At 42.3% G+C, this 144,179-nt stretch overlaps 2 protein-coding genes, 2 long non-coding RNA genes and 2 pseudogenes across 7 annotated transcripts; 3 read left to right on the top strand and 3 right to left on the bottom strand.

Moving 5' to 3' along the window:
* Positions 1-35,089: 35,089 nt before the first annotated feature.
* LOC114497041 lies at positions 35,090-35,849 on the bottom strand (annotated as a pseudogene).
* A 4,708-nt stretch (positions 35,850-40,557) lies between these two features.
* On the bottom strand, positions 40,558-49,578 carry LOC118500904. The gene is made up of 2 exons (XR_004903490.1): positions 49,136-49,578; positions 40,558-41,257 (listed from the first exon to the last, which is right to left on the bottom strand). It is a non-coding gene; the product is annotated as an uncharacterized LOC118500904 (long non-coding RNA).
* A 69-nt stretch (positions 49,579-49,647) lies between these two features.
* Positions 49,648-61,605, top strand: SMNDC1 (survival motor neuron domain containing 1). 2 transcript variants are annotated; one of them, XM_028512503.2, is made up of 6 exons: positions 49,648-49,830; positions 51,025-51,144; positions 55,748-55,890; positions 56,506-56,667; positions 58,949-59,102; positions 59,569-61,106. In XM_028512503.2, exons 2-6 carry the CDS (start codon positions 51,025-51,027, stop codon positions 59,704-59,706), a joined length of 717 nt encoding a protein of 238 aa, XP_028368304.1. In that variant the 5' UTR covers positions 49,648-49,830; the 3' UTR covers positions 59,707-61,106. The 2 variants fall into 2 exon arrangements, with proteins under 2 accessions (XP_028368304.1, XP_028368306.1); XM_028512505.2 differs by lacking the exons at positions 49,648-49,830; positions 51,025-51,144 and adding an exon at positions 53,882-54,071 and having other exon boundaries at positions 59,569-61,605.
* A 4,944-nt stretch (positions 61,606-66,549) lies between these two features.
* MXI1 (MAX interactor 1, dimerization protein) lies at positions 66,550-141,223 on the bottom strand. Of its 3 annotated transcripts, none has more exons than XM_028511429.2 (6): positions 140,730-141,223; positions 121,175-121,307; positions 105,666-105,695; positions 74,710-74,824; positions 73,391-73,562; positions 66,550-69,095 (listed from the first exon to the last, which is right to left on the bottom strand). In XM_028511429.2, exons 1-6 carry the CDS (start codon positions 140,998-141,000, stop codon positions 68,932-68,934), a joined length of 885 nt encoding a protein of 294 aa, XP_028367230.1. In that variant the 5' UTR covers positions 141,001-141,223; the 3' UTR covers positions 66,550-68,931. The 3 variants fall into 3 exon arrangements, with proteins under 3 accessions (XP_028367230.1, XP_035883169.1, XP_028367231.1); XM_036027276.1 differs by lacking the exon at positions 140,730-141,223 and adding an exon at positions 139,270-139,289; XM_028511430.2 differs by lacking the exon at positions 140,730-141,223 and adding an exon at positions 122,878-123,175.
* LOC114496182 lies at positions 91,212-94,802 on the top strand (annotated as a pseudogene).
* LOC118500903 lies at positions 138,514-139,226 on the top strand. Its single transcript, XR_004903489.1, has 2 exons — positions 138,514-138,721; positions 139,086-139,226. It is a non-coding gene; the product is annotated as an uncharacterized LOC118500903 (long non-coding RNA).
* Positions 141,224-144,179: the final 2,956 nt, after the last annotated feature.

Genomic DNA, 144,179 nt, shown 5'->3' with positions numbered 1-144,179 from the left:
CTACAAACGATCTTTAGGGAATCCTGCCTTCTCTCCTTCAGAAGCCCGGTGCTGTCTTCGTTTGCCTCTTTCCTTTTTTTTTTTTATAAGTGTTCTTGGTGAAGAACTGGAAGTTCAGTGACACAAAAGTGTTAAAGATGATTATAATAACTATCACGTACTGTTCCTGCTATTGGCGATCCACGATTACATGCTTACTGGGTGCCAGGCACAGGGTGAGCACACGCTCCGTGTAAGAGTCTACAGGGTTATCATGCGGGGTTAATCGGGCCCCAAAGCCTGTAGGCACCGGAGCGCTCCTGTGGAACAGTTCAGGCATCAGATGGGGTGGGTGCCGTTCAGCCTCGGATCATCACTTCCTGTAACAGCATCCCAGTCTTACAGCTCAGCTGCTCCCGGAGGGACCTGCAGGGGAAACATGCACAAGGCTTTTGAGAAAGCTTGGCAGGGTGTGGGGCCAAACAGTAATTCTGTGCAGACTTTGTAAGCTACTCCACCTTCCTGGGGTGCTTTGGCTCCTGCCTTGTCCATGGACTTGGTCATCACACACAGCATTCCCTGTGTCCACAGGCTTTGGAGCCACTGGCAGAATCGGGGCACTGACACCTACAGAACTTGCTGTGAATCACATTTCTGATGCCCTGGTCCTCGGAGCCCTTGGCCCGCAGAGCCCTGCCCCTGGGCCTGGCGCCTAGCGCCTGGTGAATGAAGGCCCATGTGCCCCAGGGGGTGCACACGCTGCTGCCTCTGGCCCCTGGTTCATGATTATCAAAGTGTGAGCAGCCCAAGAGGACAAGAAGAGCCCAGAGGATAGGTCCCTGAGGCTGGAGACAAGGAGCAGCCGGAGAGGAGGAGGTAAGAACTCTGCTAATGGAGGGAGGCCTGGTCGAAAGGGGCCTGGGCTCTGCCCTGGTGGGTCCACTCACCTTGGGCTCAGCTGCCCGCAGCCTCTCTTCAGAGAGCCTCACCCTCCTCCCAAGGTTCCTGCGTGAGCACCGCTCTGCCCGGCCCACGCCTGCTCCCCTAGGCTCCCTGTGCGGTGGTGGTGCTATTCACAAGCTGACTTCTGTTTTCTTTTCACAGCCAAAAAAGGCATCACGCTGTCAAACAGCTTTTTTTGACACTTGGGCTGGGTGTAGGTGCTAGGAGAGTCTTTCATCTCTTTGTTCCATGGGGAAATGGCCAAACACAGAATTTTAATTCATGCTTGGGGGAGCAAAAGGGGGTCCTCCTTTATAGCTCTGCAAACAGTGAACAGATCACCCCAAAGTCCCTGCATCATTTCCCCGAAAGAATAGGACAGCTTTGAGTCAGAGCCACCAACATGTTGTTCTGGTACATGTCCTGGTACACACTGTGTGTGTCGGGGGGTTCAGGGAAGAGTCAGGACACCACTGGTGACAAGACTAACAATTATTAAGTACTCCCTGCCTTCCGGTCTTTGGGCCTTTACATCAATTGTATTATTTCATGCTCACGGCATGAGGGTCCTCATTTTCATTGGAAAGTGCCATCATTCCCATTGCATGGACGGGGAAACCGAGACTCAGGCCCCCACAGCTGGTAAGAGGCAAAGCGGTGATGTGAATTCTGGTCTGGCCTCAGAGTCTGAGCTCAGCTACGGAACCAGGGTTCTGACAGTGGCACCCAGAGAACACACGCTTGGGCATTTCCCAGGATGCTCGATAAAAGGTCAGCGTCCTGGGTCCTGCCCAGGTTTACTGAATCAGAACCTCAGGAATGGTGGCCAGAAGCTGCGGTTTTGATGATCTTTCCAGGCGGTGCTGATGCATGTAAAGTCTGAAATCCCCTGTGCTGGGCTCTGCTGTCCACTTAGTGGGGAGACGGGTGGGTGCTGTGGTGGGTGAGCATGAGGTGAGAAGGCCCCAGGGGCAGGGGGGCCTGCATGATGCCCTGAGGAGTTTGGGGGCCTTCACTGGGCAGCGGCATCCTTTGGAGGGCGCCCCTGGCCCCTGGCAGCTGTCCTGACACTCTGCCTGCGTTAGCGGGAGCCTAAAACGGTACCTACCCAGTCTCAGGCCGGTGCTGTCCAGGTCCCCAGGGGAGTCCTCAGGAGGCCTGGGGTGGAGACCCTATTATTCTAGCCCAAGTTCTTGTCAGGATTAGGGCTAATTCATCCTGCGGACATCTTGGCCTCCAACCCCACCCCCGCCCTGCCACACCTCCATCAGCAAAAGCTGCCCCGAGAAGACTCCACTCTCCCCCTTTCTGTGAACCTCATCTTGACCTGCCCACAGTCTCAGCACTGCTTTTCTAACCAGGTCACTGCCCCAGGGTGATGCCTCACTCAAGGCAGTGACGGGGACTTCCTGGGGGAGGGGGGTCAGGTGGCACAGCCGCCCCCTGAAGCACAGTTAGAAATAGAGAAGGGAGGCATGAGGCTGATGCCGATGACACGGGAGAAGCCAGGCAGGCCTTCCTAACTCACTGAGGCAGTAACAAGTGACCTGTGGGGCACAGGAAAACAGAACGACCCCTCCTGGCCGGGAAATGCCAGCAGGAGGGGGCGGGGGAGGCTGCCGCTAATACCCAGGGCTAACAGGCCCCCCCACAGACTCTATAACCTGCCCTTGCCCCCTTGCCCCCAGCATCACCCCAGGAAATGTGTGGGGCCCACTTACCCTAAGCCCTCTGACTCAACTTGTATTCATAGAAACCCTGGAGGATGGCTTTATCCTGACTGCAGCTACATGTGGCGGGGCTCACATTCACCTGCACGGTTCCGCTCACAGGGCTGGTCCCATGCAGCAGGAAGGTGACAACCTCCCCTTCCCAGCACCCGGAAGCCTCTCTGCCCTGGACATCTTCCCTCCCTCTGCCCCCTCCCACACCCGCCCATGTGAACCTGGGAGAAAGAAGCTGGGTCCGTGCAGGAAGTGAATACCATGCAACCCATCTGCAAACTGATCTGCTTTTGCTCCCCCGTTTCCTGACTCATGTCCTGGCCGCGGTCTGTCTTCGGATGGCTCCTGGCACCCCTGTGGCTGGCATCTCCAGGCCTGGGAAGAAGGCAGCCCCCAGAAGCTGTGGAGTGATCAGAGACGGAGGCTTCCAGGCAGCTGGGAGAAGTCCCGATCGCTTTCCATCCGCTAGCTGAGTCTTTTCCTCCCACCATGCCACCTCCTCCTCATGTCCTCCAGGAGAAGGGTACCACAGATGGACAAGCGCTCCATCTGTTTGGCGATGGCTCGTCCAGACAGCAAGTTCTGTTCCTTCTCCATCTGGCTCTTGGTGAACTTTCTGCTGAACTCCTTCCAACCCCGTCGGCAGCTCTCCTGCCAGGAGGCGCCGGTGCCAGGAAGAATGGAATAATTGCCTCTCGTGTTGTACATGCAGAGCCTTCATTAACACATCCCCAGAGTGGCATTTGCAGCCCTCTGTCACAGCAACCCGCCATTGAATAGCATGCAATTCATCACCCCCAGATTCTCCGCGGTCTCGAAAGAGCCAATGAGCCCGAGGTTCTGCGCATTGCTGTGGCTCATTCAGAAAGTCACGTCATTGGCACTGCTGCTAGTTACGAAGAGGAGGTTTCTCTGTGGCCTTGCTCACTCAGTGGCACATACAAGAGACCTGACCCAGGTGCTCTCCATTTTTCTTCCTTTCTTGGTCACAAGAAAGGAGTGCTTCTAATCCATGGAGGACGTGAAAGGAAGGGCATGGGGTGGAGGGGGCATAGGCGGAAATCAGGAGGCCTGGGTTCTGGTAATGGCTCTGCCAATGGTTAGGTGTGTGACCTTGGGCAAAACAACGTTGCCGAACGTCACTTTCTTCACTTACAAAACAAAGGGGTTGGCATTGCCACGAGGGTCATGGGACCTGAGAGCTCAGTGACTTACTGTCACTTTACAGGTAAGTAAACTGAGGTACGGAGTGGCCATTCAGTTCACCCAAGGTCAGGTAGGTAGGTGGTGTTAAGACTTGAGACCTCAGTTTAGGCTTTCCGCCTCCTGGGTTGCGGTGGGACTGGGTGAAAGAAGGAGGCATTTCGGGAGACCATGGAGGGAGCTAGGTAAGGATGACTTTTCCTTCACGTCAGAGATTCCAGAGCTTCAATAAAAACAGAAAAAAAAAAAAAAAGGTTCCAGCCCTAGCTGGTGTGATTCAATAGATTGAGTGCCAGCCTGAGAACTGAAGTCACTGGTTTGATTCCCAGTCAGGGCACATGCCTGGATCGCAGGCCAAGTCCGTAGTTGGAGGCATGTGAGAGGCAACCAATGGATGTTTCTCTCCCTCTCCTTTTCTCCCTTTTTTTCTCCCTTCCCCTTTCTCTAAAATAAATCAATAAAATCGTTATAAAAAAGAGATTCCAGGGCTTAAAGTAGTGGTTCTCACCAAGGGGCTGTTTTACCCCGCAGGGGACATTTGGCAAATGTCTGGAGACAGTTTTGACAGTTGAAGCTGGGGCAGGGGATACGGGGCATGTAGCCAGTAGAGGCCACGGCTCTGCAAGCACGGGACAGAGAATGACCCAGCCCAGGAAGTCAACAGTGCTGAGACGGAGACCCCAGGGGAGGCCAGCCCCTCTCCACTGCCCCCTTTCCTGGAGCGGTGAAAATTCTTGCTTCCTTACCTTCAGCCTCAAAGGAACTATCTTTTTGCTCATCTTGCTGTTGGTACTGACTTTGAAAATGATTTTTTTTCCTAAATATAAAAATCACCCATGCTCATTTTAGAGAATTTAGAATATACTGAAATGTACAAAAAAAAAATCAATCCCACCACACAGAGCTAACTAATATGGATATTTTGGTATTTGGCGCTTTTTTTTTTTTTTTCAGATTACCTGAGAGTCACTGAGCACCCTCTGCTTTCTCGTGTTGCCCTCTGCCCCCACCCCCATGGTCCCCATGACCCCTCTCAGAAGCATCACTGATCACTCGGGACCTCACCTATCTGTCCTGTCTCTGTATTGCTATGGCGCGTTGCACCTCACAAATGTCTAGTTTGACAATTTTTTAAATTTGTTTTTATTTCAGTTTGGCATAAATGCTTTGAAGATGGAGGCTAACTTTTAGCCTATGTGTGTCCTCTTTCCAGTTGGTGCTCTCTCTCTCTCTCTCTCTCTCTCTCTCTCTCTCTCTCTCTCCAGTTCGCATGTGCGCGTGCACCCACCCACACGCAGCACCTAAGACGGATCAGTCCTCTTTCCTCTTCTGACATCACCCTACTCTTATTTCCAGACTAAATAACCATCTTTGTGTTCTTAGTCACAGAGAACATTTCAATCTGTGGCTTTTGGCTCCATCAAATGGGATTATTCTGGAGCTCTCCTTTCTGGCTGCGTGAATCTTGAAGATACATAATTACATAATAAAAATTAAAAGCTTTAATTTAACAATCCCCTAGTTTCTGACTCAGCCAAAACTACAATAGAGGTATTATTGACACCTTGTTACAAATGTGAACACGGAGGCTTAGCAGGGCATGGCAACGTGCCCAGGGTCGGGGATATGGCGCTGGGATTTCCCCCGGGGCTGCCTGGCTCCATGGCTACCTGAACCTCCCTGAAGTTTCTCAAGCCCTGTGCCATCAGCCTGCTCCCGCCCACCTGTTTCTACAGTGTGGGGCAGCAGGCAGGTGCATCAGAGCCTATGGTCTGGGTGGCCCCAGGTAAAGCTTCTCCCTACAGGGAAGTGACGGAGCCTGGCCTGGCCGTGGGAACCTCTGGTCTGCAGTGGGGAAAGCTGCTGGGGCCCTGGTAGACAAGGGGTGTGCAGTCTGAGGTCCTAGGGAGCAGAGCATTCCTGGGCTGGATGACTGGCCTGTGGACAGGGACATCTGGAAGTCATGCCTCTGGGCCTGGTGCTTCTCACTGCTTTGTGTTAAGCGTACTACAGAGGAGGCCAGTGGCAGCTGGCTTCCTCTGCAGACACCTGTCTCCTGGAGGCCCACGGCCTCCCTCTCACGGCAGGGGGCTGGCAGGTCAGCTGGCCTGAGCATGAGAGGGTCAGGGGCTGACCTCACCGGAGGAGGGCACATCACTCCTTCCCTGACCGCCCCTTCCTTCCTGGTCAGGCCCAGAGCCACTCTCCAAGCTTCTGACGTCTTTTCAGCTACTTTCCAGAGATTCTCTTCTTTCATGGTGTGGCAGCCAAAGTACAGGTTCTAGGTCAGGGTTAGCTTTGTCTCTAGCCCAGTCCTTCCAATGAAATGATCTTGAGCAAGCTGCTTGCCTTCTCAGAGGCTCAGTTTCTCCATCGATAACATTGGGAGAATGACACCCCACCCCGCAGGGCTAGGATAAGGATCCCATGGGCGGCAAAGGGAAACTAACATGTCGTAGGCGCTCAGAAAAATCTCTCTCCTGCTTTCTGGTAGACACGGGGAGACGGTGGGAGGGTGGTTGGAAAACATGTGGGAGAAGGAAGTGGGCTGCAGTGGGGAGGTTGGAAGGGGCGGGCAAGGAGTGGCCGGTCCCTCCTGTTTGTTTTTCCACCTGGAGCCCTGGGAGAGGGGAATCCCTTCGCTGGTTGCCGGCAGCCTTGCTCACACACGCAGTCATTCACGCTGATTAAACCTGCTGTTCTAAGCGTCTGTGTGGGCTCGGCATCAGCTTCACTCCACTCCCACGAGGCAGCGGAGCACAGTGGCTAGCAGGGCTCTGGACTGCCCGGTGCACAGCCCCACCACTCTGTGGCCCCGGGCCAGTTGCTTGGTTTCAGAGCTTCAGGCTTCTCTTCTGTAAAATGGGGGATGCTTACATCTGATTGGGTTGTCTGGGGTGATTGGGTTAGATCCCACATAGGCTGTGCTTGGCTCGGAGACTGGTATGTTGGAGGGGCTTTAATAGGCTAGCTACCGGTGTCCTTTTTTGTGGTTGTCGTCACCATTCCTAGCCACAGACCGTGTCCATATCCTGAGCTGCCTGTCTTGAGGACACGCTCATTGGGAGAGGGCGGCTGGAGCACCAGAGACTCCATGGCCCACCCTGGGCAGCCGCGTCATTCCACGGGTCAGCCTCATGGCCGGCGCCCAGCCGCCCGGGTGCCAGTGGAAGCTGCGTCCCAGCGATGTTCCTCCCTGGCAGAAACTTCAGAACCGGAGGAAGCCAATCCTCAGGCAGATTCAGACTGAGGATGTCCAGCCTGAGAGGCCTATGATGCAGGCTTAACCTGACAATCGCGTGCGGAACGGAGAGAAGCCTGGACTGAACTCCAGGCCTCTCAAGGTCGAGAGGGTGTGGGGCGCAGGGAGGGGCTGAGGGTGGAGGCTGACCTCTGTCCCACCCCACCCCCAGTCTCATACAAAGCTCCTGAAGACAGAACTCTGGTTCTTTCCACCAGAACTTCCCCGGAAAAGGCTTCCAAAAGCTGTGACTTCCTCCTCCTGCCCCTCCTCCTTCTTCTGAGGAAGTCACCTGGGGTGAGGGAGCAGGTGGAGGCCCAGCTGCCCTTTCGACTCCTGTTTGCTCCTGGACAAACGGGAACTCCTGGAGGCTCCGTGCTGTGATGGGCAGGCGGCTGGAGGCTGGTCCTTCTCTGGGGACTTCTAATGGTCCCTGTTGTGGACCTGACCCACATGCTACCTTTACCGTCCCCAGCTGGGAAGGTCCCTCCGGGAGTTCCCCGTGCAAGGGGAGGAGGGCGGGCATGCAAACAAAGTCCAGGAGTTGGCAGAATAGCGTCCTGTTTAGGGGCACAGAGCCACCCTAAGGCAGGTGGGGAGTGGTCGCTGAAGCCCAGACCAGAGACAAGACACCTGGCCTAGAAGTGGGGTGGGGAAGAAACCGGGGAGCAGCGGGATGCAGATGCAGGAGGGCCCACCGGCCTCTGAACAGGGTGGGGGGCACAGCAAGGCCTCCGGTGCTGGCAGGACCCCCAGAGTGAGCACCTTCGCCTGGAGACTGCGGCCAGAGAAAGGGAAGCGGCTCGGAAAGAAGGGAAAGCGGAGGCGGCGGTAACGACACACGCCGGTACGACTGCGAACCGCACCCCGCACCGAGCTGAAGAGTGCTCCTTTCATCCTCGAACACTTCTCTGATGTGGGCGTTCAGGTCGCGAACAGCGAGGCCCCGAGAGCGTCAGGGACTTGCCCAGTTCCTGCGCCGTGACTTCCACTGCGGGCTCGTCCTCCCTCCTCCTCAGACCCAGCAGACTCGTGGGCGGAGACGTGCACACTGTGCGGCGAGAGTTCGAAACCCCGCTTCGCCGTCGGAGGTTCCCGGCCAGCACCGCCTCACGTGCCTTGTATTTGCATGTACTTGTTTATTTTATTTAACTTGTTAACCTTACAGCAGCATCATTCCTGGAGGATTTGTTCACCCATACGTCACGGTCTCACTGCCGAGTCTGCAAGCAGGAAGGAAACGGGGCAGGTCCAGAGGCCGGAACACCTGTCCCCTGTGTGTCTTGCAAAGGTGGGGAGCTGCGACTCCCGTGACTCACGAGGAGACTGGGCTTCGCTTGGACTTGGAGGGAGTGGCCACTCCGGGAATGGCCGGAAGTTCGGACCGTTGGCCCCACCCTGCATTTCAGGTGGGAGACGGCGGAGCTGCACGGAGGGCGCCGGCGGGCCAGGGGCTGCCCCCAACCCCCCGCTGCTTCTGGCTGCTTTTTGAACAAGTCCCCGGAGCGCACACCTAGTCACTCTCCAGTCCCGAGGGCGGCACCTGTGGCTGATAAAAGTCTTTCCTTGTCGGCAACTCCTTTCAGCTGTTTTTTTTTTTTTTTTCCTATTTCTTTTCCTTTTTAGTTAGGCCTTGGGGTGGGGTTGGGGTGGGGTTGGGCTGGGGTGGGGGGAGACCAAAGGTGGACACGTGCTGTGTTACGCAAGCAGCCTGCTCGCGCGTCACCCAAATACCAAGTTCCGTTCGCAGAGGAAGTGAGAGGTGTCCAATTCGGTCATGCAGAACGCGCAGCTGGGCTGCCCGAAACGAAACGCAGTGGCGACTCTGAAGGAGGTGTCGCCGTCCCTGGGCCGGTGCAGGACTGAGTCACGGCACACGCCACTCCCACGTTAAAAATACCAGGCCATTGTCCCAGGGAGCTTGGGCCCTCATCCGGGTCATTTCCAACACCCCCTGGAATCCTCAAGTGCAGGGAGAAGGGGAGGGGAGGGACAGGCTCCGGAGGGCTAATTGCCAAGGGAGCAGAGAGCTGGCCAATGGGAGCAGCACCTGAGCGTGGGACCCCCCCACCCCCAACCCCCAGGTGTCTGTCTGCCACCAGCCTGGCTAGTGGTTACGGCCTGTGGGTCATCTTGGTTACATTCTAGACCCAAGAACAAATCCAAAGACTTGCAGTGTGGAGTTTTTCCTTCATAATAATTTTAAAAGTACAACATTATGGAAACGAGATTAAATACAAAGTGAATATTTAGACTAGGGGGAATCACAGCCATTGGCTGAGGCTGACAGTTCAGGTGTGTTTCTTCAGAAATCTCTTCACCAGTCTACCCAAAATGCGCACATAGAAACGCTTCCCGTTTGTAACCTGGCTCCCCTCCCCTGCTCCCAACGCTTCCAGCATCCCCCCCCCCCCCCCCCCCCCCCCCCGCCCCCAGGAGCTGGAAGCTTGTGCGGCTTCAGCTTCACAGTGAGCGCACCCCTGGCGAGAGCCGTGAGCCCAGAGACAGCGCCCAGGGTGGGTGTCTGTAACCCTTTTGGGGCCCTGGTCCCATCTGAGAGCCACAGACCCTCCCCAGAAAATGCATAATCCCCACACCCACTCAATTTTATGTACAATTCTGGGGATTCTTGGACCCTTTTAAAACCTACCGATGGATCCCAGGTAGAGACCCCTTGATCTAGTGGGATCCGTTTATTTCCCGGGTGAGGCGACAGATGCCCTGACAGGTGAGTGACTTGCTCAAGGCCACACGGTCGGGGTCGGTTGGCTGGGAGCAGCGTCGGGGCTGGAATGGAGCCCCCGGCTCCCTCCCGTCCTGCGCCTGCGCTGCGCCAGCCTTGCATTCAGCACTGCACAGAGGGCGGGGTCTCCAGGGAGGGAGACCCCGAGTTAGGGCCCCTCAAGAGTCTTTCTCATGTCTTTCGGTTCCTTCCGCAGACACGTGTCTTTGCCGGCGTAGCTCAGAGAAAGCGAACAGTGGCACTGAAGCAGAAAGACAGGCAGGAAAAAACGGAAGGCAGCAGGATCTGGGTTTCCATGCGATGAGAAATACAAAAGAGAAAGAGAGAGGAAGCGAAGGATGGGGGGGGGGGGGCACTGTTTGGTGCTGGAGACCTGAACCCCGGGGAAACCCAGTAGAAGTCACATCAGACTGGGCCAGCACTGAGCTCCCGGCCTCCTCTCCCGTCTCTCTCATACCCCAAATTGGGTGATTGGTGGCCTCTGGGTGGCCTGAGCCACATGCTGGCAGGTGTGGTTTTTTTCTTGACTGCACAGCTTGCCCCTCCCCCAGCCTCAGCAGCCCACCCACCACAAGGCTGCACAGCTGCCTCCACAGTCCCTTTGAGTCCTCAGCTAACTTGGGGCCCTGGTACCTCCCGCCTCAGCACCTGGTTCTTCTCTTTCGGAGCACACAGTGCCATTGACGGTTTTGTATTTAGCTGGTTTGGGTTCGTGTCCCTCAACTAGACATGCAGTGCTGTGGGAGCAGGGACTGGGCCCCGGTGCCTCTGAGTGGCATATGGAGACTCTCCACAGTCACTGGCTGATTTAAATAAACGGTGGCATCTGCTGGTTTGGACCAGGCACCTGGAACCAAAACAGCCTGCTGGCCGGCTCGTTCCTGAAATCCTGGCCAGGCCTGCCTGCAGCTGGGAGCTTGCTCGAGCCTTTAGCTCTGGGCACAAAGGGCACGTGAGCAGGTGGCCAGCGGGGAGAGGCACACGGCCCCTCGGAACAGGAACACCAGCCAAGCAGGCTCAGTGGTGCTGAGGCACAAGCCAGGCTCTGGGTATCCTTGAAGTGGGTTCTGGTGCTCCACCCATTTCTCTAGGGCCTGCCTCTTTGAGCTTCGAGGGTCTCCCAACCCCCCCAGCCGGCCAGCTCACCAACAGTGGTGCCAGGGACTGCCAGCTGAGGTTACCTGCAGGGGCAGAGGGCACAGGTCGATGTCCCCAAAGGCCACAGTGCTGGGAATAATGAAGCAGCTCAAGAATAGTTTCCTCTCCTGTTCTCTGGGCCGCCTGCCTGTAGACAGTGGCGCTACCTAGAGAGGGCAGCCTATTACTCAGACCCGAGTGCTTTTTCCTTTCATTCCATTAATGTGGGGTAGAGTGTGTTGTTGTTGTTCTTCTTCTCCTTCTTCTTCTTTCTGAGCTCGAGACCCACTACCCCAGGACTGATGCTGTGTGCAATCCTCCCAAGAGCCAGGGAGCCGCCATCGATTCTTCTTTCTGCTTCTTGTCAGCGTTGGGCTGGGGAGGTGGGAGGGGGAGGATTTATGTGGCTGAGAAGCACTGAGGTACAACCTGTTTTTCTCCTCCTAGGCTTGCTGCCTGGGGATCAGCGGCTGTGGGTGGAGAGAGCTGATACCGACTGCAGGCAGTTTCTTTTCCCCCTCCCAGCCTCCCAGCCTCCCAGCAGCCGGGGGCGGAGTGGCAAGAGGCCAGGGACTGGTTGGTGAATTCACCTTCGCGAGTGGGCGCCTGCTCCAGCGAGCGCTCGTTTCCTCTTAGACAAACGCCGGCAGAGTGGCCTCCTTGTTTCCCCCCCCCCCCCGACCTCAGATGTAATAACCAGCAGGACATTTTCTGTCTCCCGACAAGATGCCAGATACTTATTTTCTTGCACCAATCGCCTTTGCAGGGGGTGAGAAATAAGCCACCCCAGGTTGCTTGGGCTGCGGAACAAAGCTGACTGGTGCTGGCGGGGTGGGGGTGCCATGCCAGAGCTCTCGGGCTTGCTCATCCTTCTCATCCTCTCCAGTTAATCATGCTGTGGCTTTCAGCAGAGTCCTGCAGCCTCTGTGGCTGTAAAACATCCTCAAGGCCAGAGTGAGAGGGCATCACCGCAGGCCCCCGCGGCCTCCCTCCCTCCCTTACTCAGCTGGTGACTCTGTCTTTGATCACTGCCTCCTGGCTGTAGCACTTTGTCTCTGTTCTGGCAAACCGCCTGCGCTTGCTCTGCCACAGCTCCCCTGACCTCCCAAGGCCAGTGCATCAAAAGACAGTCACCGTTCCGCACATAGTGTTTCTGCTCCCAGCGAGTGGCAGGGTGTGGGGGCTATCAGGAAAATGCCTGAGCAGAAACAGTTGGCTCTCAGTGTAGGATCCAGCACCGGCCTGCATCACAGCAGGGCTCGGAACATTCTTGTCACGGGAATGAATGAGTGCTCAGAATTCCTGCGGGTGTGAGAAGCGGTGTGGAGGCTGTTCCGCACACGGCCTCTGGCGTGTGCCTGGCTCTGTCCACTGGCTCTGCCACTTGCTCGCTGTGCGAGCTGGGGCATGCTACTCCATCTCTCTGTCCCTGCTTCTCATCTAGGAAATGGGGATGCTAATAATCATAAACAGTTGTGATGTGTAAAGTGGTTAAAATACTGCCTGGCACATAATAGGTACCATATAAGTCTTTGCTAGTATTAGTAAGACTAGAAAGATAGCTACTCCAAGGAGTTGAATGCTACTTTTTACCAGAAACTGGATTTCCTTATATTGTAGGCATTTACCCTCTACCCTCACAAGCTCCTTCCACACACATGGACCCATCTACTGCAGAAGTTGGCAAGCTTTTTCTGCAAACGGTCAAATAGTAACATATTTCAGACTTCACAGGTTACGCAGCTGCTATCACAACCACTCAACTCTGCTGTGGTATCATGAGAACAGCCATAGTCAATATGACCATGAATGAGCAAGAATTAAATAAGGTTCTAATAAAACATTATTTAGTAACAGGAGGCTGGCCCTGGCTGGTGTGGCTCAGTGGATTAAGTGCCAGCCTGCGAACCAAAGGATCACTGGTTCGATTCCCAGTCAGGGCACACACCTGGGTTGCGGGCCAGGTCCCCCGTAGGGGCATGTGAGAGGGAACCGCATTGATGTTTCTCTTTCTCTCTTTCTCCTTCCCTTCCCCTCCCTCTAAAAATAAATAAATAAAATCTTAAAAAAAAAGAAAAAGAAACAGGAGGCTGGCGGGATTTAGGCCACCCCTAAGGCAGAACCTTCAGAATGCTTGTCAGCTTGAGTTGTAGGTTGGGCATATATGTTGAGAAATCTACAGTAGTTTCTTGGGGCTGATGCAACAAATCACCACAAACTTGTTGGCTTAAAGCAGCAGAAATTTCTTCACACACAGCTCTGCAGTCCAGAAGTCTAAAAGCAAGGTGTCAGTGGGGCTGTGCTCCCTGCAAAAGCCATAGGCAACAAACTGTTTCTGGCCTCCACTAGCTTCTCATGGCTGCTGGCATTCCTTGGCTTATAGCTACATCACTCCAATCTTTGCCTCTGTCTTCACATTGTCTTTACACTTCTTTGTGCCTTGTCTTCTCCTGTCTCTTATAAAGATGCCTGTCATTTGATTTAGAACCTGCCTGGGCATTCCAGGGTGATATTCTCTCAAGATCCTTAATTACTTCTACAAAGACCCTCTTTCCAAATAAGGTCACATTCACAGGCTCTAAGGATTTAGACATAGACGTACCTTTTAGGGGCCGCTATTAAGCCCACTATAGTATCTTAGTATTTTCACTCTATATCTAAAGTAGTTCCTATGCCATTGAACAGATCTCCAGAAACATTATTTTTATGGCTAATAGTAGTCAGTATTGTGGATATATCATAATTAACCACAGTGTCCTCTTGCCAGACATCTAGATTGTTCCACTGCCATAATAAGGATGCAATGCGTGGGTTTTAGAGTCAAGACATTCCCAGTTCAAATTCCGGCTCTTCCGTTTACCAGGAATGTGACCATAGTCAAGTTTCATGAACTTTTCTGAGCCTCTTCGTGAAAGGAGGATCACAGTACTTATGGGGTCACCTGGAAGATCCTGTGAAACCGTGTATGCAAACTGGCCAGCAGCAGAGAGTTGGGCGCTAAAGTGCTTAGTAATTTTGTAGCCACTCTTGTTTTATTGACACCGATGACATGTCTGTTACTTTCATTAACTTGGATTTATAGAAGCACTATTCCCAAATCAGTGGATGTGGACAGTTTTAAGGTTCTCGATTTGTTTTGTCAAACTGCATTCATGTGATAAAAGCATCAGCAAAGATACTCAGTCTTACCCAGTCCTACACAGTGACTACTCTCACGGGGCTCTGCTGTCCGCCTTAATCAACAGACAAGACTCTTAACAAATACCTGTTATGGACCAGGGTTAAGCTCTGAAGAGCTTGCAGTCCACTTGGGGCAACCCAATTGCATACATGAAACAAGACAAACAATTCAAAAAAATAGAATTCATGACATCAGCTAATGTGTTGTGCTGGCTACCACCCTAGATGGTGGTTAGTGTACGTTGGTAAACAACACGGGAATGGTCCTTGCCCTCAGATGGCGTACAAGCCAGTGGACCAGAACTGGGTTCAGCACTTCATTTCCACAGCAGAGCTCGAGGGGACCAGGTAGTTAGGGGGGGGGCTTCAGGAAGCAAGGACTGGAGGAGAAGGAGCGGGGGACTGGGGGTTTGTACCTCACTGCCCCTCAGATGTCTTACGGCAGGGGGAGGGAATGGAAAAGGGCTGGGGAGATTCCATCATGGAAGACCTGCACAGCCTTGAGCACTGGCCTGGCGGTGGGGGGCGGGGGGGCGGGGGGGCGGGGTGTCGTATTTGTCTTGATTTAGAAAACAAGAGACTTAAGAAGTTTCCTGAGCAGGGAGAGGCCAAAAAAAGGCATATAGGAAGAGTGGAAGGGTCTAGACAGGTCAAGACCGGAGCTAGAAGACCAGCCATGCTTTGTGCTGTGGACCTCATCAGGCACAGCAGCAGGACTCGGCGGCAGTGCTTATGTGACCTAGCGTGTGGAGTCCTGAGCCCATCTCATGCCCTCACCACCTGCCCCTGCCCCACGTCTCCTCCTGGTGACCACACTCGAGGGTTGCCATTGCTTCCTGGGGCCCGGAGATAAATGGATCCCACTTGCTCCAGCCCTGGTACTTGGTTATTAACTGTCAGGCTGTGAGTGTCCCCAGACCAGTGGCTCTTCCAGGAATTTCTTATGTTCCACCGTGATGCACTCCCCAGGAGAAGGCAGGTACCTGACAGTGGATCACCTCTGTGTTTGGCATATTCCACTCAGCGGTGATAAGAGCTAGAGGAGGGAAAAGAATGGGGGGACCCTGAAGGGACTATGGGGAAGCCCCCAGGTGTGTGGAGAACCCCTATCCCATCTCAGGTGTGTTAGTTCAGGCTACTAAACCAAATGACCAGAGGCTGGGTGACTTCACACAACATACATTTTATCTCTCAAGTGCTGGAGGCTAGAATTCTGAAGTCAGGGTGCCAGCCCGGCCGGAACCTGGTAAGGACCCTCTTCCAGGCCGCAGGTGACTGACTTGCCCTTGTGTCCCCCTGTGGTAGAAAGAGAACGAGCCGGTTCTCCAGGGCCTCTTTTATAAGGCCGCTTGATCCCACTCCTGAGGGCTCCACCCTCATGGCCTAATTACCTCCCCAAACCCCACCTCCCAAAACCATCCTACATGGAGGGTTAGAATTTCAACAAGAATTTTCACAAACATGTAATCCACAACACCAACCACGAAGGCCAGCTTCTGAGTCACGGGCCCAGTGGGCGGATTGGAGAGGCTGGCTCATTGAGAGTACTCACAGGTCACAGAAAGAGGCACTTCTCCAATCTCCTTCCATTCCTGTAAACGGGGCCTCAAATGCACCCCCTGCGCAGACTGAAACCATGACTGTCCAGGGGCACAGGCAAGCACCTGAGACGGCCACACGGTGACCCATGCTCTGGGGCTTTCCCGGGTTTCGGTGCTGGGAGAAAGCATGACATCCACTGGCCCTGAGTTTGGGGAGCCAGGTGAGTCATCGGGGTAAGAGAGGGACTTGAGAACCAGACCCTGAGCAACTAACTGGCCCTCAGAGTGCCCAGAGGGCCAGTGCCACGCAGGGCCAGGGTCAGGGCCAGGGTCAGGGCCTGGGGTCGGAGCGGGCTCAGCGCCGAGCTCCTGCACCCGGACTGCCTCCCCTCCATGACTTTAACAGGCCTCCAGCAGGCGGCCTGTCATTTTCAAAGACGATTTTCACCAGCGGAGTGGGTTTCAGCTTGCTCTTTCTTGGCACATCACTTTTTTATTTAACAGTAGCAACGTTGCTGAATGGGTCAGAAAAACTGAGGGATCCATTCAAACCCCAAGTAAAAACAAGTCGGGTAAAACCACGGATGTTTAGAAAAACTTGTCCTGGGACAATTGCTCTCCCTACCCCACTAAGTATAAGTGCTGCTGAGGGCCAGAGTTGAGACGGAAAAAAGAGAAACTGAGGAAGATCTTGGCACATGACCTTTATTTGAAGAAGAAATGGAGTAAGGAGTTTAAACGGAGTGGGTGAGAAAAGCTTACCAAAGGAATGCAAGACAGACTTCCTGGGGACGAGGAAAAGGACCCGCAGGAGCTGGAGACCCTCTCCTGCCCACACACGGTGGCATTCGGGACACAGTGGCGAGGGAGAGAATGACGGAGTGACAGCCTCTGGCTCACTGAGATTCTTCAGGACATGCAGCTCCCTCGGGAGGGCTGGAATTTATGCGTGAACTAGGCTTAGCATGGTGCCGTCATAAGCTCCATGCTGTGATGTTTTGGGCTCTTTGCTCATGCTGTCCTTCCCCTGAAATTCTCCCCCCTGCCCTCACCGTCCTCCCATCTACTTACTCACTCATCAGTAAGTAACGAGCCCCCCGAGCGTGCCAGAGCTGGAGACCCAGCTATGAACAAGGCAAACAGCACCTGCCCTCCTCGAGCTCCCCGTCTGGGAGATGGCGGAGGTCTGGGGCGGGACGGGGGAGGAAGGCAGACATCCGTTCATAGCGAATTTCATAGGTGACTGTTGCTGTGAAGCAGAAGTGCAGGGTGTTCTGAGCAAGTGGAAGAATCCAGCCCAGTCTGGGGCAGTCAGGGAGGGCTTCCTCGAGGAAGTGCCATTGGGTTGGCGTTCTGGAGGCTGAGGATGAATTAATGAGGTGGGGGCGGAGGCCATGGCATGAAGAGGGCCCTGAATGTGTGCAGAATGTGTGCTGAATGTCTAAGGGGGGGTTGCCTGTTGGAAGACATGAAAGGCAGATGTGAAGGGTGGGACCCAGTGGGGCCCAGCGAAGCAGTGGCGGCATGGGAGAGGGCATATGGTCGAGACTGGGAGTCATTCCTTGAGGCTGTTTACTTCGGAGAGAGAGAGAGAAGGGAGGGAATCAGGTGGTCAAAGTGAACCCACTGGCTGAAGGTCAGAGTCAGATAAGGTATAATGGACCAGGTATGCGAAAGCAATAGGGAGTGGTGGGGACTGTGGAAAACAAAATGATATACGTGTGTGTGTGTGTGTGTGTGCGCGCTGTACACAAAGATGCTTAAATTTAAAGTCTGTCAAAACTTGTTTCTGGTTAAACAAGGCAAAATCTGAGGGTCAGCACAGTTTTGGGTACTCAGTTGTCAGGGAACACTTTGGCTGGAAACAAAAAAATGTGGAGGAGAAAGCTGGGAACTGCTTGAACCTAGAACCAGAAAAAGAGCAAAGGAGCCCCTCCTGTCTTGTTTCCTCCCAGCGGCTGTCAGATAGTTTGCTCCCCACCATGCCCCGGGACCCCCTCCAACTTGCATATTAGAGCTCACCTGTCCCTGGAGTCACCCCACTCTCTCCAAAATCAGAGTCAAGGGCAGGGTGGCAACTGCTGGCTTAGCTGAATGGTGAGGTGGGACAAGGGCCTGTCCACTGGCTGCCATCCCTGCTGGGTTCCCTCAGCTCAGTGAGACCGACAAGCTCCCATGACAGGAAGATTTGAGGGTGGAGTGGAGTTGGGCAGATAACCAGAAGAAACATGCAGGATGAAGCTGAAACGGATGCATGAGCTGAGAAAAGAAGATGGGAGCATTGACCCGCTCATCAATTATTTCAGGGTGAACTTCCTAGCATAATTTTGGGTCATTTGCATCCCATAACTGGCTCTTCCAAAACTCGACGTTGAGGGAGCTTATTTACGGGCCTCCTCCTCCTTTCCCTTTGTGACAGTACACGCACGGCTGAGCTTATCTTAAACGCAATCCCACACTGGATCACAAAACAATTGCTTTCTTCCTCTTCGCTCTGATTTAAACGTCCTTCCACACGTGGAGGAGTTTCCTGCACGTGATCTCTGCTCAGCCGTGCAGGGAAAGGGTGCTTGCTCATGGGTTTGCTTTCCCTGCAACTCGGAACAAAAACTAAAACCATTTTGCTGGCGTTTTGAAGGGCAAACCTCTTTACCTAACAGGAGGGAGCATTTTCTTCTGTCTCATAAGGGAAGAGACATTTTTAAAGTCCATTTCAATATGTAAACATTTCTCTTGCCACAGCATGCATGGAGTTACTGGATTCTACCACCCCCTAAAACAGAAAGCGGAGCTATTCCCTGAAGGGAATGCAGCCGTCCAAGCCAGAATTTTGAAATGACAGGCTCGTGGACAGCAAGTCCCCAAACATAGTGAAAATGCCCATTTCACTGAATGCCACATGAGCATTGGTTTTACGTTCATGTATCTACTCTTCTCCTCTCAGTCCACAGGATTCCATGGAGTTGACTTTGCCTTGAGCCCCAGAAAAGGTTGGGACAACCAGAAAATCACTTTTTCTCCAGCTGGTTCAGGAGTGATCACCTGCCTGAAGACTGGCCAGTTAGAGTCAAGGAGCCTCAGCATGGGACTCGGGGTTCAGTTCCGAGGGAGGGAGCGTCTTCCCCTTTCCTGCTGTGCAGAAGCCCGAGGGCCCATGAGGCTTGCACTGTTATGGCCATTTCGTCCCCACAAGCTGGAGACAAATGAGAATGCGGCCAATACAGTAGTCCTCCCTCACCCGTGGTTTCGCTTTCCACAGTTTCAGTTTGCCGTAGCCGACTGTGGTCTGAAAATATTACATGGAAAGTTCCAGAAATAAACAATTCATAAGTTTTAAATTGCATGCCATTCTGAGTCATGTGATGAAATCTCGGGCCTCTCCACCTAGTCCTGCTTGGGACATGAACCACCGCTTTGCCCATTGCATCCCGGCTGCACGCACCACCTGCCTGTTAGCCACATGGTGGCTGTCCCAGTTGTCAGACCATTTATCGGAGAGAGACCACATCCACATAACATTTACTACAATCTAGTGTTGAAGTTGTTATCTTCCATTAGTAGTTATTGTTGTTCATCTCTTAGTATGCCTAATTTATAAGTTAAACTATCACAGGTAGGCACGTACGGGAAAACACAGTATACATAGGGTTTGGTTCAGTCTGCACTTTCAGGCATCATGGAACGTACTGCCCACGGATAAAAGGTGACCATGGTACGTGACAAAATGGAGCCAAGATAAGAAACTGAATCATGATGACATCATCTGAGCCTTTGAATCTAGTGTTGCCTAAAGCCAGCCCTACTCCATGAGCTTCTAGAACTGAAAAGAAATTTCCAGTTCTTCCCCGAGTCCGTCTAAATTGGGTGTTCTCAATATTCTGGACAAACATAAAGCAATGTGACTGATTCCAGCACATCACTCCAGTTGTGTCTACTCTGTTAGTTTATAGTGATACCTCATTGTACCTGTATGATGTTTGCAGCTTCTTAAAGCACCTTGACCAACGTGTTATTGCATTGCACCCAGACCATTCTCAGGAAGGAGACTCTCCCCACGCCGTCTCCACGTGTGGGGCAGCTCTCCCGAGTTGATATGCTGGCTGGTACCCAGCAGGGCCCTGACTTCCCAGCAGGCCCACAGAAGACCCCTCCCTTCCCACATCCTCTTTTTTAGAAATGAAACACTAGACGTTTTAATAACTACTCACGGAAACTCAGTCTAGAGAAGGACATCGAAACACAGAGGTTCTCATTCACAGCAGCCTCGTTTGCAATAGACAAAAATGAGGGGGAAAATCCCAGTAGTGTCCAGCCATTGGAACCTCTGCGTAGTGGAGGGGTATGATGCCTTTAACAAGATAGAGCTAAATGTGCAATTCCCCAAAAATATCAAGTGAAAAGGCAAACACTGTGTGTAGTATGCTAGTGGGTGAGGTTTTAAAAAAACAGCAAGGCTATATACGCATGCGATATTACATGTGCACGGACTGTGTCCGGCAGAAAGGGTGACAGTGTTGCCTCTGGGGGAGGGGCCTGGGAGGCTGGAAACGGGGACAGAGCAAAAGGGACATTTTTTGCACCATGTATCCCCCTTTTTACCTTACATATTTTGTGCAATGTGCATTTTAGCCCATTTTATATTTTTAAATGAGACTGATAAAAAAGAAATACAAGAAACAACTACAAAAATATACCCATTTCAATGTGGAGCCCCCACGCAGGGCTCTGAGCTAATCTTACAACTCCCTTAATCATTCATGTGCTGCAAACATCCCCCCCCTCCCATTCTGTGGCTTGCTTTTCATCCTTTGTGAGCCTTTCCATGAATAGGACTTCTTGATTTTTAATGTCGTCTGAATCTATCATTGTTTCTCAAATGACCTGTGGGTGAGGAACCGTTTCCCCACCCCCTTTTCTATCAGTGGCATACCAACATGTTCTAAAATAAGATGATTACTATAAATCAGAAATCAAAAATCAAAAATGTGCTAAGCCAACGGTCAAGGAAACCTCGGAGACTTTGACTTTGAATTCCCTACTGGGCTTCCTTCAAGGGAGGCACCTGTGTGGAGCCAGACACACTCAGACACTCGGCAGGCGCTGCAGAATCCAAAGTGGGCGGGATGAAGATACCGCGCTGGCCTGGAATGCTGAAAATGGAGCACGACAGAAAAACATTTCAAGCTACCAGGCATGAAAAAGAGGAACAAAAACTAGTGTGATGACAAAATGTCCTCGGGCAGAAAAGCCTGGAAACAACCGGATTATGGATGGAATACACCCCCCTCCGGCAGATCTGCCATCTGAGCCGGCTACCAGGGACCGGCTACAGGGAACAGAGCGATCTTCCTCATTCACAGGCCATCCATCAGGATGCTCTGCGGGTTTATCATTTTGAGGAAGAAGTCTGCCAGCATCAGAGCTGAGAAACGAAAGCAAATTAATTTTAGATGTGACAAGATAATCTATTCCGCTTGTTCACGGCATTCTCCACTCAAGTTTTGGTTTCATGTCATCCAACGTCCGTGAATTTGCCTGTATGGTAACTGGACTAGTCTCTACACGTTCAAGCTTTGGGGGAATAAGTTCAGTGTGGCCTATTTTAAATAGGTCTCCTTGAAAGGCCACAGTGCGCGTTAACGTTTTGTTGAGCTCGGTCCTAAATGGGTCACTCTTCTGGGTCAACTTTTCCATGATTAGAGAGAGAGACAGAGACGGAAACGGACAGACAGGCAGAGACAGGAAAGGCGAGTGCACTGTGCCGGCTGCGTCTGCATGTGCAAGAGTGACGTGCTCGTTTCCCCTGATCTGTCCCCCCAACTCGGATCGGGCTGACGAGTCGCATAAAATTATGGTTGAAAGTGCTGAATCTTCCCTGACTGCTTCAGTTTCCCACCCGGTCCCACTTTCAGCTTGCTGGGCAAGAGAGGCAAGGAAATGGGAAGTACCTCACAGTCCACTCGCATCATGAATATTCAGGTTGTGCGTAAATGTTGGCGTGAGTGCTGAACGTGTGGGCGCTCGGTGTGGGTGTGTTGGGTGAGTGTGCGTGTATTGCCCATGTGTATCTGTTGGGTAGTATGTTGAGTATGTGTGGGGACTGAGGTTGTGTGTGTGCTGAGTATATATTACGTGTGTTGGGGGTGTTTGTAGGTTCCAAATGTTGACTGTGTTGAATGTCTGTGTGTATGAAATGTCTTTGTGTTGAGTGTGTATGTGCATTGAGTGTGCATGTTAAGTATGTATATATGTTGGGAGTGTGTGTGCACACATGCCTGTAGGTGTGCCCGTGACAGGGATGTGAGTGGCAAAAAGAATAAAAACACACCTGTGTTAGGTCATAGTATTGCATCAGGACTCCAAAGGGCTGCTCCCAAACTGCTTTCTTTTGTGTGACATGCAGCTCAGCACAAGTGAGACGGCAGAGGCCAGCTATTGTTTATTTGGAAGAGGCTACTTTGAGTAATCTGGAAGAGCAGAGAGGACACCAGGGCTGGTCTGCGTCCCCAGCCCACACTGTGATCTCATGGTTGGTATCTTCTTAGTCATCTCTTCCCTCGCTGGGACTCATAGCCCACTTTTGCTCCCTTTCAAGAGAGGAGCTCACCCTTCAATATCCAGAGAGAGTCACGGGATGGGGCACATTTCACCAAGAAGGTGTGCAGGGGTGGGAGAAGGGCAATGGCAACAAACTGACCACCAAGGCATCGCTCACAGGCTCTTGGTCGGTTCCCCAGGTAACGGACATAAGACCCTCAACTCGAAGGAAAGCTCTCCAAGGCCTGGCGTTCTCTCAGCCCCCTTCCCACCGCTCTCGCACTTGGCACTACTGAGCTCTTCATCGTCACAATGACAATGGCTGACACGGGGCACCTGTTCTGTGCCAGGCCCACCGCTGAGGCTTCACTGCAGGTGACGGGGTGCCGTGGGATGAGGCCCCCGGAGCCCTCAGCCTCCTCAGCCCATACCCCTCCCTCTTTGTGCTGGAGCCACGCCAGCCTTTTCTTCTGTTTCTGGAACCCGCTAAGCATATACCCACCTCAGGGCCTCTGTGCTTGCCACTCCTTCTGCCTTTGGCATGGTCGGCTCTGTCCCATGCTGCTGAAAGGCCAACTAGGTTCAGAACGGAGCAGGAGTCACTGGACTGGGACGAGGCAGACAGTGATCTTCTGGACAAGGGTGGTGGTCTCAGTGGCTTAGGGACAACAGAAGCCCCACTGCAGAGCAGAGGAAACAGTGTGAATAAGCAGAGACGGTAATTACCAAACCTTTTCCACGGAGGGAAGCAGAAAAATGAGGTGATAGCAAGAGAGAGGCGTGGGGTCAAGGGGGGTTACGTCTGTTTGCTCATTTCCTTTAAAGGCGAGAGATAAGGGCATGCGTCTCCATGTGGATGGAAATGACACGGGCCTCTGGCGCGGGGCCCAGGTGCAGGGGGAGAGGGGATCATTTCTGGGAAGAGCCGTTTCAGAGAGGAGCAGAGTGAAAACAGGATTTAATAGAAAAACTGTACGTTGCCAGGCAGTACTGAATTTTCTCAATAAATCGAATGCTCACAAAATCCTATGAGGTAGATGTTGTTATTCTTTTTATTTTACAGACGAGGACTCAGGGCCAAAGGTAAAGAGTAACTCCACCCATCACTCTACAGGAGAGTGGAGGAGTTGGGGTTTGAGGCCGAAGTTCCGACTCCTGGTTAATTACAAGACCCAAGTGCAAGGTTTTGAAGCGTGAAAAGATAGCTCCGTAAGTCAGAAAAAAGCCAGAGAGCGTGAGAGAAACACCTAAAACCCAAGGCTCACAATGCAGACGCTAGAGAAACGGAATAGCTCCCATGACTTATAAATAGGGACATTTTCAAGATTTTGTTTAGTTGTGAAAAAATGCATTGGTCGTCAATTTTCTATTTCTCCCCCGGGAGGTGGACACTGGCGTTGCTCTGTGTGCGTTTCGGCAGGTGTGGTGCATCCCACAGCAAAGGCACGGAAGAAGCGCACTGAACTGCCTCACGGACGGCAGATGATGCGTGATCGTTTCCCCTCAAAACGTGGCCCAGCTTTCTCGTTCCCAATCCTGACCCGTCATCAGAACCACCCGGGGGGACTTCTACAGTGAAGAGTCCCACTGAAAAGCAGGGACTCAGAACTCCCTGGCGCAGGGCCCAGAACGTGTACCACCAGAAAGCTCCCTATGACTCTAACGCTCAGCCGCAATTGGGAACTGCAGGCCTCAAGCACACCACTCCCGTTAAAGATCAATGTTTTCTGCAATGTTGTTTCCTATGGCCTTTGGAGATGCTCAAGACATGACTCATGCTGGACAAAAGACTGGTTAATTCATCAGTGTCTTACGTTCTGCCCTACATCCTGAACTTGACCATATTCCTTACCTTCCTTCTGATCGTTCCATTGCTGTGAACCATGGACATTAGAAAATATATGCAAGTACAATATGTTACAAGAAAAATCCTTTAGCATAAACACCAAATGATCATAAAAATGATTGCATGTCTTCCTTCTCTTTAGCATTCCTTCCTCTTGGCTCCTCCTGGGGAAAGCTCCCCGCCACCCTGAGGAGAGGGCACGGCTGGGAGGTCAGGGTCACAGGTGCAGGCACTGGCACGTCCGTGGGAGCTGACCAGCCTGCTAGCTGACATGAACACAGCGGCAGTGAGATGCTGCACCTGCTGAGCATCTCACTGGGAAGACCAGAGCAGTGTGCTGGTCAGGGGAAGGGGGACCTCTGCACGCTCATCTTTAATCTAGAGCCGGCCGAGAAACCACTGTGGCCAGCCCCCTCCTGGAAGACGAGGGCAGAAAGGCAAGGGCTGAGGCAGCAAGAGCCGGCCTGTGTTCACGATCATGACTCCCAGAAGCCCCTAAAGAAGCCAGTTCTGAGAGTATCTCTTCCCCTCATTCTCTAGCCTAGAAAGAATACAACCACGACACAGTTCCCGTTGCCGCCCTTCCCACAAAAGGAGGAGGAGAGGAGCGTGAGTTCAGGACTTGCTTTGCCATTTGAATCTCAGGAATGCATAAGAAACAGCAGTACCTCCTGAGCAAAGAGGCTCTATTGAAACTTGACTCATCCTTGGCAGTTTATTGTATTTCCCCCCTCTCCTTCCTTGTGACACAGAGGAGTGAGGTGAGTAATGCTCTGCGCCCGAGAGAAAAATAGATCCCCAAATGCCTTCCATTATGCTAAAAGCCTGTGTCACCAGCTGTGGCGGCAGGGGGTGTGGTCACCATCTATTACAGGGGAAGAGTCAGAACTTCTGACTCCCTCTCCAGGGCTATTTGTAGTTCTAAAAGCGCAACAAGCAGGGACTAAAAACTGATAAGCACAGAGAAGTCGAAAAGCCCTGCTGAGGGTCTTATGAGCCCCCGTGGTCAAAAGCCCTTGCATGCAGGAGCTCCCAAGGCCACACAAAAGGAAAACAGATCCACTTTCTGCTGCCTCGAATTGCTTTCCCCCACTGGCCTAAGAACTACCTTTTCTTCCTGGAGTAAAAACAGCTGATATTTACTGAGTGTCTGTTACCTGTCAGGCACTGAGCAAAGCACTTTCGGTGGATTATGTTAACTAATTCGTGTGCGTATGTATGTGCACACATGCACCCCCTTCCCCCGAGGTGGTCACTAACAGCTTCCTTCTACAGATAAGGACACTACGGCTCAGGACGTTTCAGTCACTGGCCCAGAGTCACCCGGCTAATGCAGGACACACACGCAGGTAGTCTTTAGAAGAGAGGGCTAAACACACACTCACATATTGTATTACCTACTTAGCTAAACAGAGTCATCTGAACAGTGAACAAGAGAAGTTCAGGGAAAAAATTCTGTTGCTTCATTGGTTTGTTTCGTAGACTGTCCAGGTCTTATCCTCCAGAGAGGAACAAAGATCCATGACCCCAGGTGTCCTAGAAGCATTTTTGTGACCAAAGGCTTCTAAAAGGAGGAAATGATTCAGTCATTGCCAGAGTGAGAGGCTTGCTAATAAGGTAGCAGCGGGTACCAAATCGCAGGTAATTATGTGAAGCTTTTTTCTCCCTTCCAAAAACTTTTTTTAAAAATTAAAAGCCTCTCTCTCTCCCTATGCAGGTTTAAAACGCACATTGAGCTCCAGTACGTCAGACACACACTTTCCCCTTCTGGAACTGACCACGTTGTCCTCTCGCCCAGCTGGAGCCAAGCTGGAGAGAAAAATAAATGTTTGTCTCAGTGGCATTGTCTTATTCAGCTAATTGATTTTTTAAAATAACAGTAATGCTTGAACATCCAGCCGCCTAATTACTAGCGCTTTTTATTTGCACTATCATTAACTTCACAGCTGCCTTGCCCGAGACAAGCGGCACCACGAAGACGTCAGCCACAGCGGTTAGTCTTCGAAAGGAGGAAGCCGTGAAAAGGCCTGACTCCCCATCTGCCAGGGTCAGCAAAGGCCTCAGGCCAGTTTCAGTAGCACAGGGGTCCGACTTCAAATGGAGGAAGCCTCCTGTGGACCACGTTGGGTGGAAGGGACCTTGGGGGGCCGCTGGCTCAATCCCCTCCATGGACAGGTGAGGGAACTTGATGTCCAGAGAGGGTGAGTGGTTTGCGTATGGTCACACAGCTTCAGCGCTGGAACTGAAGCCCAGACTTCTTGATCCCTAGATATTTTTTAAAAATTTTTAATTGAAGTATATACACAGATAATTATACATATCAAAAATGTGCAGCTTGAATAATTATCTTTAAGTGAACACACTTATGTAACCATCATGCAGGTCAAGAAATAGAGTGTTGCTAGCACCCCGGAAGGCCCCCTTCCATCAGTACAAAGTCCCCTCTCCCCAAAGGTAACCACGACTCTGACTTCTAACACAACGGACTACTTTAGCCTGGCTCACGTTCTTTCACTGAAGAGCTGTTTTCTGTGGAGTTTAGCTATTTGGACCTAAAAAATAAATCTTCTATTCTCTTGGAGTATATTAGATCGAGTATTATGAAAGCATATAATACATAATATACCTTTTTGCGTGTATGGAGCTTTTTGTGTGAAGGTGTATTATGTATTATATGCTTTCATAATACTCGATCTAATATACTCCAAAAGCTCCATACCCATTAAGGAGTATAGGGTCTCTCTTGGGAGTTATGACAATGTCTGGACAATGATTGCACAGCATTGTGAATGTAATAAATTGTTCACTTTTAAATAGTTAACTGTATGTTATGTAAATTTTTCCTCAATAAAAAACTCATCACTTAAGATAAGTAGTACACTTCATTATATGTAAATTTAAACTAAAAATAAACTGTAAAAATATTCAACTAAAAAATAAAAAGAGCATCTCCATAACAAGGTTTGATACATTCCACATGTCTAGCCCTACAGCACCTGGCCAGCAAGCCTGGCATCGTTTGCCACTTGGGGGTTTTCCTCTGGCTCTCTTCTCATTGCTGCGTCACAGGGCTTGGTCCTTGTCCCTCCACAGACAGGTCCCTTATCAGGGTTGTCTTGCCAAAGTCAATGGTGGTTCTCTGTCCTCATCTCGTTCAACCTCTGGGCAGCACTCACCCTAGATGATGACCCTCTTGTTCTTGACGCACTTGTCTAGGCTTCCATGACGTCATGTGTGTCTGGTTTTCTTCTTACCTCACTGGCCCTTCCTCATTCTCTTTTGCTCCTTCTCGCTGTCCCTGACTGGTGCAGGGCCCAGGACTCTGTTTTTGACCATCCCTCTTCTCTAGCTGGGTGACCTCATCCAGTCCATCCCTGCGTCTGTGACTTGCAGGTGAGTGTCTGCAGCCTAAACATCTCCCCTGAGCTCCAGGTGTGGCTAACCGCCTGCCCACTAGACATCTCGACTGAGATGTCTCACACAGCCGAGACAGAAACACACATTCTTTCCTACCCCAATGGCTCCTCAACTCGGCTTCCTCAAGTCTGTAAACAGCACCATCAACCATCTAGCTGCTCAAGCTAAAACTTAGTCATCAGTGCATCTCCTTGGCTCTGCCTCCAAAATGTATCCTAAATCCAACCACCTTCCTCCATTTCCATCTCTATTGGAAACCATCTCCATCTCAACTGTGGTCGAGTCCCTCCATTATCTCGTCTGGCCTATTTCATTACTTCCCAATAGGTCTTTCTTTCTCCCCCCTTGTCTTCTTTAGTCCAACCTTCACCCAACAATGGGAATACTGTTTTTATTCATAAACGATAAGTCAGGGCCTGTTAACACTCCAGTGAGTGCCCCTTGCATTCAGAATAAAACACACTCTCACAAGGCCAAGGGGTCTGCCCCAGCTTGCCTGTCCAGTGTCATTTCTCTCCACTGCCCCTTAACTCAGCACACTCCGGCCATACTCACCTTATTTCTGTCTCCCAAACAGGCCAGTCTTGTTCCTGGCTCAGGACCTATACATTTGCTCTCCTTTCTGCTGAGAGCCTTCTTCCCCAGTCTTTAAACAGCTGCCTCTCCTTACCATTATGACCTCAGCTTAAATATTTAACACCGCCTCCTTTGAGAGACCCTTCCCTGGCTACCCTTACTAAAAACAGCCTCTCCTCCTCATCATCCTATTTAATCTTCTTGGTATCTCTTATCTATAGCTAAACTTATGTATTTACTGTTGACTTAATGGCTGACTCATCCTTCTAGAATATAAATTCTGTGAAAGCAAGGACCCTATTTTATTCATGGCTATATCCCCAGTGCTTACAGCTATAGTTGGCAATAGATAACACTACATAAATACAAGCTGACTGGCTGGATCTCATCAATGCATCTGAGAAGATGGGGAAACAAAGTTATTTATCATAATATGGTCTCCATTATTTATCATTTTAGGGTGCCAAATTGCAAGTATTAGAAACCTAAGCCAGGTTGTGTTTAGTGATGGTGACTGAAGACCAGGAGTGGGCCTGTCTTCAGTCACAGCTGGTATGAGAGACTCAAATTGTATCACCAGGATTGTCTTCCAGTTTCTACTTTTCTCTCTTTGTTTTGCTTCCCACTGTATTGGCTCCACTTGCTGGCAAGCCCTCTCCACGCAGCGGTTTCTGCCAGCTCTGTGCTCACATTCTACATCCTACAGTTCAGCAACGCCAGCAGAAAATGGGGTGCTTCTTCCCAGCAGTTCCAGCAAAATCTCAGAATTGACTTTCATTGGACCAACCTGGATCACATGCCCATCCCTGAACCAAACACTGTGTCTAGAAGGATGGGATATGCTCATTGGTCAAGTGCAGTCACCCATTCCTAGATGGGAGAGTGTGATTGGGAGGGAGTTGGCATCACCTGAGTCACGTGGTTTGGGAAACAGAGGGGACCAGTCTTCCAAAGAAAACTGCAATGCTCTCGCCAGGGAAAGAGATGAAGGTGGTTGGGGAAAAAAACGATGTTTGTCTGCCATGATTGTCTTTTTGTTTCAGGGAACTGAAGTTTTTGTCAGTTCCAGAAGAACCTGCAATTTTAGAGCTTAAGGATGAAGAACTGAGTGCTGCCACCTCACAGGGCAGCGAGAGGAGCTTACTGAACACTTACACACGCCGGCCACGCACCTTAGCTCGCAAGCCTCTGCGGAAACGGAAACGCTGCCCTGGAAGGCGTGGTGCCCGTCAGTCCTCTGCCTCGCAGCTGGTGCCGAGTGTCATTACTAAGGCCCGACCTCCGCACCTTACAGTCAGTGTCCTTGACTCCTGTTTCTCTGGTGTCAGGCTTCACAGTTCCTGAGCCCTGCTCCGCGAGGCCCCATCTCTCTAGGTCTGGAGGGTTCACCTTTGTTTCGCATCATAGTTAATCTTCCTGATGTTGCTCCTTACTTCATCTTGCTGGACCACTCCGTCATACCTCACCTGCTCAATTTGCTTTCTGGCCACTCCAGCTGAATCATGAGGCTTGTCACTACCCAAATCTGTCATTTCCCTCACCAGGTGATTCCTTCCTTAATCGTCAGTGAGGGGTCTACTCACTCTTACTAGTGTTCACTTCCCCCCGGAAAGTAATGAGACCATCCCATCACATGCACAAAGAATACATTTAAGGCAGTCTTAAATGAGAGTCTGTATCCTACACTAAAACATCTCTAAGGAAGGCCATCTTCCAGTTTAAGTTGGCACTGGGCAATCTTTAAAGCAGTACTTTCACGCAGAGGGAAGACCTGGACACGAGCGGATTGCTATCTCTTGTGATTCCCTTTCACGTAGTCACAGATTGACATTCAGCATGTCGTCAATTTTCACTTCTCCAAATTCCATTCATTTACTAAAACCAACTTTTCCTCTTTCAGATTGATACTCCCCATGTGGTCTTCTGCAATTACCTGTCTTAGGCTCTGGGGCTGAGAAATGATAACGAGAGCCCTGTATTTTCCCTTTGAGTCATAAACTTGGAGACAAGTATTCTTCATGATCTCACTTGTTGTTTCCTTTTCCTTTAACTGCAGAAGGTCACTCTGGTGATCAGGTGCATTTCTAAGCAGTGGTCCTTTGGAACAGGTGTTCCCGTTCTATCTACTTATGTTGATTGAACCCATTTCCTTTCTGCAAATGGAGAAACATAAAGCTTATTTCTCTAGAGAAGCTGCTAAACGGACCCACAAATGCAGTGTCATTCAGTGTTACTCTCACCAGAATATAAAATCCAAGATGATGGGGACTTTGTTTAGTTACTTGGCATATATACTCTTCAATGACTACAAGTTCATTCATTCATTCAACTAATGCTTATACTAAACATTATAGTAAAACATTTTACTAAACATTCTTTAGTACATGTTCTATATTAAGAACATGTACTATATTAAGAACATGTACTAAAGAGAGAAAATGCCAGTTAATACTTGGGACCGAGGAAATAAAAACAAGTGTATCTGGGAGGATATTTCAGCCACAAGTAATAGAACTGCCTTAAACAATTAGGCATTTATTAGTATTCATAAGAGGAAGTCCAGCCTTCAGTTAACTCAGGTTTGCTTGACCCACCATTAAGGACCCAGATTTTTTTTCCCCACAGGTTCTCCCCAAGACTTGCTCCTTCTGGGGAAGGCAGAGAGGGGAGGCAGAAAGATCACGGGTGGTTGACAGTGGCAACTAGGGCAACAGCAAGAGAAAGAGCGAAACTCACTACAAGGGGAAGACCCTCCCCAGAAGTCTTCAGCACTCTTCTGGCTCCTCAAAGGCCAGTTTCAATCCTGAACCATGGATCTGACCTCAGACCACTCAGTCCCTCACCTCATACTGGGGGTGGGTGAGCCGCCCCTGAAGCAAGGGGACTGTGTTGAGGAAGGGTGGTCCTCTGAACACATGGAGGTTCTGTTAGAAAGAAAGGGAGTAGGAGCTAGGGGGTAGGGGTGGGCTTAGGGGACAGCATTAGCATTCATTACAAACCATAATTAACATTTATAATTAAAGTCCATAGTTTAAAAAAGTGGCTGTTTATGTATCAGCTCATGTCATCCTTATCATAATGGTAAAGTTGCAGTTCTCCACCTGGGTTAAGTCAGGTTTGTCCAAGCAGTGATTCTGGTTCAGAAAGTCTGTTCTGGGGCCTGGATAGGGGTGATTCTGATGCCCAGCTTGCACTGCACACCAGTGCTGAAAGCTAAGTACCACCACCCCATAGGCATGCCGATAAGATTTCAACTTGGTCCCTACCCTGGAAAGCTTACACTAAATGTCAATGAAGAAATTTAACGTATGTGCCAGAGGAGTTCAGGGGAGGAAAAGCTCCCTCTAAGCCAGTGAGTTGGGAACGGTTCCTGGGAGAGAGTGGGACCTCCAAAGACAAATGAGACTTGAACAGGGAACCCTAGGGAGCAATGTAGCCAGAAGGGCACAGAATGAGCCAGTTAGAATAAGGTGGCACACTTGTCAAATTCATGTGTCATGGTTGCCAGAGGACAAACTGATCTCTGGTTTGTTGCCATATTAGTGTGTGAGAATGGGAACTTTTCTCATCTTTAGAGTTTTCTCATCTTGAACCACTGATTGGAGAAACTGAGGTTTGTTTCCAGGACTCAGTGAATCAGGCTATCTGATATTCCTGACACTTTGCTGGAACTATTCACCAAGCTTCCTCTTCGAGCACAAAGGGGATTTTAACAGACAATGATTGGGGCTTTCACGTATTTGTTTTAAAAATTAGCATCATTGGATGGAAAAACCCTATGAGATCACCTCTCGGCTCTACTCAACCTGTGTGAAGTGATCTTTGAGAAGGAGGCATTTAATTCCCCCTCAAAGGAAACCAAGATAGACCTGATCGAATCTAGCTAGGCTGCAAAAGTGATTAGGAGAAGGTTAGAGACAACCAGGAGAATGTGGAGGAAGTTTGTAAATTGGCTGGCAGTTGGATTACATTTAAAGATTCAATTAGTGATAGATTCAGAATAGAGTTTCCTTCGGTGAGTTTGCTAACTCCCAGGCGAGAGGCTGGCAGGTTGTTGATAGCACAGAAAGTGAGTCATGCAGCGCTGGCTCAGCCAGGCTGGGACGCATGTCGCCCACTCACTTTGATGGATGCACCCCATGCATAGAAATATGTGGACAGATATTGATTTTTTTTTAAAAAAAACTCTACCATTACTCATTGTTCTTGACAACTTATTTTACTTCTTTGGTATACCTTCTTTGTTACTACTTCTGCTGCATCTAAATTGTGAACTCTCCAGGGGTCTCCCTCATGCTAAAGGAGTGTCTCAAAGATGGAAAGAGAATGGGCAGCAGGCTTGCCATGTGTGGTCTTGTCTGGACGCTCTGGTGGAATATTGCCTCTCCCAGGTTTCAAGAGCTCTCCCTACGCTATGTATTAAGTGGGCTCAGGGTCAGAACTCTGGGTAGATCAAGAGGTATCTATAGAAAGTACAAATGTTCGGCAGTTCGGTTAGGTTCGGCAGTAAAAAAATTATGTGCATGCTTTTAAAGTAGGGGGTCAGACTATAAACTTTGGAAGAGACTGGTTATTGCCTGAGAGCCCCTAGAAAGAAAACACCAGGCCACAGAGAAGAGGACTGGCGTAAGCCAGTGAGGGCAGAGGTAAGAGCTGGCTCACTTGGTTCCCAGCCCTGTACCCGACCAGCTTTGGAAGACGGAAGATGGCGCAGAGCCAAGAGCGGTCCTGTGGTAGAGGGCAGCTGACACGTGGGTGATGCTATGGCAGAGGCCTCCCTACAAAGTTAAAGGTGACTCTTGCCTGTTCAGCTGGGAGAGCCAAACCTTTCTGTGGTACCATCTTTCTTGGTCTGAGTTGGTTTCTAAGTCAGAGAGAATCATTTCCTTAGTGTCAACTCTGCAGTCTTCTCTTCATAGTGGATTAGACAAGCTGACAAGGTGAAAATGATTGAAAATGAAAGACAATATTTTGAAAAAATTTGGGCCTTGATTTGGCAAATGAGTTGCTTAAATCCATTCTACAAAAAAAATCACAAGGGGGCCTACTGAATATAGGTTAGAGGCAAAGACCCCAGGAATATGAATGATGGGCATGAGACTATTCCATAAAAGGTGGCATAAAAAGCAAATAAAGGTAGTCTAGTCTATCACATATAGCCGGGAAGAGTACAAAAAAAAGTTTCACTAAAAGAGTGCTCTCCCAGTTTAAGCCAGCTGGTCTACCCATGTACTGATGATCGTAGGAGGTGATCACCTAAGAGGGTGAATATTTAGTCCTCTTGGTGGGAAAGTAAGCTCAGTACACCTCACTACTCAGGTCTCCTTGCCTAAGCACGTGTACAAAATTCCTCTCCTTAAGCCGTTGCCTCAGGTTATTTTCTACTTTTCTCACCTAGATATTTATACCTTGGAAAGTTTATCAAGATCTTAGTGACTATGAAATGGATAGGATCCATATAGGTAATCAATTCAAACAATACTTCATTCAGGCACTCACTCATTCAACAAACATCAAGCACCTACTGTATGGCATATTCTGGAGACCTACAGACAAATAAGACCTGACCCGAAAGGAAAACCAATCATGAGAATACAGTGGAACACGGGGTATAATAGAGGTGAGTAAGCACAGGCTGCCATGACATCACAAAGGAGGAGCATGGGGACATCTGATTCCAGCTGGAGAAAGGGGTCAGGCAACTTTTCTAAGAAAAGGTGATCCTTCAGCTGAGGAGTCAAGGATGAGTACAGATTAGCCAAGGAAATGAGAGAAGAATCTTACACACACACACACACACACACACACACACAAGATCAAGATTGGCAAAGCCTAGGTCAAACTAAAAAGTTTTTGCATAGCAAAGGAAACCATTAATGAAATGAAAAGACAACCCATTGAATGAGAGTACAAATTTTCCCATGATACATCTGATAAGGGGTTAATGTCCAAAATTTATTAAGAACGTATATAACTCAACACCAAAATATCAACCAATCCAATTAAAAAATGGGCAAGGTACCCCCATAGACATTTCTCCAGAGAGGACATACAGATGGCCAAAAGACATATAAAAAGATGCTCAATATCATTAATCATCAGAGAAATGCAAAAACCACAATGTCACCTCACACCTGACAGAATGGCTATCATAACAAAATCAACAAACAGCATTAGTGAGGATGTGGAGAAAAAGGAACCCTAGTGCATTATTGGTGGGAATGCAGGTTGGCCCAGATGCTATGGAAAGAAGTACGTACTTACTCCAAAAAATTAAAAATGGAACTGCCTTATGACTCAGTGATTCCATTTCTGGGAATATATATGAAGAAATCTGAAACACTGGTTTGAAAGAATATATGCACCCCTATGTTTATTGCAGCATTACTTACAATTGCTAAGATCTGGAAACAGTGTAAGTTGCCTACCAGTAAATGAGTGGGTAAAAAGCTGTAGTATATTTACACAATGAAGTACTATTCAGCCATAAAAAGGGAAATCGTCCCCTTTGTGACAGCATGAATGGACCTGGAGAGCACTATGTTAAGTGAGATAAGCTAGTCAGAGAAAGACAAGTACCATATGTTTTTAATCATATGTGGAATCTAATGAACAAGATAAACTAACAAAATAGAAACTGGCTCACAGATGGAGAACAGACTGACCACTATCAGAGGGGAGGGGAATTGTGCAGCTGGGCAAAAAAGATGAAGGGACTAAGCAAAAAACAAACAAATGAAAAACAAAAAAACTCACAGACACAGACAACAGAATGGTGGTTACCAGAAGGAAAGCGGGTGGGAAAGGTAGGAGGGGATGAAGGGGGATAAACAGTGACTTGACTTGAGGTGGTGAACATACAACACAGTGTACAGAAGATGTATTATGGAATTGTACACCTGAAACATATATAATTTGATTAACCAATGTCATGCCAATAAATTCAATAAAAAAGAAAAAAATTATATATAGATGATGTATTACAGAAATGTACACTTAAAACCTATATAATTTTATTAACCAATGTTACCCCAATACATTCAAATTTGTTTTTACTTTTAGAAACTATTCTCTGTTACCCTTATTCCCATCCTATTAAGAATTTGTGGAAGAACAGCTTAAGACCACTCAGTGGTCGTTCCTACCCATTCCATGGCCTGCGCAGTGGGAGCTGCAGACCAGTCTTCAGCAGGAAACTGCTGAGCAGGTCCCCAGAGGGCACCTGCACCTTCAGACCAGCGAGTGACCTCAGGCTGAGCAGCACTGAACTTGGGAGCCGGAGCAGTCTGTTCACCCTGAAATTCCTCCTTGGTCACAGCCTTTCCAGCAGTGGCCTGCTCTTCCTTCTCAATCTCTTCAGGATCTCTGTAGCAGTACAGACCAGGCCTGACCTCCCATGGATGTTCACAGGAGATGGTGCCACACATGTGCAGAGCTTCCCAGGCCAGCATCCAGCACATCAGGCCCACTGAGTGAGCCCCTGGTTGTTGCAAGGGATGGCAATGTCCACATAGTGCAGAGGACGGTGTGTTACACAGAGCAGTGGGGGGCAGGCTAACATAAGACACCTCCATGAGAGGCTGGCGGTCAGCCCTGGGATCAGTAACCACCAGAAGTCTTGGCTCCAGGAAGGCAGCCTGGATCTGGTCAGTGAAGGTTCCAGGAGTGAAGCAGCTGGCAATAGGAGTGGTTCCACAGCAAACATCAGCACTGCTTGCTGGCCAGTATTCCTGGACCGTATGACAGACAGGGCTTTCAATGGCTGTGGGGGGGTTCTGCCCATAGGGCTCCCTGGGCTGCCATGGGTGAGAATAAGTCTACGAAGACATGATCTGCTTGGGGAGGAAAGGTGGCCAGTCTCTCAAAGGAGAAGGGCCAGGAGCCTGTTCCTCAATGGGCTTTTTTTGGGTTTGTTTACACAAGAATTCAGGTAAAGCTCAATACTCATTGCCAGGAGGTAAGGATCAAATAATAGATAACAATGAGCTCTGAGGGCCTATTTTGAGTCAGGGTCAGATAGCTAAAGAGCTGTAAAACTTTGAGTAACAAACTTACTTCTTGCTTGGACCCTTATCATTTAATTAAGAGCATTCTAAACAAAGCAGGTTTCACAGGGTTTTACATATTCCTTCTTAGGCCTGATTGCCTGGGGAACCTGCCCTTTCCAGCACAGGGCTGTATCACCCTCTGTCATTGTTTCAGGCTTAGGTGGAGCAAGGGAAGTAAGACAGCCAAGAGATTAGGAGTTTCCTTGAAGACAGTGAGGACTCAGGCTTTGTCAAAGCTGAGGGGCGAGGATCCATCACCCCCTTTTGCTGTAGCCACCCCCCAAGTCCTTCCTTGGGGGCCTCCCATGTGATTGTGCCTGTCTTAGATTGTTCCCCACTTTGGGAATCTTACCCATCATTGGCTAACCAACCAAGCATTGAGGACCAGTTATGGATGAAAAGGAGCAGAAGCAGCACTCCTGCCAGGGAGATAAGCTTTTGTCTCCTTGGTGGCTTATGGTTCAAGGTCATTCCCTCAGCCTTAGCCTTGGTGGGGGTTACAGCTTCTGAAACCAGGCAGGGTGGTTCCCAACAAATGGCAACAATGGCATGAACTACCAGCAGAAGCTCCTCTCAGGTTCTCTTCAGATTCATGGTTTAGATACCGTCCCTTTTCCTTTTGCAGATGTTCCGTTCCATTTGGATGTTAAGGTTGGTGCCCTCTAAGTGGATTCCTGCTGCAAGGAATTAGGGGACATCCTCCTCCTTCATTTGCAGGGCATTAAAGGCTCTGGACAATGTGAAAGTTTCCCTGTAAGTTACATGGGAACTGAGACCAACACCGTGTGGGCCCTTCTCTGGGTAGCGTGGAAATTTTTTTTTAAAGAAAAAAAAGGAGCCCTCAGGACATTTGGTGGTATGATTTTTGGCTTTCACCTTCCAATGTAGGATTCAATTTTCTTTGATCTAATAAGTTATTGCTTTAAAAAAAAAAGATTGGCAAAGCCACAGAGGTCTGATACCATGGCTCATTCAGAAAGCTGCAAGTGATTTGGTATGACTAAGCCTGCAGATTTTAGCACGGCCCAGACCTTGAAGGACCTTCTAGGTCACGCTAAGCTACAGAAACTACTTCCAAAGGGATGGAAAACCACTGGAAAATTAAGAACTGGAAAGTGACTTGACAAAATAACGATTCTGGCAGCTGAGAGGGCAAGATAACAATTTAGGAGGCTTCCAGGCTATAAATGATAAAAGACTGAACTAAGATAGCATCTGTGCGGGGGAAAGGGTTTGAGCTATGTACTGATGCAATGAATAAAGTGGATGCCCCAGTGAGGCGGAGAAGGAAGGAAAGGATGAGCCCAGGACTCTAGGCTTCCCTCTTGTAGGAGAGTGGCAGTGGCATCATTCTTGAAAAAGGCAGTATGATGATCACTTTGTAAGGTGCATAGATGTGAACTATGTTATCACTATGTTATATCATCACCATGTTATACACCTGAAACTAATATTATGTTGTATGTCAACTATACTTTAACTAAAAAGAGCTTTATAGTCCAAAATGAAAAAAGAAAAAGGAGCAACTTTGGATAAAAGAATATAAATTCTATTTCAGACATATGTATGAGAGGTAGCTCATCCAGGTACTTGTCAGTTGATATTTAAAAATATGATCTAAGAAATGTGTTAGCTGTGAGTAGAGGGACTACACTATCCTGTGCATTTTTTTTATTCCAGTGGCCAAAAAAAATGTAACTTGCACATAGTGCTCCCTATGTATTTTTTTAAAAGATTTTATTTATCTATTTTTAGAGAGAGGGTAAAGGAAGGAGAAAGAGAGGGAAACACCGATGTGTGGTTGCCTCCTGCACGCTCCCTACTGGGGACCTGGCCCACAACCCAGGCATATGCTCTGACTGGGAATCGAACTGGTAACCCTTTGGTTCATAGGCAGCACTCAATCCACTGAGCCACACCAGCCAGGGCTCCCTAAGTATTTTTAAGTATCTTTTGGCTCTTAGCAGTTTGAGTATGATATGCCTAGCTTTAGTTTGTTTTATTTAATTTACTTTTCCTGCTTGGGGTTTACTAAGCTTCTTGGAAGTAAAATTTCAAGTCTTTTATCAAATTTGGAAAAATTTTAGCCATTATTTTCTAAAATTTTTTTCTGAATTATTTTATCTTTCATCTTCTTTGGGGATTACAATTATACCTATGTTATAACTTTTGATACTGACCTAGAGGTTAAGTTGTCTCAACATTCAATTAAATATTTCTTGAGCACCTACTCCATGCCAGTGCTAGGGATGCAGCGGTGACAAGACCCTGTCCCCACGGAGCTTGTATTCTAGTGCTGGGAAACAGAGAGAGACAGATACGGCCATATAGGGATACTCAACCGACTTGCTGGCGTTTCCATCCGCATGTATAACAGGCCTTTCAAACGCAACATGTCCCAAACTGGAACACTCCTAACTCAGAGACTTTGCACTTGCCATTCCCTCTGCACAGGATGGTCTTCTACTAGACGGCCACATGGTTCACAGTTCTCACTCCCTTCAGGGCGCAGCCCCAGAGCTGATTTTTTCAGTGAGTCTTTCCTGACCATGTGCTATAAAATGAATACAACCCAGCCCCTCCTTTTGCACCACCTCTTCCCTTACTCTCCTTTTCCTCCATAGAACTTGGCACCATGTAAGTATTACAGATCTGCTTTCTCACTTGCTGTCGGTCTCCTCTCTCTAGAATATGAGCTCATGAGGGCAAGGCCTTGTCCCTGCTGCATCCCTAGGACTGGGAAAACAGCCTGGCAGGGAGTACGCGTTCAATAAATAATTGCTAAGTAACTGTGGAAGCCACTTGAGTAGAAGAAAGTAAAGAGAAAACATGAATGAGGAGGGAATACTAGCATTCACAGACTGAGTGGCAGAACAAGAGCCTATAAGAGAGACCAAGGTCCTGGCAGCCAAAGGGAGGAAACTCAAGAGAGAAAAATGTGACAGAAGTCACAAGAGGAGTTTTTATAAGGACGGTGTTCAACACTGCAAAGGTCAGGTGAGGTGAGAACTGCAGAGTGGACCTCTGGACTTTGAGAGTCAGAGGGCCTTGGCGACTCTGGATGATAGACACTTCAGTGACGTGGTGGAAGAGAAAAGCGGACCACAGTGGGCAGGAGTGGCAGCAACTAGAAACACATGGTCAGAGGCTGGGGCAGCCGTGGGGAAGCAAGGCGGAAGCTGCAGGAATGATGGGACAGGACAGAAGAGAGGGGGAGCTGAGCTCAGCCCTGCTGCCGAGGTTTGCCTCGGGTGGGACGATGGAGACCTCACTCTGACCCTGACTCTGACCCTGACTCTGAGGGAGGTGAGTTTGTTTTGTCTGAAGCACAGAGTCAAGTGTGATACTCAGTCGAGGCTGCTACGGATGGCTGTGTAGGGTTTGTCCCATATGCGAGCCGCCGACCGAGAGGGCCATTCTGCCCTCCAACTCCCAAGTCCTGAGGTGGGGCTGTGTCGGCACCTTTTACTAACAATGTCATTGTCCAAGCCGTGCTTCTGCAGCATGGGTACCTTCTCCTAAGGTGTAAAAAAGAGGCCACGTATAGAAATTACGTTTTTAAATGAAGACATATAGTAAACATTACATATTACAAGTGAAATGTTACACGCGTAGTGGAAAGCCTCCTGCATACTAATCTCCGATGCCGACACCCCTCCTTCTCCAAAGACAAAGCTCAGTGCTTTTCATTCCCTGCCTGGGCTCACGCCTTTACTATACATGGATTCCCCTAAATAACGCGTTTTTGCACGCCTTTCAAGTTTGTGTGAGTGGTCTCCTACTGCACACGTTATCCTACAATTTGCTTTTTTTGGCTGAATATTATTGAGATTTACCCATGTTCATACATGTACCTCTAGTTCATTCACTTATTAATTTCATGAATATCTATTCATCTGTGGACTTAAATGTACCACATTTTTTTCTCTATTTTTCTGTTGGTGGACATTCAGGTTGATTTTTAAGTTTTGTTTTTTTTAATCAAAGCTGTAATAAATTTAATGTTTCCTTATTTCACATGCAAGAGCTTCTCTCAGAATAGAAGTGCTGGTGCCCACTTTCTACTTACTAGATAAGGCCAACTTGCTCTCCATTGGGTTTTCTTACTGATATATCGGATTTTTAAAAATCCTCACCTGAGGGCATTTTTTCATTGCTTTTTAGAGAGAGATGGAGGGGGGAGGGAGAAATACCAATGTGAGAGAGACACATCAATTGGTTCCTCCCATACGCGCCTAGACCTGGATCATACATTGCACATGCTCAGACTGGGGATCGAACCCATAACCGAGGTGTGTGCCCTGACTGGGAGTCCAACCCACAACCCTTCCATTACGGGACAATGCTCTAACCAACGGAGCCACACCAGCCAGGACTGACACATAGGATGTTAAAAAATATTCCGGTTACTAATTATGCAAATATCTTCTCATGGTCTGTGGCTTGTCTTTAATTTTTTAATGATGCTTTCACTGTACACATGATTTAAATTTTAATATAGTCATCGAAAAATCTTTTCAAGGATGAATCAACACAAATAATTTTTAGCTACATGTGCTGGCGGGGGAAATTATCAAAGGAAGTTGTTGCCAAATGACCTTTCTTTTCTCTGTAAAGTGAAAGGAGAAGTCAACACTCAACAGACAGGTGTAGAGTCCCTGAGCTTCCTCCTCTAGCTAACACGTACTGAGTCTACAGCAGATGCCTAGGTCTGAGAGCTGGCTGGGGTGGGACGGCGGGCGGGGCATGCAGTGTTATTTCATACATGGAAATTGCTTATTAGTGCTTAGCATCAAAGGACTAATATCGGTTAGAAAATGTAGCCCTGACACACCTCAGTAGAAATTCACAGGAAGGACGACGGATGGGGATAGGATCAAGTAACTATCTATGTACAGTTAATTAGGGAGAATTGTATGTCATCTTTTGTGACTTCCTATAAATTTAAGAATCCGAGTCTCAGGGCTGCAAGGAAACATTGGTTACGAAACGTGGGCCCCCTGAAGTTAGGGTCTTCCTCCTGCAGGCCTCACAGCTAGTGAGAGGCAGGATCCACACCAGAACTACAGATCGCAGGTCCGGTGCGCTGTTTCAAGGGCCAGTCAAACGTGCTGACTTACTTTCCTTTGATCATAAAATAGATCTGGGAGCAAGACAAAGGAAAAACAGTAAGACAAAACAGAATGTCAATTACAACCAGAAAAGCCCATGACCATTTAATCTAGATTCACAAACTGCTAGAAGCAGCTAGTATATTCACAATAACTCGTTTGTCTTAAGAGAATACAGGGAAATATTCTCATTTTTTCTTTCAGATGTGACAGGAAAAATTAACATGACTTTACCATGTTATGACTTTACCACGGGCGCTTTTACCAGTCATAACAAAAGAGAGTAAGTAAACATGGGCTCTGTGTTCAATACTTTTCATAAACCACAAGACAAATGGCCTCACAAATCTATAAACTGTGGCCACTTTCTTGTCTCGGCTGCATGAGTGTTGCACTCCCACTGACTATTGGGTTAATTGATTCTACTTCACTCTGCTATGGAGAAATCATCAAATTAGGCAGCTAATCAGTAACACTGAAAACAACAACCAGAAATACATTGATTAAACTGCTTATAATCAAGCTATTACAATCCTGTTTTTCCTATCTATGTATCTTTACCACTAAACAGAAATGTAAAAATCACTTTTAACTGCCTGCAAAGAGACACACCACTCATTAGGATCAATCAGAAATTCTCTCCAAGTCCTGGATGGTGTGGCTCAGTGGAATGAGCACTGGCTTGAGCACCAAAGGGTTGCCAGTTAGATCCCCAGTCAGGGCACACGCCCGGGCGGCGGGCCAGGTCATGGGTGGGGGGTACGTGGGAGGCAACCACAGGTGATGTTTCTCCCCCCCTTTCTCCCTCCCTTCCCCTCTCTCTAAAAATAAATAAATAAAGTCTTAAAAAAAATAAAAAGTTCTCTCCAAGAAAATGCTTCAAAATATTAATTCCTTATATGAAGAAACCGATATCATGTGCCCACATGCCAGAGAAATATAACATTAATTACAAGACATCTTTAGAATATTTTCCAAAGTCAAATATGTTCACTGCTATCAAAAGTTTGCTTCTTCCAAGTTTTCTATTTTACTAGTGCCAGGCACACCTTGCCGAGTGTTAAAGATGTAAAGAAGAACAAGGTATCATCACTGCCTTTTGGATGGCATGCCTAGAGGTGCTCTGTTCTACACACCAATGGTCCAGGGTGCCCTGACTAGATGTGGAAACATTAAGGGAGAAGAGAGAAGCCAGGTGATCTATCTGTGAAAGCTGGTGGGCAGTCATCAATGATCCATCAGAATTGGGCCTTCAAAGATATTCCTCCAGGCAGGAAAGTGGGAAAAAGCATGAGAGGCTAACCAGTGAGGTAACCGAGAGCACGGAGGGTTTGTACATGGGGTATGTGCATGTGGTCAGCGCTCAGGCCAAGAGGCAGACTGTGGCCCTATCGTCCATGGCCTTATATGGTGGGCTAACAAGTTGAGAGTTTAACAGGTTCATGTAGGCATGTTTAGATTAGTGTTCCCAGAAGATCAATCTGGTACCCATGCGTGGAAGACGCATCTCAGAGAAGGAATCCCATACTGAGTCGATTGCACCAAGCTGGCCGAGAAATGATGACAGCCTGGTCTGCGGAACGAAGAGGGGGAATACGCCCAAAAGACTGAGGCGGTGGGGTTTGTCCAGTGACTGCTGCATAAGGGGAGAAACGGTTCCTTCAGCTGAAACTGAAAAATGATTAGGAAGAGCCTCAGTGTCGCAGAATACAAAAGGAGACAAAGTCAGGCAAAAATATAAATTTAAAAACTTCTTTACAAATAGCCGATGATGCATTTTTCTTCCTGCAAAGAGGCTATTTTCAGAAAATATTTTTTTAAAAAAGATAAAATTCACCCTAAAGGGTTTTGATGTGTTGGAATAAATAATCACCAACTGTGCCAAAAATTTCCGGAGCATTCTTCAAAAGAGAAAATGCTTAGTCTTTGTACCTGAGCTGCCCAGGCCTCAGCAAGCTCTGCTACAGCAATATACGTATATCAGAAATCAACTTGAAACAAACGTGGTATCTGCAGGAAATACTGAGGCATTTTTCCACCAGCTTTCAATGCAAGGAAACAATATTGAGAAGGTGACAGTTTCACAGTTTCTAATATGAGTAACTCCTGTAAGCAAGGCAGCATGCTAAAAATAGGGGATGCTGTGGTGGGCTGCCCAGATCCCCGCTTGAGGACCAAGGTTCTCATCCTCCCAGACCTAGGGAGAGTGGGTGGCTGGCAGCTTTCTGCTGAATTGCTCTTAGCCCCTTCACAAAGGCAGTCTGCATCTGGATCCCTTAACTTAAGCGGGGGAGGGGGTGAGGAGCATCTCTGAAGGGCCTTCCCGGCTCCACAGCCCCTAGAGGACGGGCTGAGGCCTCTGTTGCAACTGCTTCACAGCAACTTCTCCCTCCGCCCAGTGCTGTTCTGTCACCTCTCACAGGTGACATTCCCAAGGGCATTCCCCAACAAACCTCTTTCTTGCACAGAAATCTCAGAGTACTCTTCCTTGGAAACACAACCTGTGCCACCTACCAGGTCCACAAACAGCCTTTCATGAGTACTAATTACAGAGAATGAGGATGCCTTAAACACAACAAGGCACACTTCTGGCTTATTTTCTAAAACTGACAACACAGAGATGCTGTAAACAACACACAAATGATGATCTAAAGGACTCTGGATGTGAAGTTATTTTATTAAAACAATCATAGCAAGGGCCAATAAAAACGTGTACATTAAAACCAGGAGCAGGAGTGCAGGTGACCGTCAGTTCTTCATTACTTGGACACTTGAAACCACAGTTTTTTGGCTGCTTGTTTTTCCCTGTCACACTGCCCCACAGAGCTGCTTGGCAATGTCCCTTCACTAAGGCTTCATCACTGGGCAGGAGACAATCGGATGTCAAAAGATGCCTGTGTCCCCACTGCCACCTATTGGGCTCTTTGAGCATTAAGGTCTCCATTTTGCAGTTGTCCCCCCCACCCACAACTGTTGAAACTGTATCAATAAAATGGCTAAATGTGACTATATCAAACTATGGGCCAATAGTCTTAATGTGGCAAATATCTGGGTCTCATTTTGGCTTCTGCAAAGTCATGTTAGTTGTCTTTTTCCTCTTTACATTTGTAAACCTATGTATGTCCCCTACCACCTGTTGGTGGATATAAGTATCTTTAAAAAAGAAGATTGTTCTATTACCCACCGTGCATAAAGGTGATGTGGAATGTTCCAAGGTTTTTCTGCGATAAACTTTTTCTAGATAAGTAAACTGGTAACTTACTGGTAGGAAACACCCTGGTCAATAATCAGGAGGGTGCTTTGGAGGACTGTGCTGAGGAGTCCAGTTAACTCCGTTTGAAGGACAATTTTAAGACTACCACTGGAGGCTATTACGAGAAAGTCAAAAAAAATGAAAAAAGCCCGTCACCACATCAGACAGCAAGACCCACCGGAATCTCTCCTGTATGTGGGGAAGTCGAAGTAATTCTTTCTCATGCTTTCCTTCCTGGCCTTCAAAGAGATCCTGTGACTGCTTTGGCCTCCACTGCCCACATCTTCCTGCTAGGCCTTGACCCATCTGGCTTTTTACAGCCTTTTGTTCCTGACAACCACAGAGGTTTCTGTAATATTCAATGTTACTTCTCAGTTGTTAAGCTACTGCTAGCTCCTAGAGTTCCGCTCAACTGTCTGCTGTTTTCCCCCGCCATTCTCCAAACATACAACACCCCTCAAAACTATTCTAAGCTAGCCTATGAATAATTCTTTCCTTTCTATTTTGAAAAATCTGAAACATGCAGAAAAGTGTAAAGACTAGTACAATGAACACGTATGTCCTCCTATAGTGACACTCAACCTTTTGCCACATTTTAATTCTTTCTCTCTCTATATATAATGTACACAAATACATATATGTTCATACACACATGAATATTGTAGAACCTAATTTTTTGGCTGAACCATTTGAAGCTATGTTACAGGTGTTGTGGCACTTCATCCCTAAATACCTGAATAGGATATTTTCCTAAGTAACCGAGGCAAGTTTCCCACCTAATAAAATTAACAATTATCCAAAATCCAGTCCATATTCAAATTTCCTAAAGTGTCCTCAAAGTTTCTTTTACAGTTTTATTTTTCCAAACCAAGATTCAATCAAGATTTACCCAATTGCATTTAATTGATTTGTCCTTTGTCTTAGTCTAAAACAGTCTTCCATTATTTCTAATGACATTGACTTTTGAATAATTTAGGCATCTTCTTTTGGAATGTCCCACATTCTGGATATGCCTGACTCTCCCCTCAGAGTCCTTTTACTGTTCCTCTATCCCTGTATCTCCTGGAAACTGGAAGTTGGGTCCAAAGGCTTGATTGGCCCTGGCTGGTGTGGCTCAGTGGATTGAGTGCTGGCCTGTGAACGGAAAAGTCACCGGTTTGATTCCCAGTTGGGGCACATGTCTGGGTTGCATGCCAGGTTCCCAGTTGGGGGCTGCAAGAGGCAACCAATTAATATATCTCTTGCCCATTGATGTTTCTCTCCCTCTCTTCCTCTCTCTCTAAAAATAAATAAATACAATCTTTAAAATAAAAGGCTTGATTATATTCAGGTTAAGTATTTTGGTAAGATCCCTTCACAGGTGATACTGGGACATCATTATTGCATCCAATCATAAGGCCTATGCAGTCAGTTTGTTCCACCACTAGTGGTGGTGTGATCACTAGGTTAAGTTGGTGACCGCTGAATTTCTTCATTATAAGGTGTATCTTCCCCTTTGTAATTAAGTACACTGTGGGGTGATACTCTGACAGTGTGAACATCCTGCTTTTCCCTGCCTCTTCTTATAAGATGGGTTTTAACTTCTGTGGATGACCTGTGCCCAAATCACTGGGGATTGCACATGGTAATTTTTCCATTTCTATTACTTCATCTACATCTATTGGCTGGCATTCTTCTATAAGGAAAAACAATCCCTCCCCCACCTTTGATTTTGAGTGTCACTCTGGACTTATGGATTTTAAAAACATACTCAATGCTTTGATAATAAATGGCAGTCATTATTCTTTTTAAGACTCATATTGACTCACGTTTGGCTAGGGGAGTCCCCTCTAGCTGGTCTGTGACTTTTTGACTTGATCTTATTAGTCTGGGGACACTTCCTTGCTTTCTGGCAAGATGTTCTAGGCTCACTTTGGTACTTTCTGGATCTGAGACCTGAAATCAACCATTTCTCCGAGACATGCTATTTCTTTTGTGGGGGATGGCATCTAGATATCAAGATATGGGGCACTCTCCACTGGAGTCACATTACATCTAAGAAATATACAGGATCTGGTAGAAGTAGGGCTCGCTTGAGTGTGGTTGGTAGGGAACGTGAATGTCACGCAGGAAATGGACAGCAGGTTGAACATTTCACCTAAAATGTCATACAGTGTGTTTGAGTATGATATTTCTGTTATAGAATTACATGCTTATGATTTTGTAATAAAAGATTTTTATAATTAAAAGGGGGCGTTATTTGTGCCGGACCTTGTATCTATATATAAACAAGTCATCAGAGTGCTCCCCCCAAACTATTTTCTATTTTTATTTCCTCTTAAGGGTTTTAAACAATGTATATTATTTACTTCATCTATACTAGACATGAGTTTCAAAATTACATCACCAGTAGTACTATTTAGCAATACATCTGTGATGGTATTTTTTTTGTTGTTCTTTTTGCCCTCAGAATATATCCCACAAAGAGTGTATGTAAAAGTACTATTAAACACCACTTTCAAATAGGTCTAAAGAACTTTGAATGACTCTTCCTCTTCTGATCTTGGTAAAGCCTCTGATTATAATCTTTTCCAAACTGAAAGAATCCTTGCTTTCTGCTTTTAGTGGCACATTTTCCTCTTCTTTAGTGGTACACATGAAACAGAACAGATGAAAATGCATACCTGAGACTAGCAAGGCAGTGCAGACTTAGGTGAACAAAATCAGGAATGCTATGACTGACGAGCACCTGCACTGGTCAGCATCTATTTAAGGTTGTTTTTCCATTACCTTTAAACAAACGAGGTCTTGTAAGAGTCATCCCAGCGTATGTTTTCAATGCACTGTACCTGAAAATACTCAGTAAGTACAAAAAGCCAATAGCTTGCCCTGCAGCATATCTCCATGCAAACATTCAAAATACTTATTCTGACTAAAGAGGACAAAGGACATAAGCAGTTATTATGACTATGTACATATCTCTAATTCATCTCCTTAGGCATTTGTCAAGAGCAAACAATGTAGGCAAATCTGGGGCCACTCTTAGTTAGGAAGGAATACCATAAAAGCTAAATTAAAGAATGCAATCTCCTATTTAACTAACATGTATTAGTTTATTGTGCCCTGCAGTGGGCTGGCACATTTCCAAAGGCAGCTGCTATACTTTAATTTTCTTTAGCAGTTTAAAATTTTCTTTGAGAAGGGAAGTGAAAGTGAAATAGCTGTGTATTCTAATGATAATCTGGAGTCTTTAAATTTCATTTACCACTGGGTTTCAATTAAATAAATACCAGGCTTAAAGAACTAGAGATTTTAAATACTGTTCTTTTTGAAGAACAAACATGATTAAATCTGAATGAGAATGTTTTAAAAATCAGACACTTGAAAGTATATTTTGACACTTCAAAGGAGGTGGGAAGTCAGAATACCTATTTAAAGTATCACTCTTAAGTCAGAGCTCATATTTGCTCCAGTTTTGTCTTTCACTGCGCACAGAATCATCGTGAAAATTTAATGAATACATGTAAAAATGGTACCTGGTATACAACTGTTACCATCACAATCTCTCTGTGAGGAACCAATATTCAATACAGCTTTTCTTCCCAAGTATAATCTATGTTGCATAGACGGAGAGATTAAAAGCAATCCTGAAAGCAAAAACTATCAAGATGATAAAAAACAATCCTATACTGGAGCTTATAACAAATATTTCTCTATTTTCAGATCTGGAGGGGTTCATGAAGAGTTATTTGAGAGACTTTTACACAACTGTAAATTTCACTTGATATTCAAGAAAGATCCTCCTGGGGTTAATTTTATAAATACAACTAGAATAAGAGCAGTTATCAAAAACATTATATTTTAAACAAATTTCTACTATATATTAAGGAAAAGTTCATCTTTCTGGTTTGTCTTCCCCCTTTAGCTACACACTGCTGCCCTCTGCAGCATTTTCAGAGGAAGTCTTTGACTTGCAAATAGTCAACTCGTCATTACAAACCTGGTTTCCATCTTGTAAATTATCTGTCTCAATAGGAGGGACATGGGTGTAAAAGGGAAGGCCCCTTCAAGGAAAAACCAACCAACCAACCAACCAAGAAGGCACTAAGGCAAGATGTTATTCTTAAGACCCTCTCTTCTGATACTCATATCACAAGCCTGTGTCACAAGTCTGTATTTTTCTTTACAACTAGTTTCTAGTATTTATGTAGTAGCCTTTTTAGCATTCATATAGTAGCCTCTTTGTGTCATGGGTCTTTATCTTTTTTTATAACTAGTTTAATTGGGGAAAATGTACGTATAAAAATGGTAAATAGTAAAAAGCATAATCAGTGAAAACATCTGGCTCTCACTTCAAATCTCTAGCTACGTTTGTGAACTTATCCGTTCATAAGTAATATATCATTAGAAACACACAAACTTAACGGACATTTCTTTTAAACATAAACGTAATTACTTACACCACTATTTATCACCCAGGACTATAACTTCGTGATTGTTCCCTATCAAGAGAGATCAACATATATAATTAATTTAAACCAAATAGGTTCTAACAAAATAGGTTTGAAACAAATCATCACTCCAACAGGTTCTGCCACAATTCAGGTTTTTTTGTTGCTACTACTGCGATTATTATAAAAAGCGGTGGTTCTCAAACTTGAGCCAACGCCGGGTTTACCTGTTCACCTGGAGTGCTTGTTAAAACAGGTTGCAGAGCCCATCCCCAGCGTTTCTGAGTCACGTCTGGGGGGGGGGGGTGTTGAAAATTTGCATTTGTAATAGATTACCAGGCGATGCTGATGCGGCTGGTAAAGGGACCACACTTTGAGAACCAACTGGTACGAATGTTGCATTAAACCCCATAATTCCCATCTCCCAGCACTGCTCGCCTAAGGAGATACACACGATTACCACCCGGAAACCTCAAGAAAGGACTGACAGCCCCCCAAACCAAAAGAACAAACCCACGACATCCCCTCCCCCCAAAGCCGGAACCAATAAAACGAACCTACAGCCGGCGCCGGGCGCAGCCCAGCTACGCCATTTCCTTCCTACTAAACCCCGCCCACTCCGCGTCCTCAACGTGATAAGGGAAGACGGCCCAATGGGCGCCAAGAATCACGTGAGTCTAGCGAGGTCTCGCGAGGGTTTTTAACGTCTCGCGAAACTTCACCCGCCTCCGTCTTCCTCCTGCCAGTGCCCGGCTTTCCTCCCCTCCCCCCCACTGCCGGCCGAGTTCTTCCCAGACTGTCGCCTTGTTGTCGTCGAGGAGACTGCTCCTGCTGCTGCTGCCGCCGCCACTGTCGCCGCTGTCACCCCCGGGCTCATTTGCCCCGACCTCTTCCCGCCGCCCCGTCCCCAACCCCAAGCAAGGTAACGAACTCGGTGTAGGAGAGAGTAAGGCCTCGCCGGGCGCGGCCTCTTCCCAGTCGTAGGAGGCCCGAGGCGGAGTTGCCCGCCGCGCTGGAAAGGTCCGGACCCCGGCAGGAGTATCGGGAGCCCCGGCTTTCTCTCCCAGCCCCGGTTGGAGCCTCCGGGCCGTGGCGGAGAACCTGGCTAACCCGGGGAGGCCGTCGGGTGGGGTTGGGACGCGGGAGGCCTCTGAAGGACAACCTCGACAGTTTCGGGCGGAGCCTCTTTGGGGCTGTGGGGTCCCGGGCCCGCGGGCGTCCGATCGCTTCCGTGCGTTCGGTTTCCGTGGGAGGTGATGTTTGGCTTTGGAGATCTGAAATAATCAGCCAAGTTGTGGCGGGTTTGGGGGTCTTGCGTGGATAGGGGAGCAGCCCGGCTTCCTCTCGCCGCCTTGGAGCCCTTCCAGATTCCGGGCTGTCGTTGGACGGGAACTGGAAGACAGGGAAGGGTCCTCTGAAACCCTGTGCGTTTGTTGCTCCTCGAGGAAGGATTCGCTGACATCTTATGCTCAGGAGGAGGAGGATCCGGATTTGGTGAAAGGCACGTTCCTTAGGATACCTAAATGGGAGCGGACTTGGGCTGTTTCTTTTATTGAAGGAAATACGTCTGCTCGGAGAAGAGCGCCTAAACACACTCACTAATTGAATAGTGCGTGTAGGGAGTTATTTGTGTAGTTAATCTAAAAGCCACTTATATTTGGCTTTGGAAGTATTCTTTAGTGCTTATATATATTTTTGGAGTCTCAACTCTTGCAACAGATGAGTGCTTTAGTGCTTTTTCGGGGTTGTCGTGAATGACAACCCTGTTAATTGAGCCTAACACAGTGCCTTCCTTATTACAGGAGTTTTAAGAAAATGAGAAATTCTCTTTCCCCCCTCATCACTAAGTGTTTTCTTTTCTCTTTCCGTATAGAATGTATCTGACATGTCTGTAATATTCAGAATCCATTCCCTTGAAGTTTGTGGTTTGGCTCAGAGAGACAGCTTTTCTCTGAACTAACCAGTAGAGGTGATGGTGCTACACTAAGTTGCAGAGAATTGTGAGTTGGGAGCAAAATTGGTAAGGTTAATTCAGGCAGACAGGGAACTATTTTCTTTATGGTGCTTTTGCTTTGTTTTGTTCGGTTTTCATGACCTTACCCTTTTTTCTCTTCAGATGTCAGAGGATCTAGCAAAACAGCTGGCAAGCTACAAAGCTCAACTCCAGCAAGTTGAAGCTGCATTGTCTGGAAATGGAGAAAATGAAGATTTACTAAAATTAAAGAAAGATTTACAAGTAAGTATGAGGAGACACTAATAGTTACATTATTCAAAAAGAGTAGTTCTGTGTTTTTCAAATGATTTATATTGCTTATCCTCTGGATATCCAAAGCATCCCTTGGAAGGTGGTATTTACCCCTCCTTTTGTGTATATTCCCACAGGAATATATGGCTTGTAGAAGTAGGGTTGCTTCCTCAATTTGCATACATCAAAATGAGTGGCGCATTGTCCTTTGTTACGTAAGTTTGTATTCTTACGATTTTTAAAAATAAGTTTATTTTAGAAGTCTGCCAAACCTATTAGAGAAGAGATACATATAGCTTTACGGTGGGGAGTGCTTTTACATATAATGACCTGGCAGAGGATTTAGTTCAAAGAGTAACTAAAATTGAAGGAGGAAAATAAAACCTGATTAAGATTCTTTTTAATGCCACAAGATTCTTTGAAAACGGGAGTGTGTGTCAAAGCTAGTGGGTAACACCTTGTATTGAAAACACATTATAAAAGATACTTTTCTGTGTAAACATTATATAATATTTGAACTTAAGTATAGGTTTTACTGTATAGTTGTTGACACTTGTTGAAGTTAAATTGAATCTATGTGAAAGGGATCTTAACTTGTTTTTTTTGTCACAGAGGAATTCAGGAGGTGTGACACCTACTTTTAAAAACCCATCCTGGTTGGGGGGCGGGGGCGGTTCAAGACAAATCAAACCATAATAGTAAATATCTGTTATTTTGCAGAATACTAAGTTGATTAATAAAAACATCACACAATAAGATTTGTAAATATATATGACTTTTCATCTTAACAAATTTGAGAACTTAAAATTTTGAACATGATGTTTTGGAAGGTTTTTAAAGGTGTTTTGATTAGATGATCTTCCTTTACTGAGTCAATACAGAACTTTGATCATCTATGTCTTAAGTAATCCTTTTTCTCTCTTTTATCATCTTTTGCCCATTAAAATTATTAATATTTTAGGGATAATAGAACTTCAAACAAATGAAAATTATTTGGCATGGGGGTCCAGATTCAGGATTCTGGAAGAGCTTATCTGGGCATGATTAAGATGTTGAACATTTTCAGGTTCAAATTCTATATTTAGGATAAAGTTACATGACGTTACAATGGTACCTTTTTTTTTTTAAGATTTTATTATTTTTAGAGAGGTGAGGGAGGGAGATAGAGAAAAACATCAATGTGTGGTTGCTGGGAGTCATGACCTGCAACCCAGGCATGTACCCTGACTGGGAATCGAACCTGCAACACTGGTACGTTATTTTTAAAAACACAGAAAACAGGACCCCTTTTCAATATATGGAAGTCAGGCCAGTGGATTTCAGGGTGGTAGTCAGTAAGGTAGAGATATTTGGGGAAAACTTGTCCCCACTCCTAGGCTAACTTTCTTGTCTCAAGGAGAGATCTGGGCATGCCTGTGTTATCTTTTACCATTTTAAAAGCAGGGGGGTTTTTTTTGTTTGTTTTTTCTTTGAAGAAAATGAAAGATTGTGTACATTGGGAGAAAGGGTCTGTGTGGCACTGGTCAAGGCAAAGTTGCAAGTGAAAGTTGAAACAGCATCATGATTATGAGGTCTTTTTAATGTGGCTAAAATAGATTGTCAGAGCCTGGGCAGCATTGCCATATAGTGACATGATCTGTGGTGGGAGTACTGTAGAGAGAGAGACCGATGGGGTAGGCCTTGTAGTAAGCACATAAATGGCTTACTTAGGACTGAGTTAATAATGCCCTGGGGGTCATTTATCTATAAAACATTCTCTTTGTATAACCATTTAGAACAGCACTGTACAATAGAACTTCCTGTAATGATGGAAATGTTCTGTATCTGCTGTACAGTGCTGTAGCCACTAGCACATGTGGCTATTGCATATTTGAACTATGGCTAAGGTAACTACAAACCTGAATTTTTAATTTTATTTAATTTAATAGCCACATATGGCTACCTTATTAGATGGCACAGGTTTAGAAGCTTAAGTTCTAACATTTCAAGTACTAATAATACAGGATGTTTTCCTGACCAAACTTGATCACATTTTCTTTTCCTCATAACCTATCATGAAAAAAATTTTCATTTTGGTTACTAGATTTAGGTCTGTTTTGAACTAAAAACTACAAAGATGAAAGGCAACATTTAAGATTAGATAAAATGCTGAACAGTGTTTGGATATCTGCTTCTATCTAGTAATTGTTGTCTCCAGTTACAGCTTCTATTTAAAATGGGTATTAAATATTTTGTTTTTTTCTTCTCTCCTTCCTAGGCTGTACCTCAGGTCATTGATATTTAATTCTGGCTTTTATACTTGCTAAAAAGTCTGTTCAGACTCATTGAGTTTGTGGCCTCTTTTGTTTTTTTGTGTTCCTCTTATGAAATATACTTATTCTGGTTATGAATGGGTTTGGCCTTTCATTTATGACAAATACTCTTTCTGCACTTTTTTCAGTGACTTACATTTTGCCAGTAAGGCTTCCATTTTTCTTTCATATACTGTTTTTCCTATAGAATAAATGTACTCAGCAGGCAACAAATTGATCTAGATCTACTGAAGTTCTCCTTGCCTTTCTTTTTTTACTTAAAAGAATGGGTATAGTAAAATCCAGGCTACCTAGCTGACAAGCTCCCCAGGCAGTCTATGATAATCACAAAAATAATCAATTTATTAAGCTGTTTTGCTGAATAAAACTGGTTCTAAAGGAGGCAGGGGTCAAGTCACTTGTCTCATATATTACAGTGGCTCTCTGCATCCCCGAAACGCCTTCCTTCAGTAAGCAGAGTGCTTGAGTGCATCCCTTTTGACCTGCTGATATGTAGATCACAACATCTGATGCTTCCTGGAATTGCCGATTACTGTAACTGCTGCCCATCTGTCAATGAAGGAGCAGTTTCAGAACTCAGACTTGGGGGAGGAAAAGTAATTAATGGTATGTACCTTTAAGAACCCCCTCATACATAAAAATAGTTTCTCTGATACTTTGGTCCATATGCACATGTGAAGGAAAAAAACTCAGAAGAGTCTTCATAGTTTGTTGGGAGGGATGTGTAAAATATGGCAAAGGACAACCAGGAATAAATGTTGTGGAGTTTTTAAAAAGTGATTTCAGTCCAGGGCTCTGAAAATGTTTTATAACATGTATAACATTTCAGGAGATTGTATGGGTTCTTGAGTCAGGCTTACATTAGATTACATTCCTGGCCCTAACATTGGTTAATTAAAAACAAGACCAGATGATTTACTTTCCTTTGTATAGTACCTGATATATTTATTTGGAAGTTCTTTGCTTTATTTGCAAAGGAACATCAAATTAAAAGTTATTTGAATGGCTACTTGGCACCTAATAAAACTTCATTAAAAATACTAAATTTTTAATTCAAATCTGAGTCTTATATTTTTTTGTTTTTTCCACAAAATTTTTTAATTAACAAAACTGACTTTTTTCCACGGGTTTAACATCCCTCCCTTTCTAGGCTCAAATATTAGTTTTTCAGAAATAGCCAGGAAGATTTACACTCTTGGGCAAGAGGTAATTAATGTTCTTGGCTACTGAACCGGAACTACTATTTATAAAACTTCAACGGGAGCTAGAAAAAACTCAGTACAGAGTTCATTTTTCTCCCTAAACATACCAAGTGATGTTTTAGGTATTTTATATGCAGTAGTGGGAAATATGTATGTAGGTTCTTAAATAAGATGATGCATAATATGAGTTTTCATTACCATAAAAATATAGCAGATAGGTAGCAGATCTATCATTTGTACTATTTACGGTTTTTTTTTAACTAGCCCTGCCAAATACCTTTGAATGAAGCCAATAAATGTAAGCCTGGATTACTAAAAATATTTGCCACACAGAAAGATATCGCTTGCCTGTGTGTGTGAGCATTTATTTTTCCTTTTAAATGAACCTGTGTTAATGTGCTTGTTAACATTAAGGTATTGGGATACTTTAAATATAACTTGGTAACTAGCTTACCCAGATGAGGTAAACTTTGTAGTAAATGAATAGGAAGACTAATGGCTTTTTATATATGCCTATAGTATTTTAGTAGAAATGTGTATAAGCAGGAACATTTTTTATTAATAAGGCTGCTTCAAATGTTTTGGGGGCTATGGGGCATGTTGGCCAGGCAGTTGATAGTAGTGTAATGTTCTATAAAACAGTAGTTTCATGAAATATATGTGACAATGATATGAGATTAAAGTGATCTTATTTGTAGCTTAGTCCTGCATAATTGACTTGCTCATCTTTACAGAGACCCGTTTAGCCAAAATTGACACTTAGAAAAAAAGTGCACGGTATAAGCTCAAGTTTATCCTACTTCTATTAGTATTTGAGGTTAACTAAGTTGAAAGGTGGCTGTCTGGGTTTAAATCCCAGGTCCACCTCTGTATAAAATAACTATCTCAGTTTCTACATGGGGATAATCACAGTACCTACATTATTATATTGTTACAAACTGCAATTAAATGTGTAGAATGCTTAATAAGTGCTATATGGTGAGAGAGCTGTCACCAAAAAATGAAAGAACTTGCTTGTTGAAAATAGGTGACAATGTGAATTATAAAAATGGTGTTACGGTTTTTGTTTTTCCTTTTTAGGAAGTTATAGAATTAACCAAAGATCTTCTGTCAACTCAACCTTCAGAAACTCTTACAAGTTCAGACTGTTTTGCTTCTGCTCAGCCTACTCATTCATGGAAAGTAGGGGACAAGTGTATGGCAATCTGGAGTGAAGATGGACAGTAAGTGTAGAAAAAAACTAACTATAACATGAAATAATAAAATACAATGGTAAGATGTTTTTATTCAGTTTAAACTACCCTATTTTAATCTTTCTATATAGCCAATATGGTTAATAGAGCCAATTTGATTCTTGGGTGGTTACAATTAATACAGTTTTATTTTTAGCTTTGCATTACATTTTGGGGCAGAAGAATGGCTAGGATTCTAGAGAAAAGAAAAACTAAAAGCAGAGGAAAATGAATGGATATTTTAAAAAATAATCTAAATTCTTTTTTCCTCAACTTGAAAATTGAGTGAATGGTTGGCTGTCTTAGATGTCTATGAAGTACATGCACTGAAATTACTCCTATAAGGAATATCTTTGTGAAAGAGATTGAGTAAAGCACATGTAGTAGACATGCAGGAGACTTCCCTGGCAGCATTGACTAGGACTTCCTTTTAGGATAGCAGATGGCTGACTCCAGGTACTCTTCTGCATTAACTTTGTCTAAGGACTATTTGATTATAGAACTTCCATTTTAGACACATGTAATTGTTGAATCACTGCAGTATAAGTCTTGTAGGCTGAGTATTAAACCTTTACTCACCTGCTTACAGCCATGATATCTTTACAGGTGTTATGAAGCGGAGATCGAGGAGATAGATGAAGAAAACGGCACCGCTGCAATCACCTTTGCTGGCTATGGCAATGCTGAAGTGACTCCACTGCTGAACCTCAAGCCTGTAGAAGAAGGAAGGAAGGCAAAGGAGGACAGTGGCAGCAAACCCATGTCAAAGTAAGTAACTTTTTAGCATTTCAAGTGTAATCTTTCCCAATTAGGTATTTGAGGTGGCAGCAGAATCTATGCAGGTTAATTTAGGTAAGATTATAATACTATTTACCATTATTTTGAAAATTAGCAATATAACATCATTCATTCTCTATATTTGTATGCTTAGGTAAGGTATGGACATTGGGGTTCCCATTTAGGCATTTAATAAATATTTCTTAAGCAGATACTGTGTATACTATCAGTAGTCCAGATGCTGGGGTTCCACCACAGTGAAGACCAACGTGGGCTTTGTCCTGAGTTTCTTTCTTTATTTTTATTTCATTTTATTTTTTAAGATTGTATTTATTGTTAGAGGGGAAGGGAGGGAGAAAGAGAAGGAGAGAAACATCAGTGTGTGGTTGTCTCTCACATGGCCCCCACTGAGGACCCGGCCTGCAACCCAGCTATGTGCCCTGACTGGGAATTGAACCAGTGACCATTTGGTTCACAGCCTGCACTCAATACATTAAGCTGTACCAGCCAGGGCCTGACTGAGTTGATAAGTCTAGATAACAAAATGCCTAAAGAAGAACTTCAATAGTAAAGTATAGAAGTTATGAAGGAAACACAATGGTTACTTTAAGGAAACAAAACAAACAAGGTCCCTAAACTGCACCTAGTCAGAACAAATATTTTTGAGAAAATGACATCTACACTTGAGAGATCTGAAAAGGAGTTAGAAGCTAAAGAACTAAAAGATACGACTTTGAGCTAGCTGCTTATCTTGTTTCCTTATCTGTACAATAGAGACAATAGTATCTACATGATTTGCTTGTGAAGATTAAATAGCATTAGTAAAGCATGCAGCATTGTTCTTGACAAGTAGTAAGATCTCAATAATGTTTACTTTTAAAAAGGAAAATAAGGTGGGAACACAGAGGTAACAGAAATTCCTATGGTGAAAACTTGGGGCTTGAGGATGGGTGGTTTGACAAGAGAAGTGGTTAGAGAGGTGGCGGCCAAATGATGAAAAGCTTGCAAGCCACTGATGCGCTTTGGGTAGAGGAGATGTGATGTGATCAGATTGGAGCTTCCCATTCATTGATCACTGGCAGCAGAGAGATGGCTGTTACTGCTGTAACCCCCAGGTGTAGATGGTGGCCTGAACCCAGGGAGTAGTCCAGTGAAGGTGGCAAAGTGTACAGTTTGACAGGTATTCAGGAGGCAGAATTAACAATATTTTGGTTAAATTCTGCATATATGCCACAATTGGCTGTCTTTTGGATTTGTCAAAAGATTTCAAAATTTAAGTCGCTACATAAATATATTTGAATTTATGAGAATTGTTGCCTATTAGAATAACGTTTGATTAAGCACCCCAGTAAGAAAATCAGATTGTAGAAGAATATAACATCTCCATGTTAATTTTTTGATATCTTTAAAAAGTCACATTTAGTTTCATAGTGATGAATATATGATTCAAAGGAATCGAGGTCTTACTGCCTTTTTAAAAAAAGATTGTATTTTTAGAGAGAGGGGAAGGGAAGGAGAAAGAAAGGGAGAGAAGCATCACTGTGTTGCTTCTTGCACACCCCCTGCTGGGGGCCTGGCCAGCAACCCAAGTATGTGCCCTGGCTGAGAATCAAACTGGTGACCCTTTGTTTTGCAGGCCAGCACTCAGTCCACTGAGCCACACCAGCCAGGGCTTATTGCCTATTTTTACAGACCTCTTTCTTCATCCTTTTTTGTTGAGAAGTCAGTTGACTGAGCAGACTTATTGTGAGAGCTTTAGGATCTGATCTTATTTACTGCTTTTGGGAAACCCCAGTTTTTAAGAATTGTTAGCTGTGATTTCCTTTTGTGCTGCTGTGCTCTTCCAATCTAAGTGAAATTAGTGTTACATTCATCTAATCTTTGTACACTTTTTCCAGATGCAGCATTATTATACTTGCTAATTGTCCATTTAGAAATTGGTAGAAGGTTTAGACATCTGTTGACACTCATTTGTAAAACACAACTGACCAAAGCTGTGTAGCCATCAAATAAAAAGTCATAGTTGAAATATCTGTAGTGGGTAATAGATTATAGTTACTGTACTTCAGAGTTTCCAAGGATGCTGTGTATTTCAAAAAACATTTGTTAGCACTGGGTGATTGGCACTGATGTTAGTGCTTTTTTTCATGGGGAGAAGAGGATGTAAGTTTATTAGTTTTCTCTTTTTGTTTTTGTTTTTACTTCTAAATATACCCAAGGAAGTCATCTTTTAAATCTTAAGAGTTAACGTTTAGTTGTTATTTCCACATAGAAAAGAAATGATTGCCCAGCAGCGTGAATATAAAAAGAAGAAAGCTTTGAAAAAAGCACAGAGAATAAAAGAACTTGAGCAGGAGAGAGAGGACCAGAAAGTGAAATGGCAGCAGTTTAACAACAGAGCCTATTCTAAGAACAAAAAAGGCCAGGTCAGTAAATCCTTTCATCATACTTGATAAATTTGAAAAGTGCAACTGTCATTAAGATAGCTTTAAAATGAAAAAGGAAGTACATAGATTTTTAAAAATACCATAACTGGATCTTAAATTCAGAATCCTCTTCAATCTTCAGTTTAGCTCATTGAAAAAAATCTTCATTAGCCACTGTCTGCAGTAGAAACACTATGAATGAGTTTATATCAAGAATTAACAAAAGATCTAGTTTTTTTTTAATCTGTAAACTAAAATTTGAAAAATTATTTGCTGTCTTACCACTTAGAAGGGAGTGTGTTGAACCATACCTGCTCTGTTAACATGCCTTATGCTGGACATCACTGGTAGATGTTATTTAAAAGAGCACTCAGGTTCCCTTGATACACTTTTTCTTCTAACTGTATTTTGCAATTTTTATTGTTTCCAAAACTAATCAAGAATGCGTTCTATTTTGTTTCCCTAGGTAAAGCGGAGTATTTTTGCTTCACCTGAGAGTGTAACTGGCAAAGTTGGAGTAGGAACTTGTGGAATTGCTGATAAACCTATGACACAGTATCAAGATACCTCTAAATATAATGTCAGGCATTTGATGCCTCAATAATCAGAAAAACTGTTGGATTTCATCTCTGCAGGGCTTTACATTTACCTTTTTATCCTTATATTTTTCTAAAGGTAAATTATTTGTTAGATGAGTAAGGAAGATACCTTGTCATTGTTTGACTTCAATAGAATGAAACTTGAAGAAATTGCATATTTGATAACTGCTATTCATTTAACTTTCTTCATTACTACTACCACCACCACAGTTTCCTCCAAGTTCGTTGGGTAGAGCAACTCTTCTAGACAGATGCTGCTTAAATAAAGCACTTAAATGAATTGTTGATCTTCCTAATATCGCCCCCACTTACCTGATGGCATATGCTTTTTGTAAAGTCCTAACCTGAAACTTTCAGAACCTTTGAACTTGCCACATATTCTAGCAATTCAGTGGAACATCAAGGCAAAACACCAAACTTCTACAGAGATCTTTTTTTTTTCCTTAAACTTGGCTGTTGGCCAGTTAAACCTAAAAATAGATTAATTTGTAAATGGTAAAGTCTGTTTTGAGGCTTTTCCTTCTATAACTTGTTTCCCAAGCCATCTCTAAAATTGATCCAGCTCTTTTACTCTTTTTTATTGAGTTTTAGTTTTACGTAAGAAACCACATTTAGGACCAGCTGCCTTTTCTAATGTCTCTCCCCACCCCCTTTCTCCCACTTCCCCCCACCCTCTCTTTCTTCTTTTTTCCTGTGTTGGTTTTTCACTTAACGGTAGTGGTACCATTTTTTCGGATGTGAAATGTTTATATGAGAAAACAAAAAGCTGATGTATAGCCCTGTATACAGTGTAGATACTATTTTTGTAAAAAAAAAAAAACAAAAAACCATAAACCAAGCCTAAATTAATGAACAGGAGTACTGAATGTTTCGTCATTAAAAATTTACTGTATTTCTTGTGCATTAATCTGACCATAATTTCCCCTGTACATTATGTTCATGTTAGCTGAATTTGGAATTTTTGTTAACTAGATCAAGTTGTCGGCGTTTGCTGGTGTGAGTGAACATCACAGTTATCTCGAGTTGAGTTTAAGCCAAATACATGCGTAGAAAAGGATCTTCTATTAATGGAAGGTGGTGATTTTTAGGATGTGTTAATTTCAGTTTTTGTATGTTTAACTTTTATTAAATAAAATGCTTTAAAATCCTCCAGGGTGTGTCCTCAGAAAGGTAAAGGCTTAGCTGCCAGCATTGATAATGATTAAGCCTCAGTGTACTTGCATACGTCATTTCCACAGAAGAGAATGAGTATGATAAAGATTTCAATAAACCTTTTTGTACTCCTCTTCCACTAGACATAAGGAATTGGATTCTGAAGGTTAAACCAGTTTTATTTCAAGGACTTGAGCTTTGTATAGAGTTGGCAAATTTTTGGTAAAAGGGAAAGAATTTTTTATTTCATGAATTTTAATTTTTTGGTAAATTGAAACTTTCAGGGGGATAGTGGTGAGAGGTAGAATTTTTCATCGTGCTCCTTCACCCCCCGACCCAGGAGATTACTTTTACTTCCTTTAACTTATGGCCACAGGGATAGAATAAAAGGTGAAGTATGTTTTAAATACAAGGTACAAATTACAGTGAAAAAACGGGCCACTTAGCCTGAAAAACTTATTAAATATACTAATGTTCTTGTTACTAGTTGTGTTATGCTAATAATAATATCCTTGAAGGATTGCAATGGAACCCTTTTAATTAAAAAGTACAGGACAGACATTTGGTATAATTGAATGACCACCCAAAATGGGTTTTGGTGAGATCACTTAGTATGCTTGTCATTCATCTGGTGCTTGTGTGTTGAGACTTGTACCTTGTTTGACCCTATGGACCTTTTCTGCATATTAATTTTTTTGGAGGGTTTTGCAGTAGGACAAGAAGGAGTAAAGGTGATCATATTCTATGACATTTAAAAAAATAAGCATATACACATTGAGATCAGGAGCCTTTGTATCAAAGACATAAGTGTCAGGATGATAGTGTCTCTGGAATAAAAAGTTAGGATGCCTGGGATGATAGAGTACCTGTTGTGTTAAAGTTGAGAAGATGCTTAATGAGAAGCATCTCATACCAATAGTATCTTACAAATGAAGGTGGTTAAACTCTCAATGTTCTGAAACCAGGTACAACACTTGGTCTTACGAAGTTTAGAGTTCTGGTAAGACAGGAGACTAGATAAGCTTGGTGACTGACAGATCCAATGGTTAGTCACTTAGGACCCCCAAGTAGCTATGATTGCATGCATCTTTTCAAAACTTGACATTTGATTTTGTTATTGAAGAGTTCAAGGAAAGAACAGTCCTACCATCCCCAAATAAACAATTTAAAATTGTATTAATCACAGATAACATGCTTTTAAAATTAACATGTAGAAAGGTCATATTAGCAAGGATTTGAGCCATACTGCTGTGTTTGAATCCTGGCTCCCTTATTACCTGTGTGCCTAACTCCTCTCCTCGCTGCTTCAGTTTTCTCAGCTGTAAAGTGAATAATTCATTCCTGTTTCATTGTTGTAAGGATGAGTGAGTTAATATGTGTAAGTGCTTAGTAGAGTCCCTGGCATATGGTAAGCACTATAAAAGTGTTGACTATTACTGTGCAGAGTGGTAATGGTGAATTTGTGATCTTTTTTCCTTAATTTGAACAGTGATTCATATTAAAATGAGTAATACCCATTGTTTACAATTTGTGGCCCCTAATTATAAACATTACTGAAATGTCAAATTACCAAACTTGTAAGTAGTATAGCCTAGTAAAGTTTAAAAATTTTATATGAGAATATCTTACGGCACAATTCTTAATGGGAAGGGAGTACAGGTTATTACTTGTTTAAGAAATAGGGATTCCTAGATACTACCCCAGACCTGTCTAAGCTAAGGTATAGCTCTCACTCCACAGGTGATTCTGATGTGCATTCCTGGCTGAGATCCACGTTTTGGGGTAGACAAGTGTGGGCAAAAGTAGGTTTACTGTGCCATTATGGCATTCTGAGTTAATAAAGCTATTGTAATAATCATAATTTGTATGTCTTTTTCCATACACACTAAACTTACTTTTGCCCACCCCATATAAAAGCAGTTTAATTTTTGAAATGAAGGAAAAATTTCCTTAAGTGGCAGTTTTCTTAGCCCCAATTATGAAGACTAGGCATTAAATTAAAATGAAATGCATCCGTTTATTGTAACTCATTTAAAAAAAAACCTTGTTTTTCACACAAGGGTGTCCATGTTTCCATCACAATGCAGTTTTAACTTGAGTGTGTTCGCCTTTAATAAAGCAAAGGAAAACGATCAGGTAACAAAGGGAAACCATAGTTTTTTGTAAATTGTGTCTATAGATTGTAATTACAAAAAGTGACAAATAATCATTTGCAAATTCAGCAAAAAAATATTTTTAAAGCTTTGACTCTGCTTTAATTTGGATATTAAATGAAAGTTAATTAAAACTAAAGTTTTACAGTTAAACCTTGAGTTCGATAAATACCTGATCAATTTGTGTTAAATATACTGTGAAGCAACCAATTACTATAAATGGTAATTTACAAAGTAAATGTGAACATTCTTTAGGATTTTTGAGTTGCAAGCTAAACTGAATTTTTACAGTGGAGAAGAGCATAGCAGGCAAAATAACAGGTAATACAATAGTTGAAATGAATTGAATGGAAACCCAAGTAATTGAATCTCCTTATACTATATTTAAAAAGCATATCTGTGTATACATATGTTCTTAGGTTCAGAAACCAATATTGACATGCTAAGAATTTGTTTTGGCCTGGCTGAAAATAAATAGTAAAAGAAAACGTAAGATGGAAAGTGTTAGGTTTCTGTGAAGTTCTTCAATATGCCTTTTCTGCCTTTCAGCTTATATATACAGAGGTGGTTCTTTAGTGGCCTTTCAGTGGAGTAAAGCAGCTCTGAGAGTAACACTGGGCTTGTGGTAGTTGACAGCTCAACTAGCTAAAAATACCTAATTACAGATACTTATCTTTCAGTTCCCAGGATATAAACACTGATCATTTACTTCCACCAAACACCTTACCAGTTCATTTTTATGAAACCAGAGCAGACTTAAGTTACTGGATATATTAAAATTATAATTTGTAACCTCAATCTTTTTTAAGAGCATGGCTGAAGCCATGGTTATACTTATGAGAAAAGGTTTGCCTTTTGTTTGAAGGGCTCTTTTTCAGCTTGAGGCCAAAAGTCAATTGCTGGCTCATGATTTCCCTCTCTCAGTGAAACTGATGTGCTTTTTGTTTCTTCCCCCCATTTCAAGCCCTGTACTTATTTTAGCAAGATGCAGTATATTTCTGACCAGAGAAATAGAATTTAGGCTTGGAGGAAACGCTGGACTCAAAAAAGTCCTTGGAAAACTAAGTGTTGAAGCCTGAGAGCTGCAGCTAGGCTAGTCTTTAATAGATGGTAATTGTCCAATTGTTCATTACTCAAAAGTATGCAGGAAGCAGGAGTAAGTATCCCTTTGGTTCCTTTTGCCCAGTTTTGCCCTGCTAAAGTACTGTCAGGTTTAGTTGGCCTAGCTTTCAAAGTGTGATGAAGCTGGTAACTTAGAAGAAACCAATGACTTAAATTTGTAGTGTTTATATACACTTCATAGACATTTTATTTTCACAGTGCTATTCTGTGCCTTGGTTTGAAATCTAAAATAAATGTCCCAGCTATTGGGTTGGCCAAAAAGTTTTAGTTTTTCATTACAATGGCTATGTAAGTGCTTAGTTGTCTTTAACTTGGAAACAATTTTGTTAGAATGTATTGTGATAAGCTGTCATATCAGTGTTTAAAAAAAACATCAAAATTGGTGAATGTCTGTGCAGCCATTTTAATATTTAAGATGGAAGAAAATACACAACTTTTTGGCATCCTATGCTTATTTCAAGAAAGGTAAAAACGCAACTGAAATGGAAAAAAAGATTTGTGCGATGTATGGGGAACGTGCTGTGACCGATGGAACATGTCAAAAGTGGTTTGCAAAGTTTTTTGGTACTATTGACTTTTTGGCCAAATAATTCTTTGCTGTGGGGCTGTCTCAGGCATTAGAAGATGTTCAGAGCACCAATGGCCTCTACACAACTAGAAGCCAATAGCGGGAGATAACTAACACACAATACCCAAATCAATAAAGTTACTGGTGAAAATGAAAAAAAATGTCTTTTATTTTACAGAAAGTAAAAGGACTTTTTGGCCAACCCAATATTGCCCTATCAATACAGACTTTAAGCATTCTTCCATAGCTCAGAGACTGAGGAAATGAAGAAAACTGCAAAATTCTAGGAAATTAGCTGGTTATTTTAAAAGAGCTTCATTTAAAGCCATTTCCCTTGATAATGTATGATTCTATATCAAGGTAAAACAGAACCAAGAAAGTTGTCAGCCAGTACATGTATTTTGAATTATACTGGTTGATTAAAATAATCAGATGTATTCCACAAGAAAACTGGTTTCCTGTTAGATCTGGTACATGAGCCAGGAAGATTTCTCCCCTTGGCAAGGTGATGAACACTAAATATTAAACTGGGGCGTTCAATTATTATGCAATGGTTACTATTAGTGAATGACATGCTCAAGCTCAGGTTAGTCCCCCCTCCCCTCTTTCAGGAAGACCAGGTAATCACTAACACCGATGATACATCAATCTTATAAAGGCTTTATTTAAAAAATTCTATACGACATCAAACTTGACTTCTTACAAAGTATAATCTGCCATGGAGTTTTATGAAAACGAACCATTTTATTTAATAGAAAGTCGTCTTCTGCAAGACCTACAGTCAGAATAACTAAAATTCATGATCAAGGATGGGGAGATCAGAAGACTGCATTCATCAGAGAAAGAGCAGTACATACCTCTTAATATCATTTTGGTGCTACAAACTCCTAGATTGAAGAGGGGGCAGTAATTCACATGTATCAATTTTAATCCTTACAACCTTTTGAGATAGAGGTAGTATTTATCACAACTTTTCAGGAAGAAACAGTCTCCATGAAGAAATTAACTTGCCCAGGGTCCTTAAGCAAATACTAGAACTGGGAATTAAAAGTGACCAAAACCCTTGTTCTTACCATCTTATGCTGTTTTTGGTAGAGAGTACGGAAATTTTTAGGTGGAAGGTAAAAGAAAAAGGCAGCTAGTTGCTCCAAGTAGAAGAAAAACTCAGCAGAAAACATCTCCTAAGGGGCTAAACAATTTTCTCATTAGAAATGACCCAGGAAGCTGTGTGGAGCTTTGCCTCAATAATCATCACTAAAAATGCCTTCATAATCCTAAAAGCTATCACTGTCACTGGGAGAGTTACAGCTTTTCTAATCAGAAACTAACAATGACATTATCTGACTCTTTGGTAATACGCACTGGGATAGGATTTACCTGTACCTCAGGTAAACCTGTACCTGAGGTACAGGTACCTGTACCTGTACCTGTACCTGAGGTACCACCTGTACCTCAGGTGTTTTACATACAGGGTACCTTAGGTCAGGCCAGTTGGGACTAAAAGGAACTCCAAACTTGTTTTAAATGTGAATATGTGCTACACCAAAGGGATCCCTTAAAAGTATTTGGAGAACAGACAAGAATGACAAATGGTTTGTGTCCTACCTGAAGCAGTTCAAGATTCCCACATAGAGTAAACCATGTGCAGTTATGTTAGGAAGAGTTATCAAGAAAGCACCTGTTTCAGTTGTAGAACTGACAAAGATTCAAATTGCCACTAATTCTGTACTGAAGTAGTATCAACACAGACATGTAGGTGACAGTTGCCTCTCGAAGTGTGGATGCTTGTTTATATTTTTTTCCTTCACAGAGAAGGGTGGTACAAAAAGCACTCAGGTATTCTTCGTTCACAATTTTTATTTCTTGCAATTAACTTGTATCTTCAAAGTCGATTTGTCTTTTAAAAAATTAATACTTCTTACTCATACAATCCACCGCCCCTCCCCCAAGTAAAACCAACCCAGGGAAGGAGTAATTTAGGGGGCAGTTGAAATAGGTACTCTAGGTGTGTGACAAAGGCTTCTCAGCCCACCATCCAATACATATACAACAAAATGGCAGCACCTCAAGTTCACCTGAAAGAAGTCCCAGTTCCAGCCCGAGGCAAGTGTTGCAAGTGAATGGCGTGGGAATAACAAAATGGAAGCTTAGCCACTGGCTTCTGTTTACTTTCCATGGTAGTTAGCAGAGTCTTCAAACTGTCTTATACTTGGGAAAGTCAAAGTAAGCAACTACAATATAGAGAGCAATATTTTGACCCAGCCAAGAGCAATTTTAAATGAAACCAGAAATAATTTAGCTGGGCCACAGAAATGAATTTATGTTTTCCCTTAAGTCTCCAGCACCTGAAGTAGCAAGTTCTAATAATGGGCTTCTAAAGGCATGCAGTTTTTCACACATCTACTTCAAAGAATTTCTTCCACTCAAACATAGCACAATCAAGGATAAAATTTCTGGAGGCACAGGAAGAGCACAAGAACAAGTAAGTATATGCTGAGGCATTGTGTATGATCAAGATGGTACACTTCATATATCGAAGCAGTGAACGTTGTTAAAGTGCTACTTACAAAGGATAGTCTGACATTACACACACAACTCAACTGCACTGCTAAATAAGGTTGTCTTTATTTTCTTTTTCCTTGCCCAGCCCTATCTAGACAAAATAAAACTACAGGACTGAAATTAACAACCCATTAAAATCAGCAATAAGTTATGAAAATCATAAAGCTTTTTTTTTAAGTAATTAAGGGTAGTTAAATTATTTAAAGTATACAAAGTTCAAAGAGCCAGGGGTAAGGTCTCCAAGAAGGCTTCCTGGGGTAAGGGAGAGAGGAGAGGGCAAGGGGAAAACTTGGGAATTTGAAAGACAAAGGGAATACATGACATCAAAGTGCAGGCTAGAAATTTTGCTTAAAATAACATTTATGAAAATATTAATAAGAGCAACCATAGCACCTGCACAGTGGGACTGTGAGGAAGGAGAGAGACTGCCTGTAGAAAAACAGGAGCAAATCTTTACATTAAAATGAGACAAGTGCGGAACTTAACTATGTTAACTATGATAGTGTGTCTACTATAGATATGAAATGGTTAAAAGCTGGTAAAAGATAATGATTATAAAAGAAAACAAAAACAGCATTGACCTTTTTTCTACCTAGCCCAAACCTCATTCATTTTGTGCACTATAAAGAGTGAGGTGTGAGGTGTTTTATCATTATCAAATGCTGCATCAAAATAGATGATTTTCCCCCCACATTTTTCCACTACAAAAGACATCTATGTTTTTTATGGACAAGCTTTAAAAAGATGTCATTTTGGTTTTCAACACATACAAACAGTTATCAAAATCTGAAATAAAAATGCTGCTGTGGCTCAGACCTTGGCCTGCTAATCTGCGTGCACAACTCTTCTGGCCCACGCAGACAAAGAGGCACGTGGAACTTTCCCTTCTGGCCCCTCGATCCGAATGCACAGGCCCTGTGTGGTAGAGACTGCCATGCATGGACTGCCCCCATGCTGCCCAAGGGCCTAAAGGGTGGCTAACTGTGGAGCTGGCGGTTGGGTTGCTGCCCTAGTGCTAACAAGGCAGGATAAGGTTAGCTTGCTTAGCATGGAATCCAACAGAAAGCTGAGCTGCATGATGATCCCTTTCAAAAGGCTTCATGGGAGTCTCTCCTTTTGCAGAGCATGAAATGAGCTTTTATTTATTTTTTTAATTAAAGAATTGATCATCCACAGGCTTCATGATAAGCTGGCCCAGGCTGAGTATTAATAGCTCTTGAGCTATGCAAGATTAATGCCTGATTATCTTGTCTTGTCATCACTAGAGATTTGATTTTGTTTTTAGGACCATACAACTCAGGAAGGGTTCATAATCCCATCCTTAAATATGTCTACACAATATACTAGGAGCAAACTAGAAAAGAAAAAAAGGATGGAATTTCCAATTTCAAATCAACCAAATCAAATCAAGAAAATTTCACACAAGTTTTCTGCTGCCATTAGAAACTGTGATTTTCAAAAATAAATATTATGAATATTTGTTCTGCTGGGGAGGCTCTACCCCGCTTTTTGCTAAGTATTTGCTTAAAAAGAGGTCGTCTAACCTTTTTGTTCAAGTATGATTTTGTTTAGTTTTAAAGAGGAGACTGCATCATGAACCCAATTTAAGAGATTGTTTGGATTGAATTGGCCCAGTGAATGTTTTGCCCTGCACTGTTACATCATGCTGGGTTCTAGGAAGTGAACGAAAGTTTGACACTGGCACTGGAGTAACCCTCGTCACTCCCAATACTCTGCAGGCTGCTGTGGTCATCAATGTCACTGATGCTGGTGGTACTGATATTGTCCACTTCTCCATGGGAGAACTCTGTGCTTTCAACATCCACTTCAATCTCCTCTGCCAAAGGGGAAAAAGAAAGAACGTTAGTAATCTAGCATATAGGCACTTAAAAAAACTAACAGAGGAAAAGTGATTACTTTTTATAGTATAAAATAATTGTTGAACAAACTTACTATCAGTGATGTCTAGAGAACAGAAGAAACCAAAGGTGAAGAGACACAGGGATAATTTTGCAAAAGGGGATGTCTGGTGTACAGTGGTGGTCTCAATTTAGGCAGCAAGTTTACTAAAGCCTTTGACGCCAGTCTGTCTGGACCTCCCACCAAAAAGCACTTGGCCTATTTGGGAATTAGTACTTAATATTAAAAGATCCCAACCCCAAGTGGTTTAACAACATCTGTTTTGCATTACACTAGAAACTAATTCTTAGTGCTGTTTATTAATCAGAATTGCCTTTAAGGGGAAAAAAGCATAAACTTAATATAGGCAAACTAGAAAATTTATCCATCCAGGCCTTCAGTGGTATCATTCTACAGACAGCTCCCTCAGACTTCTAGGATTCATTAAAATGATCTTTGACTATTCAATAACCAAAATAAGCCAGTCCCTATAAAGTGGACTCAATGGGTTTGTCTTTGATTTAATTTTCTCACAATCAAATATAGCTTGAAATGATGGCCTGATGCTTAAGTCTCTGGACTGTAGTTGAGTTCTATAGTAAAGATTATAGTAAAGGCATTTATTTCAGTGGTGGTATTTAACTTTACTTCAACAATCAAACATAATGAAAAAAGCCCTAAATACATATGACCCAGCTATCAATAGATATCTTGTTAAATAGTACACACACAATCACCAATAATAAATAAAAATCAATACACAATTAAAAAATAAAAGGTAGCTGGAAAACTGTTTTCTCCCATAACAGCCAGAATGAATTCAAGGTTCTTCAATTCTCTTAAAACAAACCCAATGCCTAATGTTTCAGACAGTTGGCACTGACTTTAAGGGTTCACACTGATCACAACTGCTTTAGGAAAAGTGAATTCTTGCTGAGCCCAAGAAGGCAGAGTAGGTTAGTTCAAAGAGCATAATTTTCAAAAGGGCTTGTTGTTTCAAAAAGTTTTAGAAATCTGTTTTTAAAATGCAGGCAGCTGTCCAAACAAGCTGTACAAATAATCCTATGAATTCATAACTATTTGTTTCATACCCATAATGCTTCACAGGCTATTTAGTGTTTCCCAGTATCAGAGAACACTTATCCAAACTATAATTGAGAAATAAAATGAAGACAGCCTATCTAATAGAGCATGCTGAACTCAATCAAAACAAACTAAAATGAGAGACTGCTCTAGCCAAATGGATTAGAGATGTTACTGAGAGTTACTGGGAAAGAAGGCTGCCAGATAAGAACAAGAACAGTACTAGATAAGGTACTACCATACTGGGAATACTAAAAACAAAACCAAAAAAAACAACCATAGTGATGAAGATACACCCTCTCTAAAATTTGGAGGTGGGTAGGTACGAGGAGGAGATAAAAGCAGGAAGAGCAGTTAATCCTTGAAGACCTGACAGGATACAGAGCTAGTAAGCAGTAGAGAAAAGACTAGGATCAAAGATAACCCCCTAATTCAGGAGTATTTCTGCTATACCTCACTGTCATAAATGTAGCATGTCCTAGAGGTTCTTGCTGTTGCCTCCTGTCAAGTTCTATTCTTCAAAACTGAGTGCCACATAAAAATAAACTTTCATATAAGCAAAACAACAAAACTAATAAACCCAAGAACTCCCAGTGTGTGTCAAAAGGGATCAAAAACCAATTTGAAAGGCTCCTACAGAATATAGGACATTTGAGTATTAAAAAGAAAGACTACAATGGATTTGAATACGTTCAGTACATGAAAACAAGAGTTCATAAGATAATCACAAAGAAACTGCAAAACAAAAAAGCCCTATTACCTCTGGAGGTTGCCAAGGTACCAACTTATTCAGAAAACTGATAAAGCAAAAACAAGCATTTATCCCATCTTCCCTGTAGTGACTGTATTTCAGAGTAATCAAAAACTTGAGGAAATGCTCTTCTTTACAGAAGAAAAGGTTAAATGTAAGAATAATGGAATTAGGCCCTTGCTGGCGTAGCTCAGTGGATTGAGCGCAGGCTGCGAACCAAAGTATTGCAGGTTCGATTCCCAGCCAGGGTTGCAGGTCATGGCCCCCAGCAACCGCACATTCATGTTTCTCTCTTTCTCCCTCCCTTCCCTCTCTAAAAATAAATAAATAAATCTTAAAAAAAAAAGAATAATGGAATTAGAAAATCACTATTTTGTAATACCTAATGAAATAATGAGCAGGGCGATAATCACCAATGATTGCTAAAACTATTAAGTGAAAGGTTGATACATTTTCATAAAAGTACCCAGATGACAACACCTGAACCTACAACCAGTGTTTTCACTGGAGTAGGACAATTAGACATACTATTGATACACCAGGAAGTGCATATAGCACCACCTATGAAGTATTCTTGCCTCAAAAAACCCCCAAAAAACAAAACAAAAAACGCCCTGAATTTAATCAAGCACCTAGATCTACCAACCAATTTACAGGAAATATGAGATACTGTTAAATGATACCATGAAGATTGAATCATCCAAATCTAAAATGTGAGAAATTCTTTAAGAAAAATGACTAAGTTCTTCAGTTTCTACAATAAATAAATGGTACCGAAAAAAAAGTGGGGAGGGAAAATTTTATAGATTAAAAAGTACTTAAAAGGCACAAATTCAATGTGGTCTTTGGTTTAAACATACCATTGATAAAATGTCATTTTTGAGAAAATCTGTCATGACATTAGATAAGATCATCTGATTTTATTAATTTTGTGGGATATGATAATAATCTGATTACATTTTTTTAAAGTCCTATTTATTTAAGATGCATACTGAAGTATTTAGGGAAAACATATGATAATGTTATCTGGGATTTTATTTAAAACATTCCGAAAACAATCATGAGGGTGAAGGTGGTGGAAAACAGATGAAATAAAAATGAAAGAATTGTTGACAGCTGTCTAAACTGAATGATGGGTACACGAGAGTTCATTATTCTATTCCACTTTTGTGGATGTATGAAAATTTCCATAATAAAGTCAAAATAAATTGTGCAAATTTTTTTTTTGTTTTAGAACTCTCAAGAATCTCATGAGCCTGATTTTCCCAAATGTAAAATTTAAAATCACCAGAGCACCTCTGGGATCTTTTATTGTGGTTTGAGGCCTGATGCAGAAGCTACAGATGAATAGATTAGTAAAATTCAAGCAATTTCTTTTTGGTTGGCTTTTATTCTCAAATTCTGTCAAAGATAAGTGTTCTAGGACAGATGGAAAGGGAAATGAAGGGTACGGCATTTTAAAATATAGGTAAAAAAAATTAATATCACCAGTATTAAGACATATCAACATCATGTATCTTCCTGACACAATAAATTGAGACAGGCACAATATCACTTCCATGATATTTCTTCCCCCAAATATATAACCTCATTCTAAAAATAAGAAAACATCAGCGCTGGCTGGTGTGGCTCAGTGGACTGAACCAAGGCCTGCAAACCAAAAAGTCACTAATTCAGTTGCCAGTGAGAGCACATGCCTGGGTTGTGGGCCAGGCATTCAGTTAGGGGTGCGTGAAAGGCAACCAACTGATGTATCTCTTGCACACTGATGTTTCTCTCCCTCTCTTTCTCCCTCCCTTACCCTCTCTCTAAAAGTAAAGAAATAAAATATTAAAAAAAAGAAAAAAGAAAACATCAGAGAAACCCAAACTGAGCAACACTATATAAAATAATGAGCCAATGTTCTTCAAAAATATCATGGTCATGAAAGAACTGTCTAATGCAACATGAAATCCTGCCTTGGATCCTGTATCAGACCACTGATATTAATAGAAAAACTGATAAAATTTGAGTAAGATCTATAGATTAATAGTATTGCATGAATGTTAATTTCCCGGTTTTGATAATTGCACTATGGTTATATAAGATGTTAACATTAGGGAAACCTAGGTGAAGGTTATATGAGAACTCAAATTTCCTGCAGAAATCTTACAACTTTTTTCTCCAAGTGTAAAACTCTTTCAAAGTAGAAAATTAAATATATATATATATATAAAATCAATAAAAAAGTTCTATAGTTCATATGGGCATTATTAGACAATGTTGTGATTGCATAAAACCTAGAATGTTACAGTGTTGGCCAAAGAGAAAAAGCAAATATAGTGCCTCCAAACCTACCCTCCCTAAACCCAGACACAGGGATTCTTAGTATTTCATTAGGTCAGAAGCACACTGCCTACCTCGCTCTGAATCAGAGCGATCTGAAGAAATAGTTGATCCGATGCTGTCCATTCGTATTCGTTCCATCTCCTGAGGACCCTGGAGCTGTTCCAGTCGCCGCTTCAAAAATCTCTGTTCTCTTTCCAAGTTCTCTAGCTGGTGCTGGCTCTTCCTTTCAGCTTCTTCAAGTTTCTAAAATGAGATTTAGGCTTGTGTATAGTCCAGTACAAACAGTAAAACTGATTTTTACCTAACATCTCAAAAGATTTCTTTGGCAAACATGAATGAACATACAAGTATGAGGAGGGACCCCAAAAAACCTGGAATTTATTTATAAAAAATTGTGTATTTATTCTTACATGTTTAAACTTTAGTCACTTTCAAAGTACTCTCCATTTGATGCAATACAGTTTTTGAACTCAATGATTTTGATGCCTTTTAGTGTTTCTACTGTGTTTTGTTTCACCTCTTCCACATCAGCAAAATGTTTCCCTATGAGGCCTTTTTTCATCCAGGGAAACAAAAAAAAAAGTTGCTGGGGGCCAGATCGGGTAGATAGAGAGAGTGGGGCATGAGGGTCATGCCTTTTGGGGTCAAAAACTGCTAAACAATCAGCATGGTGTGGGCAGGTACACTCCCATCACCCATCATGAAACGGGCAAATTAATTGCAAGAGTCTCCCCCCAAAAATTCACTGATGTAGAACACAGCCTCTCACAACAATGCCAGCTGGTACACTGATACAGATGGGTTACTAGAACACTCACCGAGTGGGGGTAGCCTGTCAGTACAAAGGGTCTGCCCTCCAAAAGATAACTTGTTTTGGGGGGGTACCCCCCCACATATATATGTGTATGTGCATATAAAAACATAAATACATATTTTAAACATCAAAAATAGCTTTTCTTCACTTTCTTTGTGTATAATGAATGCCACATTACTAGAACAGTGAGGAATCCCCGAAGTCTGTAAAGTTATCTCCACGAAAGAGAACTTGCTCTGCAGTGTAGTGTGATGGAAAAACACTAAGGGACCCAGCCAGATGAAGTCATCTCCACCAGAGGGCACAACTGCCTTGTCTCTGGGTATCATCAGAGTAATCGTTATTTTTCTAGTCTTCCCAGCTCTTTCAAATGACCATGCTGTCAAAACAACTCAGTCTGATCAGGCTATGTTGCTCCCTCCCATCAGATTAGCTGACAAGTTTTTGGGTTTCTCTCGAGTTAGTTTTTAAGGAGGGCCCTGGTGAGCTAGTTGAGGTATATGAATAGGAATCATTGCGTCTAATGAAACCAAGACTGAAAGAATCATAGGCAAACATGAAAGTTAAAATTCTCACCTTGATGTGTGCTTTGGCTTTGTTGAGCAAACCAAGTGTTGTGTGCCTGGTGCAGTCTGGTCCTAGTGGAATCAACACTTTTAAGCGTTCTAAACACAGGCGCAGATGAGCTCGTCTAAGACAAAAAAAAAAAGTCAAATCAGTCTGGATAGTCCACTAGAAACATCCTAAAACCTATTTTAAGACAAATAACAACTTGTACATTATTTAGTCTATTACCATGTGACATCCCTACTTCTTCCTTATCTGCAAGTGCAGGCATGCCCACTGATTTTCAGCCTGCCATCTCTGTGCGCCCTACAGCTACTGATCACTTCAGAGTATTATCCCCAGTGGTAACCTCTGTCAGAGATGATTTAATTTGAACCCACCCCATAAACTATCTCAAATGGAAGTAGGAAAGCATACTAGGGCACTTGTATTTGATTCTGAGTGCCTAAAACTGCAGGCTAGAATAGAGGTTTTCAGCTAGGGTACCCCAAGTAGAGTTACTGAACTCAAGACTTCCATTTCCTCCCTTCCATCTTTTACACACACACACACACACACACACACACGGCCATCCTACAGTGTTACATGTTATTATGTATCAGGTGGAACCATATAAAATTTATGATATTCAACCATTTCTCATTTATAAAAATGACAACTTCATGAGAACCAACATAATAAAAACAGCAAAAATCTGGGACCAGCTAGGAAAATAGGATTAGGCAAAATACATGGGTCTGTGATCAATTCTAGCCACTGAAACCACAATCTATAAAACAGCCCCTTGCTTCCTAATATCTAAGTGTACCAGTTCATTGGTTTTTAATTTTTATTTGTCTCTCTCCCTCTCCACTCTCTTACATATGGGAAAAAGCCAGGTGAAAAATTCTTTACTGAAAGTCATTGCATTCTTTAATCTACCTATCCTGTGGGCAAGTTAGGGGAAATTTCTCCTGGAAATGCTAGCAGGCAGCCTTATGGATTTACCTTCCCTGTACCCTAAAGGAACTATGATCACCATGATGAGAGTTCTGGGCACATAATTCCACCGTAAAACATTATTAGTCCACATCTTTGTACCTGTGTTTCATAAGGTATAACATAATTGAGAACAATATATCTGAAAACAATGTTCACAAATGTGTTCCTAGTTTACCCCTACTTCTTAAAGAGCTATAACTGAACATTTAACAACTGTCTCAAATGTACCAGAAACAAACACATCTTCCACTTTTTCCTCAAAGGGGGTCAAAATAGTTTCATTAGCTTACTCACCAAACTATGCTTTCTCTGGCTTAATACACATAAAATAATGTGAAGTGAAATTCTCAAATGCTAGCATTCTGAAAGAGGGGTACATAAGCAAGGATGATTAAAGGTAGTAAAATCAGAGATTTGGCTAATGAATCATTAAGATTCTTCTAGTACCCACTAGCCTAGCTATAAAGGTCTGTTAGTATTTCCACTCCAAATCTACTGAGTTCAATAATTCAACTCTAATAATTAGCTCCAGGCTGAAACCTGACATACCTGATATGGGTAAAAGAGTTTTTTATTTTCCCTAAATCAACAGATTCCCCTTACTGTGACTTAATAATTAAAAAGTTGCTTTCCTCCCCTGCTGTGCTACCTCAAATCACAGACCCTTTAACAAAATACTCATTTTTAACTGGAAAACCTTTTAGGTGAGGTCTCTCACGTGATCACAGAGTGCGTGCTCTTGCTGAGCAGACTGAAAACAAAAGAAAACCCACAGTAAAAAATGCCCTTAAACTCTTCATTAGGATTATTATAGCACATACCTAACAACTGCACTGATGACATGACTGGAGGTTGGAGAGAGTTACTGCTGCCTTGGGAGCCTTGCTAATAATTAGAGGCCCCCAAGGGGCTCTGACTTAAGTCATCTAAAAAGGTTAACAAAGCAACTAACTGGCAAAGTTAACAAGTATGTTGGCACAATAACAACTTGCCAATTTTGTTTAAATTGCTCTAAACAAAAAATTCAGTGTATATATAGGAAATACTTTTTAGTTTAAGAAACTTCACAACGATATCTTTACATCATGGAAAAAACTGGGTGGGTCAATTTTCTATTTTGTGAGACATAAGTTAAAGTCATTAAAATCTGGGCAGAAATCGACTAACAATATTAAAATGTCTACATTCTCTCTCTTTCTCTCTTTTAATCATGCAGTTGTATACTTATTAGATGACTTTTGTATACTCAGCAATGTACCAGATGCTTGCTTGAGTGGGAGACGTAAAAAAAAAAAGAAAAATGAAAAAGTAAACTTTAAGACTGGATAATCTAGACTGGAGAACAGAATATACTGTTTTGTTTCATTTGGTTCATAATGAAATGAGTCATACAGATAGCAAGGGCAACAGAATCTGAATAAAAAAGAAGAGACTGTAATTGGAGGAGGTAGACCTAAAAGGCTGAAACTTGACTTTGGACTTTGGGGATATTGAATTTGTCTATGAAAAAGCAAGGCTCTTCAAGGTAATTAAAAGAAGAGTAAAGAATTCAAGTTCATATTTGGGACCAAGTGTAAACCTAAAATTAAAAATACCTTAGTTTTTTTCATTCAAGGGAAAGCAACTGACTCGAAATTCTATAAAAAATATACAAGCCAAGTTTGGCAGTCTGGTGATCTGCAGCAGCACAGTCAAACCAGGAGATACACAGGCCAAGGGTGTGAGGCGTAAGAATGAACAAGGAAGGCACACTGTCCTCCAAACTATTTTTTATGAGCTACTACCAAACATTTCTTCAGTCAAATAATTGTAAGTGTGCTCCAAGAAACAGCTTACACCAATAAAACCTATCCTGAGCTATCCCGTCACACAAAGGCCAATGATGCCATTTTCTACGTTTTATAAATACAGTCCTCAAAATAGGTAATGGTACAAAGGATAAGTGGTGAATGATGTCCTCTGCCCTCCTGTGGGAAGAGGTATATCTGTGGGAGCCAAATGTCTTTTCTTAGAGTTTTTGTACTTGTAACTGAACCAGGCATTTTGAGAGTAGAATGACAAAGGGTTAATGGCAGGTGAAGGATAGCAGCTAACCAAGGGGACACCACCCACACTTTTCAAAGGTGCCATCCACATACTGCACCCAGTTTTCCATATGTGCTTAATGCACTTAGGTACACACTTTTCGAGAGCAATGGACACCCTGTGACTGTAAACTGTATGGCAAAATTCTTCTTCCCTTACAGTGGCACTTTGCTATCCTCCACCCCTTCTCCCATGGTCTCCCTGCTGGTAACCAGATTGCAAGCTTAACCACCAACGACCTAGAAAGGCATATCTTTTGATGCCATCTGGTCCTTTCTTTTCTTGCCTTCATTATCACGTGACTGGTGGCTCAGGAGACTCCTGTACGTGTTTGACAAATCTTAGGCTGTAAGATACTGGTGGAAGAAAAGAAGAGAGGAGACAGAGAAGAAAAAAGCTTGGTTTGATTTGAAAATCCTTATGTCCTGAGAGGAAAAAAAAAATTGCTAGTATCATATACATGATGTTTTCCAAGTTTCCAAAGAGTGGAAGAGCTGATAGACAACATGGATTCTTAGGCATGACCTACACCTTTACAAAGCAGGGTAAGAAGGCTGGGGAAAGGTAAGGCTGCTGTGCTGATGAACACTAGGCTACTAGCAACCAAAAGAAAAAACCCGACATCGTAAAATCTATGGAACTAGACTTGATCAAAAATGAGAAAACAATTTAGCTCCCTGGTTAGCATTTACTTACCCTTTCACAACACATGAAATGGCACGATAAAAATGATAAAACTAAAATCTGTCCTAATTTAGCATGAGTAAAGTTAGGATTACACACTGCAGCAGGAAGTGCCGTATGAGAAAACTCAGTTTCCTTGCTGAGAGACAAGGAGCAAGAGAATGGAGAGATACCAAAGTACTTTTATTTTCAAAGATGCTTTGAGGTCTATTTTAAAATGAGATTTAAAAGTGGGTTTTACCCAGGGGAAGAGGCAATTCCCAGTGACTAGGCCTGTCAGAGAGAAGGTCCTATCAAAATTACCCATACCTTCAAAAAGGGCAAGCCCCTTGTGGGAAAAGGAACAATTAGAGTCTGTTCGGCGTTCATTTTGGTAGACTAGGATCATTTTCCTCTGAAGCAACCAAAGCTGCTTTTGATTTCAAACCCTGTAAACTCTACTGCCAAACTGAAATATCACAGAACACGAGGGGAAATGATTTTGCTATTAAATGGCCCCTCCTAGTAGTTGTGACATTTTAAAGCACAGGTATATCAACTACAAGAAGCACACAGTGTTGAAGGGGAAGAAAGAATTCCCTTTCAGAGAAAAACTGCAAGTAGCACACGATGATGTTTTTCAAATCGTCTCTGGAAACTCTAGTCCCGCTGCCCAACAATAAGAAATTTAACGCGCCTGCCCAGTCTCACAAACCATCCACTGGCTGATGCCCTTGAAGGCATGGTCCTTCACTGGAACTTGTCTTTCATTCCTTCACTGAAAGATACCAAGACTTTGCCAAGTAAGTGAATCAAAATGGAAAACAAGTCAAGTGATAGGGACAGTACTTGCATCTTGCATTTTCCTCTCTACTGAATGTTACGCAATGGGTTTTGAGTCCTCCCTTGAGCCACATTCTTCAAAGCTGCAAGTGGCTTGTGGCCAGGTTTCCCAACTTGTTACACAACACTTTTGCACATGACAGCAACTAGCTGCTTATCCTACACATTTTATATTCCAACGTTTCTCTAAAATACAATGTGTTGAGAATCTTCTGAAAATCTCCAAAATTTCTCCCCCAAATCTGCCTTCCTGCTTTGATGAAAAATGACATTAAAAATGGATCGAAATATCAAACACATTTATGCTGCTAGTGAATTTTATTTACAAAAACAAATATCATCACATTCTGCCATCCAGCTTATTCTGTTTGTGAAATAAGAAAGCTTTAACCCTGGCTGGTGTGGCTCAGTGGACTGAGTGCCAACCTAAGAACAAAAGGGTCATTGGTTCGATTCCCAGTCAGGGTACATGCCTGAGTTGCACGCAAGGTCCCCAGTAGGGGGCACATGAGAGGCAACCACACACAGTGATGTTTCTCTCCCTCTCTTTCTCCCTCCCTTCCCCTCTATCTAAAAAGAAAATAAATTTTAAAAAATTTTAAAAAGAAAGCTTAGACAAGTGGTTCCCATAAAACAGCATATGATATTATGTTTCACTTACAACTTATATATTATCTCCTTCACAAAAAATAAATGGGACTATAAACTCCCAGGTAGTAACTTGGTAAAGGGCATTTCCCTAGCATCAGAACTGATTGAAGTGTAATGGGGCTTAATGACAACAACATAAAAACTCAGGAGAATAGCTAGGACCTTCTTCTCAGTTTTCAAAGAAAGATGCTTTCATTAATATTCCTCTTAATTCAACTGGTATCTTGTAAAATAACAAAATAGGAATATTACCAAGTATTGTAATGAAGTTTCAAATTATAAATACAATTTATATAAATTATTCTATGGTCATATTGTCCACCTAAGTACTAAAGGGCTCATTTATATACAAGTAAGAAATAAAGTCAGTAAGGCTGAGATACATGTTACTCACTCTTGAAAGACTTTTAAAAATCACTTTCTCCTAATAAAATCTAAGTAGTTCTTAGAGTAGGGAGCCAGAGAGTATTTAAAGCCAGAAGGTTAAATACAGTGTGCCTTCCCAAAGTCATAGTTTTCCTCTAAGATTTGGAAGAAAAACACTATTTTATAAAAAAAACAAACAAACAAGCACAAGTCTTAACCATATACTTGTATGATGAAAAAGACTTCAAATAAATCTCAAACTGCATCCCATGATCTCCAGGAATCTATGTTGAAACTACCAGAGCGTATTACTGCAGATCACTATCACAGCTTTGGATCTCAGAACATCCATCTGAATCCTAACTGAAAGTATGTCTTTCAAAGGTTTAGACAGAGAGGAAGAATGGAGGAAGAGTGGGGAGGTGGGGAGAAAAGAGAAGCAATGTGAGTACTCAGTAAATTAATGATGAGAAAAGAGTGACACACTCTTTCTCAAACTATACAGAAATCCACGTTGGCTAAAATTTATTTAGTCTTAACATCTTAGAGATACGAAGAAGATGAAGTGCCATTCAGGCAACAAAAACGATCAACAGTAAACAATGGGCCCCACCCTATCCTATCACTGAACTAGATGTAAAGATTTTTTTGAAAGAGGCCTGCAGTCATTAATCTTCATTCATTTTAGCCTTCTGCATACCACCTTTCCAGCCCCACTTCCTATCACCTCCTGAAAACCGCTTCCACAAACCGAATATGCTTCCGTATTTACTGATTTCGCCATCTGGAATGTCCTCTCCACTGTCCATCCAGTGAGCATCTAACTCATTTGCCAGCCCACTGCCCAAGTATTCTTTCTTCCACGAGGCCTTCCGTGCCATACCCTTCCCTCACATAATTAGTACTTGATTTTCACACTGATCACACTGTATTTTAATTATCTTCTAGACAAGACTGAATTCACACTTTCAGTCATTTCAGTCCATCAAATACCGAACAAAAACAATGAACCACAGTGGGGAGGAAGAATGTAACATAATTTCCAGTGGATTTATCTGGGACTCTGTAGCTCACCAAAGTTGAGGTGACAATACTGGGGCCTCTAACCAGTATAATCAGATGCTAGGCCAACATTCATCAGAGATCTGCCTATGGATGCCAGAATTCGACACTGGGTTTTTTTGTGTGCAGCTGAGGTCACCACAAAAGATGACTGCATGTAGAGTAACCAACAATCTCCAACCTAACTCTTGATTAGAGTTGGCATCTCTTTCAATAGTGAAGTATAGCGTTAAGAATTGCAGGTATTACAGCGAAGTGACTTATCAAAGGATTTATAGTGATGACAACAATGTCTAATGAAATTCAAAAACAATTTTTTCAAGTCTCCAATTTTCTTGGCACCAATTTTGACTTTTAGATATTATTAACAGGCTTCCTAGCAAATAGAAAATCTGACTGGTATTTAAGTTGGGCCTCTGTTCCAGCTGTTGTTCAAGAAATAGTGATAATAACAAGTATAATGGTATGAAGGGAGTTACTAAGGAGAAAATGGAAAAAAAAACAACTAAGAAAACCCAGGTATGAAAGGGAAAAGTCTAAAAAGAAGTACTCTATAATGCACAGGGAAAAATTAAGTGAACCATTTTTATCCCAACTGATAATATGAGAAATTAGTGTTTGCAAAATTGTACAAGATCCCAGGGCTGCTGATCAGACGAAGCTTACAATGCAGAACACAGGAACAAATTATTTTTTCCAGTGTCATGCAGTCATCTCTAAGGAAGACTTGACTTTTGACAGCCTCATTTGAAAAAAAATAATTAAAATCTGGTTCCACAGGCATATATTCTTCACTGAAACTCCCACAAGGAACCCAATCTCCAAAGTGATTTAACAGAAATTGTTCACTTGATGTCCACTCTGAGCTAAATTTAGATTCATCCCCTCTATGTTTATGAGGATTTGGTTTAAAAAACAAAACAACAATAACAACAAAAAAAACTTATTCATTCACCATATTTCTTCTTTGGTCACACAAGAACTTTCTGTATTCCAAGTTTCAAAGTCTGGGAAATAGGGCTACATCACTGGAGAAAACAGTGGCAATTTGTTCTAAATACAAAATAGCTTATTTTCCTTTGGCAACTCTCCAGGGGTTTTGGTGGAGGGAAAGGATACTCTTCTCTGGAGAGATCAGCAGAGATCAGGCTCTGAACCTGGCCTACTGTCAAAACTCAGCTGTGAGTAGAAGAGAAATTTTTAAAAATTATTTACCTTTCACATGTATTTGGAAACTGATTAAAGATTTTTGGCATTGTTAGCAGTTTTTCTACTCTTCAGCCTTTTGTTGGTGTTCACCCTATTCTGGCAGCCCCCATTGGCTGATTTAATGGTACCAAGGGGCTGAGAAGTGTTGCTGCCCAAAAGAAAAAGCATTCTCACAGGGACTGGGAAGGCAATCTGCAATCACAACAGTAGCTACTTGTTAATTTTCTGTTTGAAACACAGTGATGTCAATAGTATTGTACCCTGCCAGCCACCATGGGGTAAAGTACATTTTGAAACCAAAACAAACTTCCTACGTGCTGGCAAGTCAGATCTGAGACACAGTGATAAGGTTCTGTAAGACACTGCCCTAGTTTCATATGCAAAATGCACATAACAAGCACTGGTCTACTCTGCTATAAAAGTTTGTTTTTTAAGTTTAAGCCTAACTCTCAAAGTCCATTCCCATCCACAGACCAGTGGAATTATTTTATTATATCAAATTATAGTTCAGAATGGCAGAGGGAAATGAAAAAATATTGTTACTGATCTCTAATAAAATGGTGAGCCTACATAGCACAAAAAGCACACTCAAAGAATGCTTTGTAATGTAAATGTTTGTTTAGAAGCATAAAATGAGAATAGCACAATGCCTTTTAAAAATGGCCCTGCTAATAAGATGATTAGTGTAATAGTTCATTTTAAGGGGGTGTATCCACTTGGGAGGAAAGACATGTTTTATTAACAGGAACACTCTGGCCTAAGAATTGCTGCGTCCCTGGAAGATGAATATTCACAATGTGTACTGAATGTGAGTAACCTGAAATAAGGAGTTAAATGATTACAAGTGGTGGCCATGCTCACTACTGGCAGACGGCAAATGATTTAGCATAGCTGGATATCTGCCAATTCAGTCAAGTCAGCTAGGGATTATTTTTAATGTCCCGTTTTAGCACAATTTCCCCCAAATCAAAATGCAGGGAGTTTTGTTTATTTATTTTGTTTTGTGGCTTTTTTTGGGGGGGGGTAAAATTTGGGGCAGGAAAAAGTAACCAGGAGCAACTGTTTGGCCAATCTGTAATTAAAATCCACTGGGCATTTGGAACCTCTAGAAAAATAAGATTCAGAGAATTTTAAGCATCATAGTTCTGACAATGACCGAGAAAGAATTCATGTTTTGGTATATCATCTTATTTCAAAGTTACTTAACTCTCCTGATCTTTCTCTTTCATTATACTGTATCACATTTTTTTTCTGACCACAAAAGGTCCAACTGAAGAGTACTTTTTGAGTTGCTTTTGGAGGCAGCCTCGCATAACACCTGGCATCAGTCCTGAGCATGCTGTTCTCTGATACAGCAAAATTTTCTTCAGTATTGTATTTGGGCACTGACGGATTAACATTTTTTAGGCAGGTAGAAAGTGAGCATACCTTAAGAACTATTTCACTTTTTAAAACCCTTCTGAATAGGAAACGGTATTAAGGTATTCAATGGATTAACAACAAATACATAGTCTCCTGAAAGATAAACTCTTACCAGTTAAAAAACTGGGTTCAAAATTATGACTGGGTTGCAACACTACGGGTTTTGACTTATTTCTGAATTTTATTTTGGTTCTCCTCTGGATCAGCCCAGGAAAAAATTAAATAAGAGAATCAGAGATCTAATATTTATTTTGTGTGATTCTACTCTCAACTCAATACCATTATAGCATTCTGTCCAAGAAGGACTGCTACACAAGTACCATTATACTTTGATTCCAGAAGAATGGTCCTGAAAAAAAATCTATATTGTTTTGTGGCTTTCAGAAGAAGGAAAATCCAGGATGAGGGAACATGTTCATTTTGTTACCACTGCCAATCAAAATCCTGGCTGTTCGTCAGGGCAGGCTATGTGGCTCTCTTGTCTAAGTATATCACAACAACAAGAACATAAAAGCTATTGCTTCAGCCAAAGAAGTTAGTCGATTTTGGAGAATAAATTTGCCCAACTTGGCTACATTTCCTTTCAAATATTAGAGATATTACAGGACAAAAATCCTAAAACAGCTTTCAGGATTACCATCGTCTCTAATCTCAGGGAACAAATGATCTTTTAAAACGATTGAAAAATAAAACCCAAAATCTAGTCATTATTTTCTTTTAAACACATCAGTATTTCCTGAACATTCAGGCCAGTCAGTACAGTTCATGCTTCCTCCTCGTATGACCCAACACAGGCAGCAGTCAAGTCCAGCTGCTTTCAAGGGAGTTCTCAGAGACCAGTATCACCAAACTGCTCTTTAGGAAAGCCTCCCCCATCACAAAAATAGCAACTCTTGAAAAGTTGTTCGGCTCTATCTAAATCGTGTTATGTTTACAAATGTTTTAACTACAAAGATGGAATTTCCAATGGAAAAAGAACCTTATTTAGAAGAGACTGGATTTTTTTTTTATAGTTATGCCAAAGACAAGCTGTTCTATAATTTGTGAATCAGGCTGGAATAAAGTGAATCAAGAGAGAAAAAACATACAGACGTTACAATCCTAGAGAAAAATGCCGTAATTGGTCACACCAAGGACCCAAATGCCAGAGTATGTTTGTCAGTGACACCAACAGATGGCTCGGGGAAACTATGATGGCTGTCCTCCATGACAATCCATATATACTACAAAAACATACCCCTAACATCTTTATAATAAAGCACAACCTCAATATTTTAAAGAACAGATCTAAATTGCTCTGATTTTATTTTCATTTTTTATTAGGGTAATTAGCCCCTATATAGTTAGCATTCATTGTGTAAAGGAGGACTATCTTCTTTTTCTTCTTTTTTAATTCAAAAAACAACTCCTTTAAGCTTCAATGCAGTATGCTCCCTAATTCTAATTATTATAATTTTGATGAAAAAATCTTAGTGTACCTTTTCTTAATTTCCAGAATTCTCCCTTATTCTAATTTATTGTATTTCCAGATTGGCCCATATTTTTCTCATTTAATTTTAGATTATTTTAAAGGGTCAGCTTTGCTCTAATTACTTTTGAATAAATATATTAAAAAATAAAGCATTCTGTGAAAAAGTAGATTTTTAATGGCATAAAATCTTATTATCAACTTCTCGTATCAGTTTTTAGGCAAACTATATTGAAATTTTTAAAAGTCAATAAATAAAGTTGATTTAGTAGAGCAGGCAGAAAGTTTATAAAGGCAAATGATTTCCCACAGAAACATCTTATTCAGGGTTCTCTATTAAACGGTAAACCGAGAAACACTCAGATGACATGTAAGTTAAACCAAGGGTAAATAAATGACCCCAAAAGTTTCTTCATCACATAGGAGTTATTAGAATAAAATGAACATCTTCAACAGTACTCCAAAACAAAATAACATCTAAGAGATTCTGGAGAGCTATGGATATTATTAGTCATCCTTTTTCACCTGAAGCTATAGCAGATTTATCTGTCCCCGCTGAAGCTTCTGGCTGTTTGCACAAGACACCTGGGCATTCACCAACATTGCTGCTATAAATGGGGGAGAACGATAGTAGGCACTCTTTCATAGGGAAAACACAGTCATTAAAAATGATATGGTATTTTAGCTGTCACTAAAGACATAGCAGAAAAGCAACCATAGGTTAAGAGAATAAGAAGTTTTATCATACTCTAAATGTAGACAGTCCCACGCCCATGTGTATCTTATCCAGGCTGAAAAGCTGAAAGTCCACTTTCACCTCAAAATAAGTGACAACTTATGATTAAGACAGAGCAAAAAAGTTTCAGAGGCAGTATTTCTCCTGAAAACCCTTTCAAACATACTAAAAATGTGATAAAAACCAATTTTGGCAAACTCTTAGAACCATGCAAGTCACAGGAATAATCACTCATAACTAAGTCATTCATACTAATTCAGCCCATGATAATCCCCTAACATGAGTTTGTATCAACTCCCATTGGGAGCACATACAACTTAACACTTAATTATATATATTGCTTATAGGGGCTTTATAATGATATCTTTTGTATTCCACCTAGTTAGACTATAAATCCCCAAGAGCAAGGCCCAGGACTACTTCTTTTGTCCTATCCCCAGCATCCAGCACACAGTTAGTGCCTAATAAGTGCTTGTCATTTGATTTGTAATTGTCATTAGGAGTCCTTTGTCAGTGCCAGGAACTAATAACCCACTTCAAATGAAGTCTCACTACCACGGAAGATTTTAAACCATAAAACATCATCTTGGGGTTAATGGTATATAAAACTGTTAAGAGACGTTAGCATAGACAACTGACCATTACCCATTGCTTATAAGTCATCCTACATTGATTTTCAAAGGAAGTTTAAAACAAATTCTAAATTTTCAAGATCAAGGAACTCTGAAATAAATCTAAAATTTCAACATAATTCCTGGTTATCACAAATAAAAGGGAGAAAAGTGGGAAAGGGGACAGAGTTTGAGAGAAGGGTCAAATTGCATTTTAATGAAAGTAGTAAAACTGCTGCTAAAACATAATTCTTAGTTATTGTTTACTCCTAATCACTGTCAGTTGTACTTGTACTAGCATCTAACCCCTCTGTACTAACATACTCAAAGCTCTATCACAAATGTTGAGAAACCTCTAATTAACCTTCACTTGCCAAGAAAGATAGGGCCATTTAACAAAATGAAGCTGCCAAGTACAAACATGTGTTTGAGCTCCAGCTTTGCTATGTCTAAACTAAGAAATCCTAGATAGACATAGGATCCAGTTCTTCATAGTTTCCTAAAAGGCTTCTCCATTGAGGACAACTGAAAAATCTTTTCTATTCTTTTCTATTTCATTCAAATAAATATTATAAAACTAAGTATTAATGACTACAATTTTAAAATAAAAAGATTTTTACTGTAGCAGATTCTAAGGCAAAATAAACATTTAGAAAATGACAAATTATCTATTAACTTTATCACAAGTAAATTAATCTACATATCTTTATCTACATGAAAATAAAAAAATCTATGATCTCAAAAATAGTGAAAAACTAATCACAAATATACTTCTTCCAAGCACAGCAGATTCAAAATATGTTAAACATAGTTTTTAAAAATTTCTGCCCTGACTGGTGTGGCATAGTGGATTGAGCACCTGCCTGCAAGTAAAGGGCCACTGGTTTGATTCCCAGGCAGGGTGCATGCCTTGGGTTGTGGGCCAGGTTGCCAGGAGGGGGCACACAAGAGGCAATTACATATTGATCTTTCTCTCCCTATCTTTCCTCTTCCCTTCCCCTCTCTCTAAAAATAAATAAATAAAATATTTTTAAAATTCCCAATAAAATGTTCAACAGGGAAAGAACAAGTTTTAATATACCATGTTTAAAATATACTGAAGTAGTCAGAGATCATTTCCTATAACACTTGTTATCTCTATTTTAATTACCTCAGATTTCAAAACAGCCAAACTCATAACTGCTTTTTAAACAAATATATACATATATATTCATACATACATGTATTTTTTTTAATTCTGGCATAATAAATGGTTCTAGATGAATACCTATGAGATCCAATTGGCCATTTCAATACAATCTCTTTGGCTAGAAGCATTTATGGAAATTCCCAGCATTCTATGATGTTTTCCTAAAGCTATTAATTCTAAACTAAGAAAGACATTAATTTTCAAAAAAAGAATAAATCTTCCTAAGGCTCCACCCTAAAACAATCTCAGCTGATTATGGAAACTTCCATGAAACAATCTGTTTAAATAATTATACAGGCTTTTAATGATGTCAGATTAAACAGCTATCAAAATAAACCAAGTTACAAAAAAATTAGAAGCAAAACAGTATTAACACGACTGCAGATAAAAATCATAGAGAAGAGTCTGTATCTCAAAAAGCAAGCTGAAATTTAATGAGATCTAATATCAAGTATAGAGCTCTGTAGACAAATCAGGATAATATATAGAGGACTGGACAAATATAAATTCCAAACATCTTGAGGAAATGTTTACACAATAAAAAAAGATCTGTCACAGATTCTGTGTCACTTACAGTAAAATTTTAAGTCACAATTGTGTTTCTTGGTCGGCTGTACAAATTCAAATACAGAAAGAAATGTACTTTCATCTGTATAACCAGCACACTCAAGAGGCATTTTCCTATGGTACACAACTTTAGTAGAGATCCCATTATGAAGCACAATCATCACATATTTCCTAAGTGGGTCATATTACCTAGAATATCCTATGAGGACAAACTGTTCTCTCTGAAGCAGGAGTGGAGGACTAAACTATTTTTCTTGGAAAGGGAAGATATTTGCAGGGTAGCAAATATCTCACTATGTGCCTTCCTAAAATATTTTCTATCTCCAAGTGGTCTCATACACACACACAACAAACTAAAACAAAGCGCACACACACACACACATACAAACACAGCTATTTATTTGACTTCTCATTTAACTTTTTTCTCTTAATCCAACACAAGGGACATAGACTACTACAAAAATCAAACAAACAAAAATGTTCATCACTAATGCACTAAGCACCTGTTACATGTAAGACACCATGTCAGGAGCAAGTTACAGTCTACTGTCGCCTCATAGACTACATATGATCTAGAAAGGGAGGACATTACAGTATAAGGTAGTGTGGGTTAAAATTCATACAAATGACACAAACAGTGAACAGGTAGGAATTTAGAAAAGATACCACTCTAGATAATCAGGAAAGGCTTCATGAAAAAACTACATATCAGCTGTATAAGAAGGCAGTGTGAAAAAGTTCTGGTTGGGGAATCCGAAAATCTAGGTTCTCATCCTGTCTTTGTCATTGATCAGCTTGGTGGAACACATAACGTGGAGGGACTTAGGTTTCCTTATCCATAAAATAACAATGGTTTTCTAAGATCCCTTCCAGCTTTACTACCTATGGATATGTATGGGTAAGATTACCCATACATTATTGCCTTTCTAAAACCTTTAAGTTCACAAGTAACATAATTTTACTACAAAAACTCTAGCAATAAAATCAACATAGTAGTTTCTCCTCAATTCTCTCTCCCTTTCCCAGAGGCTTTCACATCAGCTTGACATGTATCTTTCCAGAACTTCCAATGTATTTACATATAAGATTGTGGTATTTTTTAACATAAATAAAATCATACTGGAAATATAATTTTGCAATTGGCTTTCTTCACTTAGTTATGTCTTAGAAATCTCTTCACATATACACATAGAGGCCTATATCATTCTTTTTATCTACTTCAAATTTATGGATGTAGTATCATTTATTTAGCCATTCCCCTATTGACAGGAATTCATATTATTTCTAATTTTTGGTTATTATAAACACTTTTGTTATTCTTGCTCATGCTTCTATGTGCACTGGAAGTTCAAGAGGAGAGTGGGGAGAAAAAGAGTCAAGGAATTTGAGCCAAAAGCATAAAGGCAGAAAATATAGGGGAAGATAAAGAAGTTCGAACCAAGTCCATATTTTCAGCAAAAGAGGAAACAGGAGTCACAACAACATATAGAGAAATACTGTTAGACCAGAAGTCGAAAGATATGGGTTCTAGCCCTTGGTTCAAAACTAGTTCTGAAAATAAAAAGTAGGATTCAGTACTTAAAATCTCAGAATGTTTTCCAGACTAGAAGAGATCTTAAAGATCATTCAATTCTACCACCAAATTTTAGAAAACTAAAGTCCTACCCTAAAACTACAGTGTGATATGGATAATGCCTAGCTTTGTGCTTTCCCTCCCACTCTGCTGAAGGGATTTTTTAAAAAGTTTGAATAGTTACCGTGATAAACACTATAGGAAAACAGTAAGTAAAATGGCTGATCCGTAAGGAGGTTGCAATTAAAGACAGCATAAATTTCAAGTTGACCCAGTCAGCATAGCTGATTTCCAGCAACCCTTAGCAACTTGGAGGAGAAAAAAATAAACAGTGGAGATGTCCTAAAATTAGAGATGGAATTGCAAACTATCAAAGCAGTGAGGATATTATTGAAAAGCTACTTTTTAAAAAAAGATTTTATTTATTTATTTTTAGAGAGTGACGAATGGAGGGGGAAAAAAAGGGGAGAGAAATATGAATCAGTTGCCTCTCGCATGCCCCTAAACGGAGCCCTATCTGGAATCAAACCCACAACCTTTCAGTTTGCAGGATGATACCCAACCCACTCAGCCACACCAGCCCAGGTGGAAAGCTACTTTGTCCAAGTAGTAAGGAAGAAAAACTTCAATATGCTGACCTGCAGCTTTCTCTTCAGATTGTTTATAGACCAACATTTTAAATAAGCTAAGTCGTCCTTCCTTGGAATTTTGTGTAACATCAGTGTGCTTCTCCCTCCTGGTATAACACACCTTCATCTAGCGATCGCTGGCACCTATCAAAATGACTAATTCAATACAGCAGTATCACAAAACAGCCACCACAAGACTGGATTTCTGGAGTCTGAGCAAATACAAGCTTGTCAGAGAATAGAAAAAAAAAATGTGACCAGGATTTAGCACAATGATGTTTACTTGTTACATTTCCTTAGGTCTATGCTTCTTAGGGAGAATTCTAGCTTTATACAAGTATTTACTATTTATCATTATAAAATAATTACTCATTGTAAAATAATCTTTTATCATTGTAGCTATAGTGCCATGTGTTATAATATTACTTATGAATTTTACAAAGTTCCAAAGTTTCAATGAGATAAGGTTCTAAGCTCATTTTTCCAGCTGCTCTCTCATTTTGTATTTCTGGGAGTTGGGGGGGTGTTACATATACACATGTGTATGTGTGTATTTATATCAAGGAAAATGCTTTGAAGACAACAGAATAATAAAGTTTCTAATATGCCTATAATTTTGGAACTTAAAACAGTCAGGATCTCTTCCCTGTGCTTGAGCAAGCAATAGCCAACATGTCAGGGTGGGACTCTTACTACAATAAAAACAAGGACAATGAGGAAGAACAAGAGAAGGTCCTTGAAGCAGAGGGAGAATATAAATATTCAGCAAGAGATAGTTTAATTTTTTTTGGTTGATGATTCTAGGGCAGTATTTAAATCTCAGGGTGAAGGTGAATTGACTCAATCTGACATGAGCATCCAGTGTATCCAGAGTGTGTACACCAGTAAGATCACAAGCAATGATCAAGAGCTCTTGGCCATGGTGTTCTATGGTACCAAGAAGGACAAAATCTCAGTGAGTTTCAAAAATATTTACATCATACAGGAGCTGAATCATCCAGGAGTTAAACAAATGCTAAAGCTTGCCCAGTTTAAGGGGCAGCAGGGGAAAAAAACATTCCCAAGACCTGACTGGCCACGGATATGACTACATAAAGTGCTGTGGGTTCAAGATGAGCCATACAGTACCATGCTGCTCACCAACACAGATGGCAATGACAATGCCAAAGCCAGCAGGGCCAGGGATTTCCACGACTCAGGTATCTTCCTTGACTTTATGCACTGAAAAAACATAGGGGCTTTGACATATCCTTATTTTAAAGATATCTTCAGCAGAGCAGAAGATGAGGACCAAGGGGTTCACTTTTAGGAATCAAGCAAGCTAGATGGTTGAGGAAGGGTTGTGCCAAGGACATCAGAAAGCGAGCACTCGGCAGGTTCAAGTTTAAGCTCAACAAAGATAATGGTCACTGTCAGCATTAAAATATGGTCCACAAAGCTCTCAAACCTTCTCCAATCAGGCTTTATGGGGAAACAAATGAAGCAGTGAAAACCAGGCCATGGACATTTAATGTACATATAGGTGGTTTGCTTCTGCCTAGAAGCCACCAAGAGATCTCAGATCTATGAGCCATCAGATTGTACTAGAGAAAGAGGAATGCAACAGCTAAAACAGTCTGATGAACCAGGTTTGGTTCTCATCAGTTTCAAGTCCTTGAAAATGCTGAAGAAGCACCATTCCCTGAGACCCTCCCTGTTCGGTGTACCCTGAGGAGTCCCTGGTTAATGTGAGCTCAACCTTGTTCCGAGTTCTACTCATGATGTGTCTGGAGAAGGAGGTCATGGTAATGTGCAGACACACCCTTTGCCAGAACGCCCCCTCTTATTGTGTGGCTTTGATGCCAGAGGAAAAGGAACTGGATGATCAGAAAATTCAGGTGGCTTTCCCCAGGCTTTCAGCTCGTCTTCCTACCTTATGCTGATGATAAATGGAAGGTGCCCTTTACTAAAAAAGTCATGGCAAACCCAGAGCAGGGAGACAGGATGAAGGCTATTGTTCAGAAGCTCTGCTTTAAATATAGAAGTGACAGCTTTGAGAACCCAGTGCTGCGGCAGCACTTCAGGAACCTAGAGGCCTTGGCTTTGAATTTGACAGAGCCCGAACAAGCAGTAGATCTGACATTGTCCAAGGTTGAAGCACTGGATAAAAGACTGGGTCACCTCATGGATGAGCTTAAGGAACTTGTGTACCTACCACATTACAATCCCGAGGAGAAAGTTCTCAAGCAAAAATAAGATGGTGAAGGTTCTGAAGGCCCAAGGTGGAAATATCTGAAGAGGAACTGAAGGCCCATGCCAGCAAGGACGTGCTGGATAAGCTCACTGTGCCCATGCTGAAGGAAGCCTGCAAGGTGTATGGGCTGAAGGGCAGGATGAGGGAAGCAGGAGCTGCTGGACATGCTCACCAGGCACTTCCAACACTGACCAGACACTGTACACCCAGCCACCCTTCCACTCTGTCGCCAGGCTGCCTGGTTTTGCTCTCAAGTTAAAAGTGTTTTTCTTGAACCAGAAGAGTTGCCTGACAGAAGCCAGGACTTTACATTTATGAGACTTTCTGTTGTCATGGAGACAGTGTAACCCTCCCATTTCGCTGAGCTTTATTCTCCTGTCTGAATAAAAAGCCCTAATTTTGTACTATTTAAAAAAAAAACATTCACAGAACTATAAAACTTTTCATGTAGGGAAGGAATTCAGAGGTCATCTAGGTCTCCCTCTTTTACAGCCTAGGAAAGCAAGGCCCCCAGAACTGAAATAACTTATTTGACACCCACAGTCTACCAGTAGCAGAGATGAAAAGAAAAATTATCTTCTGATTTCTGGTACACTTTTCACATCAATATATTACATATCCTCAAAGAAGTCATCTGTGTTGGATTTCAGGTATCTTTTTGACAATTTAGCTCCTAAGCCATGCATAGTATTAAAACTACCTTTCTCCATTTGCTTTTCCCAAAATAACAACAAAAGTCAATTTAATTATGAGTTCATTAAGTTTCAACTTTTCTTAATTTAGAAGATATGAATATAAGCAATATGTTACACATTTGTCCCAGAGCTAAATTAATTATTTTCTAAGTAAATATGTCTTTAGGAACTGGTTAGCAGGTAACCGTATTAGGAAATTCTATTCTTATTACTGAATCCTCCTTTTTAGACCTGTGGTTTTTCACTAGTAACACCCATGGGACTTTCGAATGGCAGTATCTACTAGAATACAGGAAAATATAAAAAGTTCAAGATATTATCTTCTTCTCTGCAAAGGTAAAATATATCAAAAGGATCTGCATCTCTTCATTTTTAAAAGATAAATAAATGTAAGACACTGAAGAAGTCACTCAGTTAATAAAAAGATTTCTGACTGATATATCTCTTGGCATTCCTGAATTGCCAAAATTTATACCAAAACAGAAATTTCTTCAAATGAAGATGTTAGTTTAAGAAAAAGTGTTTGAATTGAATTTACTATTAAACCAATGTTTATCAGAACATTTATACCACAGTAACTACTATATGCAGCAAAGGAATTTAATAAAATATCATATTGTCTTAAAGTTTAGTAGAATTCTGCTCCTGTGAGCACCAGTATAAAAGGTATAGTCAGTTTTATGTATCAAACACAGTCCTCAAAATAAATTTTATATACAGCATCACACAAAATGATCAAGAAAATCTATTAAATTATTCCTTTTTTTAAATTACAAATTCATAGTTTGAGAAGAAGTATTTTCTTAAGCAAGTTATAGCTGCACTGAGACATATACTTTGCAATTACTTGGATAAAAAGCTACTATATCTTCACTACAATATTTTGAAGTCTGACTTATTTGTTTAATCCAGACATAATTTAGAATCTGAGTGTCAAGTTATAATATTTCTGGGTTATTTTTAAGACTAATGATCTCATCTCTTCCTGTATATCAGCTGTAGAATTGATTTAAACTTTAGGAACTGGATAGCTAGCTAAACTTCTGAGAACACTTGGTTTCTAGAATGCAGTCCTTGTCTGAGTCAGCCTCTGTCACCTTGCAGCCTGGGTCAGGAAGTGGAAAGCTTAGCCTTAATGAGCTATTTCTGACAAAGGTCAATATAGAGATTGTGAATCTATCTAGACACTACTGCAATGACTTCATTGCATAGGCTGCGTTTTAGATGTGTAATTTCATCCTGGCTATGCTTCTTTTATTAACCATCAATTTTATCTGCAAAACCCACCCATTATTTCATCTCTATCTCATATAACATTCAATTCTAATGCTAACAGGTGCCTATTTCTGTACTCTAACAGCTATTTTTAGTTTGTCTACAATTTTCAGAATTCCTACCCATATAAAAATACAGTTAAAATATTCACTGACTTGCATACAAAAATTAATGCACCAATTACATGTCTCTCTAACAAATGATAGTACTCTGCATACTGTTTAGTAATGTTAATTTCTATATTTATCTAGTTCTATAGCTTCATAAATAGTCAAATTCTTCTAAAGAAGTGTCCTGTACTTCCTAATGTTTAGTTACTTTTTTAGTGTTTTATAGTTACACTTGAAAACTCAATACTATAACTGGACTCACACTGTTCAAAAAGTACAAAGAACATTTTTTTTCTTTAAGATGTTTATATAAATTAAAAATAAGTGTCAGTTTTCCATCTTTAGACTTAAAAAAGGAAAGTAACCATTAATTTTATTTGCCAAATCAGTAGTTATTTGCCAAACCAGATCAGCAGTTATTTCCCGGTCTCTGGACAATGCTGTTTCCCCATCCCTACACAACTACACTTCTAAATTTTGTTGTTCAAGATCTAACAAATACAATCAAGCTGTATTTTATTGTATCTTAAGAAAAACTGGTACAATTACCACATTTGTTCAATACATGGTCTTAATTTTGTTAGATTTCATTATACCTTAGAGGCTCTTAAAAACCTTTAACTATATACCCTTTTTATACACAGAGCTCAATCTTTCCTCATTATCAAGTAAACTACATTAGATAGCAGTACCATATAGTATACCACAAACTTATCTTTGATTAATTACATGTATTAAGTAATTGTAAAAAGTTGAGTCATTTGCGCAGTGCCATCAGATGATGATGACATCAGAACTTTTTAAGGGCCAAATTATAAGGTTAGTGGACTTTTCAGGGCCTTTCCTCCAATCAATGGTGGCTGCTATGATAAACGGATGACCACAAAGTTCGTGAGCAACACTAGTTAGCCATTTTAGTCAGTATGAAGTGATATCTTGTAGTTCTGATTTGCATTTTCCTAATGACTACTGATGTTGAGCATCTTTTCATGTGCTTACTGGACGTTTGTATATTTTCTTTGGAAAAACATCTATTCAAATCCTTTGTTTTTATATTGGGTTGTCTTAGGGATCCAACTTCATTATTCTGCATGTAGACATCTAGTTGTATCAGCACCGTTTGTTGAAAATACATTGCACGTCATAGCACTTTGCCAAAAATTAGTTGACCCTAAATATGAGGGAGTATCCCTGGATTCTATTCCATTGATTTATATAAGTCTATTCTTAGGCCAATATCACTCTGTCTTGATTACAAAGCTTTGTAGTAAGCTTTGAAATTGGGAAGTATGAGTATTCCAACTTTGTTCTTTTCAAGATTGTTTGGGCTATTTTAGGGACTTTGCATTTTCATATAAACATTAGGATCAAGTATCAATTGCTGCTAAAATGGGAAGCTGGGGTTTTGATTTGGCTTGCATTGAATCTGTACATCGATATGGGGAATACTGCCATCTTAACAATATTAACGCTTCCAATCCATAAACAAAGATGTTTTCTTTAATTTCTTTAAAGTGTTTTACAATTTTCAATACACAAATCTTTCACCTCCTTGGTTAAATTTATTCCTATGTATTTTTATTCTTTTGGATGCTATTGTTGTAAATGGAACTATATTCTTAAATTCATTTTCAGATTGTTCATTACTGGTATATAGAAACACAACTGTTTTTGTGTCAGTCCTGAACCCTGCAACTTTGCTAAGTTCGTATATAAATTCTAATAGTTTGTTGTGCATTCCTAGGATTTTCTATACACAAGACTGGTATCTGCAAACAGAAACAGTTTTACTTATTCCCTTCAAATCTGGATGCCTTTCATTTCTTCCTCTTGCCTAACTGCCCTGGCTACAACCTCCAGTACAACATTGAGGAGAAATCATGAGAGGAGGCATCCTTGTTTTGTGCCTGATCTTAGGGAAAAGCATTTAGTATTTTACCACTGAATATGATGTAAGCTGTGGGTTTTTCATAAATGCCATTTACCAGGCTAAGGAAGTTACTATAAGGCATTTTCATATCGAGATTTGTATCTTAGTAATAAACTAAGGCTAATAAAAGCATTTGATTAAACTTTCCATAATTATCAGATTCAATCCAACACTATGGACTGTTGATCCAGCTACAGTTAGACATTATCAAACCTACATTAAAGGTTTAACCTCGTAACTTGTTTTTAATACAAGTTCTGCCAAACCACTCTTACACTCTGTTTCTCCCTCCTAATAAAACAAATGTACATTTTTTTCTAGAATGTGCATACTGTATATAAAAGTGTATGTCCTTTTTAAATAAACGTCATATAAGCACCCAAAATATATAGCTAACACCAGTTAAGATATGTTCCTCCTGCCAAGGAATCATAAATAGTCAGGTGATGATGTACTAAGAAACCACTGCCTTACCTATGGTCACAAAGATTTACTCTTATATATTGTTATAAGATAAGGCAGACTAAAACAATCAATTTGTCAAAATTTCCATGTGAACTGGGGACATGTAGATAATCTAGAAAAAATATTATATTCATTATCATGTCCAAACTATTGGGATAAGTATAACTAATACATTAAAAATTCTAACACCCCCAAAATTGAAATTATTTTGATATTCTAGTCTCCAAATCTTCACCTCATAAAATGCTTACCATTTTCAACTTATGCAATGAGAAAAGAATAAAGACTTCACAAGTGGAGCATAAACTCCATCAGGTAAACCATTCCCCTTTACAAAACCACCTGTCTTTATACTAACTACATAATATCCTAATCAACTGAAAGAATCAATTAGCCTCTTTAAAAAGGTTACTGACTTTTTTCATAAGCAGGAATAAGTTCTGCATAGTAAAAATCCTTTAAGATGTTCCCACTTACCAAGTTTTTTCATATAATTTACATTTTAAGAATCCATTAAATTTTCCATTTACTTCATATGAAATTATTTTATTATAATGTCTGTTACACTCAAGAGTATTTTATATATTTGCCATTTTTCACTTGTCATTATAATTCAATAACATACATTATTGGTTATAAGTATACTCAATAGTATATAGAATCAGTTTGTCATTCAATGAATATTTACTAAATGACTGCTATATGCTAAGGGTAAATAAGACAAAATCCCTGCCCTCCTGAAACTTACAGTCTAGTGAAAGAAGTCAGATAATTCAAACAAACAATTTGGAAATAAATGTGAAGGTGATAGAAAAGACAACAGGATAGAAGATGGACTGGAGGGCAACCACTATACTCTAAACTGATGACCTGAGAACTGAGAACTAAATAGTGAAGGTGAGTTATAGCAGGGACTTTCTAAGCAAAAGAAAGAACAAGTGCAGAAGCCCAAGATGAAAATGAACATGGTGTGTCTGAGGGAGTGTGGGGAAAGAAAGCAGTGCCGGCTGGGCCAAAGGAGATGAGGGATAGAATGACAGAACTTTGTAGACCACAGGTTTTAGCTAATTGCAATGGGAAGCCAGTGGAAGATTATAAACAAAAATGACAGGATATAATATATCCTTTGAGAAGGTCACTGTTGCTGCTATGTAAAGATGAAACATGAGGATGAATAAATAGTAGCCGTTGATGGAGAACCATGTTCCTTCTTTATATGGTTTCTTAGTCCTCTCTCTTCCTTTCTGTTCCCATTCCCATCACCTGACTGCTGATTCTTATATCCTTCTACCACATGGGCTACTGCAATAATATCCAAACTAGAATCTCTGATTCTATAGCTAGACTGTACAAATTCTGTCCAGAAAAAGTAAAGCCACTGTTAATATAACAGTTTGCATAACAATGTAATCTGGCAGCCAAGAAGAGTGGGCTGGAATGCACATGTGTGAACAATGATGACTTCACTATACTGGTCAGTGGGGGTGGTAGACGTCATTGAGTGAGCATGTGTATTGTATGGCCCTTCACATTCAAAGTGACTGAGGAGAGCCACAAATCTGCATCAAAGGTTGCATTAAGTTTGAACATTCCTCCGAGGAAACTATTTGAATGGTTCAGAAGGCTTTTGGGGATGATGCAATGCGTGTAACACAAATACAAGTATAGCACAAAAACTTCAAAGATGGTTGAGATTCTGCTGAAAGTGACCCATGTTCTGTTAGGCCTGCAACAAGCAGACAACATAAGAATGCTGAGAGTGTATGGGCAGTGGTCAACAAAGTTTGGCAACAGTGTGAGAACTAGAAGCTGATTCTAGGAGAATCTGGAGATTCCAAAAACTACTGTGTCCAAGATTTTGACACAGGGTCTAGGCATGAAACATGTCATGGCAAAACTCGTTCCACAGCTTCTGCTACCAGAACAGAAGGAACATTGTGCTGCAGTTGATAATGACTTGATTCAAACCTCTACCAATGAACCAGGTTTCCTCAAGTAGACCTAACCAAAGACGAATCATGGGTCTACAGCTATGATCTGGAAATGAAGGCCCAGTTGTCCCAATGGATGTCACCTGGTTCTCCAGGCCCAAAGAAGGTGTGGCAAAGTTGCAGCAAGATCAAGATCATCTTAATTGTGTTTTTTGATTGGGAAGGTGTCATACATCATGAGTACACCCCTCCAGGCCAAACAATTAATAAGGAGTTCTACCTCAATGTTCTTCACCAATTGAGAGACGCATACAATGAAATGGCCACAGCAATGGGCAACTGGTGATTGGCAGTTTCATCGTGACAATGCGCCCACTCATGCATCAGGTCTGGTGCAGTTTTTTCTGGTGAAACATCAAATCGCTCAGCTGATTCAGTCCCCCTACAGCCCAGATTTGGTGCCCTGCAACTTCTGGTTTTTCCCAAAACTAAAATCACCTTTGAAATGGAAAAGATTTCAGATGATGAGATTCAGGAAAATACATGTATGACAGGGCAGCTGATGTAGAGTCCAACAAAGGATTTTGCAGAGTCATTTGAACAGAGAAGAGATGCTGGGAGAACTGTGTGAAGAGGTCCCAAGGTGCCTACTTTGAAGGAGACTGAGGTATCATTGTCCTGTGTATAGTGTTTCTTATATCTTATATTTTCTTCAATAAATGTCTCTATTTTTCATAGTATATGGCTGGGTACTTTCTAGAGAGACCTTGTACTTTTTTTGAAAATGCTTTGTCCATGCCTATCTTTTTGCTTCTAAAGCCTCAAAAACTCACTACTGTCTACAAAGTAAAATAAAAATTCCTTGACATTCAATAACACTCCACACTTTATTTCTCAACCACCTTTCTAGCCTCATTTCCCACTATTAATTTGATAGACTCTGTTCTGCATCTCAGAATGATCTTCTCACTCCTTCCTAAACATGGCTTCTGACGCCACCTTCCTGCTTTCCATGACTGCCCCCTTTCCTTATTCTTTGCTTAGATTCAAAATCTATTTCTTCTTCATGGCTCAGCATACATTTTCCTTGATTCTCCAGAGCAGTGGCTTTTTGGCTATGACCAGTGTTTTACATCATGTGTTCTACATTTAACTTTACTTCAAGCAATACACTTTGATATTTTCTATTCTATTCCTTTTTCAAAATGACTACACAGACCACAACTGGGTTTCAACCTTCAGCTTGAAACCAATTTTAGCCACCTTTCTAGAATTCACTGGTAACTTAGCTAGATCCTGGTATTGAAAGATGAAACCTATAATTACCAAACTATAATGACCTTATTAACCTTAAGAAAAGGATGTGGTCAGTTTCTTACACTTCATTTTATCTACCATCATGCCAATCACTAAATTTATTAATCATTATGGAAGTAAAAGACTGATAATAGACACAGCTATCACATTGATGACCCCACAGGATTATGAATAGGTCTCTTTTGTGTTCCCATTGTCTTGTTTCAAACTGTAGCTATGCTGGTCAAAATGACTAGTTTGTTTTTTTTTAATATATTTTATTGATTATGCTATTACAGTTGTCCCATTTCCCCTGCTTGCTCCCCTCGGCCCTGCATATCCCCCTCTCAACTGCATCTCCCCCTTTAGTTCAAGACCATGGGTCATACATATAAGTTCTTTGGTTTCTACATTTCCTATACTATTCTTAACCTCCCCCTGTCTATTTTCTACCTACCATTTATACTACTTATTCTCTGTACCTTTTCCCCCTCTCTCCCCTCTTACTCCCCCGCTGATAACCCTCCATGTGATCTCCATTTCTGTGATTCTCTTTCTGTTCTAGTTGTTTGCTTAGTTTGTTTCTGTTTTAGGTTCAGCTGTTAACAGGTTAGCTGCAAGTTTGTTGTCATTTTACTGTTCATATTTTTTATCTTCTTTTTCTTAGATAAATCCCTTTAACATTTCATATAATAAGGGTTTGGTGATGACGAACTCCTTTAACTTGACCTTATCTGGGAAGCACTTTATCTGCCCTTCCACAAAATGGCTGGTTTTAAATAATACTTTGCCCTACACTTTCTGGGTTCCTATTTTATATGATTAAAATATTATTGCATAGTGGAGAAACAGAGTAAATACTCCATAAATGCTTATTTCATCTATGCCTCAGAAGTATGAGAAAGTCTCAGCATGAATATAGCAATTACTACCATTCATTGGACATGCTTTTCTTTTATGAAAAATACTCAGGCACTTCTTCTCTGCCTAGGAAGGCACTGTTAATCCACTATCATCTACTGGGCCTTCTAGCTTTGCCAAAACTACAATAAGGGTGAGCCTTTTGTTTCAATGGAATGGTAGCTATTAAAGTTGGATAGCCTCTTCTGTCATCAGCATTAAGGTTCTTGACCATTAAAGTCCTCTTAAAGTTGTTTTCTTTTAAAAACATCATCAGTAATTTTAATTAATAAAATAAAAAACAATGAAGCAATCTAAAATCTGTACTGATTTCTACTCTAGCAAAGGATCCAACACATAAGGTAAGCTAATGTAAATTCTTAATTCTTAAATCTCAAAGATTTGTTCATTTTACTCTACCTCCTGAGTCTGTTATAGGTCTAGGGAGATAGGGTAAGTACCCAAATAACAAATGCTTTAAACCATCTAAACTAGGCTCAGTGTAACTATCAGGACTTTAGGCAGAAATAAGGCCCCCAGGACCTATCCAAAAAAGAATCTGAATTTCTTTATCAGTCCTGAATCTACCTAAAACTCTCTAATGGGCTGTAGGCATTTTAGGGTAATTGTGGGCCAAAACAAACTGCCCTGGGCCTGCCAGACCCCAAATCTCCACCATCAGGTTTCTGTCTAAGATCTGGGAATATGGACCTCAATATTTGCCGTCTATTGTCTCCTCAAGGACAAACCCAGGGCGGGTTTCAACAGTCTTGGAGTTTTGTTTAAGATAGCCATCTGGAATTACTCTTGTCATTAACTAACAGTTTAAAATCATCCACTCTAATTCTCACTTCATTGCCCCAGTAGAAAACACTAACTCAAAGCAGCTTTATATGAAAGATTTTAGAACTGGGCAAAAAAGAAAGCAACAACAAAAAAAACTTCTAACATCAACGTATATGTAGAGTGACAAAACTTCAAATATGAATTGCTTCAGGAAAACATTTTTCAGAATGAAGACAAGACCAAATTGTTCTTTTGAGAGTAAATTACTTTCATCACATAGGCTCACACTCAAAAGTAAAGGAAGAGTAAAACCAAAATTCTACTTACTTTAAAGGATGCTAAAGCAAGGTTAACATATTTTCTTTAAAATGTCAAATAAAAATGGTACCTTGGGAACAAAGAACTATTAAATAGAACTATGAGGGAGCTTAAAAATGTAATAACAGTACAGGCTTAAATTTTTAAAGTATTTTTTATGTTTAGCTTCTTGCAAGTTTGGCTGAAACCCACCCACCCTTAAATTATCCTATATCTACATACATATACATATATGTATTTTTTCTTGTGGATCATAAGCCAGTAACCTTCCGCAAGTGAAGTACGGGTTATTAAATTGGATTCTTCTTTGGCACTCAGTCTCTGACACATTCTAAATAAGACTTATTTATGTTGACAAATAGCCCTTTTAAAAACAAATTCATCTTGCAAAGGTTAATTCGATTAAGCCTCAAGGAAAAGAGGGAGGAGGGAATGATAAAAGAAAGAAGGGAGAAGAAATAATTTGAGAAATAAAGGCTATCTAGGACTATCAGAAGAGGACAGAAGAAGATGAGGAAACCATGCTTTAAGTGAGGTAGGAGGCAAACTGCGAAGTCTCAGACATAAGTAAATAAAATTAGAACAAAAGCCTGCACTGGAGACACTGGAGACTGTGTACAGTTCAGGAGATAAAAGCCATGCCAGTGCCACAGACAGACACTAGATTCAACAACTTATAGAGGGTATATCAGAATTGATATGCAGAATGCATTAAACAAACTTTACTCAAGATTTAAAGAGCTCCATTCTAAACAGTTTACTGAAGTCTCTTTAACTCCAGAGTTTAAAAGAAAAACCTTTTGTAAAGTTTCCTAAAGGGTCTCCCAAGGATCACATTCAGGGGGCTGAAATAATTATAAAATCCACGTTTATCAGTGTTTAAAATGTGTGGCCCAAAATACACTCTAATTTAAAGTTCAATGTAAGGTTTTATTTATCTGTCGAATCCTCAGAGTCATTATTTCTTGGTCTTTTTGCCATGTTTTAACTAGCTATAATATAAGGCAGAAAAGAGATTCTTTAAAATGAAAGGTTTTCTGCCAAAATGCTTTGCCATGAAGTAGGAAACAACTTCGACTAAAACACAGAACTTTGCTCCACTTTTATCCTCCACTCAGTATTGAAACCATCATTTACTATACATCAAATGCTAGGAACCGAGGATGAAAAACTGAACAAAACAAACAAAAAATTGAACAAAACAGAATCCCTGCCTTTGAGGAAATCGTTTGTAGTCATTTGACAGAAAGAGGCATATGAACAGATACCATTACCTGATTAAGTTTTAGAGTAAGAGATATGAGCGGAACATTGCACAAATGAAGTGGTAAAAGCCACTAAGTCAGCCTAGAGGACTATACTAAGTTTGTTCAAGAGAATTTGACATTCAAATTCATCTGCAGTGAGGCAGTTAGGCTAGTCAATCTGTAAGGTCCCTTTTATTTAAAAAAGGGAGGGCAGAAAGTTGACAGTCATAGAGACCTTTTGTTTTGTCGAAAATGACTGGTGCAGGCAATTCCAGTTTGTTGGTTATTAATTTAATCTCTATCAGAAAGAGAATATTTATACAATCCTCATCTTCTCTCCCAAACTTACTTCTTCCTAATATTCCTTTTTCTCAGTAAACAGTAATACCACCTAATACTTAACCTTCCATAGCAAACTAATCACCAATTTATATTGATTTTACTCCATACTATCTCTTTGTTCTGTGTACTTTTCTATCTCCGATGGCCCCCATCATCTCTTACCACAGAGGCTTCCAATAGCCTCCAAGAGCGTTCTTGTCTCCGAGATCCCTTCTCTCAATCAACCAACTCTTCACACTGCAGCCAAACTGCTTTCCAAAACACAAATCTGATCATGTGACAGCCCATATTAAAATCACTCAACTGCCCCCTACTACTCTCAGAAAAAAATCCAAACTTGCCCTGACTGGTGTGGCTCAGTTGGTTAGGTGTCATCCAGGAAAGCGAAAGGTCACCGGTATGATTCCCAGTGAGGGGCACATGCCTGGGTTGCGGGTTCAGTCCCTGGTTGGGGCACATGGCTAGGTTGTGGGTATGTCCCTAGTTGAGAGCATACAAGCATGAGAGGCAACTGATTGACGTTTCTCTTTCACATCAATGTTTCTCTCCCTCTCTTCCTCCCTCTCTTTCCCTTTCTCTCAAAATAAATAAAATCTTTTTTTTTTTTAAGTCCAAACTCTTCAGCATAGCTGTCAATGTCTGGCCTGGTTTGCCTCGTGCTACAATCTGTTATGCTCATATTGAACCTCTCAGAGTTTCTTCAATATACAGCGTCTCCTCACCATCCTCTCTAGAGCCTTCCAAGACTCCCTCAGAAAAGAATCAGGTGACCCTGCAAAATAATCTTGCAGCATCCTCTGCCTCTCCATTTCCATACTCACCACACTACATAGTATTGTCTTTCTCCCCCAGGAAGTTGTAAGTTCCTTAAGGACAGAAACTATCTTACACATTCTTGCATTTCCTATGCAAAGTATTATGCCTGCTTGGCACTGACATACAGTTCATGCTTGATACAAGATTTGTTGAATGTGTGAATAAATGAAAACTGTAAAGAAGGAGAAATTCAATGTTCTACAATTTGTCATAATATGTATTAGCTATACTACAGACACCTAATCCTTTAGGCAAGGCCATATTTAAGTCATAAGCCTATCACAATAAACCTGTTTTCAGAGACAGAAGAAGGATAAACCATAAACTCATAATTCAAATGAAGTTAAAAATGTATTTCCACTTTGGATAGTGTAAGCTTACTATTTAATTCATTTTTCTGAGAGAATACATACATATATATATATATATATATATCAGAATCATGATATGCTATGCATTTCTTGAAAATTATAACTACATATGCATTATTACATTATTTTCACAGGTAAAACGTTTGAGTTTTCTTTTTAAACATAAATGAAAGCTGCACTTCATTACTGACTCACCGATTCTTTTCCAGCTCATTGTGTGTAGACCTAAAAGGGAAAAAAAGAGCATTAGCCATGTTTTGTTGCTAGGGCTATAGAAAGGGGGATTAGTTTAGTTACTGCTATACCACATTCAGTGAATTTACTTAACAATGCAATATATGACCAGACTTCTATAATATTATTCATCAAGAATAGTCTACATTCATTAGGACTGTTCATCCAGATATAGTGTGTTTAGTTACTGTATTTTTCAGGCTATAAAAGATGCACTTTCCCCCCAAATTTGGGAGGAAAATGGGGATGCATCTTACAGTCCAAATGTAGCTTACCTGGCTCGCTGTGGTGGGGGTGGGGAGAGAATGGCGGTGGAGCAGGGTCACAGGTTATTAAATAATTTACCACATTTTTTGCTTCAAAGTTTTTTTTCCTATTTTCCTCCTCTAAAACCTAGGTGTGTCTTATGGTCCAGTATATCTTATAGTCCTAAAAATATGGCAACAACTCTAAATATTCTGAAACTGGAGTTTCATTGTTCTTTTACTAAAATTAATATTAGTACATGTTCTTTTGCCTGTTTCTAGTATTTCACATTTTGGTGATTTGTAGACATTATATCAAAAATTTTAATTCAAATATAGTCTCATTCTTGTTTAAAAACATAAAAAAAAATGTATGTACTTCTATGTCCTCTTCCATCTCCACTTACTACTAAACACAGGAAGGAAAAAGTTTTAGCTAGCGTAGAAGCTGAAACAGCCTTGCCTTACTGCTAAGTAATACAGAAAAATTCAAGTCTTTCTGCCTTTTGTGTAAAATATAAACAAGAGAAAGTTATAAAAGAAATGAAAACAACATAAATATAAGGTAATAAAATCAAGGAACACATTTTTTTAAAAGACTGGGAGGACATGCCTCAAAATACTAACAATGATTATTTTCTTTTCATGATTTTTTTCCTTTTGCTTTGTCAATATTTGTTATAATAATACCACCTATTGAGGAAGCAAAGTGTCTGCTAATGAATGTACCAAGAAGTTAACATACATTATTTCATTTCATCCCCCAAACAGCCCTTGTTTTATAAACAAGATTACTGAGGCTCAGAGAGGTCAAGAGAGATGCTCTTGGCCCAAGAGTATACGGAGTAGCCAAAGCCCAAGCTCTTAAACCACCTGCTGACAAGCAATACTGAAGAGAGGTTAAGGGCACAGATTCTAAGGCCAGACTTCCTGGGTTCAAACACTGTGTGGCCTCGTTAAAGTCCCTTCATTTCTCTGTGCTCAGTTTCCTCATCTATGAACTAGGAAAAATAACATTACTTCATATTAACTGTTATAGGAATAAACAAAGCCTACACTGAACAGTAAAATATAACAAACTCTAAAGTTAGGTACTATTAGAATTGTGTTATACTAGTTCTCTTGAATAAACACATATTACTTTTACAATAATTTAACATTAATAATATAGGAATTTTATGAAGAAAAATTTAAGTTCTTGTCAGCAGAACTAAAACTTTAACCATTTAATATAGCATATCCTGGTTAATGTCAAAGGCCTTTAGAATATCACATTACTGACGACTTCAATCTGATTTATAATTCCAGTGGATGTTTAAGAATCAAATTTCTAAATTTCAATAGTGTTTTTATCAATATCATAATTTTTGTGGAAATTTTACCCATTGTGTTAGTTCAAGAGCCAAAAAGCTCCTCTGAGTTACTGTCCCCTATCCACCATTTGCTTTTTTGGCAATTTCGTAAGGTCCAAGTGACACAGGATGAAAAAGACCGATGTTCATTTTTAAGAGATTATCTTAATAGAAGGACTTCTTCCTCAAAGAAGGTAACAAAAAAAGAATCTTATGATGCTTCTAGAAATCAGCCAAATTAAAGGCAAGTATATGTATAAGTCAGATGAAAGAAAACTATAAAAACAGAACGTTTAGTCTTACAGAGACTGAAGAGGTCAAAACCCAATAAATAAATCTTATTACAACTTAATCTCTATTACCATATGTGTTAAGTTTTCAGTTCTTTTTTATTTTACTGAAATATCAAAGTAAATTAATAAGTTAAAAGAGGAAAACAAAAAATATCATTCAAAATTTGAATGGGTAATCAACAATAAAATTCCCCACTCACTCTTAGTTTTGGTTTAACTGCCATTATCTGAGAAGAAAACTTAGAACAAGTAAAACAAAAGCAATGAAATACAAGAGTAAGTAATAAATGGAAACAATCTATTTAGAGAGAAGTAGACTATGTGCTATAAACCTACTCTGAACAGTCTGGCAGTCCAATATATGGCCATAAATATAAAAGATAATATACCCAAAGAAAACTAACTGTTGAATTACAATATTATATTGAGCCTATTATCAAAGGAGCACCAAAAGAACATAATCTGACTCCCTGCTATTAACAAAATTAAAACAGCAAGTTCTTCCAACCTCTCAGACTTTATCTTCTTTCTAAAAAAATATAAAATAACTAAGAATATGAACTTTTTCACCAAACCAGGAAATACACGCCCTTTCTAGTTACACCACTAGTTAAGTTTAACAACATTTCCATATACCGAGAAGCAAAAATGATTATACATACGAATCTTTATCATACTGCCATGCTCTTCAGACTTTCAGAAAAAGCACCAATAGTATTTACTTATATTTTGATGGCTGTTTTTGCCTGTAATCTCAAATCAACAAATACTGAGTATCTTAAATGTTCAAGCCTGTCTTAGGCTGTGGGGAACAAAGAGAATCTCTAGTTGGCAAATTAAGGTATGTAGAGAAATAATAACTCAAGGCAAAATAAATATATGAAGAAAGGTACAAAGTGTGGTGGGGATTTAAAGAAAGCAGCATTTACTTCCAAATGGGGTTATCCAGGTAAACTTTAGAAAAAGGTGGCATTTAATATGGGGCTTAAGTGATGAGTACGTATGTGACTAGTGGAGGCTGGACCTGGTAGACTTTGGATATTCCAACTAGAAAGAATAGCATAAGCAAGGTCCATGGTATTAGAGGGAAAAATTCTGAATTTAAATATTAACTCACACTGTGTAACTTTGGACAAATTCTAACTTCTCTGATTAACAGTTTCTTCATTTGTAAAACTGGAATAAAATCACATGCCTTGGCTGGGTTTCTGTGAGAATTAAGAGAAAAATATATAAAAGCATCCAGCATGTAATAAGTGCTTGGTAAATGTTAGCCACTGCAAATATTCTTATTATTTTAAATAAGTATTAGTAAGTATCCTATGTGGGACAAATTGAGATGTTCTGAATAATACCTAGAATTAGCCTGGAAATAAACAAACAACCATAATGATGAAAAATGAAACTGAAAGAGAAGATTGGTATTTTCATTATTTAGCTAGCTATGAGGGCAGTACAAGATTTAGAGTATGACAGAAAGATGCCTAACTGTATGTACACAGAGAAAATAATAATCCACATAGTGCTGGCACCACATGAGTAACTGAACTGATCACGTACTAGCACACTCAGAAGCAACCTTGCTCTTCTGAGCCTGTGTGTCCAACCAAGCCCTTCCAATAATGTGCCACTGAAATATACAATTATGATCATTTCCCTGTAAGATTGAGATGTTCTGAACAATTCATCTAGTTAACCCACTCTTCTTCTGCAAATACACCTCTGAGAGCAACCACTAGTGAACTTTCTTTCAGACACTCAGTCTTTCTTTCCTTACTCTGAATGCTCGACAGCTTCAAAGGACAGAGAGGACATTTCTACCATTTTATCATGGAATCACAGGTGATCTTCTTCACCAACAACATCCCTCTAAGAGAGACATGCTAGCGCATTCCCTATGTGACTGGGAGTCATTAATCCCAATTAGATCCATGACTTTCCATTGACTACAACACAGCTATAATACATAAACTTTTTAATTCTTTCAGATGCAGTTTGGTGGCAGCCAATGTAAAGAAGCATGGAGTTGAAACTGCACAAAATAGTTAAGAGTAGTGCCACCATGGAAGGAAAACAAAAGCTCCCATTCCTGGAATTAACATTCACTTCTAGAAAAAGAAAAGACCTCTATTTTCCATGAATTAATGAGCCAACTCCCAATTCATTAACATTTTTGTTTCACTTACTTCCTAATCCTAAAGTGCCTAATGAATGTAGTCCTCCACACAATGAAAATCACACATTCAGTGAAGCTAAACGAGTATCTCCTAACTGTGTTCTAAAGCTTTTACTTCATATTTACATACTCAAAAAGCAAGAAAAGCAGAAAACTTCACCTACATTAGAGAAAGGGTCTGTGAAGTAAATACCTGAAGGTTAAAAATAATTAGGAGAATAGTAAAACTTCTATTTAAATTTATTATTCTTCCAAACTTTATCATGTATTTATAAAATATTAGTACAGTAATACATGTATATAATTATAAATATATATACATATATTAGAAATACAAACTATTTTAACTGCTAGTGGTACAATAAAGTAGTCAATAGAGTTTGAAGAACACTGTAACAGAAGAAAATCACATTTATTGCCAGTAAAGTAATTCTTTCAAAAAGGTTGTTTTGTACATGTTTCTATCAAAGGTACATATTTCTAAACTGAATTTATTGGAGTGACATTGGTACACAAAACCATACAGGTTTCAAGTATACAACTCAATAAAATATATGCACACTGCATTGTGAGCCCATTGCCTCAAACAAAGTCTCTTTCTGCCCCCATCCCCCTCTTTATCCACCTCCACCTAGCCCCAACACCCCTTTCCCTCTGGCTATCACCAAAAGGTATACGTTTTTTAAAAATCATCAAAGACAGTAAAACTTGAATATTGCAGACTTTTAGAAAAAATGTGTCATAAAAATTCATTGATTTTTTTAAAAAAAGTTTACTGATTTTAGAAAAAGAATAAGAGAGAAAAAGAAACATCAATGTGAGAAAGGAATATCGATTAGTTGCCTCCTACACACATCCTGACAAGGGTATCAAACCCATAACCTAGGTATGTGTCCTGACTCAGAATCCAAACCTCACCTTTTGCATATGGAACGCCTCTCCAACCAAGTCTGATAGGCCAGGGTGAAATTTATTGCTTCTTCTTTAACAATGACAAAAACACATCACCACTACAATAACTAAGACCCCCCCCCAAAAAAAACAAGTGCCTAATAGGATGCATAACAAAAACTACAATCAATAAATTTTTCCTTAAAACTTACATATCAAAGCTGAATATATGCATACCTTACAATCAAGCATTTCCACTTACAGGCATATACCAAACTAATATATGCATATATGTTCACCAAAAGACATGCAAAGAATGCTCACTTTTTTCACTAGCCCAAACTGAAATAACTCAATATCCAACAACAGTAGAATGAACTGTGAAATATTCATATAATGTAATACTGTAGAGCACTGAGAATGAATTATAATGCAATAACATGGATGAATCTTCATAATTTCAAAATAATGTTGAATGAAAGGCAGACGCAAAAATACATACTGTGTAACTATATTCATATAAAGTTCAAAACTAACAAAGTTAATTTATGGTATCAAAAGTCAGAATAGTGGTTACCTCAGGGAGGGGAAGGCAGTGACCAAAAAGAGTCAAGAGAAGAATTTCTAAGAATCTGTAATATTTTATTTCTTCACCTTTGTGAAAACTCATCAAGCTATACACTTAAGATTTGTGCACTTTTCCATATGTACATTTTCAATAAACAGAAAAAATGAAATTACATATAAACTGAATTCTGTAAAAATCAATTCATTTTCAATTATAGCAAACACCCTAATTTAAGTCTCTGACAAGTCCTTTGGTAAACTACATAAATATCCCTAAGTTATGCACTTTGTAAAGTACAATTTTCAATAAATTTATAAGTACAAAAGTCATACACAGTAAGTTTTCTAAGCACAATGGAATTAAATTAGAAATCAATAACAATAACATAACTAGAAAAAAATCACTATTTGGAAAATGTGTCACAAATCAAAAGATGACTCGCAGAGAAACTAGAAAATATCCTGAACCGAAAAATAATAAAAATACAACATATCAAAATGTATTGGATGTAGCTAAATCAGTGCTTACAGAAAAATATTTAGCTTTAAATCCTTATGTTAATGGAGGGGGAGCCCAAAACCAATTATCAGAGATTCCACCTTTAGAAGCTAGAAAAACAAACAAACTTAACCAAAAGAAGAGGAGCAACAACGCTCAACTATGGGCTATTTTGCACACCAGAATACTTTGGTTATATCTAGAGACATTTTAGGTTAGCACAACTGGGTAGATACTGCTGGCATTTTTTAAGGAGAAGCCAGCAATGCTTGTAAAACATCTTATGATCAAAACAAAATTATATGGCCCAAAATGTCAATACAGCTGAGGATGAAAAACTCTGAAGCCGAGGAAAGAAATAGTAAGACCAAGAACAAGAGTGAACAAAACAAATAACAGGAAACAACAGAGAATATCAATAAACCTACAAGCTGATTTTAAAAACATCAGTAAAAATGGATAAACTTCTTCTAAGACTGATGAAGAAAAAAACCCCAAAATTAGTATGTTCAAAAAATAATATTAAGAGCAAAAGGCACATCACTACAGACCCTACACACATTAAAAAGATGATTAGAGAGTATTACGAACAACTTTATTCCAATAAACTCAACAACTTTTATAAAATGGACAAACTCTTTAAAAATACAAGTTGTTAAAACTGACTCAAGAAGAAATAAAAACCTTTAATAGACTTGCATCTATTAAAGAAATTAAATTCAAAATCAAAAACCTTCCCATAAAGGAAACTCCAGACCCAGAATTCTTCATTGGTAAATTTTACCAAGCATTTAGGAATAAATAATACCAATCTTACAGAAAATCTTTCAAAAAATAAAGAAAGAACATTTCCCAGGTCATTTTGAGGCCAGCATTATTAACCTGATACCGAAAACTTGAGAAAGAAATTACATTGGAAACACACACACATAGTACACACAGAGAATGCTATCTTTCATGAACATAGACATAAAAATTCTTAACAAAGCCCTGGCTAGGTAGCCTAGTGGGTTATAGCATTGTCTCCATACTCCAAGGCTGTGGGTTCAATCCCCAGTCAGGACACATACAAGAAACCAACAAATGCATAAATAAGTGGAACAACAAACCAATGTTTCTCTCTCTCTCCTTTCCTCTCTTGCTATAAAAACAATCAATAATTTAAAAAAGAGAGAGAGCAAACAGGAGCCTTGTCAAGGGAAGTACATCACACAGAAAAGCACTTCTCAAAGGGAGGCGAGGTTGGCAGGATAGCTGAATTTCCTGCTCGGGGACCTGCAGGAAAGTGGAGATGCCTTCTTTCAACTGGCTACATTCCCTACCTATTAATTTATTTCAAGTGTTAAAGGAATCATTGCTTAATATTCATTCATTACACCTTCAGTTCTTTTTAGCATTCGTCTTATGTTTAAGACTCTTCATTATCTTACTGCAATAAATAAAAACAGTGAAGATTTTCTTTTAAACAGTTTTATTCAGGTATAATTTAAATACTGTAAAATTCAGCCATTTTAAGTGTACGGTTCAATGAGCTTCAGTAAATTCATACAGTTGTGTAGCCTTTACAATATTCCAGTTTTAGAACACTTTTGTCATCCCAAAAATTCCCTCGTGTGCATCTGCAGTCAATTTCCACTCTCACTCCCTAGCCCACCACTGGTCTGCTTTCTATCTCTACAGTTTTGTCTTTTTTGTAAATCTCATATAATGAAGTCACACAATATGTACTCTTATGTATCTGATTTTGTTTACATAATGTTTTTGTGGTTCCTCCATTTTGTTATATGTATGAGTAGTTTGTTTCTTTTTATTGCTAGGTAGTATTCCATTGTATAAAACATACAGTACTATATTTTATTTATCCATTCACGAGCTGATGGATATTTCAATTTCAAAAGCTGTTTCCAGCTTTTGGTGATTATGAATAATGCTATGACCATTCACACTCAAGTCTTTTTGTGGGCATTTTAATTCTTCATGTTTATCCCAAGGATCTAGGTGGACAAATACACAAAAAATCTGTACAAAGATGTTCGCAGTAGCCCTGTTTGGAGTGAAAAAAAAATCTAAAAATTTAAATGGCATCGGTGGATGAATGACTTAACAAATTATGGCACACACATAAAATATCATGCTATAATTTAAAATTAACAGATATGTATGAACAGGAAAAACTGTTCATGATAAGTAAAAGCAAGACTGCAAAATGTTCAACCCAAAGATCCCTCATAGGATCCTCTATTTTCCCTGTATTAAGCTCATCACAAGTTGAAATAATATCTTTATGTTTACTTGATAACATGAGTCTCCTTTATTAGATGGTAATAAAAGTGATGCACATATACACATACACGCAGCGAAAGAAAAACAGTATGCTAATATTTTAAATGTAGGAAGCCAAAATGAAAAATAAAAATGATCTAGCAGAAAAACACGCAAAAACACAAGCTCAAATTACATCAGCACTATTGACCTAAAATGGGGTCTGGACATATTATTTTGTCAAATAATACCATCAAACATCTTTTATTGTATTAATATCTGGAAAACTGTCTTCACTTAACAAATGACAAAGAATCATGCTATATCCAAAAGGAGGCAATGCTATTTCATTTGTAAAGAGAAATTTAGGAGAGAATGCTTTCTTCAAGTCAACAGTCTTGCCTAGTTAAAATGGAGCATATACTGCTTAAAATCCCGCTTGTAAATGGATTTTACAAGCTGGATGGTTTATATCACCTCAACCACCACCTACAGCTATCACGCTTGGGCAAATCACTCACCATCTCTAGGCCACATATGTTTTAACCATAAAATGAGTATAATATCTTACATGCATAAAGCAAAGAACTATACCAGATGAAATCCTGAGTTCCCTTTCTATATTTGTGATCTTCCACATCATATATTTAATATTCTTGCAAAAGGCCTCTCATCAAATAGGAACAGAAGCAGTTATCCTACTGACTTATAAGGCACGATCATTTAAGTCTCCTTCAAAAGATATTCCCACAGAGGAATATATCCTTAAGAACCCCAGCAACAGCAAACTTACGCTTCAAAGAAGCATTTAATGGAAAGTAGGAGTATGTTTAGAGTGAGGTGTATATATACAATTCATGAGAACTTTTCATTTAAGCTCAATTTTAGTGGAAGATAGAGTATCACAGAACGTACCACACAGGATGTTTTAATCACTCAACATTTGGAAAATACTGAAGAACAATAGTAACATCATTAAGAGCTTAACTGCTACTAATCTTCACATTTATCCTAAAACTGTGGGACTTTTCTGTTGGACAAAGACCCAGAAACTATTTTCTTAATATATAGAAAATTTGAAAAACATACAATAGTAAAAAAAAAAGCTTCACAAAAATAAGTCTTTATCTAATTATTCTGTGACTAGGTACAACATGTTTAAAAATAAAAACAGAAGATACTGCAACAAATTAAATGCAGAAGCAGATACAAAATCCAACTATCTTCTAGTAAGTCAGACATTAAAAGTATTTATAAAAATGCAAAAAAAGAGAGAGAGAAAAGCAGAAGATATAACAAATCTCAAATTACTTTCAGTGGGGAAAAAATCCTCTGCAACTATCCTAGAAAAAGAATTCACTGCCATCCCCCCCAAAAATTAATAATCCATAAATAAGACAGCCAAAAAAGATATAAAGCTTTAAATATAACAATACATTCATTTCCTGTAAGACTAAAACATTTCATTATTCTGTAGCTGAAAAATTAAACTAATGCCACATAAGCAAAAGGAAAGTTGTTTTGCTTTGTTTTTTAGTGTCCTCAAGCTTAGCAGGTAGAACTAAAATACTGCTGCTGTTATGTAGTATCTAAAAGATACTAACGAGAAGTAATTTTCATCAGCTTGAAATTCAAGCATAAAGTGGTACTATCTTCTGGATCACTTTAAAATAATGCAATTATTATGTATATTTCACAGGCACATACCAGTATTTATTGCCAATATTTGACAGACATATGTTCTTTGCATACACAAATTTTGATATTTTATTTTCATGACATAGGATGACAGTAAGAGTTCTTTAAAATTAACTGTAGCATTGAATAGAACTGGTGGTTTGAAGATTTTTATTCTTCAAATATCACATATTGTTTTCCTTTCCAAATCTATTATCATTAACATCTTTTAGAATACAAAGTAATCAATGAGTTTGCCAAAGCCAGTATTGCATATTCTTCCATCATTTCTCCTTCAAGTCTAATATGGTACTCTCCACAAAAGAGAAAGTCAGTTCCAACTTAGAACAGTCTACCTGGAATTTTAAAACCTTCCATTTTTAAGAAACGTCTACTGTATACAGTGCACAGTGATAAGTTCTGGAAATAATGCTTAAAGAAGAGGTTCAAGTTCCTGCTTTCATGGAGTTTTTAGTCCAATAAATGAGACAAGAATTAAACAATCAGATAACCGTATTTCTGTAAGCTATAAGAAGGAAAAATAAGGGTGACATAAGGTATGTAAAGATCTGATTTACTTTGGCAGATAGAGAAAAGCTGTCCTGATGAAGTTATGGTTGAGCTGAAGAGAGTTATTAGGCAAAGATGGCTTGGCAAAAAGGGAAGAAAAACAATTCACAGCAGAGAACAGAGTATATGCAAAGATATAGGAGGAAACATGGTATATTGAAATTGAAAAAAAGATTGGCCAATATAATTCATTAGAGTTATATTTTGGATAAGAGTGGTTGCAGGGATGCTAGTTACGGTTATGGCAGTTGTCCAGGTGAGAGATCATGGTATCATAGATTAGAAGAGCAGCCATGAAGATAGAAGGCAAACTGAAGAGATCCTTAGGAGAAAATCAGTGTTATACACTGAAGACACATACAGTAGAGCCAGTAGAGTTTTAGAGATGACAGATCTTGAGATTTTTTTCAGTTGTGAGACAAAACAGTCAAGCAGCTAGGAATTTCAGCTTACCTGATGCTCTGAAACAAGCCAGAGAGCATTTGTAGCCAGGTTCTCTAATGGCAGTAATATCTTTGCAAGGGTGATTTTAGGAAGTGTGCCAAAAGGCCATAACCAAAAATTCAGTGAAGCAGACCATGTATTTAAAAGTAATTATATGAGGTCTGTCCAGAAGGTATCCAGCCATGTAAGATGAAAAACAGAGACATTTATTGAAGAAGATATAAGAAACATTGTAGCCCTGGTTGGCATAGCTCAGTGGATTGAGCGTGGGCTGCAAACCAAAGTGTCACAGGTTCGATTCCCAGTCAGGGCACATGCCTGGGTTGCAGGCCATGACCCCCAGCAACCGCACATTGATATTTCTCTCTCTTTCTCCCTCCCTTCCCTCTCTAGAAAAAAATAAATAAAATATTTTTAAAAAAGATTTCTTATTAAAAAAAAAAAACATTGTATACAGGACAACAACGCCTCAGTCTCCTTCAAAGTAGACACCCTGGGACCTCACACAGTTCTCTCAATCACCACTAGCTACCCCACTGTATTTTCCTGAATCTCTTACCTTTCAAAGGTAATTTTAGTTTTGGGACAAGCCAGAAGTTGCAGGGCACCAAATCTGGGCTGCAGAGGGTTTGAGTCACCTGGGTGATTCAATATTTTGCCAAAACACTCTACGCCAGACGTGATGCATGGGCGGGCAGGCACATGGTTGTGATGAAGGTGCCAATCACCAGCTGCCCTACCTGCGGCCTTCTGAATCATCAGAATAGCTCCCGTGGAAGAATGTTCAAGCTTAACGCAAAATCTGATGCAGATTCGTTGCTCTACTCCCTCAGGCATCTTGAATGTGATGACCACACAGCACACATGCTCACTCAATGGCATCTACTGCCCCCACTGACTAGTACAGTGAAGTCATCATTGTTCACACATGCACATTCCAGCCCACTCTCCTTGGCTGCCAGGTTACATCAATATGAAGCAAACCATTCTTGTTATATCAATAATGGTTGGACTTTTTCTAGACAGTCCTCGTATATTGTTATATATTCCAAATGTCAGTTAGAAGGATCCCAAATGATAAAATTACTGGGATTTTCAAGGTACAAGCTTGTAACATCATGCTATATCACTTACTTTCTCTCCTTTGTACTTGTGTGAAAATATTTCAAGACTTGGGGAAAACGAAGAATAGGAATTTATAGTATTATCAGTCAAATAGCAACATAAATTTATAAAATAACATTTTATATCAGGAATATATTATTACACCTGAGGATATTAGGAAAAAAGTCAACCATCATTATGTCTTAAAGATTCTACCATGCCAAAGAAACAAATGTTACTTTATGACATATAAGACCAATATTCAAAATGCATAACAGGAACAGCAACTTCCACATAGGTAGCTTTTTAATCAGGAAAATAAGATATATGTGCTCATCAAGTCTATTCCTTTCCTTGTTTCAGATGACTAATAAATGAAAAATTTTTACAAGTTGTCTTTCTTTCTGCTTTATGTAACCAGTATAACAAAAATCTCTATTAAATCCAGTAATAGGCTTAAAGCTAACAGAAAGTCTACAGTTTCCCCTTACAAATGGACTAACAACACTATTTTCCAAGTACCCCAGTATTAGAATTTGATACTTGGCTCCCCTACTTTATGAAGCAGATTTTTTAAATAGTAAGGAGGAATAATTTCTAGTGTTTCACCTTAACACACTAGTTTTTATCTATAGGCCCCAGCCTAAATCCCACACATTAGTAAACCTTGAGCCAATAAATTCTAAAATCTCCCTTTCTACTTATATCCACATGAAAAGTTATCTTCCTTAGTCTTAAGTGGTCCAATGTACATGTAGTTATTTTCTCTTGGGTACTGTTAAGAAAATGGCATGCTTGTAGTTCTACAAATTTTCTGACATGCTATGTTAAAACATACAATAACTAGCACTGTGGTCCCACATACAATAGTAGAATCCTAACGGGAACACTAGAATGAAAGAGAAACAGCACTTAGTCAAAACCCCCAAGCTGAGCAAAGTATGGGTCAAAGATCTCAAAGACTCATTAATGACCTGTAACATAATTGGTAAAATTTAGAAATTCACACTTATTTATGTCTCTGTAATCTTTGAGTTGTTAATAAAAATGTCACCTCTGCAATGATGGGATGGTATAGTGAATCACCAATATAATAACTGATCTCTAAAGCTGTCAATAAATCACTAGTCATAGAACTTCAGGGAAGAAAGGACCTGGGGAAGTATATAGTCTCTATTCCCTCATTTTACAAATAAGAATGGTAAGGAACAGAAAGAAAATGCAATCATATACCTGATTTCTAGAAGATAAAAAGACAATAAATACATATAGCATGACAGAACCTAGGTCTAGTGTCCTATCTGGTACTCTTCCCAAGTCTCCAAATTAAAAAAAAAAACAAAAACCTTTTTTTAAATCTACACATGGCTTGAAAACCCATAAATTCCTAAACATACTGTAGGTCTTAATTGTTCATACCTTAACTAGAAAAAACTATAAAGAACAAGAAAATTTATACTTCTATTTTTTAAATGCTATATAACATACTATATAATTTTCATCCCAAACCTGCCATACCACAACAAACCCTCTAGGCCCACACATACACATAAATATGGCATACTAAGCTTACAGCTAATTATTTTTAAGAATAAGTTTAAAAAAATACCTAGTCTTGAAGAATAAAAGCCCATAGAGAAAACATACAGCTTTAAAGATGAGTCAAAGAGAAAGGGTGAATCCTAGTTTAAAACGCTTCAGTGCAGAATAAATGCAAAATAGAAAGATCTAGCCCTGACTGGCGTGGCTCAGTGGATTGAGTGCCGTCCTGAGAACCAAAGGGTCACAGGTTTGATTCCCAGGTCAGGGCACATGCCTGGGTTTCAGGCCAGGTCCCCTGAGGGGGTGCGTGAGAGGCAACCACACATTGATGTTTTCCTCTTTCTTTCTCCCTCCCTTCCCCTCTGCTTAAAAATAAAAATAAAATCTTTAAAAAAAAAGATCTAACCTTTTGAGCTCTAAATGTGACCTATAGGAGCTTCAGGTTTTCTGCATCAATTAGTAAGAGCTCCTAGTCCTGCTGCCTTCGACTACCCAACTACCTGTCTGGAGTTCTCCAAAGCTTTCAAGCAAATTTAGTTACCCAGAGGCTGTTCTATGCCCCTCCAAAATGTTTATATTCACCACACAAAACTTTGGGAATCAGGAAAAAAGGTCTCAATTCCTTTCATCAATGGAAAAGGCAGCATCTGTTGATTTTCTTTTAAAACAAACTTTTGAAAACCTCATGAGATGACTCCTTAGATTTAATTGAAGAGACAGCCAGACACTACCAAAAAAAACTTTTTAAATAGAAATCAACTGTATTTTGAGGATATCCAGATAAGCATTTTCTAGGTATCTGTTCTGACTAAAATATAAGCACCTTTCCTTTTTCTCTTTATTATTTCTTTAAAGATTTTATTTATTTATTTTTAGAGAGAGAGGAAGCGGAAGAGAAACAGAGGGAGAGAAACAGCGTGTGGCTGCCTCTCACACACACCCTACTGGAGACCTGGCCCACGACCCAGGCATGTGCCCTGACTAGGGATTGAAACAGTGACCCTTTGGTTCACAGGCCAGTGCTCAATCCACTGAGCTATACCAGCCAGGGCTCTTTATTTGTTTTAAAAGCTCCCTTACTACCCTGGGTCATGTGGCTCAGTGGACTGAGTACTGGCCTGTGAGCTGAAGGGTTGTTGGTTCAATGCCCCAACAGACACATCCCTAGGTTGGGGGACAGGTCCCCAGTTGGGGCATGCCAGAGGAAGCTGATTGATGTTTCCCCCAGACATCAATGTTTCTTTCTTCCTCCTTTCTTTCCTCTCACTCTAAAAATAAATAAAATTTGGGGGGGAAAAAAAGGCTCCCTGAGCAATTCATTCTTATCATTCAATAAAAGGCAAAACTTTCATAGCAGTCTTCCCCTTCATCCTTAAACAACAAACAGACCAGGCCCACTAACTTCCTGCTCTACCTAATAGTATTTCTCTTCCTTTAACAAAACCCTTCATTCTGCTTTGTATACTTCCTGAGAGATTTCTGAATTTTAAAAATTCTTGGATCATCCAAGTTTAAACATGGCCCAAATTACTTTTAGCATGTAGTTGCATGCATAGACACACACTGCAAAGCCTCTCAACTTACTGCCCCTCTAAATCATGGATCTCCCCACTTAATAATCCTGGCAAGAACTTCTTTGGTTGTCTTTCCAGATTCTATTCCTTTCATTCCACACAAATTCAGGTTACTCCTAGGCTTTATTACTTTAAAAGGGCCATTCCCCAGAGGTGGTGGTCAAGGAACCCATTTGGCTCTCAGTGTTGCTCCAGGCTTGGTATTACAGACACGTCTGCCCCAGTGTGTTCCCCCTCCCTCCACTGTCCTTCCTAAACCTCCCCAGCTTGCTACCTGTTGGCAGTGCTGGTGTTGCTGCTCCCACTGCTGTGTTTCTGTGCCCGGCTCAACCTCCGTGGGGGCTTTGAATGCTGCAGCCGGGGGCTCGGCATGGAGGGAAACGTTGATGCGTAGCCATGTTCACACTCTAAAGAGACAACAAGAAAAAAAAAAAGATACAATAAGAGGATATACCCACATCCATGGAACCACAAATCTGAAGTCCTTAGAGTAACAGGTTGCTAAAACAGAAGAAAAAGAGGTCATACTTTTCCACTCTTTTCGGTTAAAAGGTAAAATAATCTCCAGTCCTTACCTGGACATCAATCCTGTGACATTACATGCAGACCCAACCAAGTGCCTGAAAGGTGTACGGGTACTTCCTCTAAATCAAGTAATTTATCCCTCTACAAAATCCTTTGCTCCAAGAATTCTTGACTTAAACACCGTAATTTCTGAGCCTGATTACCATTCATCTCAATTATTTCGCTTACTTCAAAATTCCCCTTTTCCTTTAACTCTTTCTATTCCAGAAAGCGTCACACCAAGCCCCCCACAACTTCCCTGTACTTAGTTCAATCACCCAGTCTTAGGAGGACACCTTCCCTCCTCACACCACCACTCCCAGGGGTCCTCCTCTTCACAGCCTATCTCTGTGCCTCCTCCAGTATCCGTCCCCAAAGGGATCCCGAGTCACCGGCCCTAGGTCCCCAAAGGTCCCCTTCCCCACGGGGTGCGCGCCCTCCCCACCGTTCAGCAGGCATTCCCTATTCCTTCCCTCTGCTCTCAGCCCGGCCTCCCCCGCCCGCACCCCTCCAGTGCCTCTGTCTCCGGTCTCTCCCTCCTCGGGTCCACCTGCCCGCGCCCACAGCCCCCAGCCCCGCCCTCACCTTCCGCAGCTCGGGTCCCCCCGGCAGCTCCTCACACCCGCCCGCCCCGCCCCGCCCCGCCGCGCCCCTCCCGCACAGACAGGGACCTACACGCGCCGCCCCTCCCACAGGGGGCCTCTCACACAGCCCTCCCCTCACAAACACACGCGCGGCCACCCTGACACGTGCACCCCTATTCGCATGTGCACCTCCCTCGCACGCACTTCCCCCACACACGCACCCTCCTCCTCGCAGGCGCACCCCCACTCACGAGAGCAACCCTCCTCACACTCGCAAACACCTCACAGACACCTCCTCCCATGCACACCTCCCTCACACACACCTCCCTCACACGCGCACACCCCTCCTCACGTGCGCGCCTTTCCTTACACGAGCATCTCCCCTCACGCGTGCACCCTTCTCATGCACGCACCCCTCCCTGTCACACACGCACACCCCTCACACGTGCACACACCTCACACAAACATCTCCCCTCACACGCACACACCCCCTTCCCGCGTGCAACACTCCTCACACGCGCACCTCCCCTCAGGCGCGCACTCTCCTCGGGCGCGCACCTCCCCTCGAGCGCGCACACTCCTCACAGGTGCACCCTCCTCGAGCGCGCACCTCCCCTCACAGGCGCAAACACCTCACGCTCACGGGCGTCCTCACACAAGCAGCCCCCCTCACCCGAGCACACCCCTCCCCTCACAAGCGCACCTCCCTTACATGCGCACACCCCTTTCTCACACGCGCACCTCCTGTCACACGCGCACCCTTCACACGCCGCACCGCGATCCCCACGCGGAGCAGATTCGGGGTCCGGCGGTGGTGCCCGGCCGTTACCTCGGTCCCGGCGCTCCAAAAACTCCGCCGCCTCCAGCAGGCGCTGCACGTTGATCATCCGCACCCGCTCCATCGGCACCACGGCGGCTACCAGGGCCTCTCCGCGCTCCCTTCCCCGGCCGACAGGAGGCGCCGCGGCCAGTCCAGTCCAGCAGCGCCCCGGGACATGCGCGGCGGGCGGGCTGGCCAGCCCCGCCGCAGCTAGGCGCGCTGTCCACCGCCCCCCGGGTCCAGCTGCGCCTGTCGCCCCTCTGCACTGGTCGCGCAGCCGGCAGCCCGCGCGTGGTTTGTTTACCTCTCCGCGCGAGCACGGGGGAGGGGCGGGAGCAGCGCTGCGACCCGCCCCCTCCCGCCCCCTCCCCTGCCTCCTGGGAAATGTAGTCCCGCCCCCCCCCCCCCCCCCGCCTACTGCACGCCGGGAATTGTAGTATGCACACTGTTTTAGTACTCCAGCGCCCAGCCGAATTCCGTAAGGGCCAGGGGGACGTGTAGTCCTGCTTGGCTTCTCCACCCAGGGTAGAAACACTAAGTTCTCTGGACTTTGCGTCTGTCAGGAAGGATTTGACCTAGCTGAGTGTCTACTCCCAAAAAGCCCTTTTGTCAACGACTCCCAGCGGGTGCCCAAGAGCTGGAACATTCTTTTTCCGAAGTTTCAAGTCATGTCATCAACTACTTTCTCACATAACCTCTGTGCCTCAGTTTCTCCCTCTGCAAAATGTGCTGCTGGGACAGCACAAACAGAAACAAGTCACTGTTCAGAAACGAAGGAAGGTGCCATCAGAACCAGAGATGGCGTCATAAGGCCCTTCTTCCACTTCAGTTTCCACACAGAGGTGGATGTTTTCTTTTAAACCATATTTTATTAACCTTTCTTCTCTCCCTCACTAGGGGTTTTAAAGGCTAAAAAAAAACTCTCCGGTGCTTCAAGTGAAGGATATAATTCAGTGGGTGAGCGATGTGGTGAAGTCACACAGGGTCAGTTCAAATCCTGACTCTGCTACTTACATTAGCTGTGTGGACTTTCAGGCCTCATCATTCTCCTGTGTAAAATAGATATCCAAACGCTGAAGGCCTACCATGTGCCAGGCACTGTACTAGACATAAAGTGTGCTGTAATGACAGAAACAGACATGGACCCTGCTTTCAAGGAGTATACAGTTGGTAGGATTTATGTTGAAGATTAAATGAAAATAATTCCAACACTTAGTACATGACACTCGATAAATGGAAGATATGATGGTTGTTTCCTCTCATGTTTTCCATAGACACAGAACTGAAAGCAGTGGTTAATGACTCCTGGGACCACATTAAAAGACTGTCCTCACCATCACCCTCTTTCCAAGTCCTCAATCTAACAAGCCTTCAAAAGTCTAGACCACAGTTTCTCAGCTTCAGCATTACTGGCATTTTTGGGTGAATAATTCCTTTGGGAGGTGGAAGAGGGCTATCTGTGCATTGTGGTAGGTTCAGCCGCATCCCTGGCCTCTATCAACTAGATGCTGGTAGCACACCACCAACCCTCACGTGTGACATCCAAAAATGTCTCTAAATGTTGCCCAGATGTCTTCTGAGGCACTGACTCACTCCTGTTTGAGAACTACTGATCTAAGGAGAGGAAAAGGCAAGGAGGTCATAAATGTTGAATGCTCTAGGGCCAAGCTGGGAATTTTGTAAACATCCATAACTTTCCCCCACCCTGATTATTTTAACCTGCTGGTAGATATCCAAAATAACAGGAAGCTCTTGGTGAGGGGAGAAATTCCAGTGGCTACTGCAGAAAATACCATCTCAGGATGAAAATCTTACTCTCAAAAATGTCATGGGCCTCATAGTGCATTTTAATACCTTCTTTCTTTTTTTTTTCAAAATGAGTAAGATTTCTAATGAGGTCAAAAACTGTAATATTCTGCCAGCCCTTTTAAATATTACACTTGGCACCACATTTAAGAACCAAAGAGATGTTCCATCAAGTGCAGGGAGACCCAAAATGAGAAGTGTTCACAAGCCACAGGAGAATTAATTTTTTTTGTAAAGACTTTAAAACAGGGACTATGCTTTTTCAGCTGTTGGCTAAGTTGCTTCAGATTTGGGCTTTCCCACTGGGTGTTGGTAACAACCAACCTCCACACTCAAAAGGGACATGTTGGGTAGGGGAAGAATAGAACAATTTAAAAGAAAATACCTATTCGTTCAGAACATCTGTTAGTTGAGGATAGAAATTATTAGGTTGAGAGTTAGTTTCTGCCGCTCGTAGAACCCCTTTAAGTTTTAGATCCCAAATTGCTAAGGGCTACCTGAATTACCTAAAAGATGTACTGTAGTTTTATGACAAATAAAAGTCTAGCCAGTGAGAGGTAAACCATGTGAAATAGAATCAAGAAAAAAGTAAAAGCTGAAAACACACAGAGGTTCAAGATGAGTTTGAATCTATAGATCATAAGCCCTACCAGGTTATTAAGAGAAAGAGGGGATGGTTGGTGCACATGCCTGGCCTTTCTCAGTTGACTTCCAGATGAATTAACCAATCCTTCTTTTTTGTCTTTCTGAAAATTTTAAGGTTTTGTTTATCTTTTAGACAGAGGGGAAAGGAGGGAGAAAGAAAGGGAGATAAACACCAATGTGCAAGAGAAACATTATTTGGTTGCCTCTTGCATGACCCCAACTATGGGCATGACCTGCCACCCAAGCATGCGCCCAGACTGGGAATCAAACCTGTGACCTTCTGGGTTTGCAGGCCAGTGCTCAATCCATTGAGCCACACCAGGCAAGGCTCTTCCTGAAATTTTTATTGTTCGTATTGGGGAAAAAAATAATCAGTTTTTTTTAGTTGAAACATACTGGAAATTTTATTTAGCCTAGGAAGAATAATTATTACTGGAAATCTTATAAAGTAGATACATAAGGATTAAGCTGGATTCAACATTTCTGTAATGATTTTTAACAATATCATTTATATAAAAAGTATGAAATAAGGGTGGTAATGGGAGGGAAGTAGGGAGGGATGGGTGGACTGGAATGGGAGTAAAAGGCAGAAAACTGCTTGAACAATGATTAAAATAAAATAAAATAAAAAGTATGAAATAAGAGAAACATGCAGATAAATAAAAGTCATAACTCTATGTTCTTGTCTTTTAGTATATATTTCAAAACGGGTGAGTATGTATAAACTAGGTAAACTGTTGCTTTTTCTTTTCTTAAAGATTTTATTTTTATTTATTTTTAGACAAAGGGGAAGGGAGGAAGAAAGGGAGAGAAACAATGTATTGTTGCCTGTCATGCACCTTCAACTGGGGACTTGGCCTGCAAACCAGGCACATGCCCTGACTGGGAATCAAACCAGCCACCCTTTAGTTCACAGGCTGGTGTTCAATCCACTGAGCCACACCAGCCAGGGTAAACTGTTGCTTTCAACCAGTCCTTTGTTTTAGAGCCATAGCCAAGAGGGAGATTAGGAGATGGAAAGCTAGGATGAGAGCCATACCAACAGCCCACCTGCATATATTGAAAAAGAAATGAGATGATGGCGATGGTGGAAGTGGACAGTGTTACAGACTGGTTTATATACAGAAATATCTAGCCCTTTCTAATAGCAATTGAAGGTGCCACTGCCTTCTCCCTGCTCTGGGTGACTCTGGAATTCTTGCTTGGACGTTGGCCATAAGGGCCTCCGACAAAGCACAAAGCTTGAGGCTGTGGCCTTGAGTGTGATGCCAGCCACAAACCACCCCTCAGCATCAGTCCCAGCCTAGGAGAACCCAGAGGCAGCCGTGGCCTTTCTTTTGTTCACGTGAATCCGCTTGCACTGCAAATGCAGATGAGGAAACTGAGGAAAAAGCATGGCTTCCAAAGTCTACTCACAAAAGAACCTGGAATCTTACCTACAGTCTCTGGTTTTGTCCTATCCTTAAAGTAGCTCTCTCAGGAAGTCTCACTAAAGATGGAAAAAGTCCCCCAGAGTCCCCCAAGCCTATAACAAACATAGCCTGATGTGAACAACCTGCCTTCTGGAGGAATCAGGCAAGACTCTCTGTTCTTAGGGGTCCTTCCCTGCACAGTTTACCCAATGCAAATTTTCAGATGATTTATTGCATATTCATGAACAATGGAGGAGGCTGGTCTGTGTTATATCTTGTACACAGATGGAAAGAGATCAAAAAAAGGGAAGGAACCATGAGGTGAAAGTCACTGTGTTGGTGACATCTGGGGTTTAGGAGAACTTCCCTGAAACTGCAAGGTGCTTACTAAGTACAGGGCACCGTTTTGTGCAATTACCTTTAAGGAAGGGGGTTTCAAATAATCAAGATTGGGGACAGGGAAGTGGGTGAGTCCCGAGCCCCTAAATAAGAACAGTAACAGTTATACATCGTTTCATCTCCCCACCCCGAATATGACAAATGCAGCCTCCTTTTCTCCCCTCCCCTTAAAGCCCAGAAACGTGAAGAGCAGCAGAAAACCTTTCCCTCCGCCCAGTGAGTCAGCCTTGCCTAACTTCGTGCGTAAGCTCTCCTCAAGTCAGCAGCAGCTCAGAGCTGTGGGTCTGTGTGCAGCCGAGATAAATTTGGGTCTAGAAGGGATGACGTAATGCTAAACCCGAGAGGTAGCTGCTGCCTCCCAGAGCTCCAGTCGCCAGGGCTGTCGGATGACATCCCAACCACAGGGAAAAGCACCAATCGACCCAGGTGCCTGAGGTGGGGAGAAAGGGAAAGAAAGGACGAGGGGGTGGGAGGAAACAGCAGGGGAAGGCAGTCTCAATCCGAGCTCTCTGAATCTGGAAGTTTGTTGTTTTTTAACTTCAGTTTTCTGGTGAGATCAGGCCACTGGCAGAGGCTCAAACAGCTGCACTTGATGTGCATCCTGACCTATCTCTTTCCCAGTAAAGAAAAGGGCTTCTTTCCTTTTTTTCTTTTTAAATATATTGATGAGAGAGAGAGAGAGACAGAGAGAGAAACATTGGTCCATTGCTCTACCCACCCACACATTCACTGGTTGACTCCTATATATGCCCCAACTGGGGATGACAGAACCTACAACCCTGACATATCAGGATGCTCCAACGACCTGAGCTACCCGGCCAGGGCAAAAGGGGCTTCTTACATTTTATTAAATGGCCCCTATGTAATAAGCAACCTATTTCGATGATTTGTTATTTGTTAATCTCTCAAATCAAATAGTCCTTTTTTTTCTTTTCCAAACAGGGGAGGGGGCTTTCTGGAGCCTCTTTTATTTTTTTTTTAAGATTTTATTTATTAATTTTTAGAGAGAGAGGAAGGGAAGGAGAAAGGGAAGCAGAGAAACATCAGTGTGTGGTTGCCTCTCACGCACCCCCCACTGGGGACCTGGTGTGCCACCCAGGCCTGTGCCTTGACTGGATGGGAATGAAACCGAAGACCCTTTGGTTTGCAGGCCACACTCAATCGACTGAGCCACACCAGCCAAGGCACTTTCCTTCTTTTTTTGCATTAACTTTCATCCAAGAAGAAATCTGCATCGCAGGGCTGGATTATTATTCACATCTAAGAAGCTTGCTTACTCTGGAACACCCTATTTGGGAGAGTTCAACTAATAAGGTAATTTGGGAAGATTTTGCTAGGTCCGTGCCAAATTAATGGTCCCCCAAATAGTATTTCATGGTTTATTTCGTAGAAGTTTATATTATTAAGCTTATTGCTCAATCCAGTCTTCATTTTTCAGGTGGGAAAACTGAGGCTCAGAGAGGTATAGTAACTTACCCAAGGCCACAGAGCTATCAAACAAGGATTAGGCCTCAGGCCTACAGACTTTTGCCTTGTGCTCTCTATCTATTTCCATTCTTCTTTTTCTAGTTGACTTCATGATTTTAAAAATACGTAAATAAAAATGGAGTGAATTTTCTGGTCTTTTAAATGTGTGCAGCCCCACTTCTTGAAATATCAAGATCAAGCTACATTCCAAAGGGATCCAAGGCCTGTGCTTTTGTTTTCTGTTCAGGGTTCATTCTTCCCCAAGGAAAGGATGACGTCAGAATCAACTTCTCTGCTGGCAATGCTCACAAGCCATGGGCTCAACCTCACACTATCCACCACTTTATTTAAAAGACCACCACAGGTAAGTAATCTTTATTGTATGGAAGTACATAGTTTCCTTCATTACAAATGCCTCCCCAAAATTTTTTCAAGTGGCATTTCATTATTTGTTGCTGCAGTCACATGTTATTCTCCTTTAATTTTTGGTTATAATCATGCTTAGTAGTAGATTTTGTGACTTTCAGCCATCTCTGGCATATAGCCTGGTCAGCCATGGTATGTTACTCTTCTGAAACGTTGCTCGTTCCATGAGTTAATATTTTGTTTAGAATGTTTGCATGTATATTCAAAAGTAAGATTATACTACACATTTTTTTGTGGCATGTATTGGATTTTGGATGCAATGACCTATTCCAAGTTAGAGGCAACTTATTTTAAAACCTTAAAGAAAAATAAAAACACTGCCAGAGGCCTTCCACTGCTGCTAAGAGGATGTCCCACATTCTTGCCACAGCCCTGGGTAACCCTCCATCCCCTGCCAGGAGCCTGCCTAGAGTTGCCCTGCCCCCACCTCCTGGCATCAACACTCCCTTCCAGGCAGCAGAAACTTGCAGAGGTCACTCTCAAGCCCAGCCAGGACATTAAATCACACACCCAGCCCTGCTGCCTTATGGCTGAGTTCTCAGCCTCAGGTGTACCATTTAGAATAAAAACACCAGGTCCTTGGCTGCTCAAGGACATCAGTGATCTTGTCATCTCTTCCAACTCCAGCATTCTGACTCCAGGACTCTGGGATTCCCCAGAGATCCTGGAATAATATGCCTCCATTTGCCTACTAGTTGCCAGGTCATGAGAGCCAACCATGTGTGTGGTGCTGCTCCTAGAGTCGGTTCCCGTTTTCCTTAGCATGCCTTTGAGATTCCTGTTCCACAGATGAGGCCCAGAAAGGTTGAGTGATTTGCCCAAGGTCACATGGATGGTGCATGGATTCAAACCCGGAGTTTCTAACTGTTGGACCCCACAGCATACATCAGGGCATGTTCAATTGCACAGGGTCAAACAATAGTAATTAGGATAGTGGTCTCCACCAGGGGTAATATCATTCCCCTAGAAGGCTTTGGAAATGTGCAGCAGTGTCTTCCTTGAGTGTCACACAATGACTTGGGAGTTCCACTGGGATTTAGTGAGTGGGACGCAAAGATGTTAAATCCTGCAGTGTTCTGGATAAATCTGCGCAAAAACTCTCTCACCAATAGCCCCCTTGTTGAAAGACACTAGGTCAGAATGGTAAAGGCAGAGAACTCATCCTTCATTCAACAAATATTGCTTAAGCATCTAATATGTGCTGGGCACTAACCTAGATACTGAAGATAGAATAATGAACAAAATTACATATGGTCCCTGTTGTCAAGGTTCTTGTGTTCTAGTCTGACAGACTGATTATATGCAAGTAAAAGCATTGTGAAGTTGTTGTAAGTTGGATAAGGGATAAATGAGGGTGGGGGGTAGCTTTAGGTGGGTGGAAGGATTAGGGAAATGACAAGGGCTGTCTAAGCCAGTTTCTCAAACTTTAATGAACACACAAATCACCTGGAAATTGTGGTAAAATGCAGATTTGGATTCAGCAGGTCTGGGCTGGGACCTCGGAGCCTCATTTCTGACCAGCTCCCGGGGGGATCCCCCAAGTCTCCCGATCTGTACACAGCACTCACTCTGAACAGTACAGTAAAGGCCACACAAAGAATTTGTATTTTGTTCTAAGGGAGCCAGGAAGGAAACTATTGAAGGGCTTTAAACAAGTAAGTGACATGAACCCAGTTACATTTAACATTACTGTGGTTTCCTAGATCTTGATTGAGGAGAGGAAGAGGTTGGACCTACGCCGTTTGACCGGAACCAGCTGGCCCATGCTGTCGCGGTGGCAGCCAGGGCCTCAAGCTCATCCCTGCGGCTCATACTTGCCTCTCCCCTCTGGCTTCTCTGGCAGAAGCCCTTGGCTCCAAGCAAGGGCCAGACCAGTTGTCTGTGATCTTGGAAGCCCTAAGGACACCTGACAGGGTATGGATTCACACCCCTGACACCCTAATATGCAGAGCCACAGGAGCCCTACTGGTTGGGTGAGCTCCCTAGGGGTGCTAGACAAGGTAGTATGCATATACAAGTAGCAATACCCTAGACCACTGCCCTCCTGAAAAAGGGCCCTGTCTGGCTGCACCCAAAGAGCTCTGGAAGATCTTGACTGCCTTCTCTCTGCCCTAGGATGAGTGGGAAATAAAAGAAGTCACTCTTGGAAGGCATTCCCAGGGGGCATTCTCAGCTTAAACTTCAAGCATTTTAGATTCCATGTCTTGCCTTTGGCTTCCTGAGGCTTCTCCTAGAGCCCTAGGTTCTCCTAGGAAGAAAGAAACCTGAGTTTGAGTCTCAGCTCCACTCTTTGTCAGCATGTGCCCTTGGGAAAGTCAGTCAGCCCTGCTAAGGCTCAGGCTTTCCTCATCTGTAAAATGAGGATAATTAAAGCACCCTCCTATTGGATGGTTGTGAGGATTTAATATCAAGCACTTAGCATTGCGTGGGCACAAAGTAACTGCTCAGTAAAAGGGGGTATCATTATCAGGATTCCTTTAGAAAACAGAGACTTTTCAGCAGCTCCTTGGACACAGATTATCGGACTCCCAGGAGACAGGCAAGAATTATTTATTGGTCTCTATTTGTCTACCACATGCATTGGAATATAGAACCGGACACAACACATACTGCTTTTGGGGTCACCAAGCACAGTGCTTAGCTCCTGGCAGGTTCTGGACATTATTTGAGAATTTGAGCTAAGTTTTACAGCTGGTGGGAAGAATGAAAGAAAGTTGTACGCAAGACACTCCGAGTCCTGGGAATCGTGGAATACGGTAAAGCCCTGGTCAGGTAGCTCAGTTGGTTAGAGCACTGTCACGAAACACCAACGTTGCAGGTTCTATCCCTGGGTAGGCACATATGAGGATCAACCAGTGAATTAATAAATGAACTGGAACAACAAATTGATGAGTTCCCCCTTCTCTCTCTCTCTCCCCCTCTCTTTCTCCAAAATCAAATTTTAAAGAAAGAAAGGTGGTGAAGATGGTCAGGTGTGGTGAAGATAAGAAGGAGATAACACAGGGACATGACAGGGTAGTTCTGGGTCCCTGTAGAAATACAAATAAAGGTCACACAAGCTCCTACTTGCCACCACGGCCAGAAATGCAGCAGCCCCGGGCATGCGCTCTATTTTAATACTGTTGTAGCATCTTTATTCGAGTATCCTTGCTAATGGCAATAAAATACAGAGCAAAATATCTCAACTAGTAGGTAATCCAAGTCCCCTTTTACTAGGTTTAGTTTCAGTTTCCCCATCTCCCTCACCCGTAGTACACTGTTTATCTTTCTAATTTTGCAGTGTTTAAAATTCCCTTAGCAGACACTGGAGCTGGACATTAGAGGTACGTGGCCAAGGGCATGCTGTATGAAAGAGCAGGCTTTGGTGGGAACACTGGCAGGGACAGTCCTCCAAGTACAGACTGCACCAATCTGTGAAGAACTGAGAGTGGAATGTGTTTATTTACAAGGCTGCTTACACGATACTTAGTTTCCTAAGCTCAGGCAGTTTTCTTTTTTAAAGTCAGATCCATAAAAATGACAAGGATAAACACAAAGGATTTTAAACACTGGGGGAGCATGTATGAGGGCAGAAACGATTCCTTTTGGAAGCCCAAGATACATTTTTGTTTTTTCTATAATGACGGTTAGAATCAGAGACACAAAACCCAAGTCACATGGCAAAATCCTACCTTGCTCAGGTTCGCCTTCGGACAATTGGTGCTGGAATACAGTGCACACGCCATGAGGAAGGGGCCTGTACACAGTGCCTGACGTAAGCCGTATGTGTCCTTAAATACCAGTTGGATGAATGAATGAATAAACTCACAGAAGAAATTAGGGAGAGTTCCTGGCACGTGACATAATTCCACACTTTATAAAAGTATTTGCCACAAGGGCCTTTTAAGGAGAGGTTCTCTAAAATTTTTTTAAAGGGATCCTATTTACATATGTTTCATGGAGATTTATTGCTCAAAACAAGAGGCACCTGTACTTTCAAAATATTTCATAAGTGAGGGGCCCAGCACAGCATTCTGCCAAGATGAGGAAGTAAAGAAGGAACCTCTAGCTCAGGGGGACGGTGGCAAATGCCCCATTATTTTTGGCCAGAGAGATCCAGTCAGCTGTTGACAGCTTTAACACCTCCAGCCAGGCCACTCAGGGACAATGATATCATATCAGAGATAATTACTTCCCTTTAGTTTAGCAGTAGAGCCAGGGAGAGCAGGTGTCTGTCCCTGCAGAGCCGAAGCCTCTCTCCGGTGTGAGCCCGGAGCTCTACCCTCCACCCCCAGAAAGAGGCCCCTCTGGGAAGACCTGAATTCCTTTTCCTCAGTTAAGACTTGGGTAGCCATCCTGTCACTGCCACCGCCTTCCCGGTCCCCGTCCCCAACCCCAATATAAAAGAAAATATTTTTTTTTCTAAATGGCAAATGCAAATGAGCTTCATTTTGAAAGACTATTGAGAATGTTGCAATGACCTTTGCAATAACCGGACACACCCTAGAATCTGTAAACCAGGTTTGAGAATTGCTGACACTATGAGCACCTGACCTGTAAAACAGAAGCCCAGTTTGGTGCCCTTCCTGGGACCCATTCTCATGTCAGGAAGGAGAGAACACAGCCTAGAAGGACCTGGTCCGGCCTCTGCTGTGTCCTCTTGAGTGATCACTGTCCCTCTCTGGGCCTCAGCCACCCCATCTGTATAGTGAGGATGATGGATGCTCTGTGACCTCTGGGGCTCTTTCTGGCCCTGAAGCTCTGTCTTACCACCTGCCTCCATTCTAAACAAAATCCAAAATGGAGTGGAAGGAAGAATGGGGAAGGGAAGAGAATAGTTCAGAAGGCCAGACGGCAATAAACCTCCCTCTATTTCTGCCTCCTTTCTTCCTGGGTTGTTGCTGTGCTTTTCTTTCTTTTCTCCCTCTCTCTCTCTCTCTCTCTCTCCTTTCTTTTCTTTCTTTCTCTTTCTTTCTTTCTTTTCTTTTTCTTTTTCTTTCTCTCTTACTCCCACCCCTCCTCCCTCCCTCCCTCCCTCTCTCTAAACTCAAAAGCCACAAAACCACGACTCACCTCCCCCAAAGGGGTCATTTGGAAGCCAGAGCTGTCAGGGGTTAGGTGTGTCAGGCCTGGCATACTGGTGGTATCTAGGACCAGGCCAGGGCAACCATGTGCTTCTCCTCCAGAAACCCAGTTTAAATCAATATTTATCTAACTGTATTTATAGAAAGTGGTGGTGGTAGGGCAGAGGGGGTGGGATGGAGAGGCAGGGGGATCTAAAACAGAGCAAGCCACAAAGGCTGATGCAAATCTTTGTGGCCAATTCGTTTCTGCAGGGCCAGGCTTTTTTAAAGGCAAAAGACCCAGCTTTTGATGAACCTGCTGTTGGCTCCAGCACCATAGCAACAGCCCCAAGTCCTCTAATATGTCCAGAGGACAGACTTGGGAGAGACAGCATGGCAGGGGTGTTGTTTACTAGGAGCATAAACTCGAGTTTGGGCCAGGAGCCTTGAACAACTCTGAAAAACAAGAAAACCTCTCTGGTTAGCTATTCTGACTCCATCCTCATTTCTCAACCTTCTTTGAGCAGGGCGTGTGTAGGAAGACCTTGATAATCAACAGGGTGTTTCAAATACCAGCTCTGTTCCAGGTTGCTGGGTGACCTTGAGCAAGTCATTTCACCTCTCTAGGCTTCATTCCTTGGCTGTAAAATCCATACCCGCACAAATGGTTAAGACCTCAGGCTCATTCTGGAACCCGAGGCCTAGGTTCCAACCTCGGCTCTACCACTTACTAACCATGCAACCTTTGCATAAGTCACCCAGCATCCTGGCTCCTCTGTAAATGGGTGTAATAAAAGTGCTTGTATCAAGGGGTTGTTGTAAAGATTGGAGGAGATGATGCATATGTTTAGCCCCATACTTGGTATACAGTCAGTGCTTAATAAATGGTAGGCAGTATTGATACTATGCAATGCAGTGAGCTGCTGCTGCTGCACGCTGGCACCCTCTTCATTTCCTTCATTCTTACCCCCACACTTTCGTTCAGCCATCTTCAGGTGAAAATGCCCATTTCTGGGTATGTCCGAGGGAGCGTGTTTTGGTCAGAGAGGGGAAAGTAGGTGAGCAACAGTCGGTTTGCCCTGTAGCTGATGGAGCACCCTTCCCCCCAAATCAGGAATGTCTCAATTCAACTTCAACTTCCTCAGGCCCTACTCCCTTTCCCCTGGGCTCCCTCCACAGAGTACCTAGTCCCTGGGAATCCTGGAACTCTAAAAGCCACAACAATATCCTTGAAAATCTACTTCTGCCATTTAACCAGTGGGCAGAGATCATATTTAAAACTAGAAGAAAAAAAAAGCTGAATCCAGGGAATATAATTTAGGATGCAGAGAAAATAGCCTCATTTAAGAATGTTCTTTATACAACTCCACCAAAAACAAATATCCCACTCCACCCTCAGCATAAATCAATCCAGAGAGTTTTCAGAAAAAAAAAGCAATTGCATATAGTAGGTGTTCAATGCATATTTGTGGAATGAATGAATCATAACACACCCGCCACATAGAAGTATGACCTGCTTGAACCTTAGTTGCCATCGAAGCCCTCAAATTCAGCATAAGTTGCCCTATACCTGCTCTCCAAGCCAGTTACTGATTCACTTTCAGTCACAGCTGACTTCAGTATGTGCTTTCAGCTCTCCAGGTCTTACCTACTATCTCCTTGCTGGCCCTGGTCTTTGCAGCCCAAGGGAATTCTGTGTAGATTATGAGAGACCTCCTCCTCCTCGAAAGAGAGATAAGCATTTCCAACTCTTCTCCAAGTCTTCAGAAAGTCTGTCATATGTCTCCTGGCCTGCAAACCTGAATGCTGTGCCATAGCCAATAAATGACACATCCAACCAATCAAAGAATGTATATTAAGTATCTACTGTATGCCCAGTGATATGCTATATGCAACAGTGACATATACTGAAGAGCTGTAGGTGATCTTTTTCCCTTAAGATGCTAACACAGGAAGCCAGTAGAGAATTGCACAGTACTGATTATCAAAGCACAGAAAGGTCACTGTTTATTGAGCACCTATTATATTCCAGGTACTTTAAATGTTTAAAGGGAGTGCCTCATTTAGTCGTTCAGCAATGATGTGAGGCTGGCACTATTGTTACCCCCATTTTACAAAGAAAAGAAATGGGACTTCAAAGAAGTTAGGTAGCTTGTGCCTAAGATCACACAGCCAGTAAGCAGGGAAGGAGGGATTTGTTTCCCACTCTTGTGACTGTGAAGTTTCATTTTCTCAACTACCCCAACTTAAGAAATAGCCCGGGGAGGCTTCCTGGAGGAGGAGGGAACTGGCCTAGGTCTTGAAAAGTGGGTAAGATGCACCTAAACCCAAGGAAATAAGAGAATGAGGGCACTCTAGACAGAGGGAAGAGTCTGAGTTGAGCACAGAGGCATGACTGTGAACCTGCTTGCTGGTGGGCCTGCTGGACAGGAGCAGAAAGATTAATTAAGTCAGGAGGGCTGGGTGGGGCCGAATGGTACCACACAGCAGCAGCTCCCTCCAGGAGGAGGAGAAGGCTGCTCCTTGGCCAGTTGATGCCCCGAGGAAAGCACCTCACCCTCAAACCCAGGCAGTCCATTACAGAGAGCCACCCATGCCCTCTACTCCCATTTAGTCATTTTTCTCTGTCTTAAGTATTGTCCCAAAAGTCACCTTCCCCAGACACTGAGAAGCCCATTTCTGCCCTCTAGACCCTCTACTTGTTACAGTGGTTTCCACTTACCTACTGAACAGCTTTTATGAACACCACCCCTTTGTGAAGCTTTCTTTTTCTCTCGGTTTTAACCTTTTCCAAAACAGGAAGCAAATGTTTGTTTATCAGTCAATCCTAAATTGCCACCCCTCCACTGGACCCCAAACTGAAATAGGCGTTGATGCTCGAGATTATTTATATATAAATTCTGAGTTTGTGAAAACAGGGTCACAGTCTCCGTGATTAATGTTTTTGGAGGACTTTGAGATTCTTAAGGATTCACATCAATTGGAATTTGAGAAGAATGTACCTGCATAGGGAATCTTTGCCTTGCAAAGAGCAGTGAATACTAGGTGATTTAACTTGGATCCCTTCCCCCCAAGAAAACGCACCGTATCTACTGGAAATAATTCAGCACTGTAGCCACAACTTGGTGAACACTCCTAGTTCAGAAAGCTCAACTAGTCAATGAAAAGCAGTTCTGGCGACAATGGAAAATAAGGCAAGCTCCTGCCAAGTTAAGTACTTTGCAAACAACAGTAAAAACGGAACGTGTGGACTTATGACCAGGGTCTATCGGTGCATTTCGGGAAGGCCTTACAGAACCCGACATGAAGAATGGAATAGAGACTCAACAGCCATCTCCAGGGAGAAGAGCGTCCCTTTAAGAAGGGATTGTACCAGCTGGCCGCACTACAGCTCCCAGAGATTTCCTGGCTTGCCTCCTGGCCCCACCCCCTGTCTCTGGGCTCAGCAACACGTGACGTCATAGGAAGCTGCAGCTGCCGATTGGCTGAACGACGCAGCTAGGTCAAGTCCAGTCAGAGGAAAGAAGTTTGTCTCCATGTGGAAACCATGTGTCTCTAGCGGGGAGGGGGAGGAGGAGGCGGAGAAACTAAGATCAAGTGATTACAGGGGAACTGGCTGAAATGAAGGCGGGGAGGTTGTGCACCTGAGCCGGCCAGCAATGCCCTTTGCAGTAGTGACCTAAAATAAAAAACCCAAAACTTGCCGAACAAACAAAACTTGAGCTTTCCCCTAATAAAATTAATTAAAAAGCCAGGATCCCTACTTCCTCCCCAAAAACAGGGACCTGGGAAATGCTGGAATCCTATCGGAACGCCCAGATCCTCATCCCTCCTCCCAACAACTGAATGATGTAAGCTTTTCGGAAAGCCGGGCTCAGAAGCAAAACAAGCCCCGCGCGCGCGGAGCGACCCGCAGTGCCCGAGCCGGGAGCACGCACGACCCGCCCCCAGACTCGCGTTATTGCTGTGCACACGCGGAGCGCCGTGACGCGCGGGCATTGTGTGCAGCGAGCAGAAAACAACGGGGAGCGCCGCCAGCGCGAAGAAGCGCCCCCAATAAAATAAGGCAGATGTAGGGTCCGCGGTTTTCCATACCCACACTGGGAGGGGGGCCGGGGGGGTGGAGTGGATAAAGTGCCCACCGTGGGTCTCTCCAGTTTGCAAGGGGGATCATAGAGGCCCGGCAAAGGGTCGCCGGTAGTTTGCTGGAGGTCGCCCTCGACTGCGTGAGCTGGTGGGGAGGGGAGCGAAGGCCTGGAGTAGGATCCCCGTAGCCGAGTCGGGCACGGCGCAGCGTCCCACGCTCTCGGGGATATCTGGGGGCCGTTGACATCACGTCATGCAGAGCCAAACAGCGACGGCGAAAAGAGGCAAGAGAGCTAAAAATACTCCCACGGGGAGCCGGTTGGAGGTGGGGGCAGCGAGGCCGAGGGACTGATTACGTACTCGAAGTTGACTTTGGAGCGTTGAGGTTCCGAGCCCCTCTCGGGGGCTAGCGAACGCCTCGGGAGAGGGACCACGAGGAAGCCCCTAGGCTTTCTCAGCCTCGGGAGCCCAGCTCTGCTGCTGCTGTCCCGCCCCGTGCGGGGCAGCCGGCCCGGCGCGCCCGGCCCTCTGCTTACGTGACTGGTGGCCACGCCGGAGCCCCGGCACGGGGTAAACAAGAAGGTGGCGACGGCCAGGGAGGCGGGGGGGGGCGGGGGGGGGGACCGGGGGGGGGATGGGGCGAGGTGGCGAACGTCTCCGATTGTCTGCTGTTGAGAAAGGGTGGTGGGACGCGGTGGAAGCTCCAGCAACCTCCTTAGTACACCACACTGGGGGAGGGGGTCAAACCAGGTTTGCCACACACTTCCAAGGTGCCCTGTTAGGGTGCACCCCCAGCAGGAGCCGTTGCTACGGGACAGACTCCAGAGAACAGGGGACCCGGGGAGCCCCCCCCCCCCCCCACCGCCCCACTAAAAATCTCACCCCTCCCCCTCCAACAAAAGCAAACACCAAACAAAACCGTGTCTTCACCCAGATCCGCACAGGCTCTGGCTTTTCATAAACTATTCTCCTGACGAATGCACAACCGACACGACCACCGGCCCGCCAATAATCACAATCTGATTCTGCTACACGGCCGGCGATGCGCCTTTCTCGAAACCGAGGCAAGCACTCCGAGAAAACAAGAGAGAAGAGAAAGAAAAGAACGCACCACCGACCTCCCAACACAAATCCTTGCTTTTTCCCGTACGGCTTCTGCACAATTGCGCTGCCAAAACACGCTTACTTTATCCCGGGAGAACTGGAGTGTCGATCTGCTAAGGTGTTTTTGTGTTTGAGGGTTGTTGTTGTTGTTGTTGGGTTGGGGGGTTGGGGGATATCACAAGATCTGACACGTTGCAATCGGACCATTTTTTTTTTCTCCCCTCTTCTCATTGATCTTCCTACTTGTTCGGACAGATTAAACAGCCTGCTTTTCTCTAGCCTGTCGTTCTATCTGCCCAGGCCCCTTCCCCCTTCTCGCAGCTATTATTTGTGAGGACCATGCTGAAGACACCGCACACGCGTGCCCCCGTTAGGACGCAGAGTCAACTGCCTGGGGAGGGCTGGGAGACCCGGCTGGCAGGGGCAAAAATGAAACAAACAAATACGAAAAAAGAGACCAGGCCGGGGTGGGGCTCCCAGCCCCTCCCCCCCACCGCATAACTCTCCACCTGAGGGGGGGGGGGTTGTGGGGGGTGAGGGTGGACGGAGAAATCGATCAGAAAGGCGTTTGCCTTCCTAGCACTGAGCGCTCACTAGGAAAATAAAGAAACTGCACACAACAGCCCACACCTTCTTCCCCAACTATTGTTTCCTGCAAGATCCCAAAGTTTCCTTCTAGCTACGTCCCCCTCGCCAAGTTTCCCCACAGGACGGCGGGTCCCGGGCGACCTGCTGGCGCTGCATGGCCCAGCCAGCCAGTTTGGGGGGGAGGGAGGCGGAGCGGTGGCACCCCAGGGCAACAGAGGCGCAGGGGCACTGTACCGGAGGACGCGATGGCCTGAGCCCAGCCCGGCTTGGAGGGGAGGAAAAAGCGAAGTAGACAGAAGGGATAAGCATAGCCGAGCCAGCCGAGCCAGCCGAGCCAGCCGAGCCCACGCCGTGAGGGGCTTTCGGTGGCTGTTGTTATTGTTGTCCTGTGTGTCTTGTGTTTTCTTTCTGAAACCGCTGAGCACTGCCTACGGTTTCCAACTTTCGGCTTCTAATTCTCCCCACCCCACCCAGGAACGAGCACAGAAAAACAACACTTGTCTGCCCGAGAAGGCTCCGGAAAAAAAAAAAAAAAAAAAAGGAAGAAAGGCGACCTCGAAGAGATGAGCTGCTCTCGGCTCAGTTGTCAGAAAACAACAACACTCCCCTGCTTCTCGGCTGGGCGATCCTCCCAGCCTCCAGGAAACGAACAGACAGACGCACGGACAGACCCCCCTTCCACCCGCCCCCCCCCCCGCTCGTCTTTGTTACATCTTTAGCAGCTTTGTGCGTGCGTGTCCTTTCTCCCGTGTCATCGGCTTTACTGCCTAGTGCTGGATGTGTGTTGGGGGGAGGGGGACGCGGGCCGAGCAGGCGACAGGAGTCGCCCAAGTGGGCGAGGAAGAAAGAGCCGGGCGCCGAGGAGGAGCGGGGGACCCAAACTTACTTTTGTTTTCTTTCTCGATCTGCTCCAGGTAGCTGGCGGCCTCAAGCAGAATCTGCACGTTCTGCAGAAAAGTGTTGATGTGCTTCTCCATCGAGTTCTCGCTGGTGTTGAAAATGTCCGAGAAGGGGCACCTGAGCTTGGCCCCCGCGGGCTCCGCGGGCTCCTCGGGCTGGGCAGGGGGCTGAGGCGCGGCCACAGCCGGGGGCGCGGTGGGGGCCAGCCCTGCGCCCTCGCAGCGCGCCTCCTTGCGCGGCCGCCCGCGTTTGCCCATGGTGGGACCGGGGTCTGACGAGCTCGTCCTCTTCTAGGGCTGCGCGGCCCGGCGGAGCTCCGGGCCCCAGAGGAGACCCGGCTGGCCGAAGCGGAGGAGGCGCCGAGGCGAGGAGGCGATCTGACTTCCCAAGCCTCACTGAGTGCAGTTGCGTGCCTGACTGTGAGTGAGTGTGTGTCGGTCTCGCAGTGGGTCTGTGTGTATGGGAGATTGAATGAACCTACAGGACAGACGGAGGCGCTCTGGCGCCTGGGTCCTAGTGCGAGCCTGTCGCCTCGGACGGGTCAAAATAAAAGGTGGAGACAAGCGAGGCAGGGACCGCCCATTGCCCGTGCCCACACCCTTCCCCGCGTCTCCCCAAATCTCATCACAGTGTAGAGGACTGTATTTTAACTGAAAGGGAAAAAATACTCGATGTCTCTGATTGTACCTGCATGAAAACAATACACTAAGCTATTTTTTCTTCACATAAAAATATTACCTCTAAAGCGTCCAGCACAATGCTTGGCACATAATGAGCCCCCCATAAGTGGTAGCAGCCATGACGTTCATTTATTTCAAATAAAAGTCCAATTTAAAAAAATCACATGTAATCTTCCCTCCCCCCGCCCCAATACACACACACACACACACACACACACACACACAGGCAAGGCCTTGTGCCTTTAAAGGGCCAAATGAAATCCCCAGGCCAACAAATCCTGGTTACAGATTTACTCATTCTTTCTTTCTCCCTTCAAATGCAAAGTTATTTTTCCAGGAAGGGGAGGAGATGTAAGCATCTCCCTCCACACACTTCCCAGCCCAGGTCCAGCTGTGCAAAGCTCACACTAGGGTGCCATCACACCTGGCCCCCTTTAATTTGACAGAGGCAGAAGTGGCAGCCCAGGACCACCCCACCCCAACTGCATTCCACCTTTTGTCTCTGAAGACCCCTACCCCAGTTGGCTCTGTTTTCACTGCTGCTGCTGTCACCTAGTCAGGTTCTGCAGGAACACTGGATGCTTTCCAGGCCTGGGAAGCACTGTGGGAGTGGAGGATATTTGAAGGCCTCTGCGAAGTGCCATAGAGAAGGAATCAGTTCCCACCCACCTCCACTGCATACAGACTGTGTGAGCTTGGGCAAGTCCCCTAATCTCTGTGGCCTACATTTCCCCACCTGTGAAACCTCCAGTAACAGTCTTGTCCTAATTAAATTATATCTGTTCTGAGCACATTGCCTGGCCCATAGTAAGATATTTTTCTTCCAATCCAGATTCAGACAAGAGCCTAGGTCCCCAACGTGCATCCAAGAGAAAATATGTTGAGGAAATAAGACTCTTCTGCACTTCGTTGTGTCTCTGCAACAAGCCCATCTAAACAACATCAACTTGCAAGGCCACCTGGAGTTTTCCTCCAGAGGAACCATTTTCATAGACGATACACGCATGCTGCCCGTTTATATATAATGGATATAAACAAGATAAAAAACATATAATTTTGTTTTTATCAGTTAGCCAATGAAAATTTTGGTTTTGTTATACGTCATTTTGCTTAAAGTCACAGAACCTATTAACAACTTAGGTGAAGACTTACTCTGTACTAATAGCAAGTTGCTGGTATGACAGGAACAATCAGTAACTGAAATTTTGAAGCCAACGTACTCCTAAGAGCTGTGAAATACAAGTTTATTTTCCAATATCACAACAGTTACCTTTTTCATATTCATGTTTAAAAGTCTACAAATGTCTAAGGCCTTTAGGAAGGTACAGTTTCAAACAGGTTTTATTCAACACCATTTTGCAAAAACTGGCACTTGTGTGAAACAGCCCTGATCTCCCTGGCCCTAAATGAAAAATGAGAGTGAGATGATGAACCAGGGGACCCAGACCCCAAACACCTTGGTCTCTCTAATTCCCAGGTAGAAGCCTGGGCCAAGGTACATACCTATGCAGTCCTGTGACCAATATGTATGTTTACACACACACACACACATCTGAGATCAGCACACCCCACACATGTGTGCAGGGGTGGTAGTAGGGTGTTGCGTAATTATTTATTTATCTTTATTTCATCTCTGATAGGTCTCTGAGCTTCAGAAAGCCCAGTGGGAATCTTCAAGCTGGGCCGTGGATCTGACTAAAGCCAAAGTAAACAATGGCTTGAAGAAAATCGACAAAAAAGTGCTGATTTGCACTATTCCCACAGTCGGCCACAGCCCCCACCATCATTCCCATGGAAAACACCACTGCTGGTGCCAAAGCAAGTTTTCCCCCCATCATAGGGGCATTGTTTTTTGTTATTATGTGAGTTCTTAGCACCAGACAATGGCACCACAAGACACACAGTGGAGGCAGGAGAAATGCCTTTTTGTTTCACAAAGTCTGTGCTACTGTGCCCCACAGCCTCACATATAGTTTCGTGGCATACATTCATTTTGGTCACACGTATGTGGAACGATGAATGTGCCAAGCTAAAGCTCAAAGCCCCTTTCTTATTTTTTTCAGAGCCCATCAAGTGTTAAATCATGTTAGCCTCATATTGCTCTCCCCCTTCTTCCCCACTACCCCCAATTAACAGATTTCTCCAATAAAGTTGGCCTCAACAGAAAGAGTGGTGTTTCAGAGGTTATATCATGGGACAGGCATCCAGGATGCTGGGTTACAAGCTCAGCTCCATTCCTGATTTGCTTTGCTTCCCAGGAGAAGCCATTCAAACCCTTTGCACCTCACTTTCTCCAGGGCTTTGGCTCCATAAATAACCAGGCATCTTTGGAAACTGGTTGAGAATTTCTGCAGAGAACAGGTAGGGGAAGAGAAGGCAGCCAGCCAGCCTGATAAGAACGTGTCAACTCTTTGAAAGGAAAGCCCTGACTTTTTGCAGTGCCCAGGAAGGCCAGCCACGATGCTCCTAATGCCCCAAGGCATCTCTGGCGTCTGCTCAGCATGAATCTTATCTTTCCAACCTCCTTTTTCTTTGTTTGGTCTACTTGCCTGTTTGGTGATATTTTTCCATCAGCCTTGTTTGCATATTAAAGCAACGTCACTCTTTCTTTTATTTGCCCCTCTTTCCCCCCAGACATTCTGTATACTCTTACTTCAAAGGAGTTGTTCTGTCTGTAATTGTCTTCAGGTGCACAGAAGCTGGTTAATTACCGAGATGGCGCTAGGAGAGTTGCCCCCAGACATCCCCATCCTGCA

This window comes from Phyllostomus discolor, chromosome 5 (assembly GCF_004126475.2).
Source record: "Phyllostomus discolor isolate MPI-MPIP mPhyDis1 chromosome 5, mPhyDis1.pri.v3, whole genome shotgun sequence".
NCBI classification, from domain to species: domain Eukaryota; kingdom Metazoa; phylum Chordata; class Mammalia; order Chiroptera; family Phyllostomidae; genus Phyllostomus; species Phyllostomus discolor.
This window is presented reverse-complemented; position numbering and strand designations above follow the sequence as displayed.

What these genes read in the sequence shown, in the direction of transcription:
- SMNDC1 (XM_028512503.2), top strand. Translation starts at nt 51,025, where the DNA reads ATGTCAGAGGATCTAGCAAAACAGCTGGCAAGCTACAAAGCTCAACTC. An exon ending in GGCAGCAAACCCATGTCAAA is followed by an intron (nt 56,668 to 58,948) that starts GTAAGTAACTTT and finishes ATTTCCACATAG; the next exon opens with AAAAGAAATGATTGCCCAGC. An exon ending in CTAAGAACAAAAAAGGCCAG is followed by an intron (nt 59,103 to 59,568) that starts GTCAGTAAATCC and finishes TTGTTTCCCTAG; the next exon opens with GTAAAGCGGAGTATTTTTGC.
- MXI1 (XM_028511429.2), bottom strand. Translation starts at nt 141,000, where the DNA reads ATGGGCAAACGCGGGCGGCCGCGCAAGGAGGCGCGCTGCGAGGGCGCA. An exon ending in GATCGAGAAAGAAAACAAAA is followed by an intron (nt 121,308 to 140,729) that starts GTAAGTTTGGGT and finishes TTGTCTCTTTAG; the next exon opens with AGTGTGAACATGGCTACGCA. An exon ending in AATGAGCTGGAAAAGAATCG is followed by an intron (nt 74,825 to 105,665) that starts GTGAGTCAGTAA and finishes TTTTTGTCTTAG; the next exon opens with ACGAGCTCATCTGCGCCTGT.